Here is a 121896-nt window from a genome sequence, read left to right as displayed (position 1 = left end):
ATGTTTTTGCAGTGTGGGGGTGATCTGCAGCCATATTCATGTTTTCAGCTGGCATCATCAAAGAAAAACTAAACGTCTATGTTCATCCCATTTTTATTAGACATCAGCAGACAATCTGTTGCAGTGATGTTGGACGCTACTCAAAGGTCAACTCAGGTCATGCTACCGGGCAGCTGGTAAATCCTACCTACCTTGAACGCATCGAAAGCAACACACTCTGGCTCCGTCATTACGCACATCGACGCAACCGGTTCGTCCAATCAGGTGAAGAGTCTGAAGCTCAGGAAAGAAGCAGATGATATGGCAGCTTTGAGAGCGACCAGGTGGAACTTGCTTTGTTAATTCGGCTGAACGTCTGAATATGAAGACTGAGTGAGTCGGACACGTCGTCAGGTTCAGCTGCTCGAGATGATTTACTTAATGCTGATTTCCGCGCTCTCCGGAGCAGTCGTGACGTTGATTTTACAGTTCCTGCTGATATACCGGAGGAGCCCCGAGCCCGTAAGCAGGACGGTGCAGTATGTTACAGTATTGCCTGATAACGCGTTGAAGGATTACTTTAATACCCAACATGCCGAACCAGGACAGCAGCAGCAGGACAGCACGACATCTGCTGCACCCAAACAGCAAGAGGCCGCCTCAGGCCGGCAGCAGGAAGCGGCTGTCACCGGCGGCAGCCCCAAACAACAGCCGCCGCCGCCTCCACAGAGCGAGCCCATTGATGCGACCAAACCGGAGACGTGCAATTTCTTAAACGCTATATTCTTGTTCCTGTTCAGAGAGCTGCGTGACACCCCTGTCGTCAGACACTGGCTCACCAAGAAGATCAAGGTGGAGTTTGAGGAGCTGCTGCAGACCAAGACCGCAGGTCGGCTCCTGGAGGGGCTCAGTCTCAGGGACATCTCCCTGGGCAACTCTCTGCCGGTCTTTAAAACGGCCAGGCTGATGAAGCCGGTGCACCGGAACGAGGACGGCATGCCCGAGGAGCTCAACTTCGAGGTGGACATCGAGTACAACGGCGGCTTCCACCTCGCCATCGACGTGGAGCTGGTGTTCGGGAAGTCCGCCTACCTGTTCGTCAAGATGCGGCGCGTGGTGGGCAGGCTGAGGCTGCAGTTCACGCGCATGCCCTTCTCCCACTGGTCCTTCTCCTTCCTGGAGGACCCGCTGGTGGACTTTGAGGTGAAGTCGCAGTTTGAAGGGAGACCGCTGCCTCAGCTCACCTCCATCATAGTCAACCAGCTGAAACGGGTGATCAAAAAGAAACACACCTTACCCAACTACAAAATCAGGTAGGCTCAAAAACACTGGGCACCATGTCAACCTGCAGCCACACAACAGCTGCAGAAACTCCTCACCGAGTTATGAAACCAGCGGGGCCTAAAGGTGAAGCACCTGGCTGGGCTGTTCACCACAGTGATGCTCTCCTGTGAAACATGTGATACTGTATCTTGTTAAACAACAAAACTCAAGTAGAGGTGATGAATAACGCCTGCACTGGTCGTAATTCCACACTGTAGGCCTACATCAACAGTGTGAATCTAACAGATTCTGCTGTGATGTTTTGCAGCATCCAGCAAACATTTATGAACAGGAGAAGATTCAAACCAAGTGTCCATAGCTGGGAGTATCTGGTTCTTTCATGTGGGTCAAACCAGGCTACCAGACCTATAAACTTAACACAACTTCATTAAAACCATACCACTGGTGCTATTAACAATAACAATAATTGATAAAAGGCATTTGTCCCATCCTCACAATTGGAAGTACATCCCTCCAAAACAAACACATTAAAGTGTTCTACTGCTACACTAAGTGTTTGTGATGTTTTAGGAAATGAGGTTTAAGAAACACATTTTCCATTGGTCGCTCATCAAGACAGAAAAGCTCAAATTGCAAAACAATGATCCTTAAAAACTGTTGCCAAATTTCAATTTAAAAGTAGCCAAATTTACATCTTTATTATTTGTCGTCTGAGCTGTCACTAGAGATGCTGCTCTGCTTCTCAAATGATTTTCCATTCCCTCCAGCAGTGAGTTCAGTAGTGGAACAACAGGGTCTTATCAATATCACAGCAACAGAAACCAAAACATTCTGACTGTACCACAACAACTGTCCTCAGCACATGAGTTTGGCAAGTTGTCATGGAAATGTTTTTCAGAGCAAGGAAATCTCCTCAAAGGTGGCTTAAAAGTTGAGATTGAAAGTTCATTCCTGACATTTGAACTAGTAGTTCTAAACTGAAAGTCCACTCATTGTATATTTTTTGTCAGAGCTTTCAACCACATCTCATGGGCCTTCATCTGTGGATGTAGCTTTATCAGTTGTAATGGAAATATTCTTTGTGCTTAATTGTTATGGAGACATTCTCTTCGACCTCTAAGGACCGTGAGGGACAGTCGAAAGCTCTGGGAAGAAGCCAGTAAGTGAACCTGGAGTTAAGATATTTTTGGCTGGACTGCAACAGTGGGGCCAGCCCCATAATCACTAATGTCCATGACTGACTGAGTGATGAAGTTCAGTGATCATTGTTACACCATTGGTCAGCCAAGTGCCACGTGACTGAGTTGGCGTTTCCTCATTGGTCGTTGCTCTTTCAAAATGTATTGATGCAAACAGTTTCTATTAGGGGCCGTTCACAGTCTGCTGTGTTGCCATCTTAGAGCATTTGTCATTAGATTTATAGACTTTTATCAAAAAAGCAGATAATGACTAATTCAGTCACTGTTCGGACAAACCATAGCTACTTAACAGAGAGTCTCCAGTCATTCTCTCTCTCTGTCTGAGAGACTAAATGAGAAAGTCTGTTCTAACTTTGTCTCTGAGTGATCATTTTACAGTAAATCCAGCTGAGATCACAGCTCAGTCTTTGTCTTTAACTGATGTGTTTGATGATTTTTGTTAGATAATGTCGTGATTATAAAATCAGGATTTTAGCAGCAGCAGCTTGGAGTGATTGCTGGTTAACATGTAGTTTTAATTGACCACATTTCAGTCACTGTTTCAAACATGACAACTCTGTTGTCATGACCACAGAAACAGAAAAAAACATGTCAATGAGAACAGCTTTATTGTGAATTCAGGTGTATTAAAATATTATATATGTGAACACAGAGAGGAGGAGAGAAGCAAACAGATAAAGAGCTGAACCCAGCTGACACTAGACTGAAGCCAGCTGACACTAGACTCAATGATGATGTCAGTTGTTTACAGCGTTTCCACAACAGTTTTCAACTACATTCTCAATTTCACCCATTGGCCATACACGGTCCAGACAGATACTAGGGTTGTTGTCATATAGTATGTTTGTTTGTAGGGTAGCTTTTAACTTCCTTTGGAGCATTGTCAGATTGTGATATTATTCTTTTATGAGTTCCCAACAAGAACAAATATTATAGGATACAGACACTGTACAACATAGACTCTTCTTCGTTTTTTAATGCCACCCGAGCAACACAGCTATTTGCGGAACCAAATTCTCCACTATCATCTAAAGTAACATCTCCCACTCCATGCATTCAGTAGATTTCAGATTCCTTTCCTCCCACTTGCAGCTGTAACTCATTGTCTGCATATCACTTTTGTTTTCAGTGTGTCATTAATCTGAAATCATTCTGCGACCTACAGAATCCACGTTTTTCAGGAAATGGTTAAGAACAGTGGGTTGACCATGTGAAGACCATCATGTGTGATCTTCAGATGACCATCTGATCCCAAAAACATGCGCTTGACTGATCCTTTTTGAGAAGTAAGATCTCAGGTTACAAGAGAGTAAGTTGAGCTCTTACTTCACTGTCCACACAGTCTATTTTGTAGCAGACTCTAAATTGACATGTAACTTTCCCACTGTTGAGTTTTCCTTTGCTGAGGCAGATTCATTTTTCAGCTCTATGATGGAGTGTTTTCCAGGTGACTTCTGTTTGACTTAGGCCAAACAGTGTTTAGTATAAGGACCAAAAATCTCAGTATGGTTTCAACAGAGTTTCCCATATTCCCTCCAGCAAATACTAGTCTAGATATCATGTGAGAGTTTTTAAACAGTAGCTTTCTCTTTATCTCTCTGCAACTGATGAAGCACCCGGCAACAGCCTGAATATGCACATTGTCTCCCATCTTCCCTGTGGTGCCCTTAGCCTGATTGGTGCCACACAGAAACACACACACACAATACTATAACACTATGTGTTATGTGTATTTTTTCACGATTGATTATACTTTACTGAGGAAAATTCAGTACCTTGGATTACCAGCGGTGACAGTGGGGCTGGTATTGTTTTAAGCTTGTGAGTTTGTGCATGTGTGTCATCATGGCAAAATATTGACCTGGAGACAGCGCGACACCTCCTGTAGCAGGAACGATCACAGAGGTGGTTTGGAGGAGTTTGGCAGGTGTTTGTCTGTCTGTGGACTGATATTGTTACTGTGATAGCATCTCAACTGGGCAGGTGTGTGGCTGACATCAGAATGTCAAAAGATGGATGTGATCTGACCCATTAGAAGTCATGTCATAATGTAGTAATAACTACTGAGTGCTTGCATAACAATGTAGTAATAACCCCTATATGTATTTTTTTTTTTTTTTTTTTTGACGTTTATTATTGGTCAGAGTAAAAAAATACATCTACCATCATTCAAGGTTGTTGCACAGTGAAACATGAAAACGTTAAATCCTCGGAACAGGCTCTGGACCTAACTGAAAGTAGGAATGGGAATTTAGTTTAAAGAAGTGAGAAAAACAAAGAGAGAAAAAGGGAAGTAGAAAGTTCACATGAGAGCAAGACATGAAAAACAGAAACTTGTGTGATCAGGTCCTTATTTCACTTTGCCTTACAAAAAAGGGACCAGCTCTCAGGTAGTGGATGTACACGTGCTGGTGACAGACACTGTCCTCTAGGACCTTCTCACAGCAGCATGACACATCTGCACTCTGACTGTTAACTTGAGTCCACATGAACCTGACTTGTGTAAGTCTGTTAAGGTTCCCGCCCTCTGTTATCAGGGGGAGCCTGGCTGATTATGTCATTTCCTGTCAGTTATCACAGTGCAGTGTTTCCTGCTCTCTCTGACACACACTGTTCCTTCGTGCGGATCCTGCAGACTTGTAGTTAGAGCCTGGCTAACTTCACTGGCTGCTGATTATATCTTTGTTTGCAGTAGTTAAACATGACTGTGCACATCTGAAACTCCAACTTCTGTTTACACACTTGTGCTCTGTCCAGAGGTTGGAAGCACAGAGTTGTGCTGTAAAGGGGTAACATGCAGAAAACTACCCGATGCTTTGCAGTGTTGTCACTCTCTGGGTTCAGCTTCTCAGTCATGAGGATTTTCTTCTTTTCTCTGTTGTATGTGATTGGAAACGGAATCAGGGCTGAAGCTAGGAATCATTTTCATTATTGATCTATCTTCTCATTATTTTATCAATCAAATTATTAAGTGTTGAGTCCATAAAACTTCAGGAAACAGTAAAGAGTGAACGGTTTCCCAGAACCCAAAGACATTCAGTTTACACTGATATAAAACAGAGGAGCAGCACATCCTCACATTGAGAAGCTGGAACCATGAGCATTGGCTGGAAAAATAATTTTAATGATAAATCAATTATCAATCAGTTATCAAACCTACAGGTTCATGTTTCAGACTGTTGGGATCAGTGGCATAAATGATGGGTACGTACCATGCGTATGCCATTTCCTGCACATGAACTGGCCTTTCTGAAGACAGAATGTGAGACTGTGATCACCTCATCATTCTTTTGACCATGTGATCACATGTTTTTTAGAGCAGCCAAGTAGGGCTGGGCGATATGTCGAGTATTTAATTTATATCGATATTTTTTCATGCGCGATAGAGAATCATGTCATATCGTTTATATATCGATACAGCGCTTATTATGCCATAAAGCAAGACGTGAGTTCATCACTGTCAAACTCAGCTTCTCCCAGCCTCTCTCTACGCGCATGCCATGACGCCCCACCCCTCACAACACATGCCACGACCCCTCACCTCTTCACTACCTACATGGCCCCACCCCCACCCCCCGCACACTGAGTAGACGGATGGCGGCGTAAACGAGATGGAGACGGAGAAGAGCAAAACGGATGCAGGGGACGACGAAGAACTGGTTAGCAAAAGAAAATCAACTGGCTCGGTAATTTGGAGGTGGTTTGGATTTAAAGTGGCAGATGTGGAACAGAAAGACGCGTTTTTTTTATTTTATTCAAGAAGTTTCTTAATTTAATATATGCTGTTTTTTTTCTGCACCATTTAATGTGCATGTTAATCCTGTGCAGCTGCTGAATGTTATTAAAAGTGGCTGGCCCATGTGGCTTCAAACTAGGACTGTCTGCTTTGTTATTACACGGAAAAAAATGTCGAGATATATATCGTATATCGCCATTCAGCTAAAAAATATCGAGATATGAATTTTGGTCCATATCGCCCAGCCCTACAGCCAAGTTAAAGAGACAGTGAAGACAAATGAGAAATAAAGAGGAGATACAGAATTTAACATAAAACTAAACAGACAGTGTCACTGAGCTTCATTCATTATGATCATTATACGTTTTTCAATTCAATTCAATTCAATTTTATTTGTATAGCGCGAAATCATAATATACATTATTAGACCTTACTTTGTTACAGAGAAAAACCCAACAGTTCCCACAAAGAGCAAGCGCTTGGCGACGGGGGGGGGGGGGGGGGGGGGGGGGGGGGGAAGAGAGAGAGAGAGAGAGAGAGAGAGAGAGAGAGAGAGAGAGAGACAAGTGCATCATGGGAATCCCCCAGCAGTCTAGCTCTATAGCAGCATAACTAAGGGATGGGTCAGGACATACCCGAGCCAGCCCTAACTATAAGCTTTACTAAACAGGACAGTTTTAAGCCTGATCTTAAAGGTAGAGAGGGGGTCTGCCTCCCGAACCCACACTGGGAGCTGGTTCCACAGGAGAGGAGCCTGATAGCTGAAGGCTCTGCCCCCCATTCTACTCTTACAAACTCTGGGAACCACAAGTAGACCTGCATTTAGAGAGCGAAGTGTCCTATTGGGAAAATAGGGAACTATAAGCTCTTTAAGGTACGATGGTGCCTGACCATTAATGGTTTTGTAGGTGAGGAGGAGGATTTTAAATTCTATCCTGGATTTTACAGGGAGCCAATGCAGAGAAGCTAACACAGGAGAGATGTGATCTCGTTTCCTAGTTCTTGTCAGTACTCGTGCTGCCGCATTTTGGATCAATTGGAGGTTTTACTGCATTTTTGGGACATCCTGACAATAAAGAATTACAGTAGTCCAGTCTTGAGGTAACAAATGCGTGAACTAGTTTTTCAGCTTCCTTTAGACACAGAATGGGTCTGATTTTTGCAATATTGCGCAGGTGGAAGAAGGCTGTCCTAGAGACTTGCTTTATATGTGAAGTAAAGGACAAGTCCTGGTCAAAAATGACACCAAGGTTTCTGACTGTAGCACTGGAGGCCAAGGTGATGTCATCCAGACTCAGTATATTATCACATAGTGTATCTCTGAGGTGTTTTGGGCCAATTACAATAACTTCAGTTTTGTCTGAATTTAAGAGTAAGAAGTTACTGGTCATGGCTATGAGGAGATCGTTGGTAACCTTAACCAGAGCTGTTTCTGTGCTGTGATGGACTCTAAAACCTGACTGGAAATCTTCAAACAAACCATTTCTGTGCAAATAATCACATAACTGGTTTGCAACGACCTTCTCAAGGATTTTGGAAATAAAGGGGAGGTTGGATATAGGTCTATAATTGGCTAAAACATCTGGATCAAGAGTAGGCTTTTTAAGTAGAGGTTTAATTACTGCAACTTTAAAACCCTGCGGTACATAACCAGTTGATAAAGATAAGTTAATCAGACTTGATATAGAGGTGTCGATTAAAGGAAAAACTTCTTTGAACAGCCTTGTTGGAACGGGGTCTAGAAGACAAGTCGATAGTTTAGATGAAGAAACTGTTGAAGTGAGCTCAGAGAGATGTACAGGAGAGAAACAGTCAAAATATAAACCAGTTACAGTGGACTCTAGGGCTGCTGAACTGGACAGTACATCTGAGCCTGCTGTGGGGAGGAGATGGTGAATTCTTTCTCTAACAGAGACAATTTTATTTGTAAAGAAGCTCATAAAGTCATTACAACTGAGGGCTAAAGGTATAGATGGATCAACAGAGCTGTGGCTGTCTGTCAGCCTGGCTACAGTGCTGAACAGAAACCTGGGATTATTCTTGTTTTCTTCTATCAATGATGAATAATAGGATGTTCTGGCTTTACGGAGACTTTGTTTATACGCCAATAGGCTGTCTTTCCAAGCCTTTAGCGATTCTTCCAGGTTAGTAGAACGCCACCTTCTTTCTAGCTTCCTTGAATTTTGCTTTAAAGCTCGTGTTTCTGAGTTGTACCATGGAGCTAGCCTTCTCTGACTCACTACCTTCTTCCTCAGAGGGGCCACAGTATCTAGAGTTGCACGCAGTGAGGCTACAGTACTGTCAACAAGATCATCAACCTGTGTGGATGTGAAGTTAAGAGAGCTGCTCCCTACTGCATTGATGCATGGCAGTGGGCTAAGTACTGATGGGATTCTTTCTTTAAATTTGCTAACAGTATTGTCAGAGAGACACCTGCTGTAATGGACTTTTTTCCCAAATGCTCTGTAGTCCATGACTGAAAACTCAAATATTAGCAGAAAATGGTCAGATAAAAGAGGGTTTCTGGGAAATACTGTTAGATATTCAATGTCAATCCCATAAGTCAGAACCAGATCATGGGTCTGGTTAAAAGAGTGAGTGGGTTCATTAACATGCTGAGAGAAGCCAGTTGAGTCTAATAATGAATTAAATGCATGACTCAGGCTGTCACTGTCAACATCTACATGAATGTTAAAATCACCCACCATGATAACTTTATCTGTGCTGAGAACTAACTCAGATAAAAAGTCTGAGAACTCAGATAAGAACTCAGAGTAAGGGGCAGGTGGACGATATACAGTAACTAGTAGGACTGGTTTTTGTGTCTTCCAGTTTGGGTGTGACAGACTAAGAATAAGGCTTTCAAATGAATTATGATTAACCTTAGGCTTTGGATTCATTAATAAATTGCAGTGATAAATGGCTGCCACCCCTCCTCCTTGGCCTGTGCTTCGAGGGATATGAACGTTAACATGAGGGGGGGGTGTTGATTCATTTAAACTAACATATTCATCCTGCTGCAGCCAGGTTTCTGTCAGACAGAGCGGATCTACATGATGATCAGTTATCAGATCATTGACTAGTAGAGATTTAGATGAGAGTGATCTGATATTCAATAATCTACATTTAATTTTCCTGTTATTTGGTTCTGGAATAACGGTTGTGTTAATTTTTATTAGGTTTTCATGTCTAACTCCTCCTCTGTTCACTTTTGATTTATTACATTTAAATTTAGGTGGTCAGGGGACAGACACAGTTTTTAGGGGGTGAATGGCAGGCGACTGCTCTAAGAGAGGCGCAGAGAAGAGTGTAAGACTGCGACTCTGCCTCCTGGTCTCAACTCTGGATTGTCATGGCTTTAGCTTTCTCAAGTTTTACTGTTTACAGCAGAAAAAATTTGACGGTTGATAAGCAGAAATAATTGCGAGCTCAATGTTTAATATTATTGCCTCATTATTTAGTGTGGGTCATTGTGTGAACTGTTTTCAGACTGTTTGAATATTAACTGAAGTTTACTGATCAGCTCCTGTTTATGATCCACCAGCAATCAGTCCAGTTGTGTTTCTTTTTTGTCGTCCTCTTCTGTGTCTGGTTACTTGTGGCTCAGACAGTGTTTCTGTCTGGAGACTGATGGATTAAAGGAGTGTCTTCATCCATTTATGGCTCATGGGAGTGGAAATGAGGGTTGTGCACGTGCAGCCAATTTCTCAATGAGTGAGATTTTTAAAACAGAACCATGCTGTTCACGCCTTTATGATCCTGACCAAGAGTACATGTTTGCATATTTCTGGTTTTATGTGTTCATGTGGTTTTTTGAAGATGCATCAATTTAAACTTGTGTGATGGGTATTTAGTTTTTTTCACTTTTTTTTTTTTTTACAAATGAAATTAGTTTTTGATTAATAGAGGGAATAATTTGCCAATTAGTTACAACCTTAGTTATCATGAAGGGAATGCACAATGTGATCAACCAATCACCTGCTGAGCTGGATTGGACAGATTATGATTTGTCGTGGTATTAATTTAGTTTCTTTTTAAACAATCATCTGTCAGTAATTATGTGGCCTTACTGCATTTATTTAACACTATAGGAAACCTTGGTGGATAATATGGAATATCTGCACATTTCCCGCCACATGTGACTTTTGTCATAATATCCTTTTTCTTCAGCTTTCTACAGTCTGCTGAGTCCAGCCATCATTTCACTGCTTTGCTTGCTTTTCATTATATCTCGTCATGTGACAAATAAAGCTTAGACAAATAACCTCCCCCTATAATATCGTGTTTCACGATAATGAGCTGGACAGTATGGAGATATTGCATTTTGGATATGGCCCAAGCCTAAAGGGATTTGCTGTTCACTCTGTGGAGAGCTCAGGGCCTAGGAATGCAGCACCAGTCTGTTAAATGCCCTTCAAAAAGGCTGAGGTGTTAAAATACTTCATCAGAAGATCCAACTGTTAAATGCAAAGGTCAAATACAGACTCACTGCCTCGGAGTTGTGTGGTGGAGTGCTGCAGCAAACAGAGGGACTCTAAATGTGCGGGTGAATGTGTATCACTGGCGATGTAGAGTGTGATGAGATGATGTAATGAAGAACAGCCTCAGAGAATGAAAGCTGGACCTTGGGATTTGCTGAATTGCACAGATGGTAGTTCTGTAGAGGGGAGGGCTGGGACCAGAGCCCACTGGAGGTAATCCAGGCATTACAGCACTCATGTCGAGTCTCAGCTCCAGCTATGGGGGAATACTATGTTAAAAGCCAAATCTGTGATGGTTTTACGTTCCAGCTCTGTTCAGGGGGGAGGAGCCCTGGAAACAGCTTGTGCATGCACTAGTTTTATCAACGAACTAAGGCTGCGAATTTCTGATAAATCAGTTCATGACTGATACAATAAACCAAGGAGTAAATAAAGATACTGTGAAGCTGGTCATAGTCTTCTGTGGTCATTAGTTTGAATCATGGATATATGACAATAATCCACTAACTTTTTCTGGAGCTTTCCATCATATGACATCTGACTTCTTCAGCAGATGGAGCTGAGCAGCTGATATGTTTTCATCCAGAGCCCTTACAGGACTTCCTGTCCAAGTTCATTCTTGACCATGGAAATAACAAAACATACCCAACTCAAGGTCCACTTTCAGGCTTCTTCCTGATCATTCAGCTGCATCACACACCCTTCATCACTAGATGGCATTAGCTCAGGTGGATCTTTGAACCTGTGAGCTCAGTAGTGTTGAAAAAAGTAAGTGGACCTTGAATTATGAAACTGCCATTTCTTTTCTTTTTTTTTTTTTTTTTTTAATATCTATTGTTTTTCCTTTTACAAAGAGTAACACAACATGAACATGGGGTGTTTTCTGTCACAGTATTACAGCAGAGTAATTAAGTATATCAGGTACATCTTGATATATAAAAGAAAATTAAACAAAAGAAGGGTGTTTCAGGGAAATGTACATTTTCCAAAGCTTCCAGATGTCATTGAATTTAGATTGCTGGAGCCTCATTGAAAAAGTAATTCTTTCCTTTACATACACATCATAAATAATATCATACCATTCATCTGTAGATGGGATGTCTGGCTTGAGCCATTTCTTTGTAATTGCTTTTCTAGCAGCTAAACTCAGTATTCCAAATAAATATTTATTTTTCACACTTACATTAGCTGAGTTTACAAGCCCAAAAATAAGTTAATCCATGTTAAATGTAATGTCAGTTCCAAATATAGTTACTAGTTCTGAATAAACCTTGCGCCAGAAAATATTTATTTTTGGACAGGCCCAGAACAAATGGTAGTGATTGGCTTCCTGAGAACGACACAACTTCCAGCAGCTAGAAGATCCTGTATGGTAATCCTGCTGAGCAGGTGTAATGAAATACCTAATGAGACACTTCCAGCCGAAAGAGCTCCATGAGTTTGAGCAAGATATCCTCCACTGAAATTCACAGTATTTTAACCAGGTATCTTCCGAAAGGCTGCTGTTGGTTTCCCTGCCCTATTTTTGTTTTATATATGTGGTATTCACCATTTTTATTTCCTGCAGGCCTCTACAAAGTCTAGAGGTGACTTTAAGCATGGAATCTGTCCTATAAGCACTGACAAACACTTTTAATAGACTGTTTTCAAACGCCTTTTGACTTTTTAACATAGTGCTGTTTAGGTGGTGCCGTATCTGGAGAAATCTAAAAAAGTCACTATTGTTGAGACCATGTAGTCTTTTCAACATCTCAAAGCTCCTGAGTGTTGCCTGGTTGAACAAGGTACAATATGAGGAGAGACCCCGGCTTACCCATCCCCTATAGGTGGCATCCATCTTATTTGGGGGAAAGTCAAGATCGTAGCAGCACCATTTCAGAATCTTTACCTCTTCTAACATATAATTTCTAGTGATAACATTTAACCATGTTTTCAGAGATAAGTTGATCCATTTATTTCCTGTTTCCATCAAGATTAGTCTTTTATCCCCTATTCTTGCTTGAATTGGCACTGTCCCAGATATGTTTTCTTCAATTTCCTTCCATCTTGCTTTGTAGTCTGGGACGCACCAACAGAACAGGATCCCTGGCTGGCAGGGAAGAGCCAGTCCACCCTTATTTTTTGACAATCGAAGAGTTTGGAACACTACTCTCAGTTTTTTACCGTGCCAAATGTAACGTGACAATAATTTATCCCATTCGTTGAATTGTTTGTCATTCATTTCAATTGGGAGGGTCTGGAATAGATATAGTATTCTTGGCAAGATGTTCATTTTTACTCATTAAATCCGAGATTCAAAACTTAAAATTGGAATTAGATTCCATCTCTTCATGTCTTCCTTTAATTTCCTATTTAATAGACCAAAATTTAAGTTGTATAAGTTTGATAAATCTTTTGGAATGTTTACTTCCAGATACTTCATATGTTCTAGATCCCATTTTAGTTGAATCTTAGAGGTAACGTTTTGACTAGGTTTGTAATTGAAGTTTAGTATTTGGGTCTTTTGGATGTTCAGTTTATAGCCTGAGACCGAGCCAAAAGCATCTAAGAATGATAGTAGTTCCAAAATTGAATTTTCAGGGTTTGATAAACTAATTAAAACGTCATCAGCAAATAAAGAAATCTTGTATTCTTGGTCTAATATTTTTATCCCAGTGATATTGTTGTTCTGAGTAATCCCCTGATTTAACGGTTCAATAAACAAAGTGAACAACAATGGGCTCAATGGGCAGCCTTGTCTCGTCCCTCTTTCCAGGCCAAATGGGTTTGAAATTGCTCCATTTATTTTTACTCTGGCCTTTAGTTTATTATATAGTGCTTTAATGGTTTTAATAAAAATTTGATGAAATCCAAATTTGTCTATAGTCGAAATAAGAACTCCCAATTAACTCGATCAAAAGCCTTCTCTGCGTCAAGGCTTAGCATTACTGCCTGGAGTTTATTTTTGTTTATCTCCTCAATCACGTATAGCGTTCGGCGAATGCTATCCTGTGTCTGTCTTTGCTCATTAAAGCCTGTTTGATCTAGACTTATTATCTGAGGAAGAATATTTTCAATTCTTTTTGCCAAAATGTGGGTAAAGATCTTATAGTCTTGGTTCAAAACACTTATTAGTCGATAGCTTCCACAGTCTAACTTGTCTTTACCCTCTTTTGGTATGACGGACATCACTGCTTCTTTCCAAGAGAGAGGAACAATGCCAGTTTTAAGCACATGGTTGTATGTAGTTTTCATTCTAGGGGTGAGTAAGTCCTTCATCTCTTTGTACCACTCTGCCGGAAATCCGTCTGGCCCAGACGCTTTGTTTATCTTTGAATGTGATATTGCCTTTTTAATTTCTTCATCTGTAATTTCACCAATTAGAAGCCTATTTTGTTCATCACTCACTTTGGGTAATTTTATGAGTTTTAAAAAAGCTTCCATCTCTTCTCCATCTGTTTTGGGTTGGGTATATAGATTAGTATAACATGTTTCAAAGGTTTGTTGGATATCTTTTATTTTGTAGTGTGTAGAGTTGGTAATGGGGTCCCTTATTTTATGAATTGTATTTTCTGCCTGTTGCTTTTTTAATTTGTAAGCTAATAATTTAGCTGATTTACTCCCGGTTTCATAGTATTTTTGTTTTAGAAAGGTTAATTTTTTCTTATTATCATTTGAGTAAATCTCATTCAGTTCGTTTTTTTTCTTACTCATTTCCATTTTTATTCCTGGATTAAATGTCTTTTTATGTGTCTTCTCTAATTTTCCCAGTTCCGACTGTAACTGTTTAATTTTTGCTTTTTTCTGTTTTTTCAAATTCAAGCAGTAGCCTATAAGTTTTCCCCTTAGAACCACTTTACAAGCATCCCAAAGAGTTTGTTGGGATACTTCTCTGTTGTCGTTTTCATCGAAATATTGCTTTATGTCTGTTCTTATTTGTTCCCGCATTGGATCTAGGATCCCTGTATTTAGGCTCCAAATGGTCCTCTTTTTTTCGGTGTCTAATGTTACGTTTAAGTAGACTGGTGCATGATCGGATAAATCCATAGTCCCAATATTACAATTTGAAACCCTATACATATCCCTTTGATACATAAGGTAATAATCAAGCCTAGAATAAATCAAATGTGGGTGAGAAAAAAAGGTGAAGTCTTTTTTAGTCGGATTTAATTCTCTCCAAGTATCTGAGAGACCGAGCTCCTTCATCATTATTTTTATATTTTTGGTAGTCTTCTTCTCTCCTGTGTAGCAGGGTTTTGATGTGTCCAGGGTTGGGTGTAGTCTAACATTAAAGTCTCCACCACAGATTAGAGTACCCTGCGCTTCTGAGACTAATAACTCAAAAATTTGTTTGAAAAATGTCCACTCAGATAGTGGAGGAGCGTAAACATTCAAGAAGGTAACTAAAGCACCCTGTAGATAACCTCGGACCAGAACAAATCTCCCATCTAAGTCTTTCTTTTCATAAATGCACTCAAAATTTAATTTCTTAGAAATTAAGATTACCACCCCTCTCTTTGATCCCTGTCTATAGGAAGACGAGCATTGATTAAATCGCCATCTTGTAAGTTTTTCATGTTCCAAATTTGTTAAATGTGTCTCTTGGAGAAGAGCTACTTCCACTTCTTCCCTCTTTAATTTTGCCATAACTTTGCTTCTCTTGATTGGATTGCCTAGACCATTTACATTATACGTAATGACCTTAATTGACTTGGTATTTTGCATTACATGTCATTTAAGTATAATTGAAGCCCTGACCGCCTAGATAAAAAAGGAAAAAAAAAAAGACTTTTGCACCCCTGGTGCTATGCGTAACAGTAGCACCAACACAAACATAACAGAGAACAATATAACAAAAATGCACAGTGACTCCCAATGATGAGGCCTCTTTTATGGCCTCGTAACTCAGATGAAACGTGAGTTTAGAGGGAAAGTCTCTTCCATCTAGCAATGAGAGAGGGTCCTCTGCAGCCTCTAAGCTGATAGATAGGTCCAGTGTTCAGTGAAATGTCCCGACTTCACATATTAATTCCCTATGCCCTTAAAATTATCAACTTATTAGGTGTAGTATTACACAAATGACCTCACAAAAGATATCTATTTGCTATTGTATGGTTCTCTCATCTCAATGTCAAGTCACAAGGAGAGATAGATATGTAATCGTTACATTATCAATACTTATCAAGTGTCCTGACATCTGAATCTTTGAAGTAACTCTTTGAAGCCGTGTTTGGCGCTCTGGTTCTCCCGGTTTCCTCGCCTTCCGCTGGGTCGCCAAGACAGCTGGCCGATCTGATCCAAAAGAGAGGTTGGATTTTTCAAGACCGTCACCGGTATCCCCCTTGCTGCCATGCCTGCCGTTGCCGCCTCTGCCAAGTTGTAGGTCACCATGCCTTCCTTGTAGTGCACCCGCAGCCTGGCTGGGAACGGGGTCTGAAACCATATTCTTCTTTCCTTCAGCGCAGCTTTTGCCTCTGAGTAATCCCTTCGCTTCCTCAGCAATTCCGGTGCGTAATCGTGGTCCATGTGTATCTTCTTCCCTTGGAAGTCGAATCCCTTTCTTTGCCAGGCTTTTTTGAGTACCTCTTCTTTGATTTTAAAGCTCGAGAACTTGACCACAATGGATCTTGGCGGGGCTTCGGCCGGCGGTTTCGTGGTGAGCACCCGGTGCGCCCTCTCAATATTTAGGACTGTGGATGACGGGAGCTCCAGGCCTTTAATTAACAGATTTTCCACAAACGTAATCATTGTTACTGTGCCTTCTTCAGCTCCCTCCTCCACCCCATATAGTCTGACATTCTCCCGTCGGGAGCGCCCCTGCAGGTCCATCAATTTAGCTTCTGTTTGCGCCTGAAGTTTCACCAGCTCAGCCAAAACCTCCTCTGAAGACTGGATTTGAGTGTCTGCTGCGTCAATACGCTCCTCCGTCTCTTCTCTTATTAATGTCTTCGTGGATGTCAGTCAGTTTCTGGCTGGAGTCCCTTCTGAATTCTCGTAGCTCTTTCAGGATAATTCCGAGATTAGCATCATGACTCTGCTCCGGCTCAGTCGGTTGCGTGTCGGCTAGTATGTCGTCGCTAGCTTGTGACAGTCGATCCTCTTCCATTTCGTTGTTTTCCTTCCTCTGTGTGACTCTTAGTTTTTCTGGGCATAATTGTTGGCCCATTTCATTTGCCTTTATATTTGCGTGTCTCAGAGGATTTTCGAGTCGTAGCCGGGCCGTGTTTAATTTTTACCGTCGGGAGCCTGCTAGTCTATGCCACCATCACTTCGCCAGCCAGACCAGAAGTGAAACTGCCATTTCTAAAGTCGAGAATGAACTTTGATACATTGTAAGAATAATGCTGGAAATATAGCTTAGCTTCAAGGGCTAACGGCTTAGATCAATCTTCATATCTCAGTCTCTTAGGAATTCATGACATCAATGTTCTTGATTAAAATCCTGCGGTACTTTTTTAACGAAATAAAGGCTTTGGAGGAACCTGAGTGCTGGTGGCTCAGGTTCAGTTTAACACCACAGCCCCATGATCAGAAGACAAACCCTGAGTGTTTAAGTCAAAGTGAGCTGTGAAGTTTTTACAGTTGAGTTTTGCTCAGTGACGTCAGTAATGACCTCATGTTACCTCAGGTCAGTGTTAACATCAGCGCAGGGCGTCCAACTTCACTACTACACTACTTTTTGGCTGCTAACTAAAATGTGTCTCTAGCACAGAGAATCAAAACCTGAAGCTCGGAATCCTGGTTTGGTTCACAGTTGAACTCATTGATCAGATATTTATGGTTTAAACTCATTTTAAACTGTATGTTATTGAAACAAAGTTTTTATATGGCTGCTTTAAGAAAACAAACACTGGGCAATCAAAGTTTTATAGAAGAATATTGTCATAAAAAGTAAAAAGTATTGATTTGGTCACAGTGTCCCTAATGTATATACAGCATACATACAGTGTTAACACACTCTGCCGCACTGTTTGTGTGTTGCTGTGTTGGTCAAATTAGTCATAATAGTGCTGTAGTGCCTCTCCATCGTGGAGCCTGTGGGTTGTTTGTGATACAGCAGATGTTGGTTGTGAGTCGTGACTGATGACATGTTGTGTAATCTTCAGGCTGGAAGCTGCTCAGTTTTTAGGGAAACTAAGAAGCTGCCACACTGAGCTCACCTGTCCTCGCCTTCTTCAACAGCTGCACTCGTTTCCTCGCCCCACGCCTCTGTTGTTGGTGCAACCGAACAATACACCTGTTTTTGCTTGTAGCATGTGCCCATATCAAGAGATATGATTGGTTCATTATGAGCCGGTACAGCTGGGCGAAATCTCCTCTTCTTCGCCCTCAGCTTGGCTCCAGCTCTGCGCCCCCGGCGTCTCCTCCGCAGCTCCTCCGGGATCACCGGCCTCGCTCCGGGCAGCAGCTCAGGTTTGCACAGCGCGATCAGCTGGGCCCGAGAGTAAACAAACAACAACCGTCGCGTCTGTTACCCTCCGTTGCCATGGATGCCAACAGTAGCCAACAGTAGCCAACAGCAGCCAACAGTAGCCAACAGTAGCCAAAAGACGGCCAGAAAAGTTTTTTAAAAAAGAGAAAAGTCATTGTCTCTAGTGATTTGACAATGACTGACAGAAGATGTACCCGTGGACAGGACGGAAATAAAAAAGAAAGTACAAAAACAAAAACAAAGGAGCCGCTGCAACAGGCTGCCACTTAGAACGGTGCCATCTTGGAAGAAGATTAATACTGTGAACGTATCAAAGCCTCAGTCCACAAAGAAATGCACACAGCCTGTATTCAGAAACTGAGCCTTAAAACCAGCCGTCAGGACTTCTGGAACTTTGTGATGTCACAACAAAGCAGTCACTGCTCTCAGCTCTAATCCCCACCCACCACCATCCAACCTTGCAGGATTTGGTTAACCTGAAATCTGCTATATTTTTATTGGATCACTCAGAAAAACAGTCAGCCAATCAGAAGAAGGTCACATATGAGGACATAATGATGCATCACAAGGGGACTAATACCATATATGCATATGTTGGTAATGACAAATAACTGGTAACTAAATAACATTTTGATCAGTGTTAAAGCTGAAGTTATCTAATGGAGCCCAGGTGATTATCATTGGATGATTATTGACATTTTGTCTGAGTCTCCACTTAAGCTGTTGAGCTAAACATATACAGTAGTTTTACAGCTGCTTCTCGGACACTAAAATGATTAGCTTAAAATATTAATGTGATGTGCATATAGCTAAAGGTTCAGCTGGGAGATGCTTACTGCTTTTAGCTGGCTAATAGCCCTTTTTAGGACCCCATGCAGTGGAAACAGTTGTGAACAGGGTGACCCAGCAATCTGGTAGTATACCTCCACAGTGGTGTCTTATATGAGCATAATGTAACAGGCACCTGGGAAGCTGACACAGTTTAATGATACCAGCAGCCTCATTTTGAAGGTTGAATAACACAACATCAATTAATTGGATACAGCTCATAAAGCAACAACAGCAACATTTGTCAATTCAGCTGACAGATGTTGGTTTAAACTGAGAAGTATGATGATTTTACTATCTTTGGTTATATGAAACTCTGGTTTTATCAGCTGTTGTTTTAACAAATGTTTAAAGTAGGAAAATTGGTGTGACCACATCAAACAGAGCAGTGCCCCAGTCAATCCCCTTCTAGAGCGCGTACCATTTCAGGCTTCGTCCTTGCTGCAGTGTCCCAGGTTCGAGTCCGGCCTGTGGCCCTTTGCTGCATGTCATCCCCTCTCTCTCTCCCCCCAACTTTCCTGTTACTCCCTCACTATCACTATAATAAAGGCAAAAAGCCTGAAAAAATAACTCAAAAAAGGAAATAAAGAACTGTCTGTTATATCAGCCTGCCTCAAATAAAGACCTTTTACCTTCTGCAGTTAAGCTCCTGGTCCCTGTTTGTGGAAATACAGTAGTTGAAACCTATTGCGGATCCGCTGTGAACGCCCCCAATGATGTGTAGAAATGGTCAGCACCAAATTATTTTGAAAGAGCAATAATCCCACACTTAACCAACCAATGCAGTCAGTCAGTCAGTCAGTCAGTCAGTCACTCACTCACTCACTCACTCACTCAGTCCTTACTTTGACTGATGTCCTGGACCATCAGTCTGTGTCTTTATACATGAATCCACTGCCTCTTACTTCAGATTCACAGAACTTTAACAACCACAGGACAGAACTTTGATCAGTTACATTCATTTATCAGACTCTTTTTTACCACAATGTTTTGACTTGTATTTTAGTCTGGGGTTGTTTTGTAGAAGAGAAATGTCAGTGGCCTTTTTTACAGTGTTGATATAAGATGAACTCTTTAGCAACACATACTGTAGTCAATGGTCTGTGGCAGCCAGGCCTGAAGCTGGCTAACCCAGCAGCTCTCCTGGTCTTGGCTAGTCTGTGTCTGTGGCCTCTTCAGTGGGTCAGAGAAGGAGGATAATCTGAAGAGCTTTGTGATCAAAGAATTTCTCTCTTTACTGGGCCTAAAGCCTTTTATGTTCTCATCAGCTGAACTGTCAACTAAGTAGATGGACTGAATTTGAGACTGTATTTGCCAAGAACAGAACACAACAGAGTTTTTTATGCCTTTAATATCAGACAGGCTATGTCCATTCTTGGGTCTTTGTGTGGTTGTCACTTTAAACAGGTCCACGGTGACTGGGCACTGATCGACAATAAATGTGGTTGTCTGGACAGTGGAGAATCAGTGGAGAAGTGAGTAGTTGTTTGGATGTGGGACTGCAGAAACCCAATTTCAAAATCAAATTTTCCATTTTCTTGAAGGCTATTGAATCTGACACTGGGTGCAGTAATGCAGTTACTTACTGTCCAGTAGTAACTGTCTGTCCTCCCACACCAGAGAGGTGAAGGTGAAACTGGAAATAAATCCTGATGTTGAAATTCAAACCAACACAAGCTACAGCTGTGTTAGACATTACAGGCGTATTAAAGATCCAAAGGAGCTACTGTTGTTAAAGCAACAAAATAAATAGACAATAAGACATTTACACACATACACACACACTTACACATACTTTCATTATTTAAAATGCAGGAAAATTCTTCAAATACTAAATCTCGGTGTAGATTTTACTTCATCTGTTGTGTGGATTGTTTTCTGCTGCAGCCTCAATGAACATGATCATTGTTCTTCCTTCTCTATTGACCTGAAAGTGACATGAATTCTGGTCCTTAAAACCAAATTATCCACAGTTCATTTACATGTACAGAGAAACAGTGATTACCAAATTCACTGCTGCAATATTTTTGTTGGAATTATACTAATACTGTCAGATGTGTATTGTGCTGTGTTGGACAATAGTAGTACTTGTGCATTGTGGGATCTGATTCAAAGGATAGGTTCTTTTAGATGCCTAAACTGATCACAACCGATCCATCTACCTTGTCTCTGATCAGGGAAACTTTCTCTCTATTTGTGTGAAATTCAACTGTCTACAAAATCCTGACTGTCACTTGGCCCTGGCCCTTGTAAATAGGAGACAATAACATCAGACTTATCAGTGAAGTGGATGACTGATCTGAACAAAGTCCACTATTTAGCCTCAGGCCAGTGGCAGTAACACCAGGAGCCCAGAATAGTGAAGGATGGGTGTGTGCTCTCAGACATCATGCTTCTACATTACAGTGACTGTTTTTATGAAGACATAGAGAGAGAGAGCAAATTTCTCCACCAGGCACCACACCCATCAGAGGCAGCCTCAGTTCAGCCAGTGTTCACTGTGACTCCTGCACATAATACAAACCAGAGCTGATGCATTCCTCTGTGTGTCGTTCATACCTGTCACAGATAGTGGACAGATTTTTCATATCTGATTAACTCTTAGTTTGTTGTCGACATTTCCCCTCTTGTATTTAAAGTACTGGCACAGTGCGAGTTCCCTTCCCCAATAAAGTGATGTATCTGTGTCAGTTACGAGGTGCTGTAGTTGTCTGCATTAGTTGAATTCATGACATTTTATTTATGCACAGTCAGGGACTTTACAGTGGAAGCCCTCATTTCATCTGGATGTTTTACTGTGTCTCTCTCCAGATACAAGCCCTTCTTCCCGTTCCAAGTGCAGCCTCCTCTGGGTTCGCCCTGTGATTTGGAACTGTCAGTCCAGGACAGCAGGCTGGTGGAAGGCCGTGTCAAAGTCACCCTCATCGAATGTAGCAGGTGAAACTCGAAATCCCTCTGTACTTCACACACACCACCAAGCACTGCAGGATTATTATTATCATCCACAGACATTACATTTACATTACATTTACTCATGTGGTAGATGCTTTAGTCCAAAGCATCTTACAAGTGAAGGGAAACGTTGGTGAAAGTGTTAACTACTACATCTATTTAATATGTGCAAGGGGACTGTATGACGAAGTGCACCAAAAGTGCATAGTAAGTGCTAGTTAGACGTGTTTGATTTTAGGAAAGGAGGTTTGCTCAGAAGAGATGATTGTTGAAAGCAGAGAGGGATGCCCCTGCTCTGATAAAACCTGGTAGCTCTAGTCTAATCTAATCTAACCCCAGAGAGGACCAGAGCTGACAAACACATTTGGAAACTACCACTTAGTCTGAACACAGTGGAAGCTCACAGCTCACTGACTCGTCAACACTGCAGACAGCTGACTGACAACTGAGGTGCTGCCTCCATTGTTAGGAGATAGGGTGGGGGGGGGCATCAGCTGAGGTTTAAATCCTCCCATTAGCCAGCACCTCCTGCTCCTCATCACGCACTAAGCAGGAGGAGAGAGAGACAGCGAGCTGTCAAACACAAACAGAAAAATACACAAATGAGCAAGAGTCATAACAACACAATCACACAGTCGTCAAGGCAACAAGATTCATGCCAAGGATTCACGTCCTTGTGGCACGACTTCTGGGCTGCCTGTGTGACTTCTGGACCACACAAGCTGGAAACAGAAATCTTCTTTCCCTGAATTCTGTGGATCATTTCACATCATCCTGGAATCATTTTGAGTTATGTTCAAGACTTAGTTATGTTCAAGTTTTCACCACCTTCAGAGTTGAGGCAAATATTTCAAAGTGGTTGTACTTAGTCTCTCAGTCAATCATGGGAGTGTTTTAGGTGTAACATGCAATAAACCAATCAGAGCGCCATCTCACATTCCCTTTAAAAGCTAGCTGCACCTGCACCTTTGAATATGGCTGTTTGAACAACAAAAAGTCAGCATCATAACCTTCATGAAGGGCTGTTGTCTTAGACGGCTGAGGACATAATAAACTGACAGCGAAGTGTGTGCATCATGTGAGGCCCCTCAATACCCGACAAAAGAAAATGAAAAAGTATACAGACAAGTGAAAGTGGCACCTCCTTTTTTACAAATAAAAAAATGAATAACACACAGTATCCACTTGAACTGGTGACCCATGTGAATTCTACATGAAGGAAAAGGAATCTAAATAATTTGACCTGTTTTCTCTCTTATCTGTGTGACGGTGGCAGCTGCTGTGAAATAATATCTTCAAACTGTGTTGCATTAGTCCATTCCACAGGACAGAGCAGGCTGTGTCCCACAGTGTTTCCTCTCTGAGAGAAAAACATGTTCCCTCTTTGTTCAGAGATGGTATGTTTAAATTTTAATTGGCCTACGAGCGAAATCAATTAGCCCTGGGTCATCCCAATACAGAGGCCTATCCTTTGTTGCCTTGGAGACCAGTTGTGTGTGCTTTGATGTGTGTAGACCACAAGATGATCAGATCAGGCTCATCTCTTAATAATTCATGCCCTGCCCATTATAATGATACATCTCTCCTTCCTCTCCCATCGTGCTTCACTTTGTTTCCCCTCCGTCCTCCCAGTATGAGAATTAAATTCGATCACGTCACAGAGGTTTGCTGTGTCAGGATATCAGGTGTAGTATGAGGTAGGTGTAGCGGAGGGATGTATCCATTTAGCTTGTTAGGTGCAGTCGTGCCAGGGCCTCTGAAGATGAGACACGAGGCCTGTTCCTGAGATATTTAGTGACCTGTGGTGTCTGTGGAGTAGGTCTGTGTGTCAGGTCAGGGAGCCCCTCCCCTCAGTGTTACAGGAGGAAACTCCTCTGATGCACTGACCCCCCTCAGAACAGCAGGGGGCAGCAGGAGCCAGAATAAATGTTGCTTTCCTTTCCTCAGTCAGGCGAAATTAACCTTTGAGGAGACATAATAGAGGAGAGCAGGAGAAGGTCATTTCTTTCTCTTCCATGACAGATAATTGAATATCTTTCAGATATGAACCGTTGTTTGGACAAAGCAAACAGGTCATGAAAATAATCCTCGGCTGAAGTCCTGGACAAACATGAATAAGAAACATAAGGCAAATGGGGAAAGTTGGTTGGGATGTAATGTTGCCAAAAATATTCCCTGTTCCATCCTCCTCCAGTGCACCCTGTTCATCCCTCTGTCATCTGAACATCTTCAGGCGGGCTATATTAACTTAAAGTGTACAGGGGATTTTAGTTCTTGTGTAATGAACTGAATTATACTTTGTGTCTAAAAATAACAAAAAAAAACACTGAGATGTTGAAAATGAATGATATGAAAAATGAAGTACTGACATCAAGTGAAGCAGGATTTACTGTGTGGGTGAAGATGAGGAAAACCTTTATAACCTCAGGCTGTTGCCTTCTGAGTGAAACATCACAGCTCTTTATCATTACAGCTGTGTTAACAACATGACTGATGTTACTACATTTAGACTCAGTTAGTGAAAACTCATTTTATATGAATCCATTCTGCAAAGAATAGATTAATTTTCATTTCTTGGCTTGAAATAGTTCAAGGCAAATGTATTTGTATAGCACCTTGTATAAGACAGTTCAAAGAGCTTTGATTAAACATAAAGAGCCACTAAAGCCCCTCAAAGCATTTCAGACCATTAGCATTTCTCCATTGATGTCTAAATGGATTTTTAACAGTCAGAGACCAGGACCATGTGAGGTTCATCTGATCAGATGTGACTGACACTGACCACACAACCCAAAATGAGACTTTGATTCAGATGTTTCTGATTCATGATTGGTCCACAGAAAAGTGTGACACTATCTCTAATCAAACTGCTGCAGTTCTCAGAGATAAGTTTGTGGTCATATAATTTGTTATACCCATAACTGGTTTTCGGGCCTGTAAGACAGGAAACTCAAGATTTTAAATGTCTTTGTGTTATAGTCAGAATCTCACAGTTCCTGTTCTGATATGTGTTGTCCCTGCAGACTGTTCATCCTGGGCTCCTACGACAGAGAAACCTACGTTCACTGCACCCTGGAGCTGAGCAGCCACCAGTGGAAGGAGAAGACTCGCAGCTCCATCAAACGGGTGGGTTCTTCCTCTCACCTCATCCTCTTTCCTCACATTCACAAATGCACTGACTCCTACGTAAATTCACAGCAGTGTGTTTTTAAATCAACAAAAATGTGTATATGTTATTTATTTATATTTATATTTTTATATATATATATATATATATATATATATATATATATATATGTGTATGTGTGTGTGTGTGTGTGTGTATATATATAATGTATAATGTACTAAGCACGTACAGTACAGTACAGTACAAAACAAACAGAGCTTCAAATAATAGTTAAAAGTCTGGCTGGCAGCTGGTACAGTTTCTGTGTGTCAGTAAAGTTCAGGCTGTGATGAGAACACACATGAGGCCAAACTTTTATCATAGCTGACTCTTTGTTTGCTTGATGTCGTGAATGACAGCTAATCTCTGCAGATCTCCCTGTGAAGATGCACAGAGCTCACCTGCTGTGAGTGACACCAAGCTCAGAGGAGCTCACTGTGTCAGTCTGAGTAATGTAATGAACACTGTGTTTGTGTTTTAGGTCTATGTGGTGGAAGTGAATGTGTAGTTGTTTCAGCTTGCTTTAATTAGTACTCTATTAGTCAGTAATATCCAAAATCAAAGGCAGTGAAATGGGACAGCGTTCGGATGGAAACATGTTGGTAAATGTTACTGCACAGATAAAAACTGTTGAAGTTTTTTAGTATATGTGAAGACAGGGCAGTGATTGTGTGGTTTCCATGGCAACCAGCCTGCCACAGTCCCCTTCCTGAGCCTCCTGTCAGTGCCAAAGTTCAGACTCTTTCCAAACATCGGGCTGTGTAAGCCGCTGGTTTAGATATTCAAAGCCTCAGTCATTGTAGTGATGACATCCCACAGCATCATTTAGACAGAAGTCAGTTTTACATTTACACCCATACTGTCACTCTCACATTAAATAATCCAGCAAGACTGCAGCCCTGCTCATACTGCTGTTAGTGTGAAATTATTATTAAATCAATCCAATTCAATTTATGTTGAATGTAACATTTATTACAGAAACTGTCATGCAGTGAATTCAGAAAGTCTTCAGTCCCCTTTTAACTCTTTTGAACCCTTAGGCTAAAAAACAAAAAAAGGTGTGGCGAATCAGCTGACTGGACATGATGTGGAAAGACACACCTGTCTATATCAGGTCTCACAGCTGACAATGCAATGTGTCTCAGAGAAAGGGTTGTTTCTGGGGAAGGATACAAAAACATAGCTGTCATAGAGACAAACTGAGACATCAGGGAGAAGGATCTTGGTAAGAGAGGAGACCAAGACCCTGATGGTGACTCTGGCTGAGCTCCAGAGATCCTGTGAATGGAGAAACTTCCAGGACGACCATCACTGCTGCTCTCCACTGATCTGAGTGTCCAGGCGAAGCCTGGAGGAAATCAGACAGCCAGAAATGCTTGTCCTTCTGGAAGTCCCTCCATCTCCATACAGGATCTCTGGAGCTCAGAGTGACCATCAGGTTCTTGGTCTCCTGTCTTACAAAGGCCCTTCTCCACTGATTGCTCAGTTTGGCTCTATAATAGCCATACCAGTCAAATGTGTGTTAGTAACTAATATAGTGCCACTGCCAAAGCAAAAAATTCACAATAAGTAAAAAAAGAAGTAACCTGTTGCTGAGCTCCTTTTTCCAGCAGTGGACCTGCTGAACAGAGCTTTTCCAGACCCTCAGAAGTGGAACACAAACACTTCCTCTGCAGATGGCTCATATTTGTCTTATTGACACATTAATATAAGCTTATTTTCATCTTCCTCGCACTGATGAGATTGCTCATTGTTGACATTTTGAGAGGCAAAGGAAATTTTCAGGCCGCTGCGGCAAACCTTTTCTAATTGCTGCAATTTAAAGATATTACAGTTCTCACGTCAGGCTTGTTTGGAAGTGACTAATGACCGTTTTAGAGTGAAATGTCAGCTCTAATTACTGGCTCTCGCTCCAACAAAGCCTGATGCTACTATCCCTGCCACGCACTTCTGAATGACATTTGCAATGGCTCAAAGATTCTGTTGAATAGTAATTGCCCTGTGCTGTTTCCTCACGTTATGTTTAATGACTTTGGGGGGGTTGAGTCCTGCACCAGCAGGTGGCAGTGACACATCAGCTCTTCCTCTCAGAACGAACCACATTATCCTCCTCTGTCATTTCTCTCCGTTCATTGTATTTCAAATAAAAACAGATGCAAAAACAGATTTCTTTGCAAATACGAATTTGAGTTAATAAAAATGAGTTTATTTATGACATTTAATTTGTTATAAAAGATAACACTCCTCAAATCAAAGCTGTTGGAAAACATGTTCTCAATCAAAACTCTTCTGGAGACACTACACTGTTAGACCTGCTGTCAGTCACTGTAATTTTACTCTCTGGGTGGAGGGTGTTTTCAGCAGCAACATCACAGATGCTGCCTGCACACCAGGCACTCACATTTCTGTTTTCAGAAAGAACCCACTTGTTTTCAGTGTGCACCATTGTCCTGGTGAAATATTTCAGCAGCCTCTAGTCATTTTCCACTGACTGTTGTCCATAGGATTCGGGAATATATTGTATTTCCCTCCAGAGGATAACATTTGGTCTCAGATATTTATGATGTATTCCACCTCAGGCAAACCCCCGCAAATATTTGACTTTTTTTTGCTTAAATGACTGAGGGGAGGGCTTTCCTTATACCAGCTGAGGGTTTGAGGGTAGAGGGTGTCGTATAAAAACTGTAAAACCCTTTGAGGGAAATTAGTGATTTTGTGCCATATAGGTCAAATTAACTTGAGAGAGAACAGCAGTAAAGAGAACATAGTATAATTCAAGTTATGTATGATGATGATAATAGTCTGATTAATAATGATAGCAGTGGGTGCTGAGCAGGATCATGGGAAGTCCCCCAGCAGTCTGGGCCCATAGCAGCTACATAGCTACATAACTAATGTTAGCTAGATAACATTAGCTTAATTCACTGGTGACCAGAACGTTACATAAAGTTCAGAACACACAGCGTCAAGACGTAACATATTTAGATAAACGTCAACGTCAGTACAATTTATCCAACACTTGCTATGTTAAGTAACTGTTAACAAGCTAGACAACATTTTTCAAGTCACTTGTGTGAGGATATTAACAATTATCCCCATTCATAATCATCCTGATGATGGAAGGCCTCCACAATCAACTAACTGTGGGTGTTTTTTTATGGTAGCATGCAGTAAAAAAATTGTAGATCGTCTCATCCATAGCTTTAAGCCTGAGCGACTATAAGCTTTATCAAAAGGAGTCTTAAACCTACTCTGAAACGTGGACAGGGTGTCTGCCTCCTGGACCTAAACTGAGGAGCCTGACAGCTGAAGGCTCTGCCTCCCCTACTACTGTAGGAGACACCAGGAACCACACTGAAGGCTGCATTCTGGGAGGGCATTGTTCTCCTGGGCTGGTGACATACTATAAGTTCTTTAACGTACAATGGTGCCTGACCATTAAGAGCTTTGGAAGTGAAGAAGAGGATTTCAAATTCTATTCTGGATTTTACATGGAGCCAGTGCAGAGAAGTTAACAGAAGCTAACAGAAGCCAGCTCTTGTCAGTACTCATGCTGTAGCATTCTGGATAAACTGGAGAGTCTTCAGAGACTTGTTGGGAAACCCTGATAATAAGAAATTGTAATAATCCAGCCTAGAAGTATAAAAGTAAGTGCTAGTTTTTCTGCATCTTTTAGAGACAGATGTGCAATGTTACACAGGTGCAAAACAGCAGTAGTTGAAGTTTGTTTGATGTGGGAGGTAAAGGACATGTCCTGATCAAAGATAGGCCAGGGCAATGCCATCTAGAGTAACTACATCATTAGACCATGTGTTTCTGAGGTGTTGAGGGCCAGGTACAATAACTTCAGTTTTGTCTGAGGCTAATAGCAGAAAATTGTAGGTCATCCAGGTCTTTATGTCCTTAAGGTGAGCTTTAGCTAACTGATCAGTTTAATCAGGCTTCATTGACTAATACAGTTGGGCATCATCTGCATAACAGTGGAAGTAGTGATGAGTCGGCGCTGGTTGAGGGCAGGTGATGATGAATTTAGTTTCTAATTGTTAAAATGTTATGATTAAAGAAACTTAAGAAGTTGTTAATACTGCTAGTAACACATGGAACAATAAAACAATGAATCTTCATCAGCCTGGCTACAGAGCTGAAAAGGACCCTGGGGCTGTTTTTATTTTCCTCTTTTAATAATGAGTAACAAGGGAGGGATGCCCCAATTGATCTGCCACCAGTCATTATTGGCCGATTTCTATTTAAAAAACGTTATTGGTGGATCAGAATTTAATGCTTGTAGTCACCGATGATCTGTGGTTAATATTCTGTCTGCGGCTGAGAGAAGCTCTGTGTGAATGTGTAGTGTAGTCCTGCTTCCCACCTTGTTCATTGCGCTGGTGTGTGACAGGCCACCAAAACAAAACATGTCAGCCATGTGGAACTTTAACAAAGTGTGTGAGACTGATATAACATAAACCATCTGCAATGCACACCACAATAAAATACCTTGTGGGGGAAAGATTAAATACACACAGGGCTGCAAGTCATGTTACAGTTTGAATTCATCCTGTATCTGACTTGAAATCCTATTCTTTAGTTTGCATCATGCAAACGAGTTAATGATCTGAGACATACTGACTTTTATTTGTCAGACTATTTGTGCTGTTGAACAGGGTCAATCATTTTTTTCAGCCTGTTAATAATTATTAACAGGCCTGTTGCCATGGCGCCGCGGATGGCTGCCTCGGTGTTTTGGTGCGCATTTTTTTGCCTTATTTTCTTTATAAATCCAGTTTTCTGCTTTGGTTTCCGGAGCTCTTTCACCAGAGAAGAGCTCATTAATATCAGAGAAACAACTCCAGTGGATTTTTTTCCTACTTTTCTCGACTCATCTGTGGGATTATTGGACATTTTGGTCAGAGGTGCACTGACCGTTGCTCTCGCAGTGAAACGCCGGAGGAGAGGAAAACGTGCCGGTGCGCTTGCGCGTCTCCGCCGGCGCGCACTCCGCACACCTCTCCCAGGTATCTTTCTCTCCAACGTGCGTTCACTGCCCAACAAACTGGATGAACTTCAGCTACTGGTGCAGAAGAACAGAGACTTTTCCTCATCTGCCGTCCTGTGCTTCACGGAGACGTGGCTGTGTGGATCGATTCCGAACTCTGCGCTGGAGCTGGCCGGCTTCCAGCTCTTCAGAGCGGATCGCGACACAGAGCTGTCCAGCAAAACCAAAGGTGGAGGAATCTGCTTTTATGCAAACAGTGGCTGGTGCAAAGACGTGACAGTGATCCTGCAGCACTGTTCTCCTGACCTGGAGACTTTCATCATAAACTGCAGGCCCTTCTACTCCCCCCGTGAGTTCACCTCAATCATCCTGGTCGGTGTTTACATCCCACCACAGGCCACAGCAGATACTGTGTGTGGAGCGGACCAACCCGGACTCCGTAGTTATTGTCCTTGGTGACTTTAACAAAGGGAACCTCAGTCATGAACTGCCCAAATACAGACAGTTTGTTAATTGCCCGACCAGAGAGGGGAACACTCTGGACCACTGTTACACCACAATCAGTGGTGCTTATCACGCCGTCCCCCGGGCTGCACTGGGCCACTCTGACCATGTCATGGTCCACCTGATTCCCACATACAGGCAGAAACTAAAACTGTGTAAACCTGTTGCGAGGACATCAAAGCAGTGGTGCAGTGAAGCCATAGAGGATCTGCGGGCATGTTTGGACTGCACTGACTGGGAGGTGTTCAGGACTGCTTCCAACAGTCTGGATGAGTTCACAGAGGCTGTGACGTCATACATCAGCTTCTGTGAGGACTGCTGTATCCCATCACGCACCAGGGTGAGTTATAACAATGACAAACCCTGGTTCACAGCTAAGCTCAGTCAGCTCAGGAGGCAAAAGGAGGAAGCTTTCAGGAGTGGGGACAGGGACAAGTTTAAAGAGTCCAAGTACAGGTTTAGCAAAGCGGTGAGAGAAGCTAAACGACTGTACTCTGAGAAACTTCAGCTCCAGTTCTCAGCCAATGACTCTGCTTCTGTCTGGAAAGGGCTCAGACAGATCACTAACTACAAACCTAAACCCCCCCACTCCATTAACGACTTCCGTCTGGCCAACGATCTGAATGAGTTCTACTGCCGCTTTGAAAGACAGTGGGACAAGCCTGACACTAACCTCCACATCAGAGCCACATCAGAACCCCCCTCCTCCCCTACCAAAGGAACGTCTCTCTCTATCCTGGAGAGAGATGTCAACAGGCTTTTTAAGAAGCAGAACCCCCGCAAAGCAGCCGGTCCTGACTCTGTCTCTCCATCATCCCTGAAGCACTGTGCTGATCAGCTGTCTCCAGTGTTCACAGACATCTTCAACACCTCACTGGAGACCTGCCACGTGCCAGCCTGCTTCAAATCCTCCACCATCATCCCTGTCCCCAAAAAACCAAGGCCCACAGGACTAAATGACTATAGACCCATTGCCCTGACCTCTGTGGTCATGAAATCATTTGAGCGTCTTGTCCTGTCCCATCTCAAATCCATCACTGACCCACTCCTGGACCCCCTGCAGTTCGCCTACAGAGCCAACAGGTCTGTAGACGACGCCGTCAATATGGCTCTCCACTTCATCCTCCAGCACCTGGACTCCTCAGGGACCTATGCCAGGATCCTGTTTGTGGACTTCAGCTCTGCCTTCAACACCATCATCCCGGCTCTGCTGCAGGACAAGCTCTCCCAGCTGAGCGTGCCTGACTCCACCTGCAGGTGGATCACCGACTTCCTGTCTGACAGGAGGCAGCACGTGAAGCTAGGAAAGCACGTGTCTGACTCCCAGACCATCAGCACTGGATCCCCGCAAGGCTGCGTTCTTTCTCCTCTGCTCTTCTCCCTGTACACCAACACCTGCACCTCCAGCCATCAGTCTGTCAAGCTCCTGAAGTTTGCAGACGACACCACTCTCATTGGACTCATCTCTGATGGCGATGAGTCTGCCTACAGGTGGGAGACTGACCGTCTGGTGACCTGGTGCAGGCAGAACAACCTAGAGCTAAACGCTCTGAAGACAGTGGAAATGATAGTGGACTTCAGGAAGAGCCCAGCCCCACCCACCCCCATCTCCCTGTGTGACTCCCCCGTGGCTACCGTGGAGCATTTTCGCTTCTTGGGAACCACCATCACACAGGATCTCAAATGGGAGCTAAACATCAGCTCCCTCATCAAAAAAGCTCAGCAGAGGATGTATTTCCTGAGGCAGTTGAAGAAGTTCAACCCTCCAAGGACTATGATGGTGAACTTCTACACCTCCATCATTGAGTCCATCCTCACCTCCTCCATCACCATCTGGTACGTTGCTGCCACGGAGAGGGACAATAACAGACTGCAGCGTATCATCCACTCTGCTGAGAAGGTGATTGGCTGCAATCTTCCGTCCCTCCAGGACCTGTACGCCTCAAGGACTCTGAGGCGTGCAGGGAAGATTGTAGCTGACTCCTCCCACCCTGGACACAAACTCTTTGAGACACTCCCCTCTGGCAGGAGGCTGCGGTCCTTCAGGACCAAAACCTCTCGCCACAAAAATAGCTTCTTCCCATCTGCTATTAGCCTCATCAACAAGGCTAGAGAGCCCCACTGTTGCTGATCAATTGCACCAATCACCAGAAAAAATTCCTTGTATGTGAAAGCATACTTGGCAATAAAACTGATTCTGATTCTGATTCTGATTCTGATTATGCTAATTCACATAAATTAACTCATGTAGTTAATGAATTATTACATTGTGTAATTCAGTTGTCCTGACTATAGGATACGTTTTGCATTGCTCCTTGGAAGTGTTTTGTAGTGAAAGCATGTTGGCTGAGTAAGGATGACTGTGTGATACGAGTGATATTATACAGTAGTACTAGTGATGCATTGCTCAGCAGTGTTTCACTGTTGGAGCTGATTTGAACTACTTTAAATAGTCTAATTAATTCAGCCTATTACAATGCGCCATATTTTATAAGCTTTTATAAATCTGTGTATTTAAAATCTTATCTGCAGTGTAACTCTAGCTGCCATAACTGTAGTCGAGTGAAAGTATAAATATGCCTTAAACGGAAATACTGAAGTGCAGATACTTCATAACTGTAATTAAGTACAAATGTGTTGCACCACTGTATCTCACTGACCTTCATTTACAATGTGAAACTGCTGGAGCTCTACTGCTAAATCATGTGTCAGACAGTAACAACAAAAAGCAGTTTATCCAGGCTGATTGGACCAAGCCATGGTCAGTTGAAGGTGCAGTCAGCAATGAATATGTGAACTGTTCCACCCCAGCACTTGACCAGTACAGCCATCCGCTCATCCACTCTCCAAGTGGACCCACTTCAAGGCACTTACTATCCCTTTTTTGTTAATATAGTCATAGAAATGCAGATTCACGGTGGCATTTGAGCCTGATTTATCAGTCTTCTCCAGTCTGCATGTCCCCAGCAGGACTCTGTAGGAAGGATTAAAGGCTATACCATCTGGTAAAGGTCACTCTGCTGTCTTTCTCTCTTTTTTCCCCTGATAATTGCCAGATAGAAGCCTCCCTTATGAAAACAGCTGCTTGTCTTGTGTATGTTAAAGGTTTTCATGCCATTTGAATGTTCTTTCATATTACCCAATGTGAGCCACTTGCTCCTGCTTCTCACTGCACCATGTGTCGGTCTTCCCAAGGCGAGACCCACTCCCATCAGGGAGGGACTATTTTCAACATCCTTTTCAGGGCTGGTTGTAAATTTCTGTCCTCCAGCTGGGTATCACTGTTCAGTTCCTGCTTCCTCACACAATAGAAAGTCACAATGCCAGATTTGAATCAGCCTGAGAGACACTGGCTGCTTTTTAATGAGCTATTCAAGCTCACAGGCTGTTTGTTCAGTGTTGTTTTCAAATATTATTTATCTCCCTTCGTTATTATTAACTGGTGCTGATATGTTGACATTTGCTAGTTCCAGGTTCCTATCTGAGCTTCCAGTAGCTGTGGGCCTGGTGTTGAACAGCAGCTCTTTCTCCACACACTAATCACACTAATCATGTCTTAAATATGTCTGTAAATTGAGCTTTCTTGTAGTTGTAGTGTGGTGTAGTAGTGGATCTCCACTGGTGGGCTGTTGGGATGTAGGTGTCACTTCAACAGGATGTACACTGCTTCCATGCATTTTGTAAATGTGTGACATTTCTTAAGCAATAAGAAATGTCATGAGGTCATTAATCAGTATTGTGTTACATAGTTTGTCCACCAGAGAGCACTGACGGGTTTACATTTCAGCTTTTCAAAATGTCCTGCTCAGTACACACATCTGTCGCAGTTTTTTTTTTAAAGAAAGAAAGGACCATATACTTATCAAAATGTATGTGTATGAGTTCATGTTTTAGCAAAATGACCAAACATGTGTTTCTAGTATTGAAGGATTAGCTCCGTTCTTGCTGTAAACTCTGAATTGTTGAGAATTGACAAGTAGCTTTGTGTTTTTGTTTATTTCGACAGGTAACAGACTAATAAAAATACCTTTTTAGAGATGTAACATATTTCTAATGGATGAATTCATTTTCAGCCCTGAAAATACCAAACCTTTTACATTTATATGTAAGAGGGACAGACAGAGACAAAGTCTTAATAAGTGCAACATTTCTGAAATTTGGACATTAAGAATCATTTGCATTATTAGACATCAAATTCTATTTTTCTTCATTTGGACGTGACCTAAAAATGTCATTTGAGAATAGCTATTTTAAGAAGTTTTGATATTGATAGTGCTAATAAATGTGGGCTTTGAAATTACACTATGTAGAGCTGCACAGTTAATTGAAATATAAACAAAATGGCAATATGACCAAGTTCAATATCCAAATCGCAGGAGCTGCAGTTTTTTTGATGAAGGTAAAATGTGTCACAACATTGTTGTGCATTGTTCGTACCATTTGTTGTTTTTGACCTACAAATCATATTCTCCAGACGTAGGGGAACGTGTTGTTTGGTACAAGCCCAAACAAACATCACTTTGTCATTTTAGATTTTTCTCAGTGGATATGAAATGCAAATATGACCATTCCAACTGAAATCATGACCCATATCACAATCACAGTTTCTGACAAAATAATTGCAATATGATTTTTTTTCACATCGTGCAACCTCACACCATGTAATCTAGTTGTTCTGTAGGGCTTCTCGTGTATCATATTTATTATATAGAGAAAGAATGAACATTGTCCCCCAGTAGTCAATGCATGTGTACAGCAGGGACCACCTGTGAACATAGTAAATGAAGCCCAGTTCATTCCAGTGTCAGACTGGGTGGGTGTTTTTCTTTTGTTTGTTTTTTTATTACTCATTTATGGTGTGTTGAGGTTGGGGGTGGAGGGCTCTGTCAGGCGTGTTTGCACATCTGCGCGGTCGATTCCATCGTCTGCCCTGAGTGCTGATGCTTGCTGACAGCTTGACTGAAGGACTGAAGGTGTGTGTGTGCATGTGTGCGCACGTAAACTACAGCTCCACATCATGTTGTGTTACATTGGCTGTACTTGTGGGTGGCTTTGTCTTGTATGAAAAGAATGTGTGTGTGTTAACGGCTGTTTGAGTGTAACACTGGATGTTGTGTGTGGTCAGTCTCATAGCCCACGGCTCAAAATCATCCAGTTTCCCAGACTTGAAAGAAGGCGCAGCGTTTTATCAACAGCAGACATGAGTGATTCGGAGGTCAGATTAGAGGAAATACGGCCGGCTGCTCATCAGACACGGGTTTGGGGTCCAAAATAGCAGCCAGTCATTTGCCTTCAACTCAAAAACATCTGATATGATGGAGAAGTGGACTGAACAATAGTTTGACAGTTAAGCACAGCTGGTAATGTTACTGCTATAACAGTCATAAATAAATATGCGTGCACAAATATGCAAATACTGTTAAATGCCAAGGTTTTACAGATGTATTTGAAAAAATGTATAACCTTCATTTTATTATTGAATATTTTGTATTATTGTAAATATGGATAACAAAGTAAAGAGTGTGATTTAAGTATTCATACAAGGATGTGATACTTAATCTGTAGCCACCAGTTTGTTTTTCACTTGAAAGTGTAAGTTACAGTAATGCTGCACATACCATCATATACCATTAAACCAAAACTTAAACTGCTGTAAAAGACATTTTGACAGAAATCATAAGTAGAAATGTCATTTTTTTTCACCTTATACATTTAAAATGAATGGCAGTATTATTAATGCTATTAGGCTGAGATGGCAGCATTGCCACTAAACAACACCCTTATGATAATATAATTATATATTATAAAAAACACAGGAAATATAAAATACAATAATATAATTATATATCACAAAAAACACCTGAAACATAAAATAAAATAATAACAATATTATATTGTATTAAACCTATGGTTTAATGTTTTGTAATGATGGGATTTTGTGTTGGAAAGTAAGAATTTAGAAACTTGTAAAATACTGTAACTTAAGTCATTTTAAAAGGACAGATTGCAGCTGGTATATGTGAGACCGTCCATGGTCTCGTTCTTCAGTCATATCTTGGAAACATGTCGAGAGTTTTGTTCACAGCTGTCACTCAAGATCTCATCAGCCATGACACTTTTTCTTTTGCTCTCCCACAGTCTAATTCTCAGCCTCTTGCATTGTCATCAATAATCTCTCTCTCACACACACACACACACACACACACACACACACACACTTGTATTTCTATCTTTGTGAGGACACTCATTGACATAATGCATTCCCTAGCCCCTTACCCTAACCTTAACCATCAGAACTGAGTGCCTAACCCTAACCCTGACCCTGACCCTGACCTTAACCTAAACCTAATTCTAACCATGACTCTAAAACCAAGTCTTAACCCTCAAAATGTGATTTTAAGGTGTCTTAAAAAGTGAGGACCAGCCAAAATGTCCTCACTTTCCCAAAATGTCCTCACTCTGTTGGTAAAATACTTTTTTTGGTCCTTACTATGTAGCAAGTACAAGTACGTACACACACACACACACACACACACACACACACACACACACACACACACACCAGTAAGGCTTGGAGAGGGAGAACAGGTACTTTTGTGCAGGTGATTTTAGCATCTCTGATCCACACCCCCCACAAACTGACACACACACACACATAAACACCCCTCCCCCTCACAGTGATTGTTTGATGTTCCACTCAGGGTGTCTTTGTGTCTTTAATCAGCCCCGGACACCTGATGAAAGACAGTTGGATGATGAGACGCACACACGCACACACCCTGTAACAATGAGTCATCCAGTGCTGGGAGCAGCAGACCGGCCACGGTTTCACTTTCCATTCAGGATTTGTTGGAGTGGGGAGTATAATAAAATTATCTATCACGTCTACGTCATTTTGTAGCAACATATTATTACCATGTAGAAATCAACTGAGAAACTGCTAATGGCTAAAATAACAAACAGTGATACAAACTACTTTTCAATGAAACATTCATAAAGAACTAGTGCTTGGTGTGGATATTGGTGCCTTTACAAATACCTTACTTTGGGATAAATAGACATGTTTCGACAAGTTTTTGAACTTTCCAAATACATGAAGATATTGTCAACCTGTTTTTCATTTACCAATATATATCAAACACCTCAATGTGTCATGTTTAGTAATACAAAGCTCTGCTCAGTAGAAACATTCTCCAAACAGTTTACATGTTTAAAAGTCAACTGTACTGTGGGACTGTAAAAGGTCTTTAAATCTGGAAACTGCAGAGTGTGAATATGTTTGGCCTCTCCTTCAAAAAAAAAGGAAAAAGGTAGAGCTGTATGTTTGTCTGTCACGTCAGCATGCACATCCAACACATAATCAAACAGTAGCTAAGGGAGCCTATCACCTCTGTCATTTTTCCGAGCGCATACATTGACTCGGGGCGGGTGACGCATTCATCGTCCATTTCTGCCTTGCTGTGCCAATTAAATGCCCCATTCTAATTCTGTTTGACAACGGCTGGCTGCGCAGCAAAGAGCAGATTAAAGACATGAGAGGCTTGTCCTACAAGCTGTTTGTTTCTAATCGCTTCTCCCCCCTGATCAATTCACTTCAGAGGAAACTCAATAGACAGGCCACTGTGTGCATGACAGACAGAGACACGGCCATATTACAGACCTGTTGCTATTTTCATTTTGAATGTTTTTTCTGATCCTATAGGCATGGTCTCTCATTAGAAAAGACATGACCTGTTACTCACTGCTCAGTGCCAAAATTGGCGCTCATAACTCCAAATAATGCGGACACTGATTTGTAATGGTCCAGGTCAAAGCCAGGGATACTAGATCACTGATGCTGTCAGATTTCAGTGTTTTCCTGTTTCCAAATATAAAGTGTCTTTGACAGAGTGTAAATAATAGATTTAGGTAAATATGCTTCTTGAATTAAGTCTTAGTTATTTTTATTCTAGAACCTATGAGGAAAGTCTTACAAAATACATTCACTGTAAATCACAATGTAATGCCATAGTTAATTTAAATATACAGAATAACTGAAATGAAATAATAATAAATGAATAACCCTACCCTATACTTTTTTTTAACCAAAGGACCCATGTCCTTCTGTTCAGCAGACATCAGCCTCCAGCTGTGAAACATGTTTACAGCCTGGTACAAAAACTGTTCTGGTCTCTAGAGCTAATTTCTTCCTTCATGACAACTGTATGGCTGAATTTCATAGAAATCACCTGTTTACATTTTATTAAGGACTAAAGTGATGGAGAATTGAGGGCGTGGCCTCTTTGAGTGACAGGTGGGGGAGCAAATGCTTGGCACAAACTGGCACACACCGAAGTCTTGACTCCACCAATGCCCCACCTCTTTGACCATTTTTAGATTTGCTTGGAGTTAGGAGCGGAGTCAGGCACTGGCAAGATGGTGACGGTGAAGTAGCTCACTCTGAGCTCTAGAAACCTGTGGGTGATGTCACAGAGGCTCCGCCGATCTTTATTTACAGTCTAAGGTCAAATGAACAGGAGTGTGTGGGCAACCAAACCACTGCAGAAATTTGAGGTTTTACCTTTGATGTTTGATGCTCCCTGGACGACAGTCAGCAACGTGAGCCACAAGTTCACATTAGTTTAACAAACTCCCTGTTATCTTTGAGGGACTCTGAGATAATACAGGCTATTGATTTATGAAATTACTCTAAATGTCCTTGTTTTCAGTCCAGAAGGATCTGACACTGATGTGACGTAGGCTTGTCTGTTTTCCCTCTGCTATGTCATTGTTATTTAGAGTGATGGGAACCACTGAGTATATTTGGTGTGTCTACTTCTCTGTAACAGAAATTATATTATATAGCAGCAGATCCAAATGAAATAAAACCATCTATTTTTGTTGTTCTCTTCCTCCCAGACTCACAGAGGATGAGAATTGTGCGAATTTTAAATAGTAGTTTTGTTGAATGGGAGTTTAAAGGGCTGGCAGAGACGAGCTGTTCATAACCTGCAGCCTGTTTACCTGGAGGCTGGAATGAGGTGAGACACTGTGCAAACGTCACATGAATGAAAAGTAAATGTTTGTTGTCAAGCAGTCAGATCATAAGCTCCAAAAAGCAAAATGCCACTTTGGCAATCGCAGCATCTCCAGCAGGTGTTGAGCTGAGTGAGGAGGGAGTTTGTCTGTTCAAAGGAGAGGAGAGACTCAAATGCCAACTTGATAACAAGGGAAATGGTGTCTTACTCCTTTCTGGACCAGTGGTGGAAGTTTAGAATTTAGTTGTCATTTAATAAACTGGGATGATGTAACAGTCATGACAGATCATTAGTTTTCAATGTTGGGACAATGACAGTCTACAAAACGGGAGCGTGTGGGCGACCAAACTGATGCTGCTGTCAATACAAGTGCAAATTAGGCAGAGCGCCTTTTTGTTTGTCCACGTCTCCATAACAACTCCTTTGTTCTTGGTGCTTTTGAAACCTGCTTGCTATGATAAAAAGGCAACTTGAAAATTCAGACTGAGCCACAAAATAAAAATGAGTGTGAAGCTAAACTTCATGGTGATTTTGCTGAAGGAAGACCTGACATTCACTGCTAAACTCCACATCCATCCACTCTCCTACAGCTTAATCACACTGAGCTGGTCTGTGCCACTGAGCAGATTACTCTCTGTGTTTGTGTCCAGGTTGTAATAGTTTCTGTATTTGAGTACAGATGGTCTGCAGTGGGTGGAGCTGGTCAGTGGATGTGAAAACTGTCATAATATGTAAACAGAGTTGAACATAATGTCACATCTCACATGGGAAGCACAGAGTAAACTAACAATGTCTTGAACTGACGAGCTACCCAGGGTGGGTTAGTGTTCCGTTTCTTTAATAAGGGCTGATCAATAGAAGGCCTGAACAATTAATCAAAACATTATCAAAATTGCATTTTGGCCCAGTGAAGTATCCTGTAATTGCGAGAGTTATAGTTTTATGGTCACAACAGACCATAAATGAAGCACTGTGGAGCTACAGAGATGCCCCAGCTACAGATCATACTCTCTGCGTGTAAAGGAACATGATGAACATCATCATTTTTTTTTTTTTTAGTCAAAATGAAATTCAAAAACGATCATTCCACCTGAAATCGTGACTCATATCTCAACTGCAATATCTGCCAAAATAATTGAAATCTGTGATTTTCTTGTCTTGTCATTGCTACTTCCCTGGATTGATGTTGTGAGCAGGCTTCACATTTTTATGCCTCCGTAGCAGACAGCCAGAGTCCGTCTGTCCCATTCTCATGGACACAATAGCTCAGTAATGCTGGAACTTCTTCATACTGGCACAAACATTCTCTTGGACTCAAGGATGAATTGATTAGACTTTGGTCAAGGGTCAGTGTGACCTCACAAAACACTTTTTAGCCATTACTCAAGACTTTACCCAGTAATTATGACAAAATGTCACACAGATGGTTCGTATGTGATCTGACTCTGGATACATAGGATTTGATCTGACACTAGTCTGAGTGAAGGAGGGAGACGACCACGAGGAGCTGATTCTAGTTAAAATTTTATCGACCTTCGCACTTAACAAACATTTAGTTAAACTAAAACTAAACTACAAGAAACTGTTGGCTGCTATCTGATAAATACCCAATGTAAGGTTGTTTGTTAAATCAAAGAAGCATTATTGTAAAGCTCTATATTCATATTCTAAAAGATTGTAAAAAAAAAAAAAGAATATAATTTTGAATTATAATTTTAAAAATAATTTTGTGTGAGTTGTGAGTCTGTCTGTCCAGAGGATTAAGTGTCAGCTGACTGGTGATGTCATTTCCTGCTCTGTATGTTCTAATCAGGCAGCAGCTCAGTGCTAACAGACAGCTAATGGTTGTAGAAATAGAGAGTTAGACTGAGAGGTCCGAACAGGACCCGCTGAGATCATCTCTGAGATCGTCAGCTTCAGACTGGACCTGTCAGCTGTTGATCACGTCATTTTTTTTTTATCTCACTCTGTTCTCTCAGACACACAGATAAACTTTCAGAGTATTTGGAAATGACTTCCAGGTGAAATACTGATTAAAATATTTGTCAGTGGCCCTTTTTTGGCCCTGGACCCAGTTTATGGTCTTTCAGGTAATTCTTAAAGAAGTGCTGTTGTGACTTCAGAAGTGTGTGGAATTAGCCTGAGCAGCCACACTGGTGATGGAGTGAAAGCTGACTGTCTCTCCAGGAAGATGTTCGTAGTGATGCACTCGTTGCTGCCTTCACATCAAAGGAGTAATGCATGTAAGAAGAGAGAGAGAAGGACAATACCTGGCTCCTCTCTCACTAGTCAGGGCATGGAGTGGGTGTGAATGTCACTTTTGAAAAATTATGGAACTGGTTGGACAGAGGGCCCCCTGTCCAGTGTTGGAGAGGTGTGGGGGGGTGGGAAATCCCTCTTAAGGGGTGGACTACTTTGATTACCTTATTTTTGCTTTGTATTTAAACTTTTATATTTATTTAATGTTACAGACACTGTAGCTGATATTATGTGGTCTATTTTATATTACCCTGCAGCACTCACTGTGGTATTGATTATTGGTTCCCATTGGATGGAACATGTTAGTACCGATGGGTTCAGCTGACCCTTCCAGGGTGATCCTGGCTTAGTACCGCTCCATGGAAACATCTGGATGACCACACTGCTGTGGATGGATCGTTTCTTCAGAAGAGAATGGAAACACTTTGACGCAGATTTCAAACTGTAACTTAACACTTGTGTGTGATATTGTGTCTGCGAACATGAACTACACAATATGCGTCACTGTTAACCAGCCTAGTAAGTGGCCACGTAAACAACCAAGCAGCCACTGGCCATGCACACCACCCCTTAGACCTATCCACCCCCATCACTACCGGGACTACTAATTGGATGTGACAGGGAATTGCGGCGCACTTGCCTCGCAGCGACTTGTACCCTATAACCATACACAAATCGATCTGACATGTGGTATTAGATTAAATTACTAAGCAGCGCAGTGACAGGGAAAAGGATTTGTTCACCCCCCACCTCTCCATCTCACACGCACCCTCCCAGACGTACTGGAGAACAGAAGGATGTTCAGCCAAGCAACAGGGGATGCTGCTCCGTCCAAGCTATCCATCAGGCCAGGGTTTTAGGCCAGCCTGCAGCTGGCCTCCTCTCCCTGTGTTCACCTCCTGATGGCTTCTCAGACAGAGCCCAGAATAACACATGGTCATTGTTCACAGTTCAGAACTCTCTCACACCAAAACAAACCGCTCCAGAGTTCGTCTGGGACTGAAGTGAGACCACCTCCTCAGAAGGGTCTCAGTGTGATTGTTTTGTCAACATCTGAGTGCAGTGACTGTTTCCACACCTGCCCAGACGAGTTGCACCAAGGGGGAAAACCAACCAGGGTTCGATTTAACCAGATTAAAAAGTGCAGGTGTGAAAGCACCACAAGAGTCAAGTTAGATCAGAGTCTGGTTGTTGAACTTTTAACTAGCCAGGGTAATTGTTGTCATCGTCAACCTTTATTTATTTTTTGTAGCTATAGGTTTGTGTTTGTAGCTATAGATAACCCTAACCCTAACCCTTCACTGGATCTTTCTGTCATAAAATCCAGTAGATCTGAGGTGCTCACACAGACTCTTTGGACTTTAATTAGCTCATTAGCAGAAACCTAAGCTATACAACATGATCCTGATGAATAAACTCAGACTATGTTCGTGCTGTCTTCTGCCTACTGCTTATTGTGTAAAACTGCACTCACTGGGAGCTGTACTGGGAGCTGTGTGTCCACTCTGCTGCTCCTCCTGTCTGTCTGCACAGTTACTGCTGCTGGATCAACAACTAGCCTACTGGAGACATCTGGATTTTTCTGGATCCTAACTTCTTTTCGCTCAGATTTTCAGCCATTTTTTTTACTTTGTTATTCATGTAAAGTGAGTCAGACCATTGACTCAAGTTGTGGGGCTGAACTGGACGTAGTTATCTGGGGACACAGTGAGGGAGATGAGGGGACCACTACTGTTCACATACAAGCTGTTTACTGCGATAACAAAAATACCACAATGATATATATATTGAATTTGTCTAAATGCATGTTTTAGCTTAATAAGCACACACACAGCCAAGGCACTGCCTGTAAAGTTTGCTAAGAAGCAAAGTTACCAAGCAGCTGGTGACTTCTAATTCAGTGGCTTATAAAAAAAATCATGTGACTGACTTGGGAAGTTGAGGATGTTCCACCTCTTTGGCAGATTGGGCCGTATGTGTGGGATTGTTTTTGTGATGAAATGTTGTCCAGTGAGCCACAGACTGCTCCTGTAGATCTCTGTGTTCAATCAATCAATCAATCAAAGCACTTTAATGATCCCAAACTGGGAAATTGTTGCGTTGCAGCAGCAGCATAACTTACAGTATGTACAATTTATTATTATTTATTTAAACAGATTTATTGTATAGGGTGATGGCTTGTGGCAGGAATGATTTCCTGTATCTGTCCCTTCGACAGCGGACCTGTAGCAGTCTGTTGGAGAAGGAACTCCGCTGTCTGTCCAGTGTTTGGTGTGAAATCAGCAGTAAATACCAGTGTGTCAGTTCCACTGGTGCCATACGTGCTCCAGACATAACAGAACCACCATGTTTGACAGAGGAGGTGGTGGCTTTGGCTCTTTTTTCTTCACTTTCCTCCTCCCATCATTTTGACAGGTGTATTTTGTCTCATTAGTCCACAGACCTTTGTTCCAGAACCAGTTTCTGTCTGTGCATTTTAATCGGCTGCATCACAGGATAGGGTTGTCACAAGAACCGATACTTCCGGTACCAATTCGATACCAACACGCAAAAAATACATCGATACCTTTTTTCTGGAACCGTCAGAACCGAATATTCAACTTTTCCCTCGCGAGCCGTGTCGATTCTTGGCGGAAGTGACGGGGGCAGTGTCCGCGTGTGAGCAGCACAGAGCAGTCAGCGGCGCTGAAGAAGAAAACCTGAGCCAATGACAATGGCTTCAGCAGGGGGGAGCGGAAACAACACGTCGGCTCCGTGACGAAGCAGGTACGAAGAGTCGCGAGTGGAAATATTTTGCATCGGAGGCGGATGAATACGGAGCAATTCTAGACACAAACAAGCCGACATGCAAACAGTGGCTGGTGTTAGAGGTTTTAGTGATGTGAGATCAGGCTCCACACCACTGTAGTTTAGTTATTTATCTGCATATTTATAAGAAGAAGAATATTGTTTGTTTTATGGCTCCATGCCACTGCTGTTCTTTTTTGAATGTAAATAGTTGAATATTGTTGTTATTTATTACCATAAAGCACAGTATTGCTTGTTTTCATAGTGGTATTAAATACTTGACAGTTTAAAGCAGTTTTCAATAAATTAATGAATTTAAAAGTACATGGGTTCTGTTTTTTTTTTAATCATGGTGTCGAATTACTATCGAGAATCGTGGAAAATCACAGGTATTGGTATCGACTACTGAAATTGTGGTATCGTGACAACCCTATCACAGGACCTGTCCTCCTCAGTCCACCAGCTCATTTGTCATTCTCTAGTTTTCCTTAGATCAGAGGCTGCAGAAACGAAATGTGGAACTGTCCAAATACTTCTGGCCTGAACGTATTTTTCTTTGTCACAGACACACATAAATTGGATTTCACTAAAAATAAAACAAACAGTCATAGACTAACAGTGACTTACTAAACATGGACACAGTGTAAATTGCTGTTAGTAAAATTTATGGCAGGTTAGAACTGTTTTGGAGGAGGATATACAGCAGACACGGCGAGGTGTGTAAACCTGCTGTGGCATTTACACGTGAGCAGTGTGACAGGTCCTCTGGGAGAGGTCTTCAAAAGGAGAGTGTTTTTTTTAGTGTGTTGATTAAAGTCACCAAGTGCAACAGTGTTTTAATAGTTTTTGGACACCAGTGTAGCTCTGTCACTGCACATGGGACTATTGACTGTAAGAAAAATACACAATATCACCAGACGTCTTGTAGAGCATTTTGTTCCTGTCTTAATTATTCAGAGACACTTTATCCTGATGAACGTGCATTGAAATTATAGACACAACAGCTCTGATGTCTATAATCATTCATCAGGATGAAGTTGCATTAGATAAAACAGCTCAAAAATTAAAGAATTATCTGGACTGACAGAATTGTGCAGAGCATCATTTTCATTGACTTCATTAATGTGTGTTAATCCACTTTTTGTGAAGAAACCCACGACATGTCAAAGTGTAAGAGAAAGTGTAACAGATGTCTTTTATCACGATGCAGTTTTATTGGAGGGATCAAAGGAAGACTTGTCTGGATGTTTGTCCTGGAGGTAAAGGAGAGAACTTTAAAGCAGTGATAGCTGCCATTTGAACATATTAACCTTTCATTTGTTCTCTGTGGCAGTGCAGATCAAAGTGAGGGTGGGTTTGCTGAAGTAGACGGTAAATTACTCCATTTACATCTGGCCATTTTGAGGTTGTTGTGTTCTTTGTTTGTCTTTTCTGCACAGAGACGAGTTACTGAGAGCTGCTTGTTGTCTTAGTCGATGTTAACAAGGTTAGTCCTGCTGCTCAGCCCCAAGAGAAAGCTCCACTACACAACAATTAAACTCAGCATTTGGAGAAGCAGTGAACAGCAACTTCTTTCAGGGAAGTCAGTGGAGAAAGCAGCATCAGAATCAGGTTTAATACCAAGTAGGTTTTCACATACCAGGGATTTGTTTTAGTGTTTTGGTTCATAGCAAAAAACAACATAATTAATATAAAACATAAAGATAAAGCAAGTACTTCAAATCAAGAAGCATAAATAGAAATACATAATTAACAATAGAATGTGAAAGATATAAAAATAAGTACAATATGTTATTGAAATGAATTTGTGCAGAAATGTGCAAAGTATTGACCAAGTGATATGCAAAGGTTTAGTGATAGTGATCAGAAAGGATGATATCCAAAACAGATGTAATGTAAAGTGAACTGCACACAGCAGAAACTGTGTTAGCAACACAGTGACACAGTGAGGGTGGTCGCGACTGAGGCAGTAGAAAATGTGCAGTGAAAACAGGAGACAACAACGACCACAACATGGAGCAGCAGCAACAGTGCTGTGTGAACAGCATATGATATCCTCTGTCCTCAGACCTGCTGCCTAACACAGAGAAGACTTTCCTTTCAATCTGGAAGACTCCACTTTTACCAGAAACCAAAGAAGAAAATCTAAATCTTGATATTTACAGATATATAGAAATATTCTTTTTATATAAAAATTTCATTTTCTGGTCTCATTACATCCTCTCTGGTTTGCAGAAACTATTAGCCTATGTCCTCTCTAGCTTCTAACATTAGGAGTGCTTCTTAAATGATAGGTTTTTATTTATATATGTACTTTTTTATTTTATTTTATTTTATTTTATTTTATTCATTTAAACAATTCCAAGCTTTGTTACAAGCTTTGTTGGCTGATGTAGACTGATGAATTCATTTTCTATTTTAGAAATACAGATGTTGGCAAAGTATGAATATAATACCCAAGTGGTGTTTAATTTGTATTATATAATCATAGATATTGTAATTTTGTACAGTTGGACATGACAATCATTCCTTTGCTTTATTCAGGCTTGGACAACATTGTGTAGTGAATGGGAAATGAAAAGAGCGTAATGTAGCCAGGAAACAGATGTAAACTAGGCTGTAGAGATAGGAGTAAGCTTTATGTCTTTGAAACCAGTGCTGCTGCTGGAGAGCAGAAGGCGAGCACTGACATTTAATTAGGTACATATGAGGGTCTGTGACTGTGCATATATTGGTGGTGTAAGTGTGTATAAAAGGGAGATTGCCACTATTTGCACTTCAGCACAATGGAAGTGTATACCCTCCTTTGTAAATCTGTTGATGGCACAATGGCCCATTGGTGCAGCTGTATACACACAGCTACAGAGCTGCTCCAATTAGTGATATTCAGCACCTACACCCAGTGGTTCAGTGGGTTCAAACTCAAAGGGCAAAATATCACTGTCTTGACTATTCTCTTTAGCCACACTTTCTTTCATATTTGATCTAAAAAAACCAAAAGCTAAGATAACATATAATTTGGGTTTTATACATGTAGATGCTCCTAAAAAGTTCATAATATGGCAACTGTTTTTATATCCTTTCACTATTATTTCATGATTATATAAAATGTCAAAAATAACAGAAAACTCCTTATTACAATGACAGAAGATTCAAAGCTGAGTCTTTTTATTTTTGACCAACAGCCAAAAAACCTGAGTAATATCTCAGGTTTTCAAATCATCACATTTGAAAACCGGTCACAACAAATCTTTGGCAATTTTACTTCAAAATCAAAACAGATATTCACCTTATCTAATTTTTCAATTCAGTTTGACTACTGTAGTTACCAAGGATAATGGTGTCATGGGCCAGGATAGGCTTGCACAGGATTTTTCATTTAATGAAAAACACAAGATTATATGGATATATATAATCCATATATATATATATATATATATAGAATAACATATAAAATGTTATGTTCAAATAGAATGGGAGCACTTTTTTCTTCTACATTAAACATCATGTTAATATCTCCAGTGTCATTTATTTAAGTGCATGTTGTGTTTGTGTTTCTGAGCTTTATTACTAATGAAGATTATCCAGAGCATGTGAATATTATATTTTATAGATGAATTTTGAACTAGATGAATATCTGCTAATATCTGTCAAATTGTGAAGTTGTGTAGGTGTATGTGCTCAAGTCAGATTTTCTTGTTATTTGACTATTTAGCAATTTATTATTAATTCATTCTGACATGTTATATTCAGTTTCCAACACTAAGCTATATGGTTCTTAGACTGAGTGAAATATTGAAAACTTGTATATGTCCAGAATTGCTGCAGTGTTATGTTACAAATACTAATCATGCCATACAGTGCAGTCAAACGTGAGATGTATTGGTAGGGACACAGACCAATGACCAAATTTAGACTTGGGCAAATATATGATAATATTGAATATCACAGTTTCCATTGAAATATGCAATATTTTTTCATGATTTCATGTTTTTTTTTTTTGGTTTTTTTTTGCGGCTTCGTAATTTTGTATGTTATATTGTACAGTGCCATGTGACAAATAAAACTGCTGTTTAGTGGCAGCAGCCCTTATTCCTGAAACATAAAATACAATATTCTAATTATATATTGTAAAAAGAAAAGCCTGAAACATAGAATACAATAATATAATTGTATTATAAAACCCACCCACAACAACATTGTACATTGCAATATTTGGGCTGAACTGTATGGAGACATTTTTGAGCCTAATGTTGAATATACATACGCTGTATATTGTAATATATTTGTCCATATGTTTGATCAGACCTGATGCTTCACAGTAGTGATAACCCTGTGAGATGGACTGGATTATCAATTCTGAATTATGGATACATGCGCTGATCCACTCCAATATTCAGGTCAATGAAAAATCCCAGTGATTCTCTCCTTTTATTGTTCATCCTTCAGATTCTGAGCGTGTGCCCACAGTCATGGTGAAGCTGAATGGGCCTTTAGCCTCCACATTCTCCCTATAGCAACTTGTTGCCTTTTAAATGTTGTTAGAGTCTTAATGGAAGAGCTGTAACATGGCCAGATTTGATTAACCCTTGACACACACAGAGACCAAATGGTGAAGCAGATGCTCTGAGCATGGAAAGAATATTCACAAGTCCTTAAAACATCATAGTACTTTACATATAAAGTCTTGAAATGACTGATGTACCGGAGTCACTGGAACTACTCGTATGAACAGACTGGTTTTCAGAACAGTAAGTGATTTATTACAACAATATCCAAAAATTTTTGGGATTTTCTCTCTGGCACAAGTGTTACAGACCTATTCTATGTGTCCTGTGCAGAAGCTTTCTCCACAGGGGGAAAACTTGATTTACCTTTACTAAACAAACATAATACCTTGATTTGAATGAATCAAACGTCAGATTAAATGTTAGCAAAATCAGCTATAAGATAAGATGCAAAAATCATTGTTTGATTCATTGAAAATTCTCAGACTCTGACAGCTGCCTCAGGGTTGCTCCTAAACGGGGCGGAACAGGTAATATGGTAATGTGGCAGCGTCAGTTATGCTTATGATCAGACCTCTCCAGCTTGTATAGATCATCTGTTTATTGGAGGCCAGCTCTAACTCAATCACTGCCTTCCACCAGAACCATAACATATGACAGCAGGGGAAATTACAGTCATTCGTCTCCGTCTACCCACATCATGTCGCCCCTCCCTTTTAAACCAGGACACTTGTACTGCCTTCATCCTCTTTCTTCTCCTCCTCTGCCTCATTTAGCCTCCTTACCTTCCCCTAGAAAGATCACACCATATGTCTTCAGTAAGATGACAGTCTCCACCAATCACAGTTAAAATTGGGTGGCTCTACATACACCGTCGAGCATCAGCATGGGAGGTGCGAATGTCTCGATACTGAACATGTGCTGTCATTTGACAGACGACCTGTCAGGCGTAAAGCAGGTCACCTCCGCATCACAACAGGTGTGTTGTGGGATTTGTGCCTTGGACTGTGTGCAGTAGCTGTTATTAAGGCAGCCGGGGGTGGAGGTTTAATTGCAGCTCTCTCCTCTCCAACAGAATTGCCACTTTCAGCTTGAGTCTCTCATCAAAGTGCTGGGGGCAGATGTCAGTGATGCATTTGAAGCATTTTTCATCTTACAGTTTATTCTCTTAAAAAAAAAAAAGCCCCTGTTGTTGGTTGTAAACAAAAATGAACATGAAGAAATGTACACAGTAGTGAGCATCATGGTGATTTGTGAGTTTTGTGGAGTTGTGTTCTCATTCAGTGTTGCTCACCAGAATGCATTGTGTGTATTAGGGATGCAAATTTTAAGCAGTTTCCTTAATCAATAGTCTGCCACCTGAACAATCAATATTTGGTTAATACTTAATAATTCATTGGTTTATTGTACCATCTTTTTCAATAATAACAACAACAAATAATTGTTTTTTTGTTTGTTTGTTTTTTTAACCGCTGATCAGACCAGTATTTGTTGCAAAATCACAGAAAATCAGAAATTTAAATAACAGATTAAAAAAGTAACTTGAATCATAAAACGTGAAGCAACACAAAAAATGAACAAAAATGAACAGAACAGCTTCCACTTCCGCCTGTCGTATTAAAGTATTAAAAGTATTAAACATAGCAAACAATAGCACAACTTCCAGGCTTCATTGGAGATTATTCATTAGATCAGACTAAACATCAATCAAGCAACCCATTAATCAATCACATTTAAAGTGGGGGATCACCATCCAACATGGTCCCTTTACAATTAAAGAGAATACATGGTACAAAACAGACAGCAAAAGAAAAAAAAAATGAAATAAAACAACCACATTAAAAACATCTATGTTTGTAGAAGGATGTTTAAATATAGATTTTAAAAAAAGATTAGAATCAAAACAGAAAACATAAAACCCATACATTTAAGGGATTTTCAGAAAGTGATGGAAATGACTAAGTTCTTGGGTTGGCTGTAATGAAGAGAATAAAGGCAGGTGTTGGTCTGAGTCACAGTGACTGCATCCATCCAAGTCTTGGAGAGTTGATAGCCATCACAGAGAGGACCAGTGATTTTATCTCTAACTGAGGTGAAGAAATTCATAAAATGATCAGCACTGAATGAAGAGCTAGTGGCAGAGGTATTCTGTGTAAGTTCAGCAACAGTATCAAACAGAAAGTGTGGATAATTTTTGTTAATGGTAATCAGGTGAGAGAAATATGCTGAGCGTACATGTTCATAGTTCTTAAAACTCCTGATCCATTCAAGGTGAAAAGTCTTGTTTTGTCACTAAAACGCAAGACACTATTTAGATTGCCAGAAATAAAAAAAAAATGGACTAAGCAGTCAAGTATATTAAATAAACACTCAGCCAGTATAGACCTAGCATTGCTGTCTGTTGGTAAATATGTGCATGAGGCTCTGAACAGTTACTTGGACTGAAAGACACTAAAAAAGACTCACCCAGATACGTTAACCTGCACGTAACACATCTCAAATGATTAAATTATACATAACTGCTACCAATGCATCATCCAGAATAAAAACATGTTGCACATCTTTCTCCAGTCTAGCATGTACAACACTCACCAAATGTCATTGACATGACCCTAATGTTTTTAAAATACCTTTTACAAAATACAGTATTTATCTACAAGAAATATAAATAACCATACATGCAAATCATACACTATTATAACCACTTTTTCAAAATCTTCTTTACCAAATACACTCATCTTCTTCTTCTTCTTTAGAAAAAATAAGGATGTTTTTAAATGCAATGTTCTGTACTCTTGCAACCTGAATATTGAAAGATATTAGTTTGAAAAATTAGGTTAAAAGAGTACATCTGCTGCTTTGTGTTGCCAAAGGAAGATTAATCATCTTACCTACAAACTAAGCACAGTATAATAGTATTAGTACAATAAAGCAGATAAGTTGTAAACGTAGTGCTACAACCTCTAAATCAGTGCTGGTGTTTTCTTTTGTGTGCATCAGACGGAGGTCATCAAGGGGCCATGCGGCAGCGTGGGGATGACCTTCAGGCATGTTCCTGCCACTGAGGGCGACGCAGTCCACGTCAGCATTGAGACCGTCACACCAAACTCCCCTGCAGCCTTGGCAGATCTGCAGAAGGGTGATCGCCTCATCGCCATTGGAGGTCTCACATGTCACTGCATACATTAATAATCAGTCATAATATCATAATCTTTATTTTGCTAATATAACAAAGACCACTGAATTGGGTTATATATGTTCTCTAACATTGTGTAAAACATTTTGAGACTATTGTTCAATTCTGTGCACTGGTGACTGAAAATCTATTTCCTGTTCTTGTTTTTGTTGGCAGGTGTCAAAGTGACATCCTCAGTTCAAGTGCCCAAACTGTTGAAGCAGGCTGGAGACAGGGTGGTGGTGCTCTATGAGAGACCAGTTCGTCACCAGACTCCCTCGTTGGGAAGCTTGGGAACTCTTCAAGAAGGGTTTGGGCAGCTTGAGGAAACAGGTTTTATTTCACAGCCAAGTGGTTATGAGGAGGACCCAGCCCCCATCACCACCCTTTCTGACATGTCCGACAGCAAAGACATGGACTCTGAGTTTGAAGAGTTGATAGTGGACTCCAAGCCTAGCCAGACTGGCGGCCCAAACAACAGTACCACAAATACCAGTGACACTAAGGAGGAATTCTTACTTACAGTAAACCAAAGCCCCAAAAGGACTGTGGCCACCTTGGCCTCTAAGCCACTTGGTACCATATCACCCATTCTCAACCGCAAGTTAAACCTGGTGGGTCTCCAGTCACCACTAAAGCCTCAGCCCAAAGAATCACCAAAGCCCTCGCCACAAAAGACCAGTACTGATCCAGGGGAGGGTCTACAGCGCCCCACTATTCCTCCCCCACCTCCTCCCTCTCGCCCTCCAGTGCCGCCAAGACCTCAGATAAGGTTGACATCAGCCTCCTCAGAAACCTGTCTTTTGGAAGGTGTTGATTCTGTGACAACTACTAACGCTACTGTTGCTCTTGTCATGACTACCACCGTCAGTGCTTCTGAAAAATCTCCAGAAAAAGTTCCTCTCTCTGGAGCCACCGAGGACAAGACTGGCCCTGAAAAGATATGTGTCAAACAGGCTGAGGCAAAGCAGTCAACCAGGCCAGCAGAGTCCAGTGATGAGCTGCCAGTCCCTTCCACTGTGACCAGCAGTAGCAAGACTGATCAAGCAAAGGACAAAGCTTCAGAGAGCTCATGCAGCACACGGGACAGTCTAGAGGACCACTCCATCTGGGAGTCCCCAGAAACCATGTTTCGTAACCAGACAGGACGCTGGCCCAAAGCCTCAATGATATTTGAGGTAGAGAGCAACCACAAGTACCTTAATGTGGCCTTGTGGTGCAAAGATCCCTTTAAGCTGGGTAGTTTGTTGTGCCTGGGTCATGTCAGCCTCCAGCTGGAGCATGTAGCCCTGGAATGTATGGCCACATCTTCAGCAGAGTACCAGAGCACCTTTAGGTTGGGGCCTCCAGAGCCCAGAGCTAACGTCAGCCGCACTGCACTACGCAGCCTCAGCTCCCACAAGGGCTTCAATGAGAAGCTCTGTTATGGAGATATTACTCTGAACTTCTGTTACTTAGCTGAGGGTGACTTTGAGTATCCAGGGGGGCTGGTAGAAAGGGAGCGAGAGGGGAGTCTTCATGACGAGGACCTAAAGGAGAGGGAGCGGGAGCATGTCCCCTCAGCACCACGTGATGACTTGGCCTACAGCACTATGCAGTTGGTGGAGGTTCGTCACAACTTCCAGGACACCCAGTTTCAGAACCCCACCTGGTGTGAATACTGCAAGAAGAAGGTTTGGACCAAGGCCGCCTCTCAGTGTATGATCTGCGCCTATGTTTGCCACAAAAAGTGCCAGGACAAGTGCCTCTCTGAAAATCCCTTCTGTGTGGCAGCAACTGAACGTCGTGGAGCTGACCCTGAAGCCAAATCCACCATAAACCGGGCCACCACTGGCCTAACGCGCCATATCATCAACACCAGCTCCCGCCTGCTTAATCTCCGCCAGGTGCCCAAGACTCGCCTAGTTGAGCAGGTGGCTGATGTGGTGCCTGGAGCAGTGGAGCCCTCACCCAAGCATACACCCAACACTTCTGACAATGAGAGCAGTGATACTGAGACCTACACCAGTGGTGCTAGCCCCTCAAAACAGCCCGCCAGCAGTGGTGGCAGCAGTAAACTAGTACGCAAGGAAGGTGGCTTGGACGACAGTGTATTCATTGCTGTGAAGGAGATAGGACGTGACCTGTACCGGGGGCTGCCCACGGATGAGCGCTCCCAGAAGCTGGAATTGATGCTGGATAAGCTGCAGCAAGAGATTGACCAGGAACTGGAGCACAACAATGCCCTTCTGCTGGAGGAGAGGGAGGCCACAGATGCACGGCGCAAGGCCCTAATTAGTACTGCCCTGGCCAAGTCTGGGGAAAGACTGCAGGCCCTCACCTTGCTAATGATCCACTACCGGGCAGGCATTGAGGACCTGGAGTCAGTGGAGAGCACCTCTCCTTCAGAGCAGCAAGGCTTTAAAGGAAAAGGAGAAGGCCTGGAGGAGGAAGCTCTGATAGGGACAGAGGTCTATGACAGTGACATCTGCAGCCCTGTGGAGGTACAGCTGCTGGATGACATTACTGAGGAGCAGATCTGTGTGGAGGCACTCCACTAAATAAGACTAGAAACAATTAGGAAGAGGAACGTGCTTAGGACTCCTATCTCCCGACAGAACTGGGTCCAGTTAGATTTTTGGGAGGAATAATGGATGGTGGATGGTGTTAAATAATGGGGAGGTCTGATTCACTTCAATTTGGCGTGAAAGACGCTGGTTGATAAAAGGAATTTCCTCCCAAAAGATTCATAGTGAACCTGTCCATTGATTTTTTGATTTGCACAGTGCGATGCTGTTTCCATGCTTTTCCATGTGTTTCTGAGTTTTTAAAGGGAAGCTTGAAAGCTACACTATTATCTGCCCTCAGTAGTGCTGCACGTTTATCTTCCACTTTTGCTTTTCTGTGGCTACAACAGGTCATTGTAAGCATTTGTTTTAGTTCGCCGTCTTGTCTGTAAATGCTTTGACATGAGGACTTTAGAAGATGTGCACTTTTCTGTCGTCGACGAGTCTGAATCACGAAGGACAATGTTCAATATTTGCTTGTTGTAAACACTATGAAGGAAAAGAAGGTTTAGACCTCCACTTCAGTGGAACATCCCATCTGTCTAAGCACTCTGCAAGCAGTCATGCATATCCTTTTTTTGTTTGTTTGTTTTTTTTACTGTTTTGTATTTGGATTTTAGACGTGATGTTACCTCCTCACAAAGGTCTTTTTGGGATTTCAGCGGCTGCATAATATATATAATCATATATAATTTGCCTCTTTCTTTTGGTTTATTTGTCTGTATTAGTGAATCCAAACATCTTTCATCTTTCATTTGTAAAGATATATATATATATATATATATATATATATATATATATATATATATATATATTCCTTTGTTTCGTTTTGTCTTGCCAAGTTATGTTCTGTGCAGAGCAGCCCTAACTGGACTAACTAAATTAACTAAACTAAGGCACATAACTATTCCAAACAGTCACTGGTGAAATGTTAGAAAGGCACATAATCCTCTTTTTCTGAATATTGGTGTGTGTGTGTGTGTGTGCGTGCGTGCCTGCGTGTGTGCATGTATGTATGTGTTGTTTTTAGTGCGGCTCATTTGCCTTCATGAGTTGTTTTCGTGCACATATGAATGAATGTATGTTCAGCCCTGCCTGTTTTGTGTGTGTGTATATATATATATATATATACAACTGTTTGTGGCACCACCTCCTCTCACTTCCTGGCCTGTTACAATGCTACACCGTTCATCTATCTTTTACATCCTTAGAGAGCCTCTAGGAAATAACAGCTTGTGAAGAGGGAGTATCTCACTCTATCAAAAGGAAAAATCAATCCTGAGACACAGAAAATGGCTAAACCTGTTTTGTTGATGTCCTTTTTTTCTTTATTCTGACAGTTGTTCAGCTCATTACTGCCATGTCACGTATTTCTGGCAGAAATACATTTGAGTATGATTGTGGATATTCAGTGAGGTTGAGTGTGACAGGTTTCTAAAATATCAGCAGCAGTCAGCAGGTGTTGGTGTCAGTCCATCAGAATTGGGACATTCAAACAAGCGTAGAAGGAGAACTACTGTACAACAGTAGGAACAGGGTTTGATTGAAAGTAAGTTGCTGTCCAACCCTCTTTAAAATAATTAGATGATGAAACATGATCCAGGAAATCTGGTTGGAGTAACAGAGTTTGAAGTCTTATCAGAAGCTCAAACACTGCAAGAAGGATTTAAAAAATCTGCCCCTTTACCATGGCAGCAATGGTTTCATCTTTTTTCCTGATAATTACAAAATAGACAGTAGAAATATGCTCTTCACATTACTAAGTTCTCTACCATGAACGTATACTGTGCCAGCACCCTGCCCTGCTGGATGACGCTGCAGTAAAGGTTAGAGCAGTTGATTTTTTTCACCTGCTGGCCCCTGGACTGGCCTAATTCAAATCAAGAAGAGAACCACGTTTTTTTTTCGCTGTGCTAATGTCGGTCTGGGCACGGCCTGATGCCTTTATTTACCATCTCTGTGGGTTGTTGAATGAAGTAGGGTCAGGGCATCTGAAACTTCCTATTGGACAGCAGAATCTGGGTCGTGTTCATCATGTGTGCTAACTGTCCTCTCTTGGCAGTGAGCAGGTGTGAAGAGATTCAAAACATGAATCTGTCCATGAAGATTTCTTTTTTCTCTCTTCATTTAGTCATTTCTGTGACTACAACACCGTTAATTCTTTCGAGGAGATAAAAAGTGCGTTAAGTTCCTGGAGAGACATTGGTGGGGTGCAGCCGAGAAGAGGCTCTGACAGCAGGGGTTTTGCTCCATATTGGATGACACATCATACAAAATAGCTGAATCATTCTAAGGCCTTTAGTGCGGGTTTTCCGCCCTTTTAGCACTGGATACCTTTTTTTTCCAGGTACATCGTTGTGGATCAGTATACCTTGACCCTTCATGACTGAAATAAAGAATAGGCTTATTTTAGGCTTAATTTTAGGCTAATATGTGTGTTCAGTAACTTAACACACAAATTAGCTTTTATCTTCCCTACCTAAGTTAAACAACTTTGAAGTTCTCTTGTACTCAGTTTTTGGCTTTTGCTCATTTAACCTGGTAGCAGCAGCAGTCATAGGAACACAGCACTCACAGATGAGTTGTGTGGTACATGGATGTTGGACTGGGTTTGTGTACTGATGACTAACTTCAGCTCAAGTCAGTGTCCTGGTGAGAGCGTTGGATGGAGTGATGAGAAAATATTCACCAAGATACCTGAAACACAGCACATACTGGCCTAAAATGAAAATAAACGTTTTTTTTGCAGAATCACGTTGTGTCCTCACGGCCTGATGGAGACTGATGAAGCCCAGAGTCGGTCCACACCCCTTCTTGGGTGTAGTACTATGAGCAAGCTAGTGGAAGATTCAACAAATAACAAAATAAGACACCGCCCAAAATGCATTCAACATCATTTGTATGTGAGTTAGCAATGGGTAGATTTCTCCTTTAATGTTGTGGCACTCTAGAAGGAGCTAATGGGATAAGAGCGTTGAACCCTGATTGCAATTTTTGGCTGACACACACACCATCTACATAGGGTCTGCGCAAACCCTCGTGTACTTTGGTGGATGACAAAAGTTCTGTCGTTTGGACCCCTGTGGATATCCAGATGTGGAAGGCATGAATTGGTTTTTAGTAGAAGCAAAGGCTGGAAGCATCCCTCTGGGTTCTCTGGCTTCCTCCCACAGTCTAAAGACATGCACATTAGGCTGATTGGTGACTCTAAACTGCCTGTAGGTGTGTGAGTGAGTGTGTGTGTGGTTGTTTGTCTCTATATGTCAGCCTGGTGACCTGTCCAGGATGTGCCCCGCCCTCACTCAATGTCAGCTGGGATTGGCTCCAGTCCCCCGTGACCTGGTTTCAGATAAACGGTATAGAAAATGGATGGATGGAAGCAAAGGCACATTTCCTGTTCTTTTCAGTGTAAAGGATTTATTGCTCATGTAGATATTAGCTTACTGGCTGCTATACTTGTCAATCTCGCTCAGTCACCGAATATTCAGATATTTTGTGCAATATTTTTGTAGGAAATGAAACTGATAATCAGCATTGAATTCTTCTTTTCTCTTTGAAACTGTGTGTGTTTGTGTGTGTGCGCGCGCGCCCATCTGTCTCTAACCTGAGGGGTTTTGGAGACCAGTGACAACCTCAGAGGAGGAGTTCACGCTGTAAACCCTCTTTTGGCCTGAGAGGCTCTGCTTCTGCTGCTGCTGTTATTACAATGTGCTCTTCCACAGAACTCATAATCACATGCTTCTGCCACCCCTCCCCCAGCCCTAACCTTTGAAACTGCACTTGAAATATGACTACCCACCACAGCTTTCAGCAGGTCAAGGTGGTTGTTTCTTTTAGTGTATGTGAGGGATGTAGTACAGTTTTCAAGAAGGCTCGTGATGAAGCTTTATTGTACATAACCTGAATAAACAAGCTCAAATGAATTCCCGTCTCTCTGCTTTGTGGTTTAATCAGCTCACACAGAAGAATTTTAAAGGCACAATCTGTGATGCAAATGTAAACAAGAGTCACTTCACCAGACACAAGACACTTAACCTTCTGTTACATCCAAACTGATCATTTAACATGGGACTAACATCAGTCTGCGTTAAGGTTTATTTACAGGAACAAATGCAAGCCTAGATTTTAAACTGAAATCAGCTGATAGCTGTTTTGCAACTTAACCTCAGATTCCTCAATCATGTAGAGTAAGTGAACACACTGAATGTACAGTTACTTCTTTGTACATTAAATAAATGCTGTGTCCCAACACATGTCCCTCCAAAGCAAAACAAAAACTCAGTCTGTATTGAGTCTCACTGACAACTAATTACAACTAAGCAAATTTTGTCCACTAAAGAGTTTGTGAGATGCAGCTGAAAGCTCCAGTAAAAGTTGGTAAGTACAACCTGAGTTTTTTCTCAAATTATTGAATTATTTCTTTTTCTTAGTATCAGCACAGTGCACATTAATCAAACTTGCGTAATTCTATATTTTTCTCAGTGTCAGAAAATGCCATAAAGATCAAAACCAACAATGTGTTACCAGGTGTTCCCACCAGAAACAGAAAGAACCTAGGAGCCTTTGTTGGTGGGGACATGAGAGTGAAAGCTTAACAGATGCCACAGCAGTTTATAATGCTGTGAAGGAGCCAGACTGTGTTGTCTTCAAGCTCTCCTAATGTTGGGCTGCATGAGCTCCCTGTGCCACACCGTGCACCATTTCTGTGCCTGTGCTGCTCTGCCTGCAACAGTGAATATCTACATTCTCACAGGAGGCGTGTGCTTGTCTGTGTTCTGCATTCTCCGATACTGTAGAGGCTGTTGTGGTCAAATTGAAAGCCAGTACTGCAATGTTTCAAATTTCCAGCAGAGTGCTGGATCCACTAGTAGCAATTATGTAGCTGGGGAGGTTAACGGGTGTGCATGCATGTTACTGAAGTCCGCAATGAGAACCATCCAGCTAGCAGTCACTGGAAGTCATTTGTTTTCTATGTGAGCCATTGTTTCTTGGTGGCAAGCAGTGGCGTCCCTGTTGGCAGTGCATCTTGGGGTGGTGGGCATCAAAAACAGACCAGGCAACTTTATGGTAATGAGCTATGACACATGCGTCTTTGGCAGAGAAGCCACAGCAAATTCTTTCACTCTCACCACTTTCGGTCTGAGCGTACAGTAACCCTTGCATTCAGCCCCAAGTCCATTAATTCTCTTTGAGAATGTAAATATTTTAAGTGCAGCTCCACCAGTTTTACGCATCACCTGTTTCCAGGTGTTGGGGAGGACTACCACATACTGTATGTAGCCCTGTGTGGCTTCAGAGGTTAGCTGTGTGAAGAAACGAGAGAGCTTACCAGACCTCTGTAGCCTGCGCCTCATCTCTGCCAGCAGCTCAAGGGTACATTGCCAATTACTAGCATAACTCATTCAACTCTACAACCAATCACCAGCAATTGTCTTGCATCTTGAGTAATGTAGGTCCTAGGTAGAAATATTGGAGTGCAATGCTAAAACATTGGAAGAGCTTTAACTACTTTCAGTGGGATTTGTTGACAGTAAGAAAAATATAGCATTAAAATTATATTACAAGCAATATCCTTTAATCTGTGGTTAGAATTAATCTATTATGAAATGGTGACAGAGATTATTACTATCAGCAACCTACTATCCTCTGTGCAGACACCCTGACATTACCATACTGCACTCCCACAACTCAAGCTGTGGAACATGTCACTTTTTTTCTTTACATATCTGAGTACATAACGTCAGAAGTACATTGTTTTTCCTTTCAGAGGTGTTCCTTACCAAAAAAGCAACATGACACTAAAAAAAGTGGTTAAGCTTTGTACCAACGATGCTGTAAGAACCACTGTTGTCTGGGTTTTTAGAGAAGAGGGAAAGGAGGGAAGGAATTGTGTGATCATCAGTAAAGTAATTGAAGCCCAGTGTTGAGATGGACAGGCTGATTACAGGGTGTCTGCTCCCACATGTCCCCCTCATGGTAACTCATTCTGCTGTCTCCCACCATCCAGCATGGACAATCAATATGAGTATTTCTCTTACCAAACTGAGAAGAATGCAGTCTTCTCTCTTTGACTTTTTCATGGTACCTATATATATTTTGAATAATGCCAACAGTGGTTTGGATGCTCAGTGTTTTAAACACACCAATGGGTATTGTGCTGAAAATCCATCTGTCTGTATTTTTAATTTCACTGTCATTTTTTAGGAAAAACAAACTGCTTCTTCAGAGCAAACACACCACATTTAATACACGATATGGGTTCCTTCCCAAGAAGAAAAAAAAAACACCACATCCAGCTAATAACAAACATAAGACTCACAAAAGACTGTGACTCTGAGAGGAGAGTTGGGGGTGTTAGTACCTGCTCAGACCAGCCAGTCTGCTGACTTTCATAGTCATGGATCAACCATTCCAGTTGCTTTTGTATGATCATGATTCTACTTTTACCACTTTCACAGTCCAGTTTTACATGATCCATCAGCAAGTTTATGACACAACAATGTGAACATCGCAGTATATGATAAACTCAAGGGACATCACAGGGGACTCTGAAAAACAGTTCATTAAAATAAAATAACAAGTGAGTCTGTAGCGTAGATCATTCAATTCACCCATCCAAGTTCATCAGGGAGAAATAATTTCAATGGTTCATTTAATCTGGGGGCGGAGCCAAACAAAGGTTTAAAATATTTTTTACAAAAATTAAAAACATTTGAGGGGCATTGTTCTTTTTTCTCCAAAGCTCAGCTACACTGACTGATGAGCTATCAATCTATCTATCTATAGATAGTTAATTGATAATTGATTGATAATTAATATAGAAGAGAGGGAATAAATGTATGCTTCTGTTTAGTTTTAGACTGACAAGGTATGATATAGTGACTCACTGCAAGTTCTCATTTCTTTCATCAGCCTCTCTGAAAAAACAACACTGTACTCCTATGGTTGACTTTGAATATTTTATATATATATATTTATATATATCTGGGAATTTGTTTTCACTTCCCTGAACATTGTGAGAGAAGACATTTTCTAAATTTTCATCAGTTTCTGAGGACATAATGTTTGAATGTTAAAAATCAGACATTAATGGTGTTGAGATCTATGAGTTTGAACAGTTGGGTGCAGATCCAATAATCTGGATCTGACAGGCGTGTGTAGGATTCTGGTTTATGTAATACTGATTTCCATGTCATCTTTTTACACACTTCCTTTTACCTAATTGTCAGTGGTCTTAGTTAGACTGAAGGACATGATCGACACCTTCTAACCTTATAACAAGAGGAAGCCAGTGGTATTAACTGTGTTGAACTGATATATGAGCCAGATATTAGTCTTTCAGTAAACATTAGCTCTGAGGTCAGAGGCGTAATATGACAAACAGATTCTGCAGAAAACAATATGATTAAGTCATTATTGTTGTTATGGTTGTCTATGAATTAACTCTTATGATTCCAGAGTGACATTTAAAAATGACCAACAATTAAATACTTTATACATAATTAGTAGGATTAGAGTAGCAGTATTATCAGAGAGGCTGTTCTCTCCACCAAGACACAGCTTTGGTGGAAACAGCTGATACCACAGAATTTGCAAGTGTTGGATGATTGAATATGAGCTCAGATTCCTTTACTTAAAGGAACAGTTTGATGTTTTGGGGAATGTACTTTGTTTTCTTTTGTTAGATTTTCAGGTTTTGCACAGATCAAATAAATGAAATATAACGTGTTAATTAGGGAGCGTTAAAGGTGCTGCCAAGTTAGCTGTGTTCCCCTGCTTCCAGTCTTTATGCTAAGCTAAGCAGCTGCTGGCTCCAGCTACATATTTTACCGGTGGTATGAGTCTGGTATCAATCTTCTGTTCTTACTCTTGTACTTCCCAAAATGTCAAACTCTCCCCTCTATGCATTTTCCTGAATCCCAGTGTGAACAGACTTTATGAACACAGCATTAACTGTCCACTGACAGAAATACTCCACTACAAGCCACTTGTCACATGTGACAGCAACATTAATGATGGCTTGGGGCAGAAACACACAGTCAGTGGCAAGGTTACCAGGGAACGCCGACACCTCCCCCACTCACTTGCCGGGGGGTGCACACATCGAGGTGTCAATCAAAATGCAGTTTGCTGCTGCTTGTGTGTGGCTCACGATACAAACCAGTGCAGATGTGCATCTGATCAGGCTGTTGTAAAGTAAGAAGCTGCAGATTAAACATATTTACAGAAGTCCAATTTGTTACAATGCCACAGTTTGGTCTTTTTCCATGTCACAGTTCATATATTTGAACTTTACCCTGTACATTACCCACCTGTCTAATGGATGCACAATACCAAGACCCGGGAACTTGATCACCTTTAAAGAATGTACTGTAACATTATAAATAACACCTGTGCTTTTTTTGGCATGTGAAATCAAAAAATGTTTATTGTTAATAGCTATCTTTGTATTTAACTATGTTTTGGCATTTTTAGTCAAATAGAGGCTGTAGGTGTTGGGAATGGAGCACAGGTGTGGGTAGAGAGAATGAAAGCGGATCATACTGCTGGAGGAGTTTAACCCTAACCAGCTTTTATAAACATGTTCAACACTGAATAACATGGATGATTAAGGTGTGGCCAAGGGTTTTAATCCACAGCAGCGGCCCTATCAATGCCCAGTCAGAGCATCATTTAAATTAAACCACATCTTTATGAAGCAAAATCTGTTCATTATAAGAAGAACTTTATAATAATATCAGAACTTTGGCACAAATTCACTTCACTGACCAATAGAAAACCATCCAATGCTGACTTTAGAGGGAGGGAGAATAAACTGCGAGACACAGTTCGTGGACAGCAATGAGACTTTGACTACATTCAGACATAACGCTGCACTGGAGGCTCGTCTGTTTAGGGAGTGTTGTAGTAAATTTTGATAGCAAGCCCGAAAAATATTTATAACTGGTAATGAGCAGCCTGAATCAAAGATGGAGTTACTGTAAAGGCTGCACTTAAACCAGCCACGTCCAGACTTTATTAGGTGTGATAACACTGGGAACATGCTGCAATACTGAACTGTAAACTGAGTGTGGTGTGAAATTTACAATTTGATACATGGTCATGGAAACAGGTTGTAGGGTTTCCCTCTCTCCACCTGGACATACCTGTAAATTCTAAAAGCTGGTAATCAACCAATTGTCTAGACCCTGTGGCCAGTATGAAGACAGCATTTAGGGAGGGATTTAATAACCTGTCACCCACTACAGCACTCACATGATAAATCCATTTAAATGGACAGTCATGTCACACTCACCACTATGTTGCTCTCACTTTTTCTTTTTCAGCAATAGTTTTCATTCACCAATTAATTCCAGTCTTTCCACTTCCTCCACACAGACATTAAGCTGTTGAATGAAACTTGACACTTCACAATAAAGTGAATAAAGGGAAAGTGAAGGATCTGTAGCAGGAAGTGCAGATTCTCACTGAGTGAATATAAACAGTATTTCTGTTCAAACCTAAGAGCAGTGGACTGGTGAGTACGACAGGACTCTGGTGTTGTACTGATGAACTGTGCTGTGCTGTGGAGATAGACCTGTTGTCTAATGAACATGCTGGTGCATATTGTAGCCTAAAGTGATCTTTCTCTCTGTGTTGGTTCTAATCTTATTAAGAGGAGATCATGTATCTATGTTCTGTTTTTAGAATATAGTCCTCATCTCATAAACAGCTGAGATATGTTGACTTCCCAACACAGCTGGGCCAGAACAGTTGGGTTTGAGGAAGCCTAGTAAACAGGATCTGTATCAGTGCAAACAAGGACTGTAGACTGGGCCAACACATCTCCATGGATTTTACACAAACAACAGTTTCTTGACAAACCACACAATAAGCCAATATACTACCAATCTGCACACCAATCTCTTGTTGCTCAGCACCCTCCTACTGTCTAAAAAGTGCTTAATGACACATCTCTCTATTGAATAAGGCTGTTGGCTAAAAAAATAACTCTCACACAATGCGCTTGCAACCACAGATCAAGAACAACTTTGGTTTGCTCCAGTACGACTGCTAAGAAGACACTGAACAGTGAAGACTGAACGCAGGACATTCACATGGAAAAATCTTGGCTGTTGTTTCATTGCTATTTTTTTTCTTCTGTGTTCTCTTTTTTTGTACAACAAAATAGATCCTCTGAAGGATTAACCTGCATCGCTGGTGGACTGTTAATCATAATCGTCATATTCTGGATCCATGCTTTCACCCTGATAGTATGTTCCTTGTGTGGAGTAGGACATCGTCTTCATTGAACAGTTGGCGTCCATCAAAATGGCCTGAAAAGACAATTGTTGGAGAGTGGTGATTCTGCCAGAACATGTGTTAAAGTTCATTGAGTAAAACCTTTTTGTTACTGAGTAAAACCCAGAACAGCTTCTTTTAAAGGTTCATACAGTCTAAAGGTAGATGTCCATGTGTTTTTTGATTATAAAGCAGGTCTAGGTTCTATATTAATACTGTGAAAGTGTCAAAGCCTCAGTCCAGAGAGAAATGCACACAGCCTGTATTCAGAAACTGAGCCTTAAAACCAACCGTCAGGACTTCTGTGACTTTGTGATGTCACAACAAAGCAGTCACTGCTCTCAGCCATGCCCCAAGTCCTGCCCATGTAGACCCACCATCCAACCTTGCAGGATTTGGTTTCTCTGAGTGTTTACCTGAAATCTGCTATATTTTTATTGGATCACTCAGAAAACAGTCAGCCAATCAGAGGTGAGGATCTGATCCTCTCTTCTGATTGGCTGACTGAGATGTTGTTACTAGAGCTCCAGAGACAAGCCTGAGAGAGGAGATGTAAAACTACACTGAGATGGTTTTTGGTTCTTAAAACCACAAATATATCTTCTGTCGTTATTATTGATAACACCATTACCTATACAGCTGTTCCTGGTCTCTCTCTCTCTCTCTTCTCTCCTCTCTCCTCCCCCCACCCCCTCTTTTTATCTTCTCCTAAACCCAACCGGTCGAGGCAGACGGCCCCCCACCCTGAGCCCGGTTCTGTTGGAGGTTTCTTCCTGTTAAAAGGGAGTTTTTCCTCCCCCGTCGCCAAGCGCTTGCTCTTTGTGGGAACTGTTGGGTTTTTCTCTGTAACAAAGTAAGGTCTTGACCTTACCCTGTAAAGTGCCTTGAGATAATGTATATTATGATTCGGCGCTATACAAATAAAACTGAATTGAATTCTGATGGAGATCAACATTTCAGATAAAACACTTTAGAAGTTAAAATATGGACCTTTAACTTCAGTTCATGTTCTGGGTTTTGTGTTCAGTTATCAAGATAATTCTACAATCCTACTCTGACAGGGTCCGGGATAAATTAACATCAAGCTGTAATACTACTTTTAATGCCGTCATGTCTTGCCGTGTTGTTAAAGCACTGATGTGTGAGATTAGAGAACAGGCAACACTTCATGCATGTAAATGTGGGACAATGAGAATGAGTAAGCTGAAAGAAAAAAGTGCTCTGTTGTTGTGTATGCAGACAGCAGCCAGTCAGGCCTCTCCCTTAAAAGAGTGAATAAGTCTGTTTAAATGTGTTGAGACAGAATACAGATAGAAACCTCAGGAAAGCTCTTTACATTTACATTTTTCTTGCATTGCCTTTCAGATTCCTGTATCATTTACTATCCAACAGCATCAACAGCCCACATCCATGTAACACACAGAGGCTACGTCCACACTAATATGTTCTCACTTCTAAACAGGATTTTAAAACTGAAAAGATCTCCGTCCAGACGTGCATTTTAGCTCCGTATCAGAAACGATCTCCATCCATACTAAGAACGAATATTACATGACCATTCATGAACACTGGGATGACCAGTGTAAACAGGAAGCAGACCTACTCTGCAGGTGGTTAGTTACAGTAAATATGAGGAACAGCAAAGACAGTTGTAGAGTTCAAATACAGAACTGAACTGAACACCAGCTGCTGCAAAGACAACAAGGTCAGTAACACTTTAATTGATTACCCATGTTGTTTCACCACTGGTAGCCCAGGCTGATAAGAGCCAATCAGGAGCCACCGTGGGCGTCTACATCATTGTTTCCAAAGGTCTCTGTTTGTGTCCGTCCAGACTACAACACAACCCTGGAGTCTTAGCCTAAAACGGGTCCAGCAGTGTTTCTGAAAGTCTTTGTTTTAGGGGCTGAAGACTCTGGAGTTACTTGGACACCAGACATAAACATAGCAAAACCAAAACTTAGTAGTGTGGACGGAGCCTAAAGGTGTGACCAAGACTCACATAACTTCTAATATTTAGCTTATATCTCTCTCTCCTTAGCAACTGTCTCCTGATTGTGTCTAATTGAAGTTAAGAAATAAATGAAATAAATTTTTCTCATGTCTCACTAATTTATGTCTTTTTCTTAAAAAAGACATGACATAAATTAGGTAAGCACAATGACTAGTCTTGAAATCAGTGACCAAACAGTGGTTATAGTTATTTGTCACATTGTCTGACTAAATACAGGTACAGTTGTGTAATGGTGGTTTAGCTGCACCCCTAAAACCAGACCCACCACTAACTAAACCACTAAAAGCCTAATGTGTGGTCAGAGGTAGCTGGAAGCTGAAATGTGCATTACACAACATAATATGGAATTCTTGGCTGAAGCAAACAATATGCGCAGATATGATAGAAAGAACTTATTTCTTTTCATTTCTCTTAAAAGACTTTTCCCTGTGTCTTACAATTGTCTGTGTCTGTTTATTTGTAATATGAAAGCATGACAATACACATATGAGTAATATATAGAAGTTGTAGAAGTAGAGACCACAGTCGGTCAGTTTTCAGACACTGTTAATAAAAGACATTGTGTCAGTGACATGATGTCTTGTTTTGATGGTTTTATTTTGGGCTAACATGTTGGTATTTTTGTGCAGTATAGAGGTGTTTACTGTTTCAGGCTTCTGGAACCACATGTCAGACTTAAAGGCAATACAAGAAAAAACAGGGCTGGGTGATGCACATCATCTTTTTCAAGCTATGCTTGTTGGCCTTCCATGGCTTCCACAATTCTGTGCTTATGCAGGATTTGGTTTAAATATGTTTAAGTGTGTTTTGAATCTTACAATTTTCTCTTCTTGTCCTGGTGGATTCCTGAGAAAGAGGCAAAGGGGAGCAAACAAAATGTCCACTATTCCAATGATGGTCATCAGCCAGGGGAAACCGATACTCTCAGCTATGGATCCTCCAATGGACGGACCTACACCATCAGAGGACACATCACACACTGGGTTAGTGTGGTTCGTCTGGCTGAGGGCAGCTCTTTGTGCTGCATCTTAACAATAACAAGATGATGTTTTGGTAACAACAGAGGCAGTAACCTGGTATACTGGTCATATATTAATGATATGGTAACTAGGATAATAACATTCAGATTTGATGGGTCGGTGATGTAATCTCAGTAATAGCATGGCAATGATGTGGTAACAACAGGCTAACTTACTAAGAATAATAAGATTATATTAGGGTAAATAAGAATGGCCTAATGTCATTAGATTGTAGTATTTGTGGTAACATTTGGTTAAAAATGAATGAAGTCATTTACTAAAAGGAAATCACTGTTATCATTTCCCTCATCATTCCACATATTCTGAATCAATCATCTATTTCAAACTGTTATTTCCTACAGTGAAACACATCAAACAGACCCAAAACCACCTGTTTGTAGTTAATGATGCATACGCTCTTTCAACCTGCTTTAACCTAGACACCAAGTACCAGAGTGTTGAGCTGGAAACACAATCCATAATAACCAGGAATCAAGGCTGTAAAAAACATGTCATACTAAATGTCAAATGATATTTTAGACCATATTTCAAACATAAATAAAACAGAGCTGGAAAATGCATGACCATGAATTGGGACTGGAAATTGCAAAACCCATTGTTACATAATTGTCTTGTTATGTTAAGTGAAAGTGAACATCGAAGGCAAAGGACAACATCTTGAAACAGAGATGATGGTTAAATGAATGAATCTGAGCTGGTAAATTATTTTCCTCTTCTTTTAACTGAACCCTGGAGGCCAGAGGAAACACACTGTACACTTTCTGTGTGTAACCATGAATTATGGCCCCACAATGACAACACAAGTTCATTTGGACAAACAAGCTGAGCCAAAGATTTCCAGAGATCAAATTCTGTCACTGATCAGATTCACTTTAGAGGCATCATAACCTGTAGTCTAATGGTCTGCAGTATTGTTAAGGCTTGTGTTTGTGGTCCCTGCTTACCTAAAGCAAATCCCATGCAGAACGCCACGTCAGCGATGGCATACACACTTCCATACACAGACACATGCCGCAGGTCTACCAGGTAACCCATTATGGGCATCATGGAAGAATCCACCATGCCTGTAACACATCACAGACACAGGACTTACATCCTCAGTGGAAAACATACTGTACCACAGGTGGTGTTTGTTAAACTGAGTGTTCAGTGTGTTGCAGACATACCGATGGCAAAGCCAACACCAAAGTTTGGAAGAATCAGACCATAGATGTCTCCAGCAAAAGGAACCTGGAACACACAGAAACATCCAGCTGCATGTGAGGGAGTGTAAGCATCAAACACTGAGGGCAGAGGAGCTGCTGCTTTCTGAAGTTAGAGTCATTGTGAAGTCAGAATGAGATTTGGTGAGTAATGAGCTACACAGCAGACTTCCTGCTCTGCAAGCCCAGAGGGAAAATCTGATGATCTGCACATTCTGGATGTATTTTACCCTATTTTTACCCTTTACAACACCACTGACTCCAACCCTCTCAGTGCTTTGTTTGTACATAAAAATCCACATCCAGTGGATCTACTCTTGTATTTGTACTGACTGAGGCATGTGATTTTTTTTACACTGATGAAACTTGAAAGGTTTAAGTCTTCAGTGACCCACCAATGCTAATCAAATATTCTCCATCATACTTACACATATGACACTGATTCCAACCACCACCATTCCAATGAGAGCACAGAGCCATCTGTAAGAGAGAGATCAGTGTCATCTCATGAAGAGTATTTAACTCTGGTCAGCCACAGTGATCTCTGCATGAAGCTGAAGGAGGATGTGAGTTTGTTTGACATGACATAAAACATAGTAGAACAATGAACACTGAAACCTCTCATTTATTAAAGTCCTCAGACCATTGATTCAGGACTCTGTAGGACCCCCTTGAGCAGCAGTTACAGTTTCAGTCTTTTGAGTCTCTACAGCTGTGAACCTGGATCTGGATCAGTTTGTCTCAGTCTTCTCAGACTCCATCAGACTCGATGTGAAGTGTCTGTGCAGTCTGGACTTTGGCTGGACCTCTTAAGGACGTCAGAGACTGGTCCTGAAGACTCTCCAGTGTTGTCTTGTCTGTTTGCTTCAGGTCACTGTGGAGCTGAAAGCTGAGCCTTTGCTCCAGTCTCAGGTCTGTGGACTCTGGATCAGGCTTTCTTCAGGACCACTCTGTATTTGGCTTCATTCATCCGTCATCAGTTCTTACCAAATGTTCTCCTGGTAACACTCAGACCTTTTAGTGCCGATCTGTGTCTCACAACAGTTTGATCTCAGAGGTCTACAGAGAGTCCACTGGACTTCATGGTCTCTGTCCTGACCTGCAGGTTAACTGTGGGACCTTATAAACACAGGTGAGGCTCTCTGAACACCATCCTATCTCAAGGATAATTAAAGCAAATGACGCGCCTGACCACAGCCTGGAGCCACAACACAGGCTCTAAATAAGAGATTTCAGTTTTTGATTTTTAATACATTCATAATCATTATGGGCTGCTGAGTTTAGACTGATGAGTCATTGCCTCCATTTAAAATAAAATCTATACTTGGCTCATATTTCACTGAAAATGGAGAACTGCATTAAAACTTTTCACACATCCTCTCATCCCTTTGACCACATACGTCAATATAAGAATGACGTTTTTTTTGAACACCTTCGTTGTGATCTCTGAAATGCTTGTGTTTGACATCTGCTCTGTTAAGATGCTAGTGTCACTGTCATTATCGGAGGGAAATAACATCAGTTCAGGCAGAAGACGTTAGAGTTGTTCAGATTCTGATACTAGATCCTGCCTCAAATACTGGGTCGGGACTCAGCAAGTACGCGAGTCTCTACGCTGATCTGATACCACGTCATGTACTGATAAACTTTATACTTTCACACTCAGATAAAACTGGAGTTTTCCTAGAAATCAGTTCTTCTTCACTGTTCTAAAAAAAAGTAGCCTTCACAGGAAGTTGTGCCGTGTAGCCACCAGAGGCGCAGCTTGTGAACAAACAAGGCAGGCAATTGCTTGGGGCCCCAGGCTATTAGGGGCCCCCTAAGGGCTGACAAACTTTGCTCCACAGCAATGTCTCAACACGCAGCTCCCTCCCCCTAAAACAACCAATGGACGATTTGCAATGACAAATCTCCCTAAAGGGGCCCATTAGAATAAAAACAATAGGGATCAGTGACCGGTCAATAGGTAGGCCGATTCACAGCCCATTCGCGTCTTTGTTCTGGCTGCTGATTGGTTGAGGAGATGAGATCTATCCAGAAAGTCTACAGAAGTGTCTCTGTTACAGCCCTTGTGCCTTAATGTTCTTCTCTCTTCTGCTCCAGGTGTCACCTCCCCTTTTTTTTAAAACTAAAATTCCTTGTTTTTCTTTACACATTGTTCTGCCCTCTAATCTTTCTTTCTTTCCCTAGAACCTTTGTATTTTTTGTTACTTCTCCTCATCCCCTGGTTCCTCATTGGTAACAGTCTCTACCAGCTTCATAAAGAGAAGTATCTAAATGGTTTGAACAGTCACCAGGTCTAGAGAGAAAATCCCTGAGTTACCAACACAGCTCTGTCAGGAGCCTCCTTAAAGGGCATCATGTGTTGATGAGCACTAATTATACACCAATGACAGCAATCATATCACATCCATACAGGGTCAGTAGTAAATAGCTGTTAAAATCTTCCTCGACACATTGGTATCAGGTCAGTATCAGGAAGGAAAAACTGGTGTGGGAACATCTCCAGTGGGAGTAAGACTGTAACAGTCTGTTTTAACAGGAGAGAGGTTTATGATGGTGTTGTTCATGGCAACACTCAACAACAAGAGAACAAAGAACAAAAATGAGCTTTCTAAGAGAAAACACACAGAAATTATAAATGCTCTGTATTGTCAAGGTTTCAATAAAGGCAGCCTCACAAACATGGAAAACTCATTTAGAGGAACGGAAAGAGATGCCACATCCACAGAGGGAGAGAGAGAGAAAGAGAGAGAGAGAGAAGGTAGATAAGGATAATTTCCCTCCCTACCTCCCCATCTTGTGTGCCAATGTGCCGAAGATGTTGGTTCCAATAAGATAGGAGATGGACGCTGGTAAGAAAGCGACGCCTGGGCCATACACAGACACACAAAGAGAGATGAGAGAAAGAAGGTGTGGGCAAGAAAAGCAGATCTCTATCACAGCCTCATTACTGAGCTGCTGTACATCTTCCATTGTCTGTGATGAAGACTTATGCTTTGCACCTGCCAGTATATGACATCCTAATATCCTGTTCCCCCTCATCCTTTTTTATCTGACCTAGACTTCATACACAGCATCCTGGAGGAGCAAACTAATAACAGCAGAGACCTGAGGAAGCATGTGTTAGAAAATATCTGGCAGGATGGAGGAGTGACGCTCCAGCACAGAGTCAAGTCACTGAGTAAGAAATGGATGTATATATAAAGACTAATGATATGTGTAAATGAGATGAATGAGTGACCAGAGAAAACTCTCTGACTCTCAGTGACAATGTGTTTTTAACATCGAGGGTTTTCAAATCCATTTTCTCTGAAAAGTGAAAGAAACTTTTCTGTCTGTATTTTAAGGTCAATGTGTGTGTACGTTTATAACAACAACTACACTGAGAATCTTTTATGTATATGTACGACAATAATTTTGTTAGGGTCTGTTGACCTCAGTGACCTGGCAGAGGAACAGTCTGAGGACCTGACTGTAAATCCTGTAAACAACGGACTGTTACATGGTCGGGAGGGGGTGGAGGGTCCTAAAAAGGAGCCTCTGGCCAGCGGTTGAGCCTTCCTCTTTCACAGCACTGTGTTTTTCTACAAGGATAACTGAGCTTGTTTGATTTGATTGTTCATGATTTGTCACTTCTTCAAAAGTGGCTTAAAATGTATCAAGACCTGTTGTAACAGCAACAAGGATTTATGCAGAGTGCCTCTTATAACCGCCTCTGTACCTTTTCTACAACATGCGAGGCGGAATAACCGTGCAACCTTCCTGTCCCGTGTAAAAGGGGCAGCTGTTGTTAAACAGTTAGATATTCAGAACAACAAGGTTTAATTTGAGAGTGAAATCTAGGTTGATGTTGTTAAAAATATTAAATGTTAATCTGGGTTATCTGGGTTCCTAATATTATTAAAGTATCAGCAAAATTAGTAGTTCTGAGTTTCTGGGACTGTGTGTGTGTGTGTGTGTGTGTGTGCAATTTTTAAGGACTGAAGGTATTGTGAACATCTCAGCTCTGTAACAACATTCTGACTGCATGTTGTGTATTTCTGTGTTAGTACATGTTCTACTGAACTGAACAGAGCTTTGTAAATACCTAGCTGCCATTTCCTGGCACACATGGTCTCCATCATCCAGATGGGCAGCGTTGGCTCCATCATGGCTATGGCCATGTTTCCAAAACAAATGGCACCTGTGAAGGAAGATTGATGATTAGTTGACGCAGTGTCAATTGTTGTCTGTTTTGGTTCTTTGGTCCTTATTAGCTTCTCTTCCAACTCCCACCCACCTACAAATAGACAAACATTCAAATGAATCCTGCCCTTTCTGACAACTTTGAAATACTGGGATTGTGTCCTACAGGCGATCTAAGACTTCAACACAACATTTTTTGCACGTCACAGCTTCTGCAGAGAGAGTTGAAAGTTGGTAATTTTGTTCACCAAACAACCAAACAATAGGCTTGTTGTGGGTTGGATTTTATGTGCTGGCACACAAGTGGCATGGCAAAGGTCTTGGAGATCAGAACAATATGTGCTTTTTATAAGAGGAAAGTAACCTTTCTGGTAGGGAAGGAAACAGTTGGGCTCACATTAATGCACAATGTTAGATCTGGAACCAAATGTCCTGACAGGGGCAGACGCTTTCCTTTTCCAGAATAACAGAGTAAGAGGCTTAGAACAGATGTTAGGATGCTGATAAGCCTCCAGCTCAGAGGAAATGTGCCACAGACATTCTTTGAGTTTCTGGGTGGGGTCCAGAGAAAGGCACAACTTCGGAAATCCATAATTTTACCAAGGGACTCACTCACATGTGGGCAATAATAATAACTTGGAGTTGTGTGAATGGAGGGTTGAGCTGGACTTTGTTGTAATGGACTGTCTTTGACAAGCACCGTGTCTGAGCAAAACTTAGCTCACAAGCAAACTTGTTACCAGTGTGCTTCTGAAAACACAATCATCAGATCTGCTTCTATACACAGAATTTTACATAAAACTAAACAGACGTCAATGAGCTTCATTCATTATGATCATTATAAGTTTTACTGTTTACAGCAGAAAAAACAATTTGACAGTTGATAAACAGAAATAATTGTGTTTGTGAGCTCAGTGTTTAATATTATAATAATATTATTATTTGGTCATTGTGTGAACTGTTTCCAGACTATTTGAATATTTACTGATCACAGTCTGAGCCTGTCTGGAGTCTGATGAAGACTCTGGTCCTGACAGATGAAGGTCAGAGTCAAACAGGACTTAACAGTTGGAGTTATTGAACTAAAGTTCACTGATCAGCTCCTGTTTTTGATCCCCCCCCATCAATCAGTCCAGTTGTGTTTCTTTGTTGTCGTTCTCTTCTGTGTCTGGTAACTTGTGGCTCAGACAGTGTTTCTGTCTTCAGACTGATGGATTAAGGGAGAGTCTTCATCCATTTATGGTTAATTATGTGAGGCTCATGCATGTGCACCCAATTTCTAAATGAGTGACATTTATAAAACAGAGTCATGTGTAAAAGAAAAATATGTGGATGCATATTTCTGGTTTCATGTCTTGAGATAGTTTCAGTCATGAATCTACACAGGGTTTTATGCCTCTGGTCCCTTGACAGATGCCAAACCAAAACATGTAGTGTAGGTGAACTGGGAAAACCCAGAGCCAAGTGGGATCAGGGAAGGCCGGGAACATGGAATCTGATTGGACTATGTTCTCCTTCTGCCCACAGAAAGACATCGCCGTCTGTAGCTGCAGTAACCTGTGAACCTGTTGGACATTGGTGGTAAAGGAAGCCATCTAGATGAAAAAGGCAGCCTTTTGGCGCCACAGCTGACCTTGGCAACACCTGAATCAGTAAACAGGTATCAGGAGGCTTCAGCAGGGAGTACTGCTAACTCAACTGGAGCAGCTGAGGACCAGAAAGCATCCAGAGTGGTGACCTCAGGATTCCATCTCTGCTTTAACTGGTGATGTAGCTCCAACCACATAATCAACCTGCAAACTCCAGTGCAAACTGGGTAGTTAGCAACTGTGTGTAAAATATCTGTACTACGAGCTCCTCCAAGTCAGGCCAGGGTACTCTGCTAGAAAACAGTGGAATGCCCCCTTTAGTTTGCAAACAAATTGCTGCCCCAAAGAAAGGAGTTAATTTATCTTGGGCTCTTGTTCACTGAGCCTAAGGTTGGTGAACTGGTTGGGAGTAATGCGCTGTCATGGTGAAGAGACGGATAAGCATGAGGGCAAAGCTCTCAATTTAACAGTTCATATTCCAAGTGTTCTTCTGTGGTCTGGAGCTTTGGGTGATGACTGAAAGGACAGAGGCCGCACCCTCACCCCACCTGTTTGGGCATCTGATAATGTCACCTTACTGTGGAAGTATTCTTGGCATGTCCAGCTGGGTTCAGACCCCATGGTCATCACACAACATGATGGAGGGATTATACTGTATATCCGACTAGGTATCTGACTAGGGAACCACCTGGGGAGCCTGGTACCCCTGCAACCCTCACCCCAGACAAAATGGATGGATGCCACCGCAGTGACTGATGTGTGTGACAAATAACGTTAACATGAAACTGAGCTTAATCAAACAGGTTGATGATCTTGTTGACAGTACTGTAGCCTCACTGCGTGCAACTCTAGACACTGTGGCCCCTCTGAGGAAGAAGGTAGTGAGTCAGAGAAGGCTAGCTCCATGGTACAACTCAGAAACACGAGCTTTAAAGCAAAATTCAAGGAAACTAGAAAGAAGGTGGCGTTCTACTAACCTGGATGAATCTCTAAAGGCTTGGAAAGACAGCCTATTGGCATATAAAAAAAGTCTCCATAAAGCCAGAACATCCTATTATTCATCATTGATAGAAGAAAACAAGAACAATCCCAGGTTTCTGTTCAGCACTGTAGCCAGGCTGACAGACAGCCACAGCTCTGTTGATCCATCTATACCTTTAGCCCTCAGCTGTAATGACTTTATGAGCTTCTTTACAAATAAAATTGTCTCTGTTAGAGAAAAAATTCACCATCTCCTCCCCACAGCAGGCTCAGATGTACTGTCCAGTTCAGCAGCCTCAGAGTCGACTGTAACTGGCTTATATTTTGACTGTTTCTCTCCTGTACATCTCTCTGAGCTCACTTCAACAGTTTCATCATCTAAACCATCGACTTGTCTTCTTGACCCCGTTCCAACAAGGTTGTTCAAAGAAGTTTTTCCTTTAATTGACACCTCTATATCAAGTCTGATTAACTTATCTTTATCAACTGGTTATGTACCACAGGCTTTTAAAGTTGCAGTAATTAAACCTCTACTTAAAAAGCCTACTCTTGATCCTGATGTTTTAGCCAATTATAGACCTATATCCAACCTCCCCTTTATTTCCAAAATCCTTGAGAAGGTTGTTGCAAACCAGTTATGTGATTATTTGCACAGGAATGGTTTGTTTGAAGATTTTCAGTCAGGTTTTAGAGTCCATCATAGCACAGAAACAGCTCTGGTTAAGGTTACCAATGATCTCCTCATAGCCTCAGACAATGGACTTGTCTCTGTACTTGTCCTGCTAGATCTTAGTGCTGCATTTGACACCATCGATCATAAGATTCTATTACAGAGACTAGAACATATGGTCGGCATCAAAGGAACCACACTAAGCTGGTTTAAGTCATATCTGTCAGATAGACTCCAGTTTGTTCATGTTAATAATGACTCCTCTATCATCACAGAAGTTAGTCATGGAGTTCCACAAGGTTCTGTGCTAGGACCAATGCTCTTCAGTCTATATATGCTCCCTCTGGGAAACATTATTAGGAGGCGCCAGATGAATTTCCATTGTTACGCAGATGACACCCAGCTGTACTTATCCATGAAGCCAGGTGAGACTAACCAGGTAGCCAAGCTTCAGGTGTGTCTTAAGGACATAAAAACCTGGATGACCAGTAACTTCTTACTCTTAAATTCAGACAAAACTGAAGTTATTGTAATTGGCCCAAAACACCTCAGAGATACACTATGCGATAATATACTGAGTCTGGATGACATCACCTTGGCCTCCAGTGCTACAGTCAGAAACCTTGGTGTCATTTTTGACCAGGACTTGTCCTTTACTTCACATATAAAGCAAGTCTCTAGGACAGCCTTCTTCCACCTGCGCAATATTGCAAAAATCAGACCCATTCTGTGTCTAAAGGAAGCTGAAAAACTAGTTCATGCATTTGTTACCTCAAGACTGGACTACTGTAACTCTTTATTGTCAGGATGTCCCAAAAATTCAGTAAAAAGCCTCCAACTGATCCAGAATGCGGCAGCACGAGTACTGACAAGAACTAGGAAACGAGATCACATCTCTCCTGTGTTAGCCTCTCTGCATTGGCTCCCTGTAAACTCTAGAATCGAATTTAAAATCCTCCTCCTCACCTACAAAGCCATTAATGGTCAGGCACCATCGTACCTTAAAGAGCTTATAGTTCCCTATTTTCCCAATAGGACACTTCGCTCTCTAAATGCAGGTCTACTTGTGGTTCCCAGAGTTTGTAAGAGTAGAATGGGGGGCAGAGCCTTCAGCTATCAGGCTCCTCTCCTGTGGAACCAGCTCCCAGTGTGGGTTCGGGAGGCAGACCCCCTCTCTACCTTTAAGATCAGGCTTAAAACTGTCCTGTTTAGTAAAGCTTATAGTTAGGGCTGGCTCGGGTATGTCCTGACCCATCCCTTAGTTATGCTGCTATAGAGCTAGACTGCTGGGGGATTCCCATGATTCACTGGGCGCTCTCTCTCTATTTCTGTCTCTCTCTCTCTCTCTCTCTCGATAACTTCATGCCATTAACTTTGTATTTTTTCTCTCCCGTAGTTTGTGCTTCTCCTCTCTCTCCCTCTCTCTGTCCTCATTCTGCAGGTATCTCTGCCCCGGGAGCAGCAGGATCCAGATCCACCACTACTCATCTTTACTATTAACCACTGTTACCTGTCATTATTATTGATAACACCATTACCGACACAGCTGTTCCTGGTCTCTCTCTCTCTCTCTCTTCTCTCCCCTCTCCTCCCCCTCCCCCTCTTTCTATCTTCTCCTAAACCCAACCGGTCGAGGCAGACGGCCGCCCACCCCGAGCCCGGTTCTGTTGGAGGTTTCTTCCTGTTAAAAGGGAGTTTTTCCTCCCCCCTGTCGCCAAGCGCTTGCTCTTTGTGGGAACTGTTGGGTTTATTCTGTAACAAAGTAAGGTCTTGACCTTACCCTGTAAAGTGCCTTGAGATAATGTATATTATGATTTGGTGCTATACAAATAAAATTGAATTGAATTGAATTGAATATACAAGTTGCCCATGATAGCTGTTTAACTCTTAAGCCAGTACTACAAGTTGATTTACACAAATAAAACACAACGTTGTTCACAGTGTTTCTTCTGTTGGGTGGACGATCCTCATTCAGTTTGCAACAACATTTCAAGCCATAGTTCCGTTGTGTAGCCAGAGAATCAGTAGCGGACACAAACAAGATCTGAGTCAGTTTCTGAGTCAGAAGTGACGTTCCCTCACATCTACTGGGCTGCTGTTGTCTTACCAGCAGCGATCAGAATGTATGGGTCCTTCATCAGCGTCAGCAGAGGCGTCCCCTTCTGACTCTGTGAGGGAGAAAGTAACAGTTTATAGAGAAGCTCTACACCAAAACCACAGCTGATAAAAGACACATCCCAGAGGAACCTTTGCTGTGCATGTTTACACACACTCCCAACACTATCATACAGATAACCACCTCCTCCCACTGACATATAACCTTTATGAGCTAATCTAAAGTTTGGGTGACAGAGCACTGCCTTAATACTCAGGTTAAAATTCATCAACAGGTAAAATTCGTAACCATATTTAACATAAAAATTCATAACAAAACAACTCTCTAATGCCCATATTATTCCCTGGGGCTAGTTATCACCAACCACACCTGTTAAACTGGCTTTTGTACTGACATGCAGAGACTATGCTCAAGGCTGGCACATTAAGTAAATAAAAACTGACAATGAGAATTCCTGCTTAATACATTCAGAATAACACTGTGAACCTAACACTCCCCGTTCATTAATTAAGCATGCCACTGGACATGCCTGAGATGAAGGATGGTGACAAGGTGAAAGAATCTGCTAATGACCAGGAACAGATTCTCCCGCTGGCTTTGCTTCCATTAGCTGTTGTGTTTGGTTGTTATCTCCGCTAATATATTAGATCATGTGTCAACAGTCTTTCTCCCTCCTCTGAAGGAGTTATGTCTAATGAGTTCACCAAAGCATTTGTGAGGTGCTACTCATTCTCTCTCAGCCTAACACAACCCACACATTTGCAACAGAGTTAACTGGATTATCTCACCTAAAAATCACCTCAAGTAAAATGTGCAACAGAGGAAATGTACTGTACAGGGATAAGGAAATACTAGGTCTCTGTCAAACCAGTAAATATGTCAACATTGGACATGTTTAACCAACCACATTAGACACAGATGGTATGAGTTGAAACCCGTTTGTTGCGACTACAATGTTCCTAATAAAAATTGAGAGATATTTGCTCATACATTTGGTCTGTTGAATGTCAGTCTATTTATTTAAGGCACAAGTGACTTCAGTTTCCCCCAGAAGTAAATCAGAGTAATTTTATTTTCAGTTTTACTGCATTATTCTCTTGATATGTAAAGTTTATAACATATGATTTACCCATAGTAAATCATAGTTGTTGTGCATATATTAAAAATATCTATACCATGTTGCGAGCATATTTTAACAATGTATATTTAATTTTTAAGTTTATATTCGTATAAATGACCCCTCTACATAACGTCAACATATACTGACAGGCTTTGGGATGGATATACACTGTATATATATATATTTATGTAACATATGTCTACAATATAAGCATACACACATAAACTAGATGTGTTTGAAAAATATATGAAATTGCTCCAATTTCTAATAGGTTTCATACATAGTTTTTACATATGTTCTTTGTTTTATGTCAATATTTTTCATATAGGGAAACTGACTATATGTACATATGTTAAATTTGTGTATGGGTAGACTTATTTATTGGCTGTTGCCTGATGCCTCATGGTAGCCACAGGTAATGATGCCCATCAACTGCACCAGTTAAAGAAAAGAGCCAATCACTGGTCTGACAAAGGATTATGTTAATAACTTACAGTTTCTTCTGTTGCTGTTCCTCTGGTTTTGAGCTTGCACAGTGTCAGGTCAGTAATTTTAACTTTTGTTTAAAATGAATTGCAGGTTGGATCCTGAATGTTAAATTGTCTCAGAGTATAATGTTTGCCTGGGTGAGTTCTGTCCATTTACCATAAGGCATAGATGTTTTGTTGTGTGCCATCCTTCCTGTATTTACTATCTAATTAAGAAAAAAGGCTGGTAAATCATCTTTAAAATGCTCTGCAGCTGTAAAGGTCATCTTAATGAAGCGAGAAACCTTTAGGAAATGAGCCATCGTGGGAAACAAACTCACCTCTGGTTCGACCTTAGTGGGCTGAAGGACAAAGAGCTGCAGGGCTGAGAAGACACACAGAGAATCAGCTCAGTCTAATTCGTTGATTGACATGAACAGATATTATTAGTTCATGATGAAATCATGCTGAACAACATTAAGCTCACACCTAATTCTTACCATTCAGTCAACAACAAGTACTCTTGGTTTGGGTGTAAGAAACATTGTAACTGTACCTCCATCAAACACAGCCAGGAATGCTAGAATCAGGAAAGGAGCAGTCTTCCCAACAAACTCATACATCACGCTCCCAAATGGGGGTCCGACTGTGGAAGGCAAACTGGATGGTCAGTGGTGAAGAGACTTCATGGTCACTGCAGGTATCACACCTGTTCCCCTACCAGACAGCTCAGGGTACAACAGGTCTGTCAGCTTAGTTTTGAAAAGAAAATCTGTTGCAAAATTTTTGCATGGAATATACTGTACTGCACTAAAATGTGGGGTTAATAATCCTCTAAATTTTAAGTCCAAATCATTTTCATTAGCTTACATCTACTGTTTGTAGAATGGTGAGTTTGCAGCTTCATGGTCAATTAAAGTTTTGATTAGGTATTTATGCCAATAGGTAGAAATTACAGCATTTAATTCACACAGGACAGTTCTTCTGCTGTGAACACATGAATGTGTTATGACATTTTCTGTGAGAAGCTTTAGACAATATTTTATGGCACATTTAACATTTATCTGTGACTGTGGTATACTTGAACACAGAAATATAACTGTTACTGACAAATGTTCATAAATATGTAGCAGCTTGACAAGGGCAACTGTTGTTTCATCATTATACTTCAGATCTGATGTCACCTGGTGAAGAATCTCATGGTTGGATCATGTATGTTTACATACCCAGCACTCCCAGTGCCAGACCTCCCAAGGCGATCCCGATGGCATGACCTCTCTCCTCGTCATTTGTGTATACACTAGCGAGCATTCCCATCCCTGAAAACACACAGATGTGCAGATTATGGAAATACAAACACCACAACAGTTTCAGGGCAGCAATCCTAAAAGAGCTACACAATAAATCTTATTTGGCATTGAAACAGCTACATTAACACTCTGCTGAGGTAGCTCGCCTCACGATAACAATGACTTCCATATTGAAAATGTGACTGAGGACATTCACCCTTAATAAAACAGCATCAGGATTTGTTGTAAGTGGTGGATTGTAAACTATGCTTGAAATTACTACTGAACTAAGCAGAATCAGTTTTACAGCAAACAACCCATATACAAGCGTGAGTGTGCCCAAAACTGTCAGAGTATCTTTGTCACTTAAACTTTGTTATGGTGGAATAAAGCAGCCAGATGTAGTATTTACCATAAAGCTCCCATCAGCTAATAAGAAATAAACAGCCTCATTGTGTGGGATGAACCCAAACTTACACCCCATTTACAACTGACATTATAATGTGTTTCAGGTGATTGAACTGTAGTCAGATAGAGCTTGACCACGTGACAGTACAGGTGTAAATGCAACAGGACACACTGAGGACACATTGTGACCACACTGAACACAACTGTAAATCCAACTGCTTGTCAATCCACATACAATTACAGGGGTGGAAATGTTTAGGTGCCTGTGAGCGCAGTGCAGCTTGGCAGCTGGTAAACAGCCAGTAAACAGATGAAGCAGTCTTCCTCCCGTGCTTCAAAAAGCAAGCGAACATAATAACACAGCTTCACGCATGACTGCCATCTTCTTCTATTCTTCTTCTATAATTTTTCTGTCGTTTTTTTGGACCCGCAGAAACAAGAGGAGGATGTGATGTGAGCTGGACAGAGCGAAAAAAAGGTCTCAGTGGGTTCTCAGTGTGGACACTGGACACACGTATATGCCAGGTGTAAATGTAATCAGGTTAAAATCATATCTGGATACGAGACAGGTCTGAAGTCCAGGTGTAAATGGAGTCTCATATTAACAGGTCCATAGAGATCCAGTCAGTCCAGTTTTGTTGTACTATTTGTTGGAACCAAGGTGAAACTGTCACATACATGTAATTTCCTTATCTTATCATCATACCTCTCACTCTAGGGTGAGACAAACAGTCTGTGGATACTCAGAGTTTCATTCAAAATACAGGGGAAACCGTTCATAGTGATGTAAAACAGATCACTACAAACAGATGATTATTTCTCATGCAGATTCACTATTTACTGATTGCTGTTAGGGAGACTGGGGCGGCATACTGCATATTCTCAGTTATAGACCCTCCCCCCACCAGGAAGACAGAAGACACATTCAACAACGACTGCTGCAGTTGCTGCATTTATTGAAAAAAACTTGTTTTGGAGGAATAAAAGTTTTTTTTTTCATGAGCTGTATTTTTGTCAAACTGTCCTGAGCTTTTCTTTGAATTAATCAAAACTTCCTTAGTTTGAATCATAGTTTTGTTGACTTCTAAGTGACATAGTTAGCATGAGTTCAGGTCAGTGTGTCTGGCTGGAACATGATGTTCTGTCATTGCTGACAGGATGGGGACGGCTGCAATAAGATATTGTAACTGTCTTCAAGCTAAGCAGCCAAATCACAGCAGACCAAACAACAGTGTGTTTCAACATTTTTGTTGAAAATAGGCAAAATATGCAGCTAATTTTGTTCCATAACTCAACAGATACAACAATAATAACTCATTTAATGCATAAAAGAAGGCAAACAGGTTATTTTGCGAATTACTTTATTAGCCTCTCATGGTCTTATTATATATTTGCCTGTTCTGTATGATCAATAAAATAGATACATGTTTGGTTCTATGTTCTAGACAAAACAAAACTCAAACTTTTCTATGATAAATACAATTACATAAATAAACAATACTGTTTTCTGGATACCATGCTTATTGAGACAAAAATCTAAAGTAAATTAGTGAAATTTAATGTATTTTAATATGTTGCAACCATTCCTGATCTGTGTTGCAACTGTCCCCAGGGTTTGGGTTAGTTGCAACATCTGAATTCCTACATTCAAACAAATATTGTGAATGATATGTAATTTGTAATCATCTTCAAATGGTATGGGTAATTAGCAGACAGATGTAAGTTTATTATATATAAAAGTTTGGTTGGCCTGGTTCAAAGAGTCTTTGAGTAACAGAGAGAAATGCAAAAAGTGTCCCCAGTCTTGCCTACTGATTACTGAATATGAGCATCAGATGGAAATAGACAGGAGGTCTTACCAGCCACAGAGGAGCAGGAGGAGCCCACACCTTGAAGCGATCTGGCCAGAAACAGCAGAGCGTAGCTTGATGAAAAGGCGAACACTTCACAAAATTGAGAACAACAAAGAATAAAGACAAAGAAACAAGCTGAAAGATGCAAGTTTTTGATTTTCTGATAATGAAGACATGTTGGCTGGAACTTACTGATAGTAGAGAGGAACATTATACAGAAGCCGGCAAATATGGGAAGCTGGTAACCAATTCTAAAGAGCAAAAGAGAAAAAAAAGCTGAGCATATCATTGGTTTGAGATGTCGGCACAAATACACATGAAATAAATTACATTACTTTAAAGCTTAGATTCATGATTTTCAGTGTATTGTCTCTCTGTAAAACAGTGAGATGTAAAACAATCAGTCAGACGTTGTGAGGGACGCTGATAAATGGAGAATGCTTCACCCAGTGAGGGGTGATGTTGCTGTGAATATGTATCAGAATAACATGAGAGAAATCCATATTCAGTTTGATGACAGTGTTTCTATGGTCACCCAGGATGGAGGATGTCCACTGTCTCCAGCTGTGTCTTGTAACACCATGAACACAAAGTAATTTTAGAAAGTCTGCGTCTGTCTGACATTCTTGCCAGTTACAATTGTTCAGCCCGACACTGAACCAAACACTGGAGGAGGATGACAACATCTGAAGACAAGGCTAATAGCTGCCAGGCACATCAGAGCTGCTGTAATCCTCCGTAGATACCTGACATGCTTGACTTGCCTTGTATCGTCCTCTGTCAGGAGGGAAGGTGACTAAGAACCAGTAATGGGACTCAATTACAGCACATCTGAGTGGCCGTCTGAGACACGAAATGCTGGCTTAGAGGTGAATGCCAGTAATGTTGGAGCATTCATACTTCTCCTTGAACATGTATCTCACATTCTGTTAGGAAAATATTTAGACTGGTTCTGTTCTGGTAGCTTTTAGTCTTTAGTTTAATTCAGTTGTGTGTTGTGTTGTTTTGGCTTGTCATCACAGTGCTCCCCCAAAATCTTAGGTGCCACTCGAAATTAAAAAATAAGATAAAATAAAATAAAGGAGGGCACAGAGTGTACATCTCTGCCAAGACCACAGTCATACATAAACCAGAATTCAGAGAAATTCAAATTCACAGTAAAAGGTCAGTAAATTATTAAATGGGTCCTTCCCTGCCTCATGGGCCACCAAGTTTGGTGCAAATTGGTTCAGTACTTTTTGTGTAATCTTCCTGACATAGTCACAGCTCTGGGAGGTAATTATGAGAGAAAGTGATCCAGAGAGGTGACAAATTAAAAGACCCCTCTAATAAAAATCAAGTGTTAAACCTTGTTAACATATGATGTTTTGTTTTTCATGTAATATAAGACATATGATGAGTTAAATAATAGCAGTAGTATTTCCACCTTGAACTGCTGTGATCCAATGACAGTCTCATAAAAACAGATGAACTGTCAGTCTGGTCTCAATAGACTCCTCATCTGAGTCTGGGTCTGACTGAGGCTCAAACATTTGAGTCTCTCTGATGTTTCCTCCTCTAACCATTTTGATCCTCTCTGCTCTTTCACCTGGACACCTGGAGCCAGCAGGTGGTGGGCGGGGCCAAGGCCTGATCCAGGTTTCTCGATCAGGAAATCAGAGTAGATGAGCTTCAGTCAATCATAGCAGAGGATTTCTACATAGTTAAAACGTGTCTGGAGGAACTTTAAAGGACAAACCAACATAAAATGTCTCAGTCAGTTGTTGTTCGACCAGGTTCCTCCAGAACAGCTTCACTGCTCCAAGTCTCTGAACTCTACTGGACGATGAACACCACTCTTCCTGTGGTGTTTTGATGATGGTGGTGGAGAGCGCTGTCTAACATGTGACTCCTGAGTCTCCCATTGGTGTTCAACTGGACTGAGATCAGGCGACTGTGAAGGTCACAGCATATGATTCACGTTATTTTCATCCTCAGAACATCAATGACCCCTCCTGTGCTGTGCATGGAGACACTCTCATCCTGTGTCTCCACTCGTTATTCAGGTTCTTCCTTTCATTTATCATGTATATCTAAAATTTATCGGTCAACCAGTGCCCTCCATTCAACATACATAATAAAGGTTCCTCCTTGGCCTGAAGTAGTTACTGTGTCTTTATTATTGTAATTTCTATAACTAAACGAATCATTACAGTGCAACCCTACATTAATCTGCCTGGTGCTGCTGAGCCAATCCAGCATGTTAAGAATTCTTCAAGTTAGACATTGTTTGGCATTCATGCTTTTATTTTGAAGTGAGCGGGTTTATTTTGAAGACAGTTTATGCAGTTCCACTTCCTGCTTCACGATCTCTTTTTTGGCCTGTTGTTTACAGTGGGACGGCAGTCACTGACGATGTAAGCTGTTCATAGTGATGTGAAATGAATGTGTACATGTGACTTACCTGTTCTGAGAGTTGTGTGTAGCTCCTGGTGAATACTTGCAACGGTTAAAATGTCCGTTTTCACCCGTTAGCATAATCGCGAATTAGCATCTCTAAGCTAACTGAGTTTGAATGAGTCTGTATGGCTTTTAGCCTTCATATTTACTTTCGGTTTATATGTGTGTGCTGCATAATTGCAAGTTAAAGCTACATTCATTAATATTGAGTGATTACACGGAGATAAATGTATTTATTTGCTGTGAAGTTAGATGTTTAGCCGACTGCATTTAATTGCATATTTAAAGCAGTACAGTGAGTGCACAGTGATAATTCAGTCCTTTATTTCCTGTGGTATAATTCTAGAAACTGCATTGTACCAGAACGCATTGCTGCACAGTCCTTCAGTAAACATCATAAACTCCACCGATGTCTCATGTGCTTTCTGACCGAAGCCCTGCAGTGGTCAGTTAGGCTAACCAATCAGCATCAGAGGTCACAATCCTCAACACAGCAGAATTTTTAATCATTTCCTCAGATAGCATAATTATTTTTTGTGATTGAAAGTGACAGCCTGAGTCATGCATTTAATTCATTATTAGACTCAACTGGCTTCTCTCAGCATATTAATGAACCCACTCACTTTTTAACCAGACCCTTGATCTGGTTCTGACTTATGGGATTGACATTGAATATCTAACAGTATTTCCCAGAAACCCTCTTTTATCTGACCATTTTCTGCTAATATTTGAGTTTTCAGTCATGGACTACACAGCATCCATTACAGCAGGTGTCTCTCTGACAATACCGTTAGCAAATTTAAAGAAAGAATCCCATCAGTACTTAGCCCACCGCCATGTATCAATGCAGTAGGGGACAGCTCTCTTAACTTCACATCCACACAGGTTGATGATCTTGTTGACAGTACTGTAGCCTCACTGCGTGCAACTCTAGATACTGTGGCCCCTCTGAGGAAGAAGGTAGTGAGTCAGAGAAGGCTAGCTCCATGGTACAACTCAGAAACACGAGCTTTAAAGCAAAATTCAAGGAAACTAGAAAGAAGGTGGCGTTCTACTAACCTGGATGAATCTCTAAAGGCTTGGAAAGACAGCCTATTGGCGTATAAAAAAAGTCTCCGTAAAGCCAGAACATCCTATTATTCATCATTGATAGAAGAAAACAAGAATAATCCCAGGTTTCTGTTCAGCACTGTAGCCAGGCTGACAGACAGCCACAGCTCTGTTGATCCATCTATACCTTTAGCCCTCAGCTGTAATGACTTTATGAGCTTCTTTACAGATAAAATTGTCTCTGTTAGAGAAAAAATTCACCATCTCCTCCCCACAGCAGGCTCAGATGTACTGTCCAGTTCAGCAGCCTCAGAGTCCACTGTAACTGGTTTATATTTTGACTGTTTCTCTCCTGTACATCTCTCTGAGCTCACTTCAACAGTTTCGTCATCTAAACCATCGACTTGTCTTCTAGGGTTGTGAACGATAAACCGATGCGACCGGATATTCGGTTCAACAAGTGAGAGATACGGCTGCATCGGTAGCAGCCTCCTCAATCGATACGAATTATCAATTCCTAGAATTCCTAGATGAATCGGTTATAGAGTCATGGATCGGGTATCGCGAGACTTTGAATCGGTTGGCGGTATTAGCATTACACACGCGCCAGGTCTCTAAAACAACGCGAGAGCTGAGGCTGCCCGCGAAGCGCCGTAGCTGCCTAGCTGGTATTAGCATGAGTGATAAACAAGGGACGACCATGGATGTATTATAAAACCTGGACACCGCTCAGCCTCGCAGCAGCTGTTTCCAGTGGCCACTCGTGGTATTGCAGCGAAAAATCCCCCTGCGGCCCAAAAAGCATTTTTCCCATAGACGGCAATAGTAAAAGAGAGGCCTGTAAAACTTTTAACAGGACACCTCCAGCTGTGCACACAGCCAAATATCAATCTTTCTAATGTATATTTTTAAGCCATGGGGTTTTAATCTGTGTAAAAGTTTTTCAAAGCTCAGAAAAGTCTTTTTTCTCTAAGTGACGTCACCACTGTGTACGTGCGCTCTATCCACGGTCCCGCTGTGTCTCGGGAACGAGCATGGTTGCTAGGTTACTGCTATAGTGACGTCAGGACGAGAACAAGTTAGTGTGAAAAGTGAATAAATGACACAAAGGCGAGTTTTCTTCTACACACATCAAGGTTCATTGATTTTGTGATTTTTTTTGCTGCATTTATTCGTCACTTCTTACACTTTTTTCAGGAATGTAATTCCTCGATATATTCGCCGCATAACCGGATTCACTAAGACGCCGCCATGCTTTTTCATAACTTCCTCCGTAACAGTTTCTTCAGGTATTTTAATTTAAGTCATTGAGCTTCTGTGTGATAGTTTCTGTGATGTGTGAGCAGCTGTGTCTCATCCTGACTGCAGGTCACCAGCCTGTCATCCGCTCACAGCAACCGCCTTATTATTTTATAGATGAATGACCTTCACTGTGTCAGCGGGTTCAACTATAACTGACTCCGACCTGTAACCCGGTTATCGTTCTTACACTGTATGGAATCAATTCGTATCGAATCGGTCTGTAATAAAAGGATATCGTTTTTGAATCGTATCGTAACCTGTGTATCTAGATGCATATCGAATCGTTTATCACAGAGAGATGTGCAACCCTATTGTCTTCTAGACCCCGTTCCAACAAGGCTGTTCAAAGAAGTTTTTCCTTTAATCGACACCTCTATATCAAGTCTGATTAACTTATCTTTATCAACTGGTTATGTACTGCAGGCTTTTAAAGTTGCAGTAATTAAACCTCTACTTAAAAAGCCTACTCTTGATCCTGATGTTTTAGCCAATTATAGACCTATATCCAACCTCCCCTTTATTTCCAAAATCCTTGAGAAGGTCGTTGCAAACCAGTTATGTGATTATTTGCACAGGAATGGTTTGTTTGAAGATTTTCAGTCAGGTCTTAGAGTCCATCACAGCACGGAAACTGCTCTGGTTAAGGTTACCAATGATCTCCTCATAGCTTCAGACAATGGACTTGTCTCTATACTTGTCCTGCTAGATCTTAGTGCTGCATTTGACACCATCGATCATAAGATTTTATTACAGAGACTAGAGCATATGGTCGGCATTAAAGGAACCGCACCAAGCTGGTTTAAGTCATATTTGTCAGATAGACTCCAGTTTGTTCATGTTAATAATGACTCTTCTATCATCACTACAGTCAGTCATGGAGTTCCACAAGGTTCTGTGCTAGGACCAATACTTTTCACTCTATATATGCTTCCTCTAGGAAACATTATCAGGAGGCACCAGATACATTTCCATTGTTACGCAGATGACACCCAGCTGTACTTATCCATGAAGCCAGGTGAGACTAACCAGGTAGCCAAGCTTCAGGTGTGTCTTAAGGACATAAAAACCTGGATGACCAGTAACTTCTTACTCTTAAATTCAGACAAAACTGAAGTTATTGTAATTGGCCCAAAACACCTCAGAGATACACTATGTGATAATATACTGAGTCTGGATGACATCACCTTGGCCTCCAGTGCTACAGTCAGAAACCTTGGTGTCATTTTTGACCAGGACTTGTCCTTTACTTCACATATAAAGCAAGTCTCTAGGACAGCCTTCTTCCACCTGCGCAATATTGCAAAAATCAGACCCATTCTGTGTCTAAAGGAAGCTGAAAAACTAGTTCACGCATTTGTTACCTCAAGACTGGACTACTGTAATTCTTTATTGTCAGGATGTCCCAAAAATGCAGTAAAACCTCCAATTGATCCAAAATGCGGCAGCACGAGTACTGACAAGAACTAGGAAACGAGATCACATCTCTCCTGTGTTAGCTTCTCTGCATTGGCTCCCTGTAAACTCCAGGATAGAATTTAAAATCCTCCTCCTCACCTACAAAGCCATTAATGGTCAGGCACCATCGTACCTTAAAGAGCTTATAGTTCCCTATTTTCCCAATAGGACACTTCGCTCTCTAAATGCAGGTCTACTTGTGGTTCCCAGAGTTTGTAAGAGTAGAATGGGGGGCAGAGCCTTCAGCTATCAGGCTCCTCTCCTGTGGAACCAGCTCCCAGTGTGGGTTCGGGAGGCAGACCCCCTCTCTACCTTTAAGATCAGGCTTAAAACTGTCCTGTTTAGTAAAGCTTATAGTTAGGGCTGGCTCGGGTATGTCCTGACCCATCCCTTAGTTATGCTGCTATAGAGCTAGACTGCTGGGGGATTCCCATGATGCACTGGGCGCTCTCTCTCTCTCTCTCTCTCGATTACTTTATGCCATTAACTTTGTATTTTTTTCTCTCCCGTAGTTTGTGCTTCTCCTCTCTCTCCCTTTCTTTCTCTGTCCTCATTCTGCAGGTCTCTCTGCCTCTGGAGCAGCAGGATCCAGATCCACCACTACTCATCTTTACTATTAACCACTGTTATCTGTCATCATTATTGATAACACCATTACCTACACAGCTGTTCCTGGTCTCTCTCTCTCTCTCTCTCTTTTCTCCCCCCCCCCCCCTTTTTTTATCTCCTCCTAAACCCAACCGGTCGAGGCAGACCCCCCCACCCTGAGCCTGGTTCTGTTGGAGGTTTCTTCCTGTTAAAAGGGAGTTTTTCCTCCCCCCTGTCACCAAGCGCTTGCTCTTTGTGGGAACTGTTGGGTTTTTGTCTTTAACAAAGTAAGGTCTTGACCTTACCCTGTAAAGAGCCTTGAGATAATGTATTTTATAATTTGGCGCTATACAAATAAAATTGAATTGAATTGAATTATAGTTCATACGGGCTCTTTATAGAGGCTGTAATACAGAGTGGTATTGATTAAATATCAGTTACTGTCAGTCAGACTACTGTCAAAATAAACAGTTATCTTACTATCTAGCTAGCACCTACCTTCTTGTCAGGTTTAAAACATGATTAAACATGATGTAATTGATTAAACTGTGGTGTGAGTGTGTCAAACTTTCACAGAAACAGGCAGAGTGAGCGGTTTTTAGAACAACTTGTTCAGTGGCTTGTTTGCCTTTGCTCAGCCTGTTTGCTGAAGCACTGAGCAGGTTAGGACGATTCACTGGGAAACACTGAGACAATCTGATGTTCACTCGCACACTTCACATCCTGTTAGGAATCAGTGTTAGGCGTATGATCACCTCTGGGATTTCCATATACCTGCCTAAATAGCTACAGATAGACTGTGTATCAGTGCACATCTCGCAGACTGCAGGAAATCATATTACAGTCTTTCATGCACAGTAATCTCTGGCGTTAATTGCGAACATGATCTGTTTATTTCCTGACCTCAGTCTTTAGGGTAGTCACCACACGGTGAACCATAGTTTGGGACAGGATCTGATATCTGAGACTGATCAGTTAGTCACCAATCATAGCCAAACCACTGATCGATGGGTGCATCTCTTTAAGGAAGTAAAAACCGTCTGACAATGAGTTGGAATGAGAAGCATCTACAGAACGAGATGCTAAGATTTAGATCCTTAAAGTCACAGTTCTACAATATAATAAGCAAAAGTTGTGTATTGGAAATGTTCACACAATGTACTGAAGCCAGTACACTTCTCATACATCAGACCAGTGCCCCCTTTGTCCATTATACTATTATATATTATATTACTTATTATTTTAATTAATTAATTAATTATTAATAATAAATAAATAAATATATATTTTTTATTGTTACTAATCCAATAATGTGTCAACAGCATTTCACTGCTGTAGGTGGTTGAGTTGGTGCTGGTTGTTTTATAAACTGTTGGGGAGTGTAATCTATAACAGTGAATCAGCTCATCATTTCAGTTGTCTTCACCATTATTGGGGGTCTATTGAGGCTATGGTGTATCCACCAACTAAGACACCAACCACACCACTGCAGCTTTGGTCCACATCTTACATTCAGCTTATTATTGATTGAACCAAGCTATTACTATTGAACCTAGACTGTCCTTCTGTAGCACAGACAGGTTCAATAAAGCTGCATTTACATTTTTTGAATATATTTTTTGGCCACATGACCAGAACAAGCTTTAAACACAAACCCATTATTACCTATAATCTGATCTATTATTATAAAGTTGTTGTGGCTAACATGTTAGCAAAGAATTAACAATTTTCTCATCCAGCAGCCACATCAGGATCCATTTCAGGTCATATTTTTGGCCACCTAGCAAACAAAAATCCAGTATTTACTGTCCTTTCAGCTCAAGTTTGGTCTCCACCAATTCATAAGAGATATAACTATGGTGTTTAGCTGCTAAATGCTCCACTTAGTTCACTAGATACGTTGTCAGACGTGTGGCGCTGAGTATGTTGTGTACAGTCAGTAACAGTTCTGCCACCAGAGATACAACTGAAAAAATATTGATTAATGCAGCTTTAAGATTTAGTACCACCAAGTGCTGCTAAGTGCTAGCTTCACAAATCTCCTGACTCAAAGAGTCAAAAGTCCTATTGTCTTTTGAAAAATACAAAGTCACATTTTTCTTGATAACTAATTCCGGTTTTTATGCTTGAGTTAGATTAGAGTTTGTCATCAGTTTTTCAATTATTCATGCAAGAAAACACAAATGCTCATGCACACTGATGCAAACAATCAGGAATTCTGCTCTGTTTGAGTCTGTTGGATTAGACCTGTTGTAAAAGACATTACACCCTCAACACCACATTCAACTCATGTTTACAGTATGCAGGCTTTGATTTTCTCTCTAGAACTCTAAACGACAGTCTATTAGGCGTGGGGGAAAAAATCAATTCACATAAGAATCGCGATTCTAATCATCCACAATTCTGAATCGATTCATAAACTTCAAAAATCGATTTTTTATTAACGTTACGCCGTCTCTCTGCGCGCCCCCACGGACTTCCATACACAGAGTTGCACCAACTTGGAAAAAAAAAAAAAAGACGCGGCACAACTCTACTGTGAAGGTGTAGGAGCCATGGAGGAGCAACAAATTCAGCCAGTCCCATCTTCAATGAAGGCAGGAGTTTGGACTCATTTGGGGTTTTATTATCTCCCTGGGACACAGCAGCTCGACATGAATCATTCAGTATGCAAGGTTTGCAAAACGAAGGTGAAGTACTTTGGAAACACTACAAATGCCTGTGCACGCATCGCATGTCACCACCCAGAGTTAAAAGGAGCGACGGCGGAACAACAGCCACCTCCAGCAGCCAGCCAACGTACACTACACTAATTTGTCAACAAACTCCCAGCCAACTCTGAATGGGCCAAAAAAATAATTAAATCCATCGCCTGTTTTATCTCGTCCCTGCGTCCCTACAGCGTAGTCGAGAACGCAGGTTTAACGCAGTTTAGCGTGAATAAATGTTGCCTTTTGTCTTAAGTTTGCCTTTGTGTGATTACATCATTGGAATCACTTTATTTAACAATCACATTATCTTATACAAACTGTATTGTTTTGATGCCATAATTTGCCTTAACAGACTATGCATTGTATCAATTTTTGAATTTTCGAGAATCGTTTGACTCGAGAATCGGTTGAATCGAGAATTGATTTTGAATCAAATCGTGACCCTAAGAATCGGAATCGGAATCGAATCGAATCGTGAGACACCCAAAGATTCACATCCCTACAGTCTATTAATCCTCTCTCTTCAGTTTGTGTGTGATGTTGTCTTACATAAGACATTCAATGTTATTCTGACTAATTGTGAAGTAACCAGAAGGAAATAATGAATGATGAAGTATTATAGATAATATACTAACAGCTACAAGCTGAGTCCACTGCTGCTTTCAAAACACAGCACAAAGCTGAAAAGTCTGTTTACAAGGGAATGCAACAACGTGAGAAACTCTGACACACTGAATCTAATCTCTGAGGTTTTTGACATGTACTGTAATTATGTGTGTTTGCAACCACTATTTCTTCTGGGCAGTATTTTCACATATCATTACTTTCAAAATATAGAAATGTTTGGATTTCTTAAATCACCTATGTGGAAAGTGGATGACTTAGACTCACTTAGACTGAAGCACTTAGACTCACGACTTAAAGAATAATCTTCTGGAAAGGCAACATTTTCAAACACCCCTTCACCAGTGTTACTCACATGCTAACTGGGAATGTTAGACTTCTGTCTTTGTTTGAATTGAATTGCATTGATGTTTAGTGTTGGGCAGTTTAGCATACAGTGGGTTTATTAGAGCTTTTTTACTGAAAACAGCAACAAATGATAACCAAAGCAAAAGGCTAAAAACCTTTAAAGTGCTGAAGGGGCATGCAGCAGTTTGTTGCAATACCACCTTTCACATTATACACAATAATTTGATCTATTCATTAAATATCTGTTCAGTAAAGCTCAAGTGATGGGACACTTAGCTACACAGAACAATGCAAGTCAAACAAATACATCTCAAACTGGCCCCCGCCTTTGTGAAGGTACAAACCCTCACATCCTGCTTTCCTTTTCATGGCCACCATGAAATGAATTGAGACACCATTGAATGATTCAGGGGGAGAATTTGAGATCAGATAATGTTCATTTTAAAAGTGAATTTATATTAATAGAGACATTAAAAGACAAATTTCAGTTCAGCTTTTGAAAATCCAGACACAAATCACAGCATCATTCAACTGATGCACAAAGGCCAACGATTTCAGAACTCTTACTACATAAAACTGATCTCTGAGCAGAATCTAGAAAAACACTTGAATTAGGATGAATGCTCTGAAATCTTTTTTTTACATTATCAATTACAATCAGAGAAAGAGAGGATATGACACATCTATGTTTATTTCCTCTTTAAAATAAAATTTTCCTTTTGTTTTTTTACAGCTTTTTTATTGGCTTAATTGTGATTTTGTGGAATGGGGAGCTGAACAATCGGCTGATGAATTTATCAGCAGACCTACAATCAGAGGCTACTTTGATGATGATCATTTATTGCTTTTACTTTCAGTGACCAGTAAACTGAATGTGCTAGGGTCTCAGATTTTTGGTTGAAAACAACAGACAAAAATGGTTTGATGACATCACTTGTTGGTTTTAGGCATTTTCACTATTGTCATACAACATTTCACAGATCAAATGATTTATTGATCAACAAAAAAATAATCAGTAGAAAAATTACTGTTAGCAGCTTGTGGTTTAAGATAAGACAAGAAGAATGCTTGATCTCTGTTTATTATGTGACAGTTACATGTAGTCTGACGGCTTCTTCTGCTTCTGGCTGTTATTACACAGCCCACCCCTTGTCCCCAGTTGTAAATGCAACACAACTAATGTCTCCACACTGAATTCAGAAAGGTGACGGAAACCTACCTGTTCGTGAGTGGTCCTATAAACGGGTTGGTAATCAGCTGTACGGTGGCCTTGGAGGCAAACAGCATTCCCACTTTGACGTTCTCATTGAGCAGCTTGCTGTTGGACTGGGGGCAGTCAGAGGAGTTCTGTGGCAGCTCTGCAGCAGCAGGGGTTGTAGGGACCAGATCAGTAGACCTGGCTGTGGCGTTGGAGCCTGACAACCTCATGGTGTTGTCGTATAAGGACACGATGCTGTGGAAGGCTCGTGGAGAATCCTGCTGCGACAGGGTGTTGTTCTTCAACACCACGTCTGCTGTCTCATCCAGATTGTACAGGTAGCTGGGAATGATGGGAACTGGCGGACATAAAGAGGTGAGAGGAGACAGCTGCAGTGAAATATGACATGACTACTGACCGATGCTCAGTGGTGTGATGCTAATCCAGATGTCACTGCAACATATGTCAGAAAAGAACAGAGAGGCTTCTTCATGGGTGATTCACCGGCACTACCCTAAAGACAAGCCCCATTTACATAGCTTATTCAAGGCAGGAATGTTTATTATTTATTATAAATAAGTAGAAATATGAATTATTACCACATCTATCACTTTGGATCAGATCTATACATACGATACAGATCTTGTGGTATCTATACATGCAGATAGTTTCAGATATTAGCCCCTCAAACTTCTGCCACTGCACAATACAGTGTGAGTATAAAAGCACTGAATATTTATATTTGAACGATTTAAAACCGACCTATAAAAACAATGGCTGTGCTGCAATTCAGGGGCTGCATCTTTCAGAAAATGCAGTCCATGAAGGCAAGGCCTCTGAAGACCACATGGACCACGAAGGCTGAAACCGAAATGAGATGGTCTGGTTCATGGAGGATTTCCTCTTTATTCTCTGCTGCTGTTTTACCCTTGTTTATCTCTTCCTCTTTTTGAAAAGTGATCCTTCACTGGTGCACAATGAATCCTGGGCTGCGAAGAATCATTTGATACCAAGGACACATTTCTCAGCCACATTTCAAGACAGTTTCGAAAAGCCTTGTCACGCTGCACAATTGGTCTCCAAATGCAGTCTTCGAGGGAGTAGCTGCTACTCCTTCCTCCTCAGCCTGGGTGTCAGCAGTGGTCATGGGTGCTGTTGGTGGTGATGGCTGTGGATTATCCAGAGCAAACTGGCTCACTGTATCTCTAATGAAATGTTACAGATTACTTTTTAGATTTAATTTTTCAAAGCTTGGACTGTCAATACCCTACTGTGATGAGGTGGTGGGAGAAGTTTCAGAAGTTCAAACTGAATTTTGGTAAATATGTATAAAAAGGTGCACATTCCTGCTAAATTATTTCATGGGATGGTGCAGCCATTAGAAACATGTCACCTGTTGTCTGAACAACACTAGGGCTGATCTTTCAAGGCTTCAGCCGAGAACATTTTGACCCTACCTATTTGTTTTGGCCACTTTATGGCTTTATTCAGGAGTTTTAAGCTAAGAGATGAAAGGAAGTGAGGGTGGAAAGAAGCTCAGAATAAAACACAACATGGCTCCCAGGCCAGATCTGAACCAGGGACTTTGAGGCTCAGGGTCAGTGCCCACAGGTCACCATGGAGCTCCACTCCACTGCCATTCTGATGCAGACAGGCAGTGATTTACAAATACCTGATGTATTCACATATCATATATGTAATTTTAAATATGGTCAACAAGAACATGGCACTGTTATCCATATATAAATTATTGTAGTGTTAGACACAATGCAAGATCTAAGATTTTGCAGTGATCGTAATGGATGTAATCAACCAATCTCACTTTCTTCAATAAATTTCAATAATTCTGCATCAAGCACCAACGTCTGCTTCGTATCAGCAGAGACAGAAAAAGGTCCAGAGGCTGTTTTACCAGCCAAAGCCGCACGTCTGTGAATAACAGAGACTGTGTGATCCAGCAAAGACTTGGTTGATGCTGGTCTCATTCATTAACTCCTGTTACACTGGAAAACTGAGCACATTGATTGGTTACTTTAGTACGTTATTACTTCTGTGAATTTACCCATTAATTATGATACACATTACAACATTTTATTTTTAAAATCGGATTTCAATTGAATAAAAATGGATTTATATATCAAGATATTTGAGTGAATTAATGGATTTTAAGGGGAAGAGACCTTAAAATGGACAAAATAACAGGAAATTTAGCCCATAAACCATTAAACTGTGCAGACAATCCAGTGAAAGTCAACAAATCCTCTAACTTCAACCGCCATATATCGCTTATCCCTACACTTGGATACGACCCATGGGAGAATACCAGCAGCAGTCATACCATCATACCATACATTGTCATGGTAACAACAATAAACACATGGTTAATGTTGTGGAATAGTCACAGTTCGGTTAGGTTTAGAAAAAAGATTAAAATTAGGAGCTTCCTGCGGAAGTAGCCATTAGAAGATGGTGAACTGTGGCCATGAAGGATGAACATGGTCAGCAACAACACTCAGACAGACAGACCAGGACTGATTGGTGTTAAGACCCAAAGTGAGTCCAGAAAACACCCCCACACCATCACACCACCACCACCACCTGGACAGGTTGGTCCATGGATCCAGTCTCCAGAATCTGCTGCCTTAGCAGATCCAGTTCCATCAGACCAGTAAAGAGTGGTTATCTGAGTGACTGTACCCTTTCTGTCAGCTCCAACCAATCTGTCCATTCTCCCCTGACCTCTCATCAACACAGAGCTGCTGCTCACTGGATACAACCTGAAAATGTTTCACAACCCAAATGAAAACCAAAACCTCAACCCCACTTAAATAACACAACTCCATAGACATTTAATGGCTTGTCAAATGTTTCAAATGATATGCAAATTAAAGAGAAAGTCATGCATCTTCTAACAAACAAGTCTAACAAACAAGTCTCTGGCAACTTTACTTAACACCATGATTCATGTGGTGTTTGGTTTATTTTCAGAGGTAAATTAAGAATTTATATGTCTCATTTATATGTTTTTCAAATGGTTTGTTGCTGCTTCTCTGGCTTCAGAAACCAAGTTGGGTGATGATGATTGACAGTAATTTAAACAAGAGAATGAGTTTTGAAAAAATAACAGAATAACCATCAATGTGCCTAAAATTTTACTGTAATATGTTGTAACAGCCAACTTAAAGGGCCAGGAGTTGTTACTGTATCAGCTGGGTTATATCATTGCAATAAGGAGCTTCTTTAATAAAGATCTGGTAGTGTTCTGTCATTCTGACACAGAGCAGATGTCAAGCTCAAGTTTATTGGATTTGCAAGCTAAACACAATAAATAAAAAAGTCAAAAATCATCAGTATCTGCTAACCTTGTGCTGCATTTTACATATGAAGTAGACTCTGCTTTGCACCATCAGGGTTTATCTTGTCCGTTTACTTAAAGTGGTTCGAGTTGGATGGTTTAGTTCCTGTGCAGCGCTGGGCATCTTGGACCCCGGTCGAGCGGCTGCGCTCTAACAGACAACTGGGCATCTGTGGACGGACCTGGTGAAGCGGACTTCACCTGTTGCACACAAAACAAAGGAAAACAAACAGAAAGAGGCGAGAGACCTACCGACGACAGTCAGCAGCATGTTGTCCAGGAGCAGAGCGACGAAAACAATGAAGAGAATCAGTTTCCTCGACTGTCGCTCTTCTCTGAGCCATTTGAGCAAATTAAACTGCCGGAGCTCGTCTAACCTCCCCATGATGTAAGTCCCGAACAGGGAAACACAATCGATGTCCTCCTGCAGAGGGAGAGGTGGCGTCAATGGGTCAGTAACTTTACCTGTCCATATGAGACAGCTGATAGGCTGAGTTAGAAATGATCAGCTAACTGCTCGGACGGTGCGCAACAGTGGCGGCTGCACTGCGGAAGCCTTACCTTGGATGCACAGGGGCCAACAGCAGCAGCAGAGATGGGAGGAGGGGATGCTGTCTTTCTACTGACTGAACCCACTGCTGACGTCATTTAGCCTGGGTCCCTGTCAGACCTGCCTTCAAATAGTCAAACCAGAACCCCTAGATTAGAGAACAGCATCACTGTGAAGCAGTAAATAGGATAAAAACTGGGCTTTAATGATGATGTGTAGATCAATACTGACCTGAATCAAATCTGGATGTAGATGTTTCATAGAGCCCTGACTTTACTGGAGATTGCCACTTCAAAATAAATCTTCCATTAAAAGTAATTAAAGAGGTTGAATATAGAGAAAAAAAATTCACAACTCAACATAAAAAAATAAAATAAAATAAAATAAAACAAAGCACAATTGAATTTGTGTCCACTTTCCTGTATGTTATAAGCAGTAACTGGTCAGAACCATCTCTTCAGGATATATAAGGGAAAAGCTAAAGCATAACCACTTGTATTATACATTATACAACAGTTAATGTTAAAATCATCCATTCTTCTGTATATTTCACTGTAAATTCCCCTGTCTTTCTTTGTGTCCACTGACTTGAAAGACAGGTATAGAAGTGTCTTCATCTCAGTCATTTCAGTTTGTGATGTGGACGTCAGCTCAGAGCAACAGTAGCTGCATCACTGATGAGGGAGACAAAGATGAACCAAGACAAAGCTGTGAACGGTTGATTGTTATAAAGGTTTGATGGGCACTTGTGTGACGGATGACCACCATGACAGAGTGAGTCAGAGTGTGGGAGACATTATTATTGACAGTTTGTCCAGTAAAAGTATGAATGAATCACTTATAAACAGAGTTGATGCTTTTACAGTAAATATTGAGGCTGACTGAAAACACATCCTGTGTCAGATTAGGCAGCAGCACTAGAGATGGAAACTATGCATCACTTTGTTCATTTGATTTTTTGTTTTTTGTTTTTGTGTAGTTCAGTTCAGAGATTCTTCATCTTCTTTTTCTACATTGAGCAAATGCATCAAACATGTCAGCTCCTACATGTGGGAGAGAACCTCATCTGTCATGACAGCAGCTGACTGCCTTCAGGTCAGCAGTCAGGTCAGGTCTGGTTCACTGTTATACTCACTTCAGTGTTAAACCAGGCCTGTAGCAGCCATGTATTGATGTGTTGGAACATGATTGTTTCTTTGGTGTTCATGCTTCCAGTTTTATTTAACCTGGTAGTGCTGTGCTGGACGCACGGGGGAGAGCTCCATGGCGAAACATTATCGATGACAGTGACTGTTCTGTAAATTCAGCTTCAAGATTAGGTGCTAGAGATTCAGTCGTACACGCAGCCAACTGAACACTGAGGATGATGAGGGTGGTGAGTGAAAAACACAGAGTTCAAACAGGCTGGAACTTTGGGGTGAAATTGCAGAGGTGGGTGATGATTCTCTGTGGGTTTGTCACTTCAACACGTTACATGAAGTCATTTGATCCACTGCACTAATAGTGGTAGAGTGGTCTTCTCCCTAAGATTGCAAAGGAAAGAAAAATGAAGGTAAACAATTGAAAAGATGTAATGGATACCAGGGGTAGTTGGCATAGATTAAAGATAATCAAGGTATTTTTTGAAGTGTTTCCTCACTCTTTTTGTCTGAATTTTGGTCATATGTCTAAGGGAAACATTCACCTGCCAGATTTTGGCTGAAAGTATTGATCTTTGAAAATTGGCTTTGGTGAAAGAAAATGACAAATCACATGGGAAAGGTCATGATAATATTTAGGAGGAGGAAGAATGCAGAAGGCATTCCAGCTTCATAATTTTGGTGTCATAAATGACATTTTTGTATGTTTCCATCTGTGCCTGATTTTATGGTTTTCTTTAATAACATTATTTTACTTAAATCCCCCCCGCCCCACCTGTAAACCAGATGGAAATCTGAGGTTGGTATGCTCCGTCACTTCTTCATGGTTTTACAGCAGCACCATCTTGTGGCCTGTTAACACTACTACAACAGGGCTTTCACTGACTGGGGGCCCCAATTATAAAACAGTGTAGGATCCACACTGACAGCCACACACACACACAATTTCCCTTTATAGATCACAGTCAACTTGAAAATGTGTGCACTTTGATGAGCCTCATGCTCTGCCCACAACACTCCCACAATTGACCATAAATGGTCAAATCCCTCATCAGAACTGATCTGCATGTTCCTGTGTGAGTGGAGGCAGTGTTTGAGGCTGACGGCTGCAGCAGTTGTTCTTGCAACAAACAGCTGATCAGACATGGAGGTGGTCGCTGCACTGTCAGACACATACACAGGTGATGACATCACACATTAAACATAAAACATTAAACATAGTTAACACTGGATTTAATTCCAACAGACGTTTCTCTCACTGTCACAGGTGATGATGATGCAGGTGGTGTCAGGCGAGGTGTGTGTGTGTGTGTGTGTATGTGTGTATGTGTATACTTGTACTTGCTACATAGTAAGGACCAAAAAAAGTATTTTACTAACAGAGTGAGGACATTTTGGGAAAGTGAGGACATTTTGGCCGGTCCTCACTTTTTGAGACACCTTAAAATCACATTTTGAGGGTTAAGACTTGGTTTTAGAGTTATGGTTAGAATTAGGTTTAGGTTAAGGTTAGGGTCAGGGTCAGGGTTAGGCACTAAGTTGTGATGGTTAAGGTTAAGGTAAGGGGCTAGGGAATGCATTATGTCAATGAGTGTCCTCACAAAGATAGAAGTACAAGTATGTGTGTGTGTGTGTGTGTGTGTGTGTGTGTGTGTGTGTGTGTGTGCGCGTGTGAGGCAGGCACCACAGTATCTCCAGCTCTGTGCACCTGACTACAGTCATGTTCACTGCACTGATTTTACCACAACTGTTTGTGAGATGTAGTCCAGCGATTTGTGTACATGGACAGAAACTTTCCATTTCACACTCAGCACAGTCTTCAAACTAACAGGCCTCAGTTTGCAAACCAGCATGAAGTAGTCATGAAACTGAATGAGCAGAACGCAGAACATGGTGGAGGCTGTTGTTCCTGACAGGCGTCTCAGCTATGGTGGCTCACTGCTGGTTAGAAAACCCACATCACACAAACAAAACATGGTTGTGATGTTGAGACAACAATAGATTTGAGATTTGAGTTGGTTCATGTCTTTTACAGTTGAAGGTGGTCAGTCATTCATGTGTATAGTGATTCATACAGTCTTTACAAGAACAGATGCAAATGTCACTTTCTGTCACCCACCACAAATTGCTACAAGGCCTATAGTGTTGATGTCATTATTTTTGTGAAAATGAAAATTTTAGTGTAAATATCCCATAGCCACTGTTTTGATGGTGGTGAACCATGAACACCCCATTGATGTTTTCACAGTGGAATGTCCCTTTACTGCTGCATGATACCACCAAGCTGTCAAGTGCATTACCATCAACATGTATGACAGACAAGTGGCAAATGGATCTTTTTTACTTAATCAGAGAACCCCTAAACAAAACTGACAAACTGCAAAAACTCAGAGTTGGATAAAGTCAGTGTGTGTGTGTAAAGACAGGACTGAGTGACAGGAATATACCACAACATACTACAGAAATAGATAAATAAATAATGTTGTAGTGATGATTTAAAAGAAAGAATTTAAACTCTTTAAATGAAGACTATATGTACAGTACATGAATATTACACAACTTAAACTCATTCTGAAAAGCTGCCACTGCTGACCTCACTGGTCGAATGTGTCAGTCCGGTTTCACCTCTGACCACAGTCGACATCACCAGTATTTGTGGTTGAGTGCGATCAGAAATGTGCCCTGTTGAACCAACAACACCCAGCAGTAAGGTCACAGGATCCTGGAGTCCACCTGTGCTTCTCAGGGGGTATTAAGTTATTCTTAAACATGCCATCATAATACTATGAAGGTGGCTCTTTAATCTATAGGTCATAGGTCTATAGGATGATTCCCTGTTGCCCAAAGGGGGTGGGGAAACAAGCTTATCCCTGCCTCCTAACAGAATACAGCATTTGACTTGGAGCATTGTTATAGGAGTGGCATTTTTATGTGCATCCAATAACTATGACAAAGATTTTTATTATTATTACAATTATGACATTTTATAAGGGTTAACCTTTGAGAACAGTGTAAACTACCTGAGATGTCACCCACTGAACAACCAGTGGTTGGAACCATCTCTAAAGTTTACCAAACCCTTTTTCATCTTCTGTCAACCTCTAAACTGGAAAGATCAAGACTTAGGTGGGAGAAGGACCTATAGATATAGAGAGTGAGCCAGACTTTGGTCAGACTTAATGGTGTTACTAACACACGATATAGGTGAAGTCAGTTTTCTACATCCTTTCTATATCTCACCTGTTCCAACCAACATGTCCGTTGTTTTAGAGGTGGTTTAGTAGAGGACACTTCATTCATTCCAAGTGGTGTTGTTGTAAACTTGAAGGTTTTTGGCATCTGTGGGATCTGTGACAGTTTATCCAAAATTCATGGAGATACTTCTCCTTTGCTCTCTGTTATTATTTCCTGTTTTATTTCGATATCACTTACCTTGTGTGTCTGTTGGTTGTTTTACTTCCTGACTTGTCTGCTCCACCCTGATGTGTTTCACCTGTGACCACCCATTAAAGAGCAACTTTACTTATTCATCGTGCTTTTGGGTCCTTTTCCCTGCAAATCTAAAGAGGTACAAACTGACCAACTATGACCAGCAGACAACTCAGGATGAACTTAGTGAGGTTATTCCAAGGACTTAACAGCCCAGTGTGGGTGAGCAGTTTTTTATTTTTTAGTTAGTATTCTGTTTTAAGGCCCTGTGTATGAGTCTGATTACAGTGGGTACCTACTGTTTATTTGATCTTTATATCAGTCTAACTTATTGTAAATCTCTGTCAAGTCTTTCCAGTCTGAAAGTAGCTCTGCACTTCCAAAGTGCTCTGGTTCCTCCAGCCATCAATTCAGTGGTACCTGATGAACCTCCACATGACAACTCCTTTGTGACACAGAGGGGTCCAGCACTGGATCTGAGGAGTCCATTGTTTGTGGGTCAAAAACAGATCCAGAGAGAGAGAGAGCATCCCCAGTGAACCCTGCAGGAGCAGCAGCTCTGAGATGTCTTCCCCTGTGAGTGCTTAAAAAATAGAATTAATATAATCAATATACAGCAGGTGTAGTGAGACACAGTTTACTCTTTGAAGTAACTAAACTCAACTACTGTACTTAAGTACAGTTTTGAAGCACTTGTAATGTGTTTATTTGACAGCTCTTATACTTTGACCACATTTTAATGCTAATACTACTCTTACTTTAAGATTTTTACATATTATGAAGTATTGTTATATTGTTGTGTTGCTATTTTTATTTAAGTGAAGGATCTGAATAATTCCTCCACCACTGCCTACAAAAACAGTACCAATAGCTACCCAGCAGATGTCACTATTTCTAATCCCACACACACACACACACACACACACACACACACACACACACACACACACACACACGCACACACACACTTTCTCTCTCCAGGGCACAGGTCCCAAGCAGCAGTGCAGAATGTAGCATTCAGATAATTGTGATTCATTTAATTATTTTAATGGGAACATAGATATAAATGAAGAGAGTAATAGACCAAAGACTATTACAGGCTTTTATCAGGCAGAACCCAAAACCTTTGGGCTGAGTTCAACTAAAACTGCCACAATGTTTTTAAACATGATGCCATAACAGAACTAAATGTAACCCCCTCCAGCTCTGAACCAATTTCAGATCAATTCTCGGACCACCTGAGCACTGTAAACACTGGTCTGACTGAACATACCCTGACAAACAGACTGTCAGGGACCAAGCAGTTTTTTAAATTTATCCAATGATACAAACCAAAAATATAAATCTATGCCTATAACAGAGGTCAACAAAACATAACCATACTCAAGATAACAACTAAACAAGGTGTCAACTGAACAAACTGAGCCAATACAATGAGACATGAGGTAACATATATAGTGGCTTGGCCAAACCAAATAACACACAAAGTGGCAAACAGAATGGACACCAACTATAAGTAAAGCTAACTAAACCCAAGGCAGGTTTGAAACACCTTAGGCAGCTGATACACATGTGAGTATTGTTACACAGGCTAGGCCAATGTGTTGAGTCACTGAAGTCAAACTCATTGCTCTGTGCTTTGAGCCCATCTGTGCTAAGAGGGAATTTTTCTAATCATTTGCACTATCTGTAACAGATGTGTCGCTAACCTGTTTGAACACTTGCAGAGAACCTCCAGTGACATCACAGGCTTGCATTACCAATTATATGAATAATGCAAGAGGTTCTATACAACTGTGAACGCTAAAGTTAAACCACACAAGTGTCACTCACAACAAATTGGTGTTCTATGATTCTGAAACATTTGCTAACATAAACCGTGTTCAGGCCCCTTTTTGATATGCACCAAAATGTAAGTGCTCAGAGTGTGGACTGCACTGAAACATTTCACCTGCATCTCAGGAGGTCTGTGTTTATCACACACAAGGCCAAAGGTGTCAACAGCCACATCTTTCTGAATGATATGATTGAACAGCAAGGTTACTTGTTTCATGGATCCAGATTACGACCTGTCTCATCTGTCCATGTGCTCAGCCTCCATGCCTAATGTCTGTTGAGAAAACCAAGGAGTACTTTGCCCACAGTTTGACGCCCATTTTAAGTACATGGGGCCCTACCCGTCGCCTCAGGTTTACGCCATCGTGCACATTACAACAGGCTGTTACGAGACAGTGTGTGGGGGTACGTTTGATTTTCAGAAGGAGGCTCTTTGTTATTGTCAAAACGACATCGACACTGTCACAGAGGGCTATTCAGGAATGGGAAAGTTGAAGAGATGGGCATGGAGCCTGAAGAAGATCACAGCCATTAATTCATTCAACACACTTTACATGCACAAGAAAACAGCTGCGGCAGTACTTTGTAGTAGTTTTGATAAAATTAAAGGTGTGAAATATGTGTGGCAATTTCTAAATTGTTTTTTTTTATCACTGTTCTCTGTCTTGTCTTCAACCTCATGACACCTGTCCTCTGACAGGTACCACCTTTGAGGAGTTTCATGTGGCCTGTGATGAGAAATAAGACATTACAGTCCAACATGCGGTCAGAGTAACCATGTCCATCATGCCATGAGAGATCATATGTGGGCGAAGATGAAAAAATCCCAACATGGATTGAAATATTTTCTCAAGAGATAATGCACCTTAGCCTCTGTGAGGTTGAGCTGTATTTTCCTGTTTGACCTTTAGAACAGCTGCAGGTAAGAGGGTCACATCTGGGCACAGTGATGAGATCAGAGTGTTGACGGGGGTTTGGCTCACTACTCAATTTGACAAGATCTTGGAGATGGGTTATTGGGTAACAAAGATCATGGAGGTGTGGTGCTTTGATAGACAAAGCAATTCAACATGTGTCAACAACATGCTCAATTTTCTGAAGAGTCAACAGGAAGCTTGGGTTACCCACCTGAGACAAGACATCAAGACAGCAGGGAAAAGTACTTCAGCGAGTATCACACTGATAAGGGGATTTGGTTGGATGCCGACAAAATTAAATCAAACCTGCCTAAAAGACAAGTGTCTAAATTGTGTCTCAACAGCTTTTGGAGAAAGTTTATGCAGAGAAGTAATCTGTCCCAAACCAAACTAGACACTGAGGCTGAAGAATTTTTCAACTTCATGTTTCAGAAAAATGTATAGTCAAGTAGTTCTCCTCTCTGAATGACAGAGAGGCTCTGGTTCAGTGGAGTTACAGCTGTTGACGTGTCGCACCCACAAACAGGGTGGATATCGTCTTTGAAGCAGCCTTCGCCACAGTCAGCGACATCTAGACAGTTCCCTACTACGACACAGACATTCTGGTGGGGATGGGCGGTCCTTGAATAAAACTGGGAAATTGCTAAGGAGATCTGACGGATGAGCTGGGGGGTGACGGCACACAGGAATTTGTGGGGGCAGGTCCCAAAAGTTATGCTTATTAGTACAGTTTAAAGGGGGTGGGACAATCTGGAATGACCTTCTGGCACCTTCGAATTATAAGTAAATAAGTCTTAGTGTCTAAACAGAGAGTGAGAGAGATACGAGCACACACACACACACACACACACACACACACACACACACACACACACACACACACACACGTCTTACTATACTGAACAGAAATTTAAACACAACACTTTCGTTATTTACTCCCATTTTCCATGAGTTGAAATAAAAGATCTGAGATCTTTTCTGCACACACTGAGGGTTTATTTCTCTTCAATTTTCCTCACAAATGTGTTCAAGTCCGTGTTAGTGAGCATTTCTGCTGATTAAACAGCATGATTACAGTTCTACAGATTTCCACAGATGTTGCACGTTTTGAGATGGTGTGCATTTGGCTGCTGAATGTCCACCAGAGCTGTTGCCCATGAAATGAAGAGTTATTTCACCATAAGCCATCTCCAAAGTCGTTTGTGAGACTGTGGCAGTTCATCCAACCAACCCCTCACTCACCTCCTACTGAGCATGTTTGGGACATTGTGACTCTGTGTGTATGACAGCATGATCCACTTCCTGCCAATAACCACTGAAGAGGAGTGGTCCGACAATCAACAACCTGATCAGCTCTGTACAGAGGAGATGTGTCGCACTGTATCAGTCAGATGGTGGTCACAGTACATACTGACTCGTTTTCTGATCCACAACCCCCCCCCCCCAATCTGTAGCTGAAGTCATGTGACTCCCACAGTTCAGTGCCAATAAATGTCCAATAAGTGTGGCCTTTTGTTGTGACAGAAGTAAAAACAAGTGTTGCATTAACATTTTTTTTCAGTGTTTATTTGTGGGGACTCGTCATTGAGATTATGTATTCCCCAGCCCCTCAAACTGACCACAACCATCCCAACCCTAGGGTTAATATTACAGTCTAGAAAAGTAATACTTGCCATATGTGTGGGCAGCCATTTTAATTTCACACCATGTTATAAAGTGAAGTTTAAAAGAACAAAGCAAGCTGGATTTCAAAGACATTTTATTGAATTTTTCTAGCAGGAAGTAAGAAATCCAGAGCAAACACAAAACGATTGTGTCCATCCACTGTCATACTTTAAAGCAGTACAACTGCTGCAGCACAACTAATAGTCATTCCTTGGCAAGATACTGTACCTAGATATGCAGAATTTTAAGTTCCTTTTGATAGAAATCATTTTGAATATCACTGTCTTGGGCAAAAGCGTTTGGCACATGCACATTTTTTATTTTGCTCATGCTCATAACTGAACACCCAGCACAAAGAGTGCACTGGACAAGTTCCTACAGACTCCATTTTGGGCCTATTTCAAAGCCATGAGTGTGAGCTTGTACAACTCTTGGAAATGAGGCAGAGATTCTCTCTGTGACTTAGTCATTCTCTTCATTTTTGAAAGTCTCCACATTTCCCCTGCTGATGAACTTGATGCACTGGCGGTAGCAGCTTACAATTCGTGTTTGGCTCAGCTTAAAAGCCATGGACATGATGGCCATGCCAACAATGATGAAGAGTGAGGTAAGCATGAAGTACTTGGGGTGATTGGGCACAATGTCACCAAAACCTATGGTAGTGAGCGTGATGAAGCAGAAGTAGTAGGGGTCAAATCCCTTGAATTCTGTTTCCCACAACGGCAGAATCAAACCGAAAAAGAAAATGTAGGCAAACACAATGAAAAGAATCAGCACAAAGGGTACATCCAGTGTTTCCATTCCATCCCCCAACCCTGTGAAGTCCCATATGGCATATCCTCTGGGTGGTGGCGGCAGCCGGTCCAGCTCTGGGCAGGAGAGGGTCCTGAGCAGTGGGCCCCTTCTGAGTAAATTCTCCCTGGCGAGGATCTTCTCGAAGATCTCTTTGTTGTTTTGGAGCTGGATGGATTTGTGCCGTACATCCGCCTGGGTGCGCAGCACCTGCCGGATGTCAAGGGGTTCACCGATCACAACATCGCGGCTGAAAACAAAGGTTCCATCGTCCAGGGCCCAATGGCTCGACTCGACTGCCCTCTTATGAGCCTTCCATGGTGAACAGGTGTGGGAGAGGAGAATTTTGTATAGGGTGTGAATTCGGACGTAGGCTCTGGACATAAGCCTGGCAAGGAAGTCTCCCACATCGAGAATGACCAGAAGCATTAGGGGGATTCCCACCATGGCATAGAGGACACACACAACCTTACCAGGCAGGGTAACCGGATAGATCTCCCCATACCCTGCAACAGTAATAGAGAAAATGGACACTTCAGTAATTGCAGGAATTAAAGACATATGTGGCACAGTTCAAATCCTTTTAAATCCAAAAACAACAATCCCATCAAAGTCTATGTTAACAGACCCGTAAATATGAAATCAACTAGACAATTACTTGTGACAAAACAACCTTTCTTGCCAAGACCAAGACAAGATGCTGACAAGATGTAATTGACATCTTCGCTCAATAACTGTGAGTAAATCAAGAACTGTGATTAACCTAAGCAATATTGTTGAAAAGTGAATGTGCGGTAATTTATTGTTGGGAGAAAATCGCTGGGAAGAATATCACAAACTTGGCACCTCAAGGTGCACAACAAGAAATTGAGGTAATGTTAAGAGTATTACTTTTAAAGCTGTATTAAGCCAACTACTGAGGGTGTAACATTGTGTATTAGCACCTCACTGCATTGCCTGCAGATAGAGGATTAGCCTAATTGAAAAATAGTCTAGCCAGCTAAGTTGGCTAACCTTTAACTTGAGACAAGTTTGTTTATTTTGGAGTGTTGAACATGCTATCATGCTAAAATACAAGCTAATTGTCATACACATTTGTTAGTCAGGTCTTGTTGACTTTTAATGGGTCCATGCAGCTAAATGTTGTCTATTTGCAGCATCTACTGGTTAATAAAATGTTCAACATATTATATAGAAGTTTGGTTTAGAGTGTAGTTGTTGGGAAGTAGTAAACTGTTACTATATACAGTGTACAATGTAATATAACCACTTAGTGTATGAGTACACCACAGACCAGTACAGTACTACCACTAAGACCTAAAACATTTCACAATAAAATCACAGTCCTGACAAATCTGAACATTACAGGAGTAGAATTTACTTCAGGACTGTTGTACAGGGATTGCGTTGGATTTGCTAATGTTATTGCATCTTTTCCAGACTTCGTTGTTTAAACCTCTTTCATGTCTGGAGTTATTGCTTGAATTAACAATAGACACCCTCTCTTACAAAGCTGCATTATTAATTACACATACTCCCAGTTTGTTTGTTCGCCATTTGCAGATTTTTGACTAAAATGCTCTTTCTTGGTCTTGACTGAAACTAGACTAAAACACTGTAAAACATTGATTTTACACAACTATTTCCCATTGGAACTTAAATGATCAATTTCACTTTTCAAGAGTAACTAAGAGGACAACACAGAGGAGAGTGGCTCGAACCTCTAACAACTCCTAATGAGCTTTTTGTGGTGATGTAAACACCATTCTCCTCTGAGAGTGCCTTCACTGAGCTGTGGGCTTCCTGTTGCTCCTAAGCCATTAGCCATTAGCTGGCTTCCCTTAACCACTTATCATGTATATGAAAGTAGCAGACAGACTAATGTATCTTGACAAGGCTCTTAGACATTAAATCATGTCACGGAAAACAAGCTCCAGATAGTAGAAGTAAATAGGTAAATTAACAAATTACTTAAAACATAGAGACAAATTATTAAATAAAGATAAGATAAGATAAGATAAGATAAGATAAGATAAGATAAGATAAGATAAGATTTATACCTATAGGGAAATTCACAATTAATTATTTACAATGTGATCATGAATAAATTCATTTCACCAAAAGTGATGATGCTCACAAGTCATTTTTGCAGGTCAAGTTTGAAGTCCAAGTCTCTAATAGTTATAATGAGTGTTCTAAACATCTGCTGCCATCCAGGCTGCTTAGAACACTGCATTATCATATTTAAGCAATTTAAAGAATGTACTGCATCATTGTCACTACTTTTTAATGTTGCACATGATAATAAGGGAGGGAATGACATTCTGCTCATCTGACATTTCCTTAACATTAATGTGCCAGAAACATAAAAAACTAGAAAATGTGCTCAGCAGAGCGCAAAGTTCAACCAGGGCCAATGTCAAAGAACAAACAAAGAAGACAACAGGGAAGGAGTGGGACTGATCAAAACCTATCTGGAGACACAATCACATTGGCTATGACTTGTATCACACTTTATAAGATTCATGTAGTAAACAGAGGATAAATTAATTATGATGACTGGTAGAACAATACATGAAATAAAACAACCATAACATTAAACTGTAGTTCTTTTTTCCTCTGTATAAGTTAGCTGCGATAGAGAGTGTGAGATTACACCAGAAACATTTGAATTTTAGTAGTTTTTCTCCTTCATTGGATCTTTCTGTGATAAAATTATGTAGATCAGAGCTGATCACACAAATTCTAATCAGTTAATCCTTGAATTCTAATGATAATTTGTGCCAAATCTGAAGAAGTTCAATCAAGGCATTACTGTGATATTGTGTTCACAAGAATGGGACATATGGACAGACAAACAAATGGACGGACGAACAACCCGAAAACAGAATGCCTCTGGACCTGGCTGTCGCTGGCACGGGGGCATAAAAATTCCAAATCATCGTAAATGATCAGGATCTTCCCCAAAATTTGATGGGTTCTTCCGTGGCCCATGCCTCATCCCTCCACCAAGTTTGGTCACATAATCCTGCTGACAAATAAAGAAATAAAGATTGTTTGCAAGTCCAAAATCTGGAGTCAAGTCTCAAGTCACTTCAGTGTGACTTGAGTCCAAGTCCCAAACTCAGGTCCCCACCTCTGGTGTATACTTGTACTAATCTTTTTTAACTAGTGCCTTAGGTCTCTGCTTAAGGCCTTGAGAGGCCCACAGTTGTAAACTATGGAGCTACCCTGTAGTCTGTTGAGATTTCTTGCACTGGAACAAGTGTTGGACAACAGATAGACTGACCAACACCAGCATAAGAATCCCTACGTTAGTTCTGTCCTCTGCCCAAAAGATGAAGCTGAAGCTATGATTTTATTTCAGGAATATCAATCAACCAATAGGTCATCACGTTGAGAGAAACAAGTCTCATCCTACCTCAACAAACTGCCAACCCACCAAAGAGGAAAGCTGTGACTTTCAGTGTTTTATTTGTTGTAAGGCTTTTGAGCATCATGAGGGACCCTGAAATAGATTCATATAATTTTAGCCTTTTGCAGTCATAAAAAAAATCTTTAAAAAAATGCAAAAAGACAATTTAGTTTCAAACTTGCTACAATCACAAATCATGTTTTTCTCCATCAGAATAAGCTGCTTACTCATGATCACTGGTAAAATCGACAACCATGTGTTGAAGCACCCTGCTAATTACTACTGGTTCGTGGTCACCTGACAGCACAGTACAGACACTGGTTTATCTGAATCACAGACGGGGGAGTAAATACAGTCTGAGGCTGCTCCTGCTGATGATCTAAGGCTGTTTCCTGCTGTCTACACAGGCACATTGTCTACAGATTCTTAGACCTTGTTTACACCTGGTATTAAAATGCTGTTTGTATTTGGATAAGGAAAACCGCATCTTAATGTAAGGTGTAAGGGTATTGTGATCAGAATGTGCCTGACCTCTAGTGGCTCACATTGTGCTTTGATCTTAATTGGTGTAAATACAGTCTTTGACACCTACAGCTGATTTGCTGCCACCTGAAATTACTCAGGTTTACACAGGTTTTGCTCAGGACAGAGATCTGACCTCAGTGAGGATAACGAGAATGCATTAAAAACACCAGGTGTAAATGGGAAGGTGAGATTGTATCACTTATTATGCGGATAACATATCTGGATATAGATCACATTTTAATACCAGGCATTAATGGGGGGTTAGATCAGCTCCCAGGAATTGGCCTGACCACACTGTGGGCTCTGATTATTTTGAGATTGTTCCAATGAGTTAAATACATGAGCACTTCCAAACAATGTCAACGAGATGTTTCTTCTAAAACTGTGAATGGGGCATTGGCCCCACAGGGACAAACACACAGTGGCCACAGGCCAGTCAGCCCACAGTTATTACAACCATCCAGAAACAGCTGCCATCTGATCATGAGACACAAGACAGATAAGGAAGGAAGGCAACTTAAACTTTTTGTGTTTATGTTCTAGGTCCAGAGAAAAGCATCTCAACAACTACTGACCAGACTGTCATGAAATTTTATAGATTCTTAGGGAAGATTAAATGACTTTGATGACCTGTCATCTAGCACCATTATCAGCTCCCCTTATCCTACACAACCCTGCAAGGTGCTGCAAAGTCCATTGAGATCATATTTCCACAACAAAAGTTTTGTCAGTACTCAGCAACATTTCATAATTATTTCCTAATGAGTAAGCCAAACACATCAAATCAGTATAATTTTACTACAGATTCAGACAGCTGATCAAACAGATCACATAATAGAAAGATCTTTGCTATTATTGCTGTAATCCCTTGTTTTAAATTTGCTTTGGCATTGAGGGCGTAGCCGCTTTGATTGACAGGTGGGTGAGCGTATGCTTCCCACAAACTGACATGCACCGAGGTCTCAGTTCCACACACGCCCAACCACTTTGACCATTTTTAGATTAGGCAGGAGTCAGGGGTGGAGTCAGCCACTGGCAAGATGGTGACAGTGCAGCAGCTCTGAGCTTCAAAACTGCTCTTCAGAAACTTGTGGGTGATGTGACAGAGGCTACGTCCATATTTATTTACAGTCTATGGTAACAGCTCACGTTTTCTTCATGCATATTTTTATACTGAAAGTTTATTTTCTTTCGTTCTGTACACAGTTCACCTACGCTCAGTACTGTGCCTGAATGGCTCCTCTGTACACATTCTGTAGATGCCGGACTGAAGCTGAAGTGCTGCTCATGCTGAACCTCCTGTGTCGACACGAGGAGTTTTGAAGTACATCACTCTGAAAATTTCAGACCAGGTGAAACTAATTTACTTCATGTTGAATCACATGATAAATATGAACTCAGATCAGGTAAATTTACTTTTGATTATTAGCCTATTGTAATAGATTTTTTATCCACATGGGGACAGCACAACAGGCCATAAACACAACACTCACACATTATCACAGATTTAGCAGACATGGAGCAACGTTTGGTATAAATGGCTGCTAGCTCATTTATTGATTCATGGTCAGTAACTCACAGAGGTCTGGCATTATTGAAGCTGTATAACTGAGTGGCAGGATTTCAATCACCAGATTTCACTGACTCATATTGGCCTATTTAACTCCCAAATAACTATTTAACTGGCCTATTTAACTCCCAAATATGGGAGTTTTTTACACTGTCTTACCCTCCCCCACACAACTCAGCTGCAGCCGCTGCTCAATGACTATAGGTTTTTCTGGTTTCAGTGTAGAAACTGGATCAAATTCTTACTTGTAAAGCTGGGAGGCCATCTTGTTGTGGGGGAGCTAGAGGAATGGCAGCAATGACCAATTTCATATTTTCATATTTTCACAGCTTTTATTTTGCAAAAACCCAAAACAGTTAAAATCTATTTTCAGGATATGGGACCTTTAAAGTGGGGACAGAGAACCAAAGTGTAAAGCTGCAGTTCAGCTGAAAAGAACTGGTGATAATTCTTTTTACATTACATTCAGTCTATTAATATAACAATATTCATTAGTGCAGCAATAGAATTCAATGGCACGATTTTACCTCCATGTGGTTCAATTCATCATCAGTCCAGATTCTACTGCCCCTTCACTGGGGCAACTGGAGGTTTACTAGATAAGTAAACAGAGGTTCCAGTTGTTGTTGTATAAAGTACAGTATTACCGAGAGAAACTCCAGATCTCCTGACATGTATACACACTGGCTGACTGCTTAGTATGCATCACAGTACTACATAGCAAACATTTTTACTGTCTGTCAAAGTCAATGCATGGAGCTGAGCACAGTCATTAGTACTAAAGTGCACCAAACCACAAGTAACAGACCACAATAGGCAACATGAAAACCTCTGAGAGAAGAGGTAAATCAATAATGACGCATTTACTTGTATGGGAAAGTGTCAGACGTTTGGACCCCACTGTATGAATGATCGTCCCTCTGACTCACCAATTGTTGTGAACACGGTGCAGCAGAAGAACATGGAGCCAAAAAAATTCCACCTCTCAGGTCTCTGGAGCCAGATGGACTTGAAGCTGTCTTTCATGTGCTCCTCCACTTTCTTCATTATTTCCTCATGCGTGAAGGAGGCATTACCTGCAAATCAAGAGGAAATGTAGCTGAATTGGAGCCCAGGGAGTAACGAGCCATTATTAATACAGAGATATGGGCTTGCTATTTGGTTATTAGGCTGTGGCGAAGAAGGACGCAAGCCTGGGTCCAAACTGATCTTCACAGATGGAAATCCAAAATCACCTCAGATTTAATTAGCAACCATAAAAAGTCCTCACACGTCGATGTAAATGAACTTTTAAAGTTTAACTTGGCCATTTACCGGTGGAGTTCTGGACGGTCCTGACGATCTGACCCAGGAACTCATGGTACTCCGGCTGGGTGGGGGACTCGCTCCCTCCTTCGACGTACTGGAACAGGAGCGCACCCAGCGCCGCGTAAGCGACCAGGGACAGACATAGCAAAAGGTGCGGAAAGAGCCTCCAGAGGCGCGCCGCGCATTTTCTCGTCTCGGCTTTAGCGCTTATTCCTTTCTTTCCTCTCCTTTCTACCGGTGACATCTTCTTCTCCCGCATCCACTTGCTCCACTGCGACTCCAACAGTGTGTGTGGAGAGGTGGAGGGCGGCTGTGCGTCCTTCCACTCTGTGTGTGCTCCAGCAGTGAGCGCGGAGGCAGCTGAGGCAGGACCAAATCACAGAGACCAGGCTAAGGCCTCCAGGGACATCCATTATTGACCCAAGAGGCTATCACACCCCTCCACTGTCAGGCTCCCCCAGGAACTCAAGCAGTCAGAGGCTCTGACAGCCTGCACTAACACTACACCACAGCGGAAGTCAACCATCAAACAAAAACTGGTGGGATCAGTTTTGTGTTTAGTCCTTCAGTTAAAGCTGAAGTGAAATGAAGCTGAAAACACACACAGTGAGAAGAAAGGCCTTCATTATAGCAGTCAATCTGAAATGTGATCAGATTCACACAATGCCTCCTTTTTACTGTTGTTTATGGGAATAATAAACATTTACTCCATCCACCCACCGCACAAACTGGAAACCAAGGATGGAGGAACTCAGATCCTTTAATAAAGTAAAACTACCAACACAACAGTGTAAGAATGAAATACAGTGTTTCAGTAAAAATCAGCTTGATCCTGAATACAAAAGCAATGATGCCCCTTTAATCTCTAAAAACAAACAATCTTGCCCTCTATAAAACCCCAGGGGGTAACAGGTGCTACAGGATTTCTATATTTAGTGAACCATGTGAGGGCCAGTTGTGGGTCAGAGTCAGACAACAACTGGAGCCTCCTTCTGTAAATACCTCGTGACCATGACCAACACGTCAACGCATTACATTTGGGATGGTGCAGCCTCTAATGTCTGACTGACTGTAGGTAAAGTTGTTCAGTTTACTGCAGATAGAAACAGTCATTTGTAGGACGTGGACTTCCGTGGAATTTCTGCACTAAATGCATTTTATCATGTAGACCTGATTTTGTGGCCTGACACCACATTATAAGAAAACTGGCACTTTCAGAGACACTGGCCCAAAGCACTGGAGGAAGGAACCAACACTGCAACTGGTTCAGAATACAGCGGCTCAGCTTCTCACTGGTTTTAACAGACAACATCACCTCACCCCTGTCCTGGCTTTTCTTCATTGGGTTCCTATCAGTTTTAGAATTTATATAAAGATTTTACTGATCACGTTTAAAGCACTCTGGGGCCTGGCCCAGAGCTACATGACAGAAATGTTAACCCCATATGAGCCAGCCTTGGCCCTCTGGCTGTCCCAATGTCAAGACTGAAATCTAAAGGTTACAGTGGTTTGCCAATTTTATGGACTTGCTTTTATGTGATGTCGTCTTTTTTATCATCCATTTTTAGGTTTTTATTGCCTTTTTACTGTTTCTGGTCTCATCAGTTGTTTTTATTTATATTGCAGTACATTGTACTGTTTGTCTTTTCTGTGTAACTTTACCTCATATCTCTCTGCTTGTGTTTGGCTAAGGACTAAAAGCTCTGAGTGTTTCCGGGAGAACAGTGGAACAAGAACTGTGAAGAGGAAGAGGTGTGGAACCAGGACTCTTCTCGAGCTGGTGTCTGTTAAATAAGAAACTGCTGACGCTAATAAAAAGTAATTGTTATCTGGGAAAGAAGATTAGAGAGACATATCAACTCTGTCTTTGCTGCCACATTCTTTATTTCGAAGATAAAAAATGTTCTGATGATGAGTCAAAATTAAGGTACTTATCCTTCACACAAAGATGAAATCAGTGGCCATATTGACTGGCTGATATTGACCATGATACCTGCTTCGCCCAGAGAACTCAGGATAAAATTCTTTGCTGCTGTTTTGAGCTATTCTATCATGCTAACGTAATTACAATGTTCACCATCTCAGTTAAACATGTACACATGCTACCATCTACTAACTAACTCTAAACACAAAGTACAGCTGTGGTTGATGTTGTTCTGTGTTCAGTCATAAACCAAAGTACTGGGCGTCTCTGAAAAGTGTCAAACTCACGGTGGCATGAAAATTTTAGCCACATTATTACACCTTTTATTCATAAGTTTGAATCAGCAAACTGAGTGAACAGTGGAGTGGACTCCATTTGAAGGTAATGTAGTGTAATGAAGATGTGAACAGGTCAAAAAATTTGTGTATAAAACATTAATTGAAAAAAAAATTATAAAGATCCTATAACTTGATAATTACAATCAGATTTAGCTGGTGTCAGTAATGTATTATCATTATTATTATTATTATTATTATTATTATTATTATTATTATTATTCGTAGTAGTAGTATTATCCATTGCTATCTATAATTTCCACTAGAGCTTAGAAATTTTATTATTTAATTTAATTTAATTTATTAAAACTGATAATGAAGTCTGGAGTGTCCTAAAGGGCAGATCTCAGTTTAATGTAATTAAAATGACCATAATTGGTGCAACAGAGGCAAAATCCAGCACAGGGAGGTCCAGTGACTGCTGGCTCCTCTCTCTGAAATGCAGCACTTGAACAGCCTTTATCTGCTCAGCATCAGTGGAATAAACATTTTGCTGGCGTCATGTAAACACTCATCAGAGAGTCATGCTGCTCTGGCTGCTGCTCATCACATTATTTAACAGCGACACCATACCAAAGCAGGTAGTCATAGACGGAGCACAGTGAAGTTGTCCCTGGCCCTGGACTCCATGTCTGAGACAAAGCTTTTAAAGACGCACTCAGTCTTCTGTGTTTGTGTTAAGGTGAGTTATTTTCAGATGAACTTGGAGGAAATCTTGCTCCTGCTGTTAAATCATTCTTGGCTGTGTGTATATTTTAGTCTCATTTTAAAGACAACGACACATGACAGTTTCAGCATGACACACATGGACCACGCTGACAGCCAAGTGCTGGTGGTCTAACACCAGGTTAATGTGGGTGGAGGGTCATCGTGCCCCTTTGTCTTAGTGCCCCTTTCACACTGAAGCACCAAGATAAAGGTTTATGTGATAACTCAAGGAGAGTTTTGAAAACATTCATATTGCAGATGAGTTAAGTTTGGAAACCCAGAGGCTGCAGAGAGATTTATAGTTGTGTGTTGATGGGTTAATGGCCTGGCTGCAGCAGCTACAGGCATCCTCTCCCCAGCTATGCTGTAGTTGATGTGCACCTCTTCAAAAGTACAGTGCATCCGGAAAGTATTCACAGCGCTTCACTTTTTCCACATTTTGTTATGTTACAGCCTTATTCCAAAATGGATTTAATTCATTTTTTACCTCAAAATTCTACACACAATATCCCATAATGACAAAGTGAAAAAAGTTTGCTTTAAATTTTTGCAAATATATTAAAAATAAAAAACCAAAAAAATCACATGTACATAAGGAGACAACCATTTCTGCAGCACTCCACCAATCAGGCCTGGATGGTAGAGTGGCCAGACGGAAGCCACTCCTCAGTAAAAGGCACATGACAGCCCACCTGGAATTTGCCAAAAGGCTCCTGAAGGTCTCTCAGACCATGAGAAACAAAATTCTCTGGTCTGATGAAACAAAGATTGAACTCTTTGGCCTGAATGCCAAGCGTCATGTCTGGAGGAAACCAGGCACCGCTCATCACCTGGCCAGTACCATCCCTACAGTGAAGCATGGTGGTGGCAGCATCATGCTGTGGGGATGTTTTTCAGCAGCAGCAACTGGGAGACTAGTCAGGGTCGAGGGAAAGATGAATGCAGCAATGTACAGAGACATCCTTGATGATAACCTGCTCCAGAGCGCTCTGGACCTCGGACTGGAGTGAAGGTTCATCTTCCAACAGGAGAACGACCTTAAGCACACAGCCAAGACAACAAAGGAGTGGCTTCGGGACAACCCTGTCCTTGAGTGGCCCAGCCAGAGCCCAGACTTGAACCCAATTGAACATCTCTGGAGAAATCTGAAGATGGATGTGCACCGACGCTCCCATCCAACCTGATGGAGCTTGAGAGGTTCTGCAGAGAAGAATGGGAGAAACTGCCCAAAAATATGTGTGCCAAGCTTGTAGCATCATACTCAAGAAGACTTGAGGCTGTAATTGCTGCCAAAGGTGCTTCAACAATGTATTGAGGAAAGGCTGTGAATACTTATGTACATGTTATATTTTTGTTATAGTGGGGTCTTGTGTGTAGAATTTTGAGGTAAAAAATGAATTAAATCCATTTTGGAATAAGGCTGTAACATACAAAATGTGGAAAAAGTGAAGCGCTGTGAATACTTTCTGGATGCACTGTATAACCCTGTTTCCAAAAAAGCTGGGACACTGCGTAACATGTAAATAAAAACAGAATGTGATGATTTGCAAATCATGTAAACCTATATTTAATCAAAAACAGAACAAAGACAACACATCAAAAGTTGAAATTTTATTGTGTAATGAAAAATATTTGCAAAATTTGAATTTGATGCAGCAACACATTTTAATATAGTTGGGACAGGGGCAACAAAAGACTGGAAATGTTGTGTAATGCTAAAAAAAAAATACCTGGTTGAATATCTCACAACTAATTAGGTTAATTGGCAACAGGTCAGTAGATGATTGGATATAAAAACAGGCTCCAGAGAGGCAGAGTCTCTGTGCAGTGAAGATGGGGAGAGGTTCACCACTCTGTGAAAGACTGCCTGGCCAAATAGTGCAACAATTTAAGAATAATATTCTTCAACATAAAATTACAAAGAATTTATTAATTGCAGCTTGCAACTGTCCTGTGGTCTGACCAATCAAAATTTCTAATTCTTTTTGGAAATCATGGACACAGAGTCCTCCAGTCCAAAGAGGAGAGGGACAATCCAACATGTTATCAGCGCACAGTTCAAAAGCCAGTATCTGTGATGATGTCAGGGGGCATTAGGGCCCATGGCTCCATTAATGCTGAATGATATATACAGATTTTGGAGAAAAATATGCTGCCATCCAGACAATGTCTTTTTCAGAGAAGGCCTTGTATATTTCAGCAAGACAACACCATACCACATTCTGAGCGTATTACAATAGTATGTCTTTGTAGTCGAAGAGCCCAGACACTAAACTGGCCTGTCTGCAGTCCAGACTTGTCACCCACTGAAAACATTTGGTGCATCATGAAACAGAAAATATGAGAAAGGAGACCCCAAACTGTTGAGCAGTTGAAATCCTATATCAGGCAAGAATGGAAGAACATTTCACTTTCAAAACTCCAGCAGCTGATCTCCTCAGTCAACACAGAGTGTTGTTAAAAGAAGAGGTGATGAACACAGTGGTAAACATGACCCTGTCCCAACTTTTTTGAAACATGTTGCTACATCAAATTCAAATTGAGCGTATATTTTTCATAAAACAATAAGATTTCAGCATTTAAACATTGGATATGTTGTTTTTGAACTATTTTCAAGTAAAAATGCATTTACATGATTTGCAAATCATTGGATTCTGGTTTTATTTACAT

The 121896-nt window shown here is 41.1% G+C and overlaps 3 protein-coding genes across 3 annotated transcripts; 1 reads left to right on the top strand and 2 right to left on the bottom strand.

Moving 5' to 3' along the window:
• The first annotated feature begins 285 nt into the window (after positions 1–285).
• On the top strand, positions 286–58746 carry pdzd8 (PDZ domain containing 8). The gene is made up of 5 exons (XM_071481562.1): positions 286–1292; positions 21730–21855; positions 24894–24996; positions 52105–52267; positions 52457–58746. Exons 1-5 carry the CDS (start codon positions 409–411, stop codon positions 54817–54819), a joined length of 3639 nt encoding a protein of 1212 aa, XP_071337663.1. The 5' UTR covers positions 286–408; the 3' UTR covers positions 54820–58746.
• Positions 58699–100141, bottom strand: slc18a2 (solute carrier family 18 member 2). The gene is made up of 16 exons (XM_071481567.1): positions 99675–100141; positions 99366–99537; positions 95780–96116; positions 84236–84294; positions 84050–84133; positions 81720–81812; positions 81050–81139; positions 80835–80878; positions 78898–78958; positions 73453–73548; positions 72154–72232; positions 69791–69842; positions 69327–69390; positions 69105–69224; positions 67939–68072; positions 58699–65141 (listed from the first exon to the last, which is right to left on the bottom strand). The coding sequence occupies exons 1-16, from the start codon at positions 99759–99761 to the stop codon at positions 65034–65036; spliced, it is 1680 nt and encodes a 559-aa protein (XP_071337668.1). The 5' UTR covers positions 99762–100141; the 3' UTR covers positions 58699–65033.
• Positions 100142–108726: 8585 nt separating this feature from the next.
• kcnk18 (potassium channel, subfamily K, member 18) lies at positions 108727–117520 on the bottom strand. Its single transcript, XM_071481544.1, has 3 exons — positions 116266–117520; positions 115881–116027; positions 108727–109947 (listed from the first exon to the last, which is right to left on the bottom strand). Exons 1-3 carry the CDS (start codon positions 116516–116518, stop codon positions 109112–109114), a joined length of 1236 nt encoding a protein of 411 aa, XP_071337645.1. The 5' UTR covers positions 116519–117520; the 3' UTR covers positions 108727–109111.
• Between the last annotated feature and the right edge of the window lie 4376 nt (positions 117521–121896).

This window comes from Trachinotus anak, unplaced genomic scaffold (assembly GCF_046630095.1).
Source record: "Trachinotus anak isolate AG129_WGS33_773 ecotype Australia unplaced genomic scaffold, CSIRO_AGI_Tana_v1 ptg000007l, whole genome shotgun sequence".
In the NCBI taxonomy this organism is placed as follows: domain Eukaryota; kingdom Metazoa; phylum Chordata; class Actinopteri; order Carangiformes; family Carangidae; genus Trachinotus; species Trachinotus anak.
The sequence above is the reverse complement of the archived record's forward strand: the minus strand, read 5'-3'. Positions and strand labels throughout refer to the sequence as shown.

Coding starts and splice junctions, on each gene's coding strand:
- kcnk18 (XM_071481544.1), bottom strand. CDS start 116,518: ATGCGGGAGAAGAAGATGTCACCGGTAGAAAGGAGAGGAAAGAAAGGA. Junction 116,028..116,265: donor GACCGTCCAGAACTCCACCG/GTAAATGGCCAA, acceptor CTTGATTTGCAG/GTAATGCCTCCTTCACGCAT. Junction 109,948..115,880: donor CACCGTGTTCACAACAATTG/GTGAGTCAGAGG, acceptor TTACTGTTGCAG/GGTATGGGGAGATCTATCCG.
- pdzd8 (XM_071481562.1), top strand. CDS start 409: ATGATTTACTTAATGCTGATTTCCGCGCTCTCCGGAGCAGTCGTGACG. Junction 1,293..21,729: donor TTACCCAACTACAAAATCAG/GTAGGCTCAAAA, acceptor GTCTCTCTCCAG/ATACAAGCCCTTCTTCCCGT. Junction 52,268..52,456: donor TCGCCTCATCGCCATTGGAG/GTCTCACATGTC, acceptor TTTTGTTGGCAG/GTGTCAAAGTGACATCCTCA.
- slc18a2 (XM_071481567.1), bottom strand. CDS start 99,761: ATGACGTCAGCAGTGGGTTCAGTCAGTAGAAAGACAGCATCCCCTCCT. Junction 78,959..80,834: donor CCACTAAGGTCGAACCAGAG/GTGAGTTTGTTT, acceptor TCTCCCTCACAG/AGTCAGAAGGGGACGCCTCT. Junction 69,391..69,790: donor TTGGAATCAGTGTCATATGT/GTAAGTATGATG, acceptor TGTGTGTTCCAG/GTTCCTTTTGCTGGAGACAT.